Source organism: Nomascus leucogenys, chromosome 1a (assembly GCF_006542625.1).
Source record: "Nomascus leucogenys isolate Asia chromosome 1a, Asia_NLE_v1, whole genome shotgun sequence".
In the NCBI taxonomy this organism is placed as follows: domain Eukaryota; kingdom Metazoa; phylum Chordata; class Mammalia; order Primates; family Hylobatidae; genus Nomascus; species Nomascus leucogenys.
This window is the reverse complement of record NC_044381.1, coordinates 72,121,175-72,225,827: the sequence shown is the minus strand read 5'-3', so window position 1 is coordinate 72,225,827 and position 104,653 is coordinate 72,121,175. Positions and strand designations below refer to the sequence as shown.

The window sequence follows — 104,653 nt, the reverse complement described above, 5'->3', positions numbered from 1 at the left end:
AGCTAATTTTTGTATTTTTAGTAGAGACAGAGTTTCACCATGTTGGCCAGGCCTCAGGTGATCCACCCACCTAGGCCTCCCAAAGTGCTGGGATTACAGATGTGAACCACTGTGCCCAGCCAAAATATCAACATTAACAGGAGTTTGGCTTAGAATCCTTTCTACTTTCACCTTCAAGTCTAGCCTCTCGTTGTTTAAAATAAACATCTTGTGTAAAATAGAAAAAATAAAAATAGAGTGAAAAACACAAAAAAATCCCAGGGTTTATAAGTTGATTCCAATCCTCATGGATGACTTTGAGGGGTTCAAGACCCGTGGAAGAAGTAGCTACAAATGTGGTGAAAAATAGCAAGAGAACTAAAAGTGGAGCCTGAAGATGTGACTGAAATGCTCCAATCTCATAATAAAACTTGAATGGATAAGGAGTTGCTTCTTACAGATGAGCAAAAGAAAGTGTTTTGGCTGGGCGCGGTGGCTCATGCCTGTAATTCCAGCACTTTGGGAGGCCAAGGCGGGCACATCACCTGAGGTCAGGAGTTCAAGACCAGCCTGGCCAACATGGTGAAACCCTGTCTCTACTAAAAATACAAAAATTAGCCAGGCGTGGTGGTGCACAGCTATAGTCCCAGCTGCTTGGGAGACTGAGGCAAGAGAATCTCTTGAACCCAAGAGGTGGAGGTTGCAGTGAGCTGAGATCGCACCACTGCACTCCAGCCTGGGAGACAGAGCGAGACTCCATCTCAAAAAAAAAAAAAATTATTTTTTTCCTCACTCTCATCCAGGCTGGAGCGCAATAGCATGATCATGGCTCACTGCAGCCTCGACGTCCTGGGCCCAAGTGATCCTCTCACCTCAGCGCCTCAAGTAGCTGGGACTATTGGCATATACTACCCCACCATTTTTTTTTTTTGTAGAGACAAGGTCTCCCTATGTTGCCCAGCCTGGTTTTGAACCCCTGGGCTCAAGCAGCCCTCCCACCTTGGCCTCCCAAAGTGCTGAGATTACTGGCAGAAACGGAAATAAAATCTACTCCTGATAAAGATGGTACGAACATCGTTGAAATGGCAGCAAAGAGGTTTGAGATTTTGAAGTAAGTTATAATGGGGGTAAAATGCTATCAAATAGCATCACATGCTACAGAGAAATCTTTCATGAAAGGAAGAGTCAACCAATACAGCAAACTTCATTGTTGTCTTATTTTAAGAAATTGCCATAGCCACCCAACCTTCTGCAGCCACCAACTCTGATCAGTCGTCAGCTATCAATATTGAGGCAAACCATACACCAGCAAAGATTGACTCACAGCTGATTGTTAGCATGTTTTAAGCAATAAAGCATTCCTTAAAGTATATACATTGTTTTTTAGACATAATGCTATTGCATACTTAGTACAGTATCACATAAACATAACTTGTATATGCACCAGAAAATTAATGACTTGCTTTATTGCAGTGGTCTGGAACTGTTGGACAGAACGAATTTTATCTAGAGCCTGGTGAACAGCTTCCCAGGTGTGCATTTAGGGCCTCCTAGGGATCATCAAGTTTTAGGAAATGAGTTTCCTTCTTCCACAGGCACGGAGAAGGAAGAAAATTTTGCACTGGCCTTGGGGAAGCTGAAGAAGAGCTGGGGCGGGGAGGCTTGTTCTGACATAAAACAGTGACTCTCTCCCTGCTTGAGATGTCCCACAGAAGGCTGTTTCTGGTTCACATGTGCCCCCTAGGTCCACTCCCTCCCCTTCATCCTGCTCACTGCCAGAGAGACTATGCTGGGAGTGCTGCATCGGCAGTCTCCAGGCCCTTAGAGGCTCAAGGTGTTCATTCCCTGGCTCCTTCACTGCCAAGTCTGTGTTCCTTCCTCCCTCCTTCCCATCCCAGCAACCACCCTCCTCCTTCCACCAGACCTGGGAACCATCATCCCAACCACACTCACCCTGTGGTTCTATTACACGTATCAGTAGTTCTCAACCCCACCTGCAACTGGAATCACCCGGGAGCTCCCGCCCCCAATGGTTGATTTAATAGGTCTAGGGTGTGCCCTGAGCATTGAGAATTTTAAAAGCTCCACAGTTGATTATAATGTGCAGCCACTACCCTGCCCACTACGACCCCCAACCAGGCAGCTGGGGCCTCTGCACCAGCTCCTGCACATTAGTAGGGCCCATCCTTTGGCCTTCCTGCCCTGCGCCTCTTCACGGGCAAGGAGTTTGAAGGATCAAGGGGGCAGGCACTGTTCCAGAATCTTTGTTCCCCTTATAAACCATTACCTAGGTTCCCAGAACCTCAGGACCTCCAGCCCTTCCCCAGCTTTGTCCTCCAGACAGATCCCTTCATCCTGAGAAGAGGCCGAAGCGTGGCTCAGTACAGAGGGTGGGAGGATGCTGGAGGGGATGTGCTGCAGGAGGGCTCTCTGTGTTCTTGCCATGGGCCCTGCAAATACTGGGGAGGGCTTGTCCCTACATCTACACCCTTATAATAAATCCTTGAATTTACTCAAGTGTGCAGCAGTTTCCTTTCAAGACCCTGCATGGAGCACAGACTTAGAAATCTGAGGGGCCTAAAGCCAAGACCACTGGCCATGGAAAAAGGAAAAGTTCACATGAGAGGTCCCAGCTTAGGCACTGGGGCAGCCAAGTCATCTCTGCTTAGAAGAGAAAATAAGGGCTGGTATAGAAAGGGAATTGCTCAAGACAGGCCACACACCCTGCAGCAGAATCATGCTGGGTTGTCTGTATAGGAGAGGATTGGTGAGGAAGGGCAGAGTGAAGGCCAACAGTTCGGTCCCAGAATAGGGAAGGCTGGGTGGGCCAGGCCTGGCTCCAACCCTACCCTTGAACCAGACTGCAAACACTCAAGTTATGCAAATAGATTATCCAGCCTCACAATGGAGAGGGAAGAGATACAATTAAATACAACCTTGCTTTCCATTTTACTCATGTTTGGCAACTAATTGATTTTTTATTTAACTAATTGATTTTTAGTTTTTCAAGAACTTTATCAACATCTTCATATTTTTTGAGACAGGGTCACCCAGGTTCCAGTGCAGTGATGCGATCATGGCTCACTGCAGCTGACTTCCTAGGCTCAAGCTGTCCTCCTGCATCAGCCTCCTGAGTAACAGGGGCTACACGTGTGTGCCACCACGCCTTGCTAATTTATTTTTTGTACAACGACAGGGCCTCACTTTCCTACGCAGCCTGGTCTCAAACTCCTGAGCTTAATGATTTTTCCACCTTGGCCTCCTAAAGTGTTCGGATTACAGGCATGAGCCACCATGCCCAGCCCTTCATACTTCTTAATAAACAGATCTGAGACTTCAGTACCAGTATGTAAAGGAAAAGTCCACCTTAATTCAAAAAGAATGAGAGGGGGGTCCCAAAAGGAGTTTGTTCTGAGGCCTGTTCTCTGCTCACTGAAGGACGCTTGGCTGAGGGGGCCTCTGGGAGAAAGGGTAAAAGGTTTTGTTCTGCTTTGCAGATAGAGGAACATCACCTCTTACATGGGCTGCTGCCACATAAGGGACTGCCATCTCTGCTTCCATTTTAGTTCTTCCCAGACACTGGCTCTGCTCCCCTAAAACTGTAAGGTCAAACCAACCACCTGGAATGGTGATGCTACCTTACTGTGCTTTTCCTCACATCAGTTTGGTATAAATGCACTGGATGTTACCCAAGGGTTTATAACCACCAATGTTTGCTCTTCCCATGAGGTTGTGCGAACATCAGCTATGGCCACAAATGACAGGCAGGAAATGACATGTATGTCAGTTAAGACTGCACATCTTGGCCGGGCGTGGTGGCTCACGCCTGTAATCCCAGCACTTTGGGAGGCCGAGGCGGGTGGATCACGAGGTCAGGAGATCGAGATCATCCTGGCTAACACGGTGAAACCCCGTCTCTACTAAAAATACAAAAAAATTAGCCGGGCGCAGTGGCGGGCGCCTGTAATCCCAGCTACTCGGGAGGCTGAGGCAGGAGAATGGCGTGAACCCGGGAGGCGGAGCTTGCAGTGAGCCGAGATTGCGCCACTGCACTCCAGCCTGGGCGACAGAGCAAAACTCCGTCTCAAAAAAAAAAAAAAAAAAAAAAGACTGCACATCTCCCACACAGGTACCTTGACCAACTCACAAAGATTGCAACACTAGCTTTTTTGAGGAAAAACAGGGATAAAAGCAATCAGATTCCCAGCCTGGGCAACGTGGCAAAACTGTCTCCACAAAAAAAATACAAAAATTAGCCAGGCATAGTGACATGCAGCTGTAGTTGCAGCTACTGGGAAGACTGAGGCAGGAGGATCACTTGAGCCCAAGAGGTTGAAGCTGCAATGAGTCGAGATCATGCCACTGCACTCCAGCCTGAGTGAGAGACCCCATCTCAAAAAACCAGAAACAGCCAGGCACGGTGGCTCACGCCTGTAATCCCAGCACTTCGGGAGGCTGAGGTGGGCAGGTCACAAGGTCAGGAGTTCAAGACCAGCCTGGCCAATATGGTGAAACACCATCTCTACTAAAAATACAAAAAAAAAAAAAAAAAAAAAAAAAAAAAAAAAAAAAAAAACAGCTGGGCCCACGTGGTGGCGCATGCCTGTAGTCCCAGCTACTCAGGAGGCTAAGGCAGAAGAATCGCTTGGACCTGGGAAGCTGAGGTTGCAGTGAGCTGAGATCGCACCACCGCACTCCAGTCTGGGTGACAGAGCAAGACTCCATCCCAAACAAACAAACCCCAGAAACAATCAGATTCCCCAAGTGCCAGACACTGCACAGTAGAGAATGCCTTTAAACGAGGCAAACCCTACATACAGCTGGATAACATCGGCTCTCACTGGTTTAGTCGGTGGTGTACAGAAAAGAAGGGCTCGCAGTGCAGGCTAATTTCATGTTTTTGAATCAAGCTGTAGATAAAGGAGGACAAACAGCCAGTCTGCTGAGTGAAGAAGGAATGGAGCTATGGAAAATACCTGGGAACACTCACATAAAAACAGTGTCCCAAGCTGGTCCAAAAAGGTTGGCACGAAGGTACTGACAAGTCCAAGTTAGAAGCAGTGATTGGACAAAGCCCAGGAAGGCAACCTCTAGGTCATAACATAACCACTGGCTCAGAGCCTGCTGCTAGGGGAGCTACTGGTGCTAACAGAGCCGAGGTTATACCAGATGCACAATGAGAGGTACCGAGCAAACCCCACATAGCTGCAGTGGGAGTTTCCACCAAGGATGCTCCCATGAGACCAGCTATGGCCAGAGGTCAAGGTCCTCCAAGACCCCTTTACCATACTAAACAGAAAATTATGGTATGGCCCAGAGCAGTCAGGTCCTGGAAGCACCCCTCACATTGAAATGGTCACTCGAGAGGAATGCACACATTTTACAGAGTGTGTTGTGTAAGGCACTGTGGGCGACGCCCTCTGAGTTGAGTGCAGTGGGTGGACAAGCTCCACAGTGGTCCCTCGGTATCTGCAGATGCTCAAGTCCCTGATAGAAAATGACTTAGTATTTGCATATAACCAATGCATAGCCTCCCATCTACTTTAAATCGCCTCTAGATTGCTTATAATACCGAATGTAAACAGTTGTTATGCTTGTATTGTTTAGGGAATAATGACAAGAAAAAAAGTGTATATGTTCAGTACAGACACAATGTCTTTTTCTGAGTATTTTAAATCTGAGGCTGGTTGAATCTGCGATGCAGAACCTACAGATGGGGAGGGCCAAAGATACGGTGACAGACAGAGGGGCATGTGGTGGCAGATGTGCAGAGGGCGCTGAAAGGCACCCAGCCAAGCAGGGGCATAGGGTTGGGTTCCAAAAGAGGTATCTCCTAAGCACAGAGCCACCAATGTGCTTAGGGTTTGAACAGTCCTCTCATATGGCTGTTTTAACCTGGAGCCATTTGAGAGAACCTAAAAAAGCAAGTGTTACTCTTACCTGAGCCCTTCCTTAGCTTTCAATTCACTCCTTCCTTGGGTCTGGACCAACCACTGGGCAGGGGAGAGGTGAACCACTCCAGGGATAGGAGCAGCAGCTCCCCGACTCCTCCTCTAGTTTCCCTGGTTCTGGTTTTTGCTTCAGATCATCAAGGGAGGGCTTGAAGTAGGAGATAGGAGAGAAAAAAACTAAGCCAGGTGCACTGAGTTCCTGAAGGAAAGCTGAGGGGGGAGGTTTTCCCTTTTTTGGTGGGGGCAGGGATGCAGTGGGGAGAGGCTAGGGTGCTGGTGCCCACACTGACACACTGTCATTTCCTTTCTTGAATTCTGTGATCCTACAGCAATGCAGGAAAGCAGGTAGTGCGGCACACTGCTGGAGACATTTTAAAAGCAGGCTGTTTTCACCAGCTTGACACTAGGGGGCCCTGAAGAACAGCATCTTTCACCTAAGGGGAACGCTACACTTGCCTAGAAATGAAGCTCTGGGAGGGGGTGTCCTCTGATGCCACCTGCTAATCCTCCACCTTTCATGCAGACAGCCCCGGGAACCAGGTCCTGCCACATAGTTCAAAACAGATAATCGGCGATTTCTGAGGGACCCAAGTACTGCATGCCAATTGGGGCTGGGACATACTTACTGTGGCCTCTGCTCTTGGTCACTTTAACCCCTCATGCAGTTACAGCTTTGTGCCCCACATGAAAACCAGATCAAGAGTGGCTGATTTGTGAAAACCAACCAAGAGAGTTGTTTATCCAGTGTCCACGCTGGGCCAATGTAGGGCCATAGTCAATGTCAGCCATAGCTGACATTTACAGGCAAGCTGTACTCTAGGTCCTTTATGTTGATCTCCTTTAATCCTAAATTATGAATCATAACAAACCAATTAAGAAGGCACTACTTTTAGTAGTTTAGAGCAAATACAAGGGGAGTAGGACAAACACTGGAAACCTCAGCCAAGGGGACAGCTAGGATTTAGAAGCATTTTCCAACATGCCTCACCTGGGTGAGTCACGAGGAAAAACACTCTTGAAGGAAAAGCTATTCTCAGCCTCCTCTTGATCCTGTGTCACAGACAAATCTGATGAGCCTGGAGGCTGCAGCCTACCATGTCACCAAGCACATCAGCCCAGCACAGCGCCTCCCCTACAGCACGTACCATCCTTCTCCACAGCCTGCAGCCGACACTGGTCGCAAGGCTTTTTGGTGGGTAGTCAATTTCAAGCCAGCCTAGTTTTCAGATCTTCCACGCACAGCAGCTTTCTGGGGTCCAACACCTCCCAACCCCACCAAGCGCTATGCAGCTACAGGCCTGAATAGATCCTTAGGGACTCCCAAATGATGACGCCTAGATAAGCTGTAACAATCTCCTAGATAATACATCACCCGAACAGGAAATACAGTGGTTGTGAAAAGACAACAAACGGAAGAACTGACAGGTTGCAAAAGTTTAAACTTCAATGTTAAGTGAAGATGGCCTCTTCCGTGGCAGAAAAAGACACTATCTCCAACAATTCAAAACAATTTAAAAAAATTCTTATGATTCAATTCACAAGAACCTTCTTCAACATTGTATAAAAACAGGAGAAAAAATCTTCGCAAAACTTGGGTTCCATTTAAGATGCATGTTTTTATTTAAGTTTTAAAAAATTTTGTAACCAGACAGGATAAAGTAGACAAGAATGTTATTATCTAACTATATAATATTCTCTCAATCTTGTGGATCACTAAAATATAACAAAGGATTGTTTTCTATGCTAATTTTCAGGTTGTCCAGTTAAACCATTATTTGGTATCCTTTGAGCAGGTTAGCCTTTCAACTATTTAGAGTTTCTTCTCAGAAACATTCATATATTATACAGGAAACATTCATAGTTTATTTGGGAAACATTCATATTTTATACAAGATGTACAAATTTAAGACTAGACAATTTAAAAAAACCCACAAAATTATAGCCGCAACACTATCCTAGCTGCATTGTGGTGATTATGTTGTTCTGTTAGCTGTCCATTATATACAACTGGATTTTAATCGTGCTATTTACAGAGGGGCCAAAGCACTCATCTAAAGGTAAAGGCGCTCAGGTTTAATGTGCACTTTCATAGCCCTATGAAAACACAACCATTATATACACTGTAAACACCACAGGGCATGAAATCCATCTCCAGCCACAAACATCAATCTCACAAGATCAAGCATACGAGGTCTAAGGTGGGGTGCCTGACTTTTCTTTTTAAGAATACTTTTCATCTAAAAGTCCTGCTATTTTTTTCACAGGACACTATTCACTTATTTCAAATATGGTGCCAGTGCTCAAAACATTTCTGGAACCCATTTTTGAGGACTACCTGCAGCATCTGCAATGAACTCTTCTGAATGTCCTGGATGGTGGTGAGTCTTCATCCTTTGAGGATGGGTTTGATTTAGGAAAACAGGCAGAGTTATTCACAGCCAACTGAATCCAACTGTGGGATACCACCTGGGTTCAAATGTGAGATGCCACTATAAACAACAAGACCAATTTTTTTGTACGGCTCATAAATTTAGAGTTTAGAAAATGCCTGAGCAATGTGGTCCTGATAATGTACAGATTCTTCTAGAGTGATGACTCAGGGGGCTACGCTCATTTGAACGGTGTATCTAGGTGTTTTGCAGTTTTAAAAACCGGTCCTTTTGTTGCCTCTCACATGGACTTTAGTATTCCTCTTCAGCTTCAGTCCCTTTTGCTTTCTTATGGATTGCCCGATTAAAGCTGTGGCAGGCAGGAACCCAGTGATTGTCATGAAGCCCCAGCTTACAGCCAGGGAATCCTTTCTGAGACCGGTGGCAGCACATCCAATACCCTGGCCCATAGGGCAATGCCTGGCAATAGGGCTTGGGGTGCCATCGGCACAGGGACACATCCCCTTTCACATACTTTTTCTTGCACTGTTTGCAAGGATCCTCTCTATAGCGTGGATCTCGAACCCAGCGAGAATCTGCTGGCCTGATATTGTAGTACTCAATGATAAACTTGAAATAGCAGCAGGTACATTTAAGGGCCACTAAACTCTTGGTGGGAAGTAACCTGAAGATTTTTACCATAATGTGGTGGGGCAGAAAAGCCATGTACTGCTGAGGCTCCAAAAGCTGCTGGATTTTAAACCTGGTCTCCAAGAAGTCATGTGACACCTGCTTCTTCCAACTGGATGCCTCAAGCACTGGTAATGTACTTTCCACAGGAGAGGCTGGTGGTACAAATGGCTCAGCGGACCCACTTTTTTCCTCAGATGCACTGTCACCCCCAGCAGCATCTTCAAGCTGGCTGGCCTCTGAAGACTCTTCTGTTGTGCTTTCATTCAACTGGGAACAGTCTGACAAGTGCTGACCAGGTGGCAAAAAAAACAACATCCCTGGAAGTGGGTCTTCACAGGAGTTTAAACTGGAAAGCTGGTCTTTCTCTACCTTGGACACAGTGATACTAATGCACAAAGATTCTTTTCTTCTTTGATCAGGATTTTGGCTAGTAAGCGACACAAGCTCTCTGCTCATACAATCAACAGCATCTGTGGGCAATTCAGAGGCTTGGGAATAGGTATGAGAGGAAAAAGGTAACCCAACGAGTTCATCTGTCATTTCCACATCATATCCGTTGCTGTTTTTCACGGCAGTTTGCGAACCCGGCTCTAACTCTGCACTGTCTATGTGGAAACTCACTCCTGCTGGCAATGGGGGGCAGTCCTGAGAAGCACTGTCCCAGGCCTGGTCCTCCTTAGGAGAACAAGGATCAGCTCTTGAAGGGCCACAATCCACAGATACAGACCCCACAGGATTCACCTGAGTGTCGGGTGCCTCCAAGACGCCTTTCTTGGTTTTGCCTTCATCAGCCTGAGTGCTATTTGCAAGCAATACTCTGCCTACATTTCGACGGAAGCTGTTATTCCTTGAGAGGCTCCCAGGCTCACGCTGGCCCTGCCGCTTCAGGCACTCAGACTCCAACTTGGCTACCATGTCGAGGACACGGACTGGTTCGCTCTGTGGTTCACCAACCTCAAGATTTCCCCTTTCTGTGGGTTCTTCACAAGCTCCTGGGGCAGAATAGGACTCAGACGCTGCAGGCACACCTCTGGATTGGCCGGAAAACCTCACAATTGCAGGTGAGTTTGTGCAGTTTTTTGAACAGCTAGCTAGCAGAGCACTGGCTCTTTGCTCCAAGAAGGCAACCATCTGTATAACTGACAGAGGCCTCCCAGCATAGACTCCATCCCCACTGTCACTCACATAGTGCACAGAACAGTGCTCAATGCCACATGCAAAAGGCTCAGGTTGGTAGCACCTGCTGTTAACTTCCCTCATCCTTTCTACCTGTACCTTGGCTTTTTTAAGATCCCCTGATTTTTTCCTTCTCTTAGTAGCTCTCCCATCAATATCCCAGGAACTTTTTATTTTCATAGATCCTATCCTGTTACTACACTGGTGGGATGCAAAGAATGCAATTTTTTCCTTGGTATTTCCAGGTTTCACAACAGCCCAGATATCAAGTGGTCCTTCTTCTTCGCCCTGGTGGATTGTTGCAGATGGTGCATTCTTTTTGGTTTTAACATTCAAGCTGCTCTCTACAGGACTCTTCCCACTCATACTGCACAGAACATTTGGAGAAAGGATCCCAAATGGCTTTCGAGATGATGCTTTACCGAGAGAGGCTGAAGGAGAGACACTTGGTGTTATGTGGCTAGCTTTGCATGTTTCAGCATTTACAGCCTTTTGGTGGTTCATAGGAGTTCTCTGCGTTTCCCTGCTGACTTCTGGGGGTTGCTCTTTCTTCTGGAGCTTCCAATATGGCTTTAGGTGCATAACAAAGCCCCTATAGGAAAGAAATACACATTTGATTCAGAAACCAATTTTGTTTTTAGAAAAAATGTTTTTAAATTTAAGCTCAGCTGGTTCTAGCAACTATGAAAAACATGTTCTACCAGTTCACTAAATCTTTACCAACTCTCTCATGATAGTTTTTACTGCACATATCAAGAATAACAAAAAGCTACCAGTTTATATGGTGTGTAGTACATTTTTTTTTTTTTTTTTACAGAAAATAAATTGGTTTTGACTGAAGAACTTTAGAAACTGACATCAGTTAACATTTGGTAAACTTTAACCTTTTAAATTAAAAAAAATCTGAACTTCCTGAAAACAACTAAGTATTAGGCATAGTATAGAAGAAAGGAAAGTATAAAAAGAACTCCTCCATGATCCCTATTAGATTTTTAAACACTCTTTCTAGATCATCACAATTAGCATTTTATTAGTTGCAAACAGCCCGTCAAAATTATTGCTTCCTGGCCGGGCATGGTGGCTCACGTCTGTAATCCCAGCACTTTGGTAGGACAAGGCAGGCATATCACCTGGAGACAGGAGTTGAAGACCAGCCTGGCCAACATGGTAAAACCCTGTCTTTACTAAAAGTACAAAAATCAGCCGGGCGTAATGGGGCATGCCTGTAATCCCAGCTACTCCAGAGGCTGAGACACAAAAATTGCTTTAACCTGGGGGTGGAGGCTGCAGCCAAGATCGCACGCACCACTGCCCTCCAACCTGGAAAACAGAGCGAGACTTTGTCTCAAAAAAAAAAAGAAAATTATTGCTTCCTAAACTATTCCCATACCACTGAATACTGAATATTTAGATGTTTACAATTTTTCACTTGTTTCCTTGTGTACTTTGCCCATCTATTAGTCTTGATTTTCTAAATAATCTATGTGTAGAAACATTTAACTGTCAAATTTCCTGTAACCATCTTAAATATAGACCCTGCAGTCCTTATTAATTCTAAAACCATTTTAAACTAGTTCAGAAAGATGGTGCCTTGTTTTGGTCCTTGGCCAGGGGTAGAGATGGGAGCTATTTCAGAAATGAGACAAAAAGATGATTACATGCAGAGACTAGTGTTCCAGTCCCTGCCATATCACTGATTATCTAGACAGGGTGATTTTACCTTGGGCAAGGTCTCAGTTGAAACATTAACTGAGGGGCTGAAATACTAGATAACCTAATGAACTTGTCAATGTACAATTTACATAAAACAGCCCACTGCTACACAAAACACCCTGGATTGAGGAAAGAATGTTTTCTAGGGATGCCTGGACTCCTGCAAAATAAACCTAGAAACTAAAGATCTGCAGTCCCAGTTTGGTGGGAGTGAGGCAACAGCACCTACAGGTCTAAGCACGTGAAGTTTCACCTACTCTTGCTCACTGGGACAGCAGCTGAACACATACATCTCAGACAGCTCAGGACATTCATCCTCCTTTGCTCCACATTTACTGGGTACCTGCCATATGGCAGCCTCTGTGGTAACTGATTTCAGGTTATCAGTTTTAATCACCAAGAATGAAAGTGATTGTCTGGAACAAGTTTACCTTTCACCTTCAACTTTTAAATCCTACATTCTAGTCTCAGATAAAAGAATTATGGATATTGATATCTTCTAGCCAGATAAAGAGAAATTTTGCATTTAAAGCATACAAAGTGTTTTTTAAAAGATACCCCTGAAATAGGAGCCAGGCATGGTGGCTCACACCTATAATCCCAGTGCTTTGGGAGGCATAAGGTGGGAGGACCTTTTGAGGTCAGGAGTTTGGGACCAAGTTTATTCCTGGTGATTAAAACTGGTATCTGAAAACAGTTACCATAGAGGCTGCCATATGGCAGGCACTCAGTAAATGTGGAGCAAATGAGGATGAATACACTGAAGCATACATCCAAGATGTATGCTTCAACTAGGAAAGCCTGGGCAACACGGCAAGACCTCATCTCTAAAAAAAATTTTTTTTTAATTAGCCAGGTGTGATGGCACGTGCCTGTAGTCTCAGCTACTGGGATGGCTGAGGCAGAAGGATCGCTTGAGCCCCGGAGTTTAAGGTTACAGCAAGCTATGATCACACCACTATACTCTAGCCTGGGCAATACAGCAAGACCCTGTCTCCAAAAACAACAACGACAAAAAAACCCAACCAACCAAACAAAACCTTTGAGACAGATCTTATCAGGGTCTTTCTGATCTTTGGCAATTTATAGCCTAATCATCTGTAGAGATCTTCCCCCTTTATGCACTGTGACATTTTTAATAGCTTTCTATCATTTATACTGTATAGTCTTACAAATAGAGCTACCCAGAATTCAAGAACAGATGACACATAAATGAATAAAAGAGGCACACCTAGTGCTGTCTCTCTGTGCCAACTATTTTCTGGGTTTTCATATCCGTTCAACCCCATTCCTAAATGAAATAAATGGAAGTGTTGAAAAACCCAATAAATTTTCACATAATGATCTCATTACACAGTATCTATGAATAAATTTAATTTAAACTTTAGCAATATGTGCACCATTTTGCATTGCACAATATGTTCTCTTTGACTTCTTCCCCCATATATTATTTTAGGTGCTATTATTGATAGACAGGGACATTAAAAAGAAACTAATGTAATTACAGAAGGCTTTTATTTGCATTCAAGCTTTAAAGTCAGCTCAACTAACACTTTGTGTACAAGATTTTAGCGAGATTAAAATAGGAGATGATCCCAGATGTGAGGGAAGGAAAATAGCCAGTAAGGACACACAGGGTGACTGCTGGAAAGTGGGGTGATTCTGTGAGACCCCTGAAAGAAGCAGGACATTTAGGCACCAGCTCCAATCCCTCACTGGTTGAAGGCTGCCTGAGGTTAGCCTTTCCCCATCATTTGCTGGGTTTGAGAGCCCTGGGGCAGAAAACAGAAAACTGTTGGCAAGACGTAGACAAACTACAAAAATCTAAGTTTTGTTTGAAACCAGTGATGGCCTGAGAGGATATAATGCAGGGAGCAAAGGGCATCTGCTGCAAAAATCCATAAAGCAAAAACTTTAAATCTCCAACAGATTACAACAGATGGTGGCACTTTCCCACCCCCAAGTCACCCCCACACAAAGACAGGCATGGGTGGGGTAAAGCTCCAGCTAGGTTTCCATGGTTGCCAACCTCTTCATCACAATTGTATTTTAAAGTATCGCTATAATAAAGTCCTGCTCTCTTGCAATAAAATAAAATGCAGGTTTACAGCACCTACACATCGATGTTCCTTAGATTCTCAGAAAGGCCCTTAGAAGAAATTAAGATCCCCTAGGTCCGCTGAATCACAATTTCTCAAACTGGGCCCAGAATCTGTTTTTAATGTTAGGTTGAAATTGGAAGGGACTTTAGAGGTCATGTGTTAGATCTAATGTAAGAGTGGGATTCTGGATGTGAACTGGGGTGCTGGGCTACTAACGGGTAAGGCGGAACTGCCCAACAAAATGCCAAGCAGACAGTCCATACTGAAGCATCTATCTAAGGGCTGGGTAAAAACACACCCGTTTTCTTGGTATTTTCTCTTTAAAACACAATAAACTCAATGGCCTTTTTTCTCTTAATTTCCTGGCTTCTAGAGCTGAAGGTCAAATGGCCTTTTTATTGCCAAATTCTCTCCAACTACCAACTCTTCAGTTTCTTTGACTTTGCCTTCCCAGCTCTCTTCTTCCCCAGCCCCTAAACATCAGTGTTCTTCAGAGTTCTTTCTGTTTCTAGACCAGTACTCTTCTTAAGCTATATAACTAAGTGATCTCTTGTAGTTTTAACTCAAACATTTCCAGTGACACACTCTCCCCAACTTCATATCCTACAGCCTGGTAGACATACTCACCTGGATATCAAAAATAATCTCAAAATCAACACTACTAGTTAATGATAGCCTCAAGTATACCTAGTCCATTAAGCCAGAAGCTTGAGTCACTTGGATTCCTCCTTTCTGATCCCCACATCTCATCACCAAGTCGCTAAACTGTGCCACTCTTTATCCCTAGCCATCTCTGCTACACTGTCATCAGTTATTGGAAAACCTAACCTCTATCAATACAAGCAAAGTGCTGAGGCCCATTCCAGCCAACCTGACAGCTTTACTCCTGCTTTGCTCTAGCATACTTCACACTTTGAAAGCCTGTTCACAGAACCATGACTACTAGACTAGGTAATGAAAGCCAATCATGTTAAGATACAATTTGAAGGCAGCCAAGACCAAGACCATAAAACATACAGCATCAGATTTTTTATACTAACCTCCAACCTACAAATGTTCATTTCCTTCTACTCCTTATTTATTTATTTAATTTCATTCTTTCTGAGGCAGGGCCTCCCTCTGTCACCCAGGCTACAGTGGCGTGATCTTGGCTCACTGCAGCCTCAACCTCCCAGGCTCAAGCAATCTTCCTACCTCAGCTTCCCAAGTAGCTGCAACCACAAGCACATGCCACAATGGCCAGCTAATCTTACAATTTTTTTGTAGAGACAGGGTCTCACTAAGTTGCCCAGGCTGGTCCTGAACTCCTGGGTTCAGGTAAGCCTCCCACCTTGGCCTCCCAAAGTATTGGGATTACAGGAGTGAGCCACCACACCCAGCCCTACCTGTTTGTTATCAGAAATGTCCTAACCACTCTGGGCTAGACACTGGTATAAATATGAGTAAAACATAGTTGCTGCCCTTGAGACAGAAAAGCAAACAGACAATTACAACAAATGTTATACGTGTCAGAAGGATAGCACAGGGTGCTGTGAGAGCCCATGGGGAGAGCAAACTAACAGGAACAGAAAACCAAACACCACATGTTCTCACTGTGGGAGTTGAACAATGAGAACACATGGCTACAGGGAGGGGAATATCACACACTGGGGATGTTGGTGGGTGGTGGGGGTGGAGGACAAGGGGAGGGAGAGCATTAGGACAAATACCTAATGCATGCAGGGCTTAAAACCTAGATGACAGGTTGATAGATGCAGCAAACCACCATGGCACGTGTATACCTATGTAACAAACCTGCACATTCTGCACATGTATCCCAGAACTTAAAGTAAAAAAAAAAAATACACATACACAAAAATTAACGTTGGGCTTGAGTGCCTACAAGACAGGCATATCCAGGAGGCAAAATGACTCAGGTCTGGTCAAGAGAAACAGGAGGAAAGGAAGAAGACAGTTGTCACAGAAACATTTCAATGACGAGAAAGTTTTCTGGATAGAGATAACAAGTCTTTTTCCAAAATTTTTCACAATGACCATGTATTACTTTCATAATCAGGAAAAAAAAAAGTCTGTAAAAGGAAGGCACAGTCAGCAGCAAGGTCAAATAAAGAATTGTGCCCACTTGGTGGTGATAAAGACACCTGGTGACCCTGCTGTGAGGAAGTACAGTGGACAAGAAGTCAAAAGTTAATGATGGAGGGGTGACTAGAAGGTGAGACGGTGAGCACCAACTACAGCGACTCTCTCACTAAGCTTGGCTATGAAGGACAGTTTCAACATACCTGTCAGCTTAAATCCTTTCCAGGTCTATGGGGAGATAGAATAGTGAACCAGGTATAATTTGAGCAACTTTATTCCAGTAAAGGCCCAAATCCTGCATTCAGTAATTCCAGTATTCCTTTTAGACTCTAAGTTCAGCTTAAAAAAAAGAAAACTCCCACCTAAAGACAGTATACATTCCCCAAAATGAAGCCATAAAAGACAATTAAACTTTCCTTTTTAAAAAATGTACTTGGATAAATTCCAACACCTAAAGAGTCCTACTAACTATTGTCCACAGAGGGGTAAACCTGACGAAGAATTGAATGACAATATGTGGTCAGAATAGGAGAAAGTACGAGATTTCTCTTAGTGCTAATAGGAAGCCACAATATCAAAGGCAGATGCCGGTTTTCTAACTTGCTAGTCTTCAGCCTTGCTTATCAAAACAAGTTAGAAGATAAGGCAGTTCATGTTTCTTTCCGCTTCAGTAAAGGCACAGGAATTCTAATTCCAAAAAGGAGTCACTTATTAGCATAAGAGCCACTCTTTATTTATAAAAATCGGAGGAATAATGGCTGGGGGCAGTGGCTCACACTAGTAATCCCAGCACTTCGGGAGGCCGAGGCAGGCAGATCACGAGGTCAGGAGTTCGAGACCAGCCTGGCCAACATGATAGAACCCCATCTCTACTAAAAATACAAAAATTAGCCGGGTGTGGTGGCGTGCACCTGTAATCCCAGCTACTCAGGAGGCTAAGGCAGGAGAATTGCCTGAACGCGGGAGGCGGAGGTTGCAGTGAGCTGAGGCCACGTCACTGCACTCTAGCTCTGGGCAACAGAGCAAGACTCCATCTCGGGAGATCAAAAAAAAAAAAAATCGGAGGAATGAAAATAGAATAGTATACAAAGGCCCCTTCTCATTATATAATACCTTTAGAGAGGAAAAAAGTAGACAGTAAGAAAATTCATCATTTGTGTCTTAAAAACTGTAAAAGCTTCCAGAGACCATCTTATGACAGCCTTCTTCACTGGACCATTGTACAAATGATTAGCAACTTCAGCAAAGTGCTGCAGATATATATAATGAAATCCTTGTTTTTACAAATGAGGAAGCACAAATACAGTGACTTCTGAAGCCTCACAGCTAGACAGTGGTAAAATTAAGATTAGAATTAGATAGGAAATACAGTCTCCTGGATCTATACTTTCCCCACTATGAAGAATGATATATCAAAAACCTATGACAAATTATGACACAAATAAAATAATTCTGACAGCATCTATTCCAAGAGCTTTTATCTTTCAAATTAGGTCAGTTTTTCGTAAGTGCCACATAAAACTACTACACAGAGCTGTGATGCATTAAGGCAGACAGATCACATAAACCATACTAATCTAAAAGCATATAAAAGGCTGTTTCGATGGCTATTAAATTGGAAAAAATGCCAAGACCAGGAGGGTGTGAATATAGGCAGAGGCACAAGAAAAGACTTCCCCCTCCATATGTCTCTAAGCACTGACAGAAAGAATGCATCCAACTCCCACAGCATGCCTTTTTTAAAAAAGGAAAAAAGGGAAAAAAAATAACCCTCTCGGTCAGAAAATGCAGTATTTCTCAAATTAACTTTCAAAATATTGGGGGATGACTTTTTGGGGAGGCAGTCCATTCCTTCTTTTATTTTTAGGGAATATTCTCTAAAACCAATTCATGGAACTTCTAAATTTTGCCTTACGAGGATTGGGTGGTTAGGGTTAGTGGTGCACGACAGAAAAATCCTTTATTGTCTGTTAATGGATACTGAGTAATAGAGAGAATGGCCTTTGGAAACACATGTATGGTTTTCAAAAACTCATTGCTCACGGCTTCCATCTTAGAATTCACAATGGTATTTAAATACAGCACCTACCTGCTTTAAAGTTACCTGTAATATTGACCAAATGAAGCTAACTTCCAGAAAGCAGAGAAAGGTCTATGATAAGTTTGATGGGACAACAAAGTATCCAAAACATATTAAAAAGGAATATTGACAATTTGGGAATGACAGCCACTACACTTTGCTTTTCTATTGTGTTCGCAATAAATGCAACACCTAATACAGTTTGACAGTATTACAAAATAGTGATTTCGTAATATTATGCAAATTTACACAGTTCCCCAGCCCACTTTTGTTGGAGTAGGGAGGGAAGAGAAGGGCCTGGAAGAAAGAACTTCTGCTTAGGCTGTTGTGAATTATTAAATAACACTTCAGGATAGAGACAAAATAAAGTATTCCATTTTGTTAAACTCAATGATGTTTAAGTTAATCCGTAGTCATTTCCTATTGCTCCTATGACATAATGCCAAACACCCACAAAACTCCAGCATATCACATTTACTGCTAAGCAGGCAAATGAAAAGCCTACCAGTGGTAAATGCCACTAGAATGAACACCAAAATGCAGATGAAACCTCATAAAAAGTTAAAGTCAAAAAAAATTAATACATTTTGAAAAGTACATTGAACATTACCAGGAAAATTTAATTTCCAAGGATTTTCAGATATTCAGAGCTCCTGTTAACAATTCTCTTGCATATTTTACCTATTCTAATATTTTTTACAGAAAATGAAGGAAAATAAAACTCCTATCCCTTTGCATAGCAAACCACTACTTCCTTGAGTGGGCTGACGCTTGCTTTTACTTTGAAACCAATCATTCTTCCATATGACAAAGATCCTTTGCTTGGCCAAACTTGAGTAAGGATTCCGAACTTTCTTCTAGGCCCATCTGTGCACTTCCTTACAAAATCCAGTTGTAGCAAAAGACCCCCTCCCATCTTCAATATCTGATCAGGTTCTTCATTTTCCACCATCCCCCACCCTGGCTTGTCTTCAGCAAGAATCCTGTTAGATGGGTTTGGCCAGAATCCCCCTTACTCCACGTTTCCTCTTAGTAGTTTACCTTCGACTGACCCCTACCCTGCTCCTTGCCCATGATGTATTTAGAGTTGAGCCCAATCTCTTTCCTTTGCTGCAAGACCCCATTGCAGTGATCCCTATACTTATCGCGATGGTCCTGAATAGTCTTCTTTGCCCACCTTTAACAAGTATCAGTTTTTTCTTTAACATGTATTTTTATGTAAACATAAATTTTTTAAAAATATTTTTAAGGCAATAGTAATTTCTGACATCACTTGCAGTACTTTCAAAGAGTTGATCAGAGTTTTAATATATGCCCTATTTGACCAAAATGTAACTCAAACAAAAGGCTCTCTCTCTTAAGGGATAATATTCAAGATTCCAAGGCTAGCCTTGAATCCAGTTCAAAAATCCATTATGTGTCAAATAACATTTGATATGAAAAATAAGAGTACAGCTACTAATTCTAGAGTATAAATGCAACCTGACACTGCACATATCTGCCACCATACACACAAATCCCTGGCTGGACAATGATCTTAGGCCAAGCACCTAACACATGCCACCTGGGCACAGGCTGGCCCATTAACACAGTTATACGTAACTGAATTTTAAAATGGCTTAACCCCAGGGAAAGAAAAAAAGAGGCTAAAATAAAAATTAGGAGCCAGCCAGGCATGGTGGCTCACATGTGTAATCCCAGCACTTTGGGATACCAAGGCAGGAGGATCACTTGAGCACAAAAGTTCGAGACCAGACTGAGCAATACAGGTAGGTTCCCTATGTACCACCCCCCTTCAAAAAAAAAAAAAAGTCGAGCATGATGGTCTGTATTTGTAGTCCTATTTGGGAGGTGACCATGGGATTGCTTGAGCCCAGGAGTTAGAGGTTGCAGTGAGCTATGATCATGCCACTGCACTCCAGCTAGGACGAAACAGAGAGACCTGGTCTCAAAAACAAGCAAACGTTGGTAAAAATTCAGGGTAACAAGTATTAGTGCACCAAGCAAAAGAGTTTGCTTGCAAGCCAGGCACAGTGGCACACCCCTGTACTCCCAGCAACTCGGGAGGCTGAGGTGGAAGGGTAGCTATAGCCCAGTTGTTTGAATCCAGCCTGAGCAACACAGCAAGACCTGGTCTCTAAAAATAATAGTTTGCTTATAGCATCAATGTAGACAAAACAGTTGGCAAGTTAAGACTTCTGTCAGCAATACTGAGTGGGAGTGAAGGGGGTGGGGAATTACTTCAGAAATAGGCCCCATGGTGTTTACCAAAGAAAGCCAAAACCACTGTCCTGCCTGCCCACCTGTTGAGTAACTGTTCCTTCTACCACATGCCTCTAGGATCTGCTGAACCAAGACTGAAGTAGCAGTATGTGCACTGGCTGGTTAAGGTATACTCTGTTTAGAATTACTATTTGTAAAGAAATGAGATTTATGGTCAACAGAAAACTAAAAAAATTGCTGCTTTGGTGCCTGTTTTTGTAGCTCACCAAGGCAAATTTAACTATTGGGGTTAAAAATGAGCATTCCAAGGGGTACTGTGAGAAATAAATCTATACTATAGATAAATCAATCATTGGGCACCAAGAGCCCAAACTGTAATGTCATCTGGTGTATTTGTCTTATCCTCCAAACAAAACTATTCCTTAAGTACACAGACAGAATCTTCATCTTTGTATATTATTCTGCAAGAATCTGACAAAACTTGGAATTCCTAAAGCCATATATAAAGGATAATGGCTTAGACAAAGGATACAGAGCACCTCGTTTCAAGGTAAAATTTGGGCCTTTGGAACCAGGTTAGCATAGATCCAGGATTGGGGGAGGGGGGGCAGGTGATTAAAGGAGCAGTTACAAGTCCTACCCTAGGGAAATTCCTGAATGTCAGTATATATTACTTAATATGGTTATGATCATATTGTACATACAATGTACTTTTTATCACAAGGAGATATTTTCTATATTACATGGTCTTCAAAACCAATATTGTAAATGTGTACCAGAATATATTTAACCATTCCCTCTAATCCTGGACATTATAACATTTTCATGAATACTGTCTCTTATGCATCTAAGGGTATGACCTTAGGAAATATTTCCAAAAGTGAAATTATTGAGTCAGAGTGTATTTTCACAACTGGATACATCTTGCCCAACCACTCTCCAAAGGGATAATGCTAACTTTCACTGCTACCAGCAAGCGTGCAAGTTTTATGGCAAATGGCAAGGATTTTGTATCTTAGAGAACTGGTTTTTTTTTTTTTCTTTGAGACAGAGTCTCGCTCTGTCGCCCAGGCTGGAGTGCAGTGGCACGATCTCGGCTCACTGCAAGCTCCACCTCCCGGGTTCATGCCATTCTCCTGCCTCAGCCTCCCGAGTAGCTGGGACTACAGGCGCCCGCCACCACGCCCGGCTAATTTTTTGTATTTTTAGTAGAGATGGGGTTTCACTGTGTTAGCCAGGATGGTCTCGATCTCCTGACCTCGTGATGCACCCGCCTCGGCCTCCCAAAGTGCTAGGATTATAGGCGTGAGGCACCGCGCCTGGCCTGTTTTTAGGCCTAAGAAAAGAAACCAAGGTAGAGCTAGAGATAAAAGGTACAAATGAGTAAGAGGAGAATAACTTGTTTTTATTCTAGAATAATAACAGCTCTAATACCTCTACAATGCTTACTATGTGCCAGGTACTGTTCTAAGCTCAAAATACCCATAAAACCCCAAGAAGTACATACTCTTATCTACAACTGTAGACGAAGAAACTCAATCAGAGATGGGTTAAGGAACTTACAAAGATCAAGGTCACAATACCCATCAAAGAAGTCCATACTCACTGGCCGCAGTGGCTCATGCCTGTAATCCTAACACTTTGGGAGGCCGAGGCAGGCAGATCATGGGGTCAGGAGATCGAGACCATCCTGGCTAACACAGTGAAACCCCGTCTCTACTAAAAATACAAAAAATTAGCCAGGTGTGGTGGCACGTGCCTGTAGTCCCAGCTACCTGGGAGACTGAGGCAGGAGAATTGCTTCAATCCGGGAGACGGAGGTTGCAGTGAGCTGAGATCACGCCACTGCACTCCAGCCTGGGCGACAGAGCGAGACTCCGTCTCGAAAAAAAAAAAAAAAAGTACATACTCGTATCTCCAATTGTAGATGGAGAAACTGAATCAGAGGCAAGTTAAGAAACTTGCTAAGATCGCACAGGAAGCATATCATGGAGCTGGATATGTATGCAGTCAGGAGTCAAAGCCTATGCTCTTACTACTACACTATGCAATGAGGAAAGGAGATTCTGAAGGGCCCATGGCAGGGTACTCCTCAGCAAGCTTATCTTCAAGTGCTAAGTGGAGTATAATATGTGTGACTGTGAAAGGAGGCAGAACTGGGGCTTCAGGTTCAATTCTGGATGCCTCAAGTTTGACACCTTACTTAAAATTAATTCATTTGTTTATCAAATATTTAAGTGTCGGATGTTGTGCTAGCTTGCGGCTTCAGCATGAACAAAACTGAGGAATTTCTGCCCTCAAGGCACATTTGAGAGAGATGCATCAATTCCTTAGCCTTTTCATTTCCAAATCTATAATTTTCTAATGTATTGAAATCAACTTAGCAATAAAAGCAGCCATCATTAGAAACATTCAAGTTTTATTTTTGGCAAAAAGAAACTTCAAAAATTGAATATGATAGTCTTGAGCAGAGGCCTGAGGATGATGACATTATCAAAGAGTAAGGCTGGTACAACTATACAGAACACACGGAAGAGAATATGCACAGATATACTGTTGTGGTGTCAATTTATAACGGATTTATTTACAAAAAATTGTTCCATAGAATGAGGAATGCTACAGAATAGAAGAAAACAGCATTAAAATATAACCATAGGCATGGACCAGGTGCGGTGGCTCATGCCTGTAATCACAGCACTTTGGGAGGCTAAGGTGAGTGAATCCCTTGAGTTCAGGAGTTAGAGACCAGCCTGGGCAACATGGTGAGACCCCGTCTCTACTAAAAATACAAAAATTAGCCAGGCACAGTGGTGGACATCTGTGGTCCCAGCTACTCAGGAGGCTAAGGCAAGAGGATCTCGAGTCCAGGAGGTGGAGGTTGCAGTGAGCCAAGATCGTGTCACTGCACTCTAGCCTGGGCGTCAGAGTGAGACTGTCTCAAAAAAAAAAAAAAAAAAAAAAGAGTGAAGAGACCTATCAACCAAACACACCATACAGGATTCTGAGTCAGACAGACCATAAAATAGTGTGTGTGTGTGTGTGTGTGTGTGTGTGTGTGTGTGTGTGTTTGCGCGCGCGTGCGTGCGTGCGTGTATATATTCTGTATGTGCATAGCATTTTTTTTTTTTTTTACATTTCTGGAAAGTTCTCAAAATGTGTGTATGCATTTTTTAAGTCCTCATCTCTTACAGATACATCCTGAAATACTTTTAGATTAAATGATACAACGTCTGGGATTTCCTGCAAAATAATATGGGAGAAAAGAAATGGTTGGGAGTATTGAGCAAACAAGACTGGCTATGAGATGATCAACTGCTGAAGCTGCATGATGGCTAAGTGGGGGGTTTCTCACTACTATTTCTGTACATAGCTAAATTTTTCCATAATTATTGGTTTTTAAAAAGGAGAACTAAACAAATGGGAGCATTTGGAAAACACTGGATGAATGAGCCTTAAAATGTTCATTATGTACAGTGTAGAGCCACAAACTGTCCGATTTGGAGTCAGGAAACTGGAATTCAGTGGTTCCCTGGGCCAGGCAGCTCTGCAGGGACTGATCTGAAGTCCCTCCCAACTGAGCCCCAGGCTGTCTGATGCAGTTGCTCCTTCCTGGTTCAAACAACGGGCACCAACATAAGTTCTTGCCCTATTCCACACCCATTACTGAAAACTGAACAGGAAATAAATCAGAAAGCAATTTTTAAAAGATAAAAAGAAAAGCAGACAAACACATGGGAAGTCTAACAATAAAAAAGAACTGAAAGACAACAGCAGTCAAGACCAATCAATCCAATTCCTAATTAAATACACATAATTTCCAGTCCCTCATTCTGTAATCTAAATGAGCAGTTTAATTAGTACCTGAATCTGCCTTGTATAAGTGCACTTAACTTTCATATTTTAAAGACATATATATATATAAACATTTAAATACATGCATAGGAAATTTTACCATTCAAAGGTATCTCATTGGAAATCCTTTTATAACAAAAATAGTCACCTCCCACATTCAGTCATGTAGGAAGGGAAAAAGACAGTACTAATTTTAAAATATTAATAGTGATGTAGCCATTAATATTTTTTGAACAGTTGGCATGTAGTTATACATTGCTCTAAAGAGCTTCATTATGTATATATGGATATAAATTTCATCTTCAGGGCAACTCTATGAGCTAGATATAATAATTATTCCCATTTCATAAACACGGAAACTGACTGATTAAAAGTGTAATAAGCATTTTTAAATGATCAATTATACAAATGGCAGTTCATCTTATAATACTAAGTACTGGGTCACTTTTTAAAATGTGCTTTATAGTATTTTAAACAAAGCCAAATGCACACACGTAACAAACAGTCAAACAGTCAAATGAGTTGCCTAAAAGTCACCAAATTGGTTGTACAGAGGTTCCTACATACACTATATTTATTATTGTATTTTATACACCCTCTAATCCCAGTGGTTCTTCATTATCTAAAAGGAAATATAAGTCACAGATCAAAGTCAGAAGTTTGTTTTAACAGAAATGTTTCCCATTGCCCAGGAAATGGCTGAAGATAACTGAACATACACAGACTCAAGATGAACAAAAAGCCAAAGGAAAGCATTACCTACCATCAACTCCTTAAGGGCAGGATCCCAGGTGTGACATTTTTATAACCACCCTACCCCCAGGATCAAGCACAGAAGACTTTTCACATAAGAGGCACTTTTCCATAAAAAGTAAACACCACAAACTACAACTGCATTCTAGTCCCCTACGTCTTCAATCTGATCTCCAAACAAAGGAGGAAATAATGCTAAGGAACTCCTTTGGCTAAAAGCACCTGCCCTTCACCTGAACTCCTTTGACTTGAAAACACCTGCCCTTCACCTGCCCTCCACTCAATCCACTGCAATGGGTCAACTTAACTTGCTGGGTGGGAAACCCAGTTCGAAAAGGCAAGCCATCCCACTCAGGGGACCATTTCATAAACCCTATTCCCCAAATCCCACTATACGTCCCCACAAGGAAGAGTTTGTTCTACCACAAAACAACCTCATTCCTCTACAAGTCTGACATCTTGTCACCAATGGATGAAAACTCAGCGCAGCAGTGGTCAATCTTTTTTGAATGCTGGACGCTTCGGAACATCTGAGAAAAGGTCTAAGTTCTCTGCCACCCAAAAATACCAAAGCACATACATAAGTGATTTTGGTAGGATTTTGGGGAAAGCTCAGGGCTCCTGATGAAGAGCTCATGTTCACAGTGGCCTGATCCTGTCAATTTTACCTTTCCTCTCTGCTTTGTGAGCATCTTTATCATGCTTTACCCACTGCAACTACTGAAACCACTTCTCCAACTGGTTCCTCGTTGCCCAGATCACATCTACTGCCCCACCCCCACCTTATCAATATTACCCAATGGCTACTAACTACATGCCTCCGTTGAATTCCCAGAACTGTGCCTTCCCTGGGACATTTCCCAGGTTCTACCCTGTCTTCAAGATAGAAGTAATCTTATTCTTTTCTGTGTCCATCATAGGGCACACAGCACAGTGCCCTGTACATGTAAGTACTCATTAGGATGAATATGCATCAAACCTAAGGACTTAAACCAGCCAGTCAGCAAGAATCTCTAAGTGGAAGTCTATGAGAGTCTGACTAATCAACCCTTGAGCAGCCCACGAACTTAATGCAATTAAGCACCTCCACCTGATTAGCGCCCTGCTTTCTCTGAGATGAGCGGTGGAGAAGGTGGAGAAAAAGAGGCCACTCTTCATCTTGGTTACTGTTCTGCAAAGCACAACAGGCTCTGGCTTGTGTAGCAGCTTTTTTCCAGCACTCTAGTTACTAAAACATTCCTATGTAATCAGATTTTAAGGAAAATTCTACTCAGCAGCCGTGTGTAAACAAACACTTCCACAATAAAGTTATTTGACTTAATACTATCAGTTTAACTAGAATAAAAACAACTTTCATGTTGTTAATAACCTCCAGGACGGAACAATCTAGACATGCAGGCATTCAGCTATGAGTTAGGTGACCTCCCTCTCATTTTCAAAGCACCAAACCACATCCTTTAAATACTAAAATATACAGACACTAAGTCCCAACAAGAAACACTATAAAGTCTCCCCATGATTCTTTACTACATTAAACACAGCTGTCTAATAGGGTCATGTTTACATAGATTAAAAAAAAAAAGCCACCCCAGCATTAGCCCTAACAAAATTCCTGATAAAAAGACTCCTACACACCCAAACTAGAAAGGAACAGGACACCGACAAGCTTAAAAATACTTCTATCTTTAAGGTTTATGTTATAAAAACATAATTAAACTATATCCTGTTACGTTTTGGTTATTTCTGTATAACAGTTTTTGTATATTTTTAAGAGCCACAAGGTTTTATTAATTACTTCCATAGGAAACTCACTTCCCTGGTTCTAGATTAATTGTAAAGTATGCCCAGTTCACACCCAGAACCATTAGGTACTTCAATTATTAATAAACCAAACCACAAAAGAGAATCTGATACCCAAGATCAGATTTTAGTGCTGGTTATTAGATGGTAAAACTAGAGCATAGCAAACAGCAAAACCAAGAGGGTCAAAGTAAAGGGGAATGTAGTAATAGTCAGAAATTATACAAAACTCCCTGAACAAAAATTTCTGAGAGTAAGCTTATTCTCACTTTCCTGTTACCAATCTTAGAGACAACTATTAGTACAAATAAAGAACAGTAATCATTCCAGCAGTAACCACAGACTGCTGGGATTTGTGTCTTGTGGGTCCAGCTTTTTCCTTGTCCCTCAAAGCAGGAGGCAAGGTCACCTTGTAGCTAACAATAGCCCACTAGAAAGAGAAAACACACACATCTTCCCTAAACATAACAGCACCTGAGCTGGAAGGAATGTTTTAAATCGACAAAGTACTTTCACAAACATCTCATTTGGCCCTCTTTCTGTTCCCAAACTCATCTGCATCTTGGGGCTAATGCGCCAGCTGATCAATCCTTCTCCCCAGTCTCTGTCTGCTAGTGGCTCTCATGTCACCACAAACAGTGCCTCATACCCCTCAGTATCTCCATACCTCACAACCTGCAACCACTGCATAGAAAAGATAAAAGTTTAGAAAGTGAAACTTGATGAAGATCACGGTGGCTACAGAAGTAGCCATTACATCAAAAATCAACATTTTCTGATACACTAAAACTTCAAAACATACCACATTTTAAGTTATAAAAAAAATCTAAATAATGAGGTACACCAAGTTCTCTCTATGAAAACATTTGACAATATGTCCATACTAACACTCAGTCCCATCATGTATTATACTTCCCTCCTAGTTTTAGAAAGCAAAGTAAAAGACAATCTGAGAAAGAGCTTTTTATCCAAAAAGACTTCTACAATAATCAACAAATAACTAAACATTACCCAGATGCAAAACAGAAGTTAATGTGCATTACCTGGGATCTGAAGAGCTGATAGCACGAGACCTCGGTTCACACTTAGGCAGACCTTTTAAAAATCAGTTCATTTTTACATAACACCACTTTGAAGGAGTAACATTTGCCATAATTATTGCTACTACGTGTGGAATGTATAGGTGAGAAAAATGCCCAAGGATAATCAAAAAGGATGGACTTTAGAGCTCGTGCATTTACTAACGATTTAACACCTACTATGCTCCAATGTGCTAGAAAACCTGATTTAACGAATGAAAATGAAAGCCAGACAATGTGTGATCAAAGGTTCCAGCTGCAGTTCAAGTGGAGAAAAGTAGTGAGAATGAGTTACTACGGTATCTTTAAAAAATGACAAACACAAAAGAATCAGCAGAGTGAGTGTTGGTGTGTGTATATATATATATACACCATGTTGGGGTGTGTGTGTGTGTGTGTATATATATACCATGTTGGTGTGTGTGTGTGTGTATATATATATATATATACCATGTTGGTGTGTGTGTATATATATACACCATGTTGGGGTGTGTGTGTGTGTGTGTGTGTGTGTGTATACATATATATACACACACACATACATACATATACACACCATGTTGGTAATTTATATATACACACACACCACCACGGTGTAATATATACATATTTATATATACACTATGGTGGTATACATATATATATTCATATATACATCATGTTGGCACATATATATCTATATATACACCATGTTGGTATATATATATCTATATATACACCATGTTGGTATATATATATCTATATATACACCATGTTGGTATATATATATCTATATATACACCATGTTGGTATATATATATCTATATATACACCATGTTGGTATATATATATATTTATATATATTATAGATATATTTATATATTTTTATATATTTATATATTTTTATATATTATATATATTTTATATATTATGTATATTTTATATATTTTTATATTATATATTTTATATATATTTATACATTACATTTTTATATATTTATACATTATATATGTATTTATACATTATATTTTATATATAATATATATTTTATACATATTTTATATATAATATATAATACATATTTATATGTATTATATATCTATTATACATATTATATATGATATATTTTATACATATTATATATAATATATATTTTATATATATATATTTTATACATATTATATATAATATATATTTTATATATATATTTTCTATATTTATATATTTTGTTATATATATATATCACACATCAATTTAGTTTTCCAAACTCTAACCAAATTAATATCAAGATAATATTGAGGTGTTATGTATTTATTTGCTCTTTATAGCTGCATATATATTTGTAACATAGAAATTAGAAAATTACATCTATATTGAAGAACCTCAATACATTTCTTCTTTTGGATAGAATTCATACCTTACTCAAATTTACAAACTACTACTCCAGAACAGAAATTATTCAGTGCAGGAGAGGATGAGAGCAGCATAGGAAAAGCCATTAATATATTTATACCAGAGAAATTTAATAAAAACCACAAAGAAGGGAGAAATTTCTAGCCAGTCTCCTCCAGATATGCAACACTGGAATTGTGCTCAAATTGAAACTACCTAGTGAGGCCTAAAGAGATCAGGGTATTATAATAGAAGCCCAATCTGTAACCTTGGTGAATTTTCTTCTGTTTCACATCACAAGTCTAAAAAAAATTTCCTGTCTCTAATTTGAATGTTCAAGCAAATCATTTCTCCTATTCAAATCCCACAGTTTGGAAGCTAAATTATCAAACAGATCTTTTATTCACTCACTCAATATATACTGAGCATCTGCTATGTACCAAGCACTCTTTCAGAGACTTGGGATACTAAAGTGAATAAAGCACAAAATCTCCATCCTCAACAAGGTTATGTTCTAGCTGAGAGACAGATTAATAAGGTACACAGTATATAAAAGGCTAAGGAGAAAAAAGGGAGCAAGGTATGTGTGTGCCATACACAAATTACTGATTGACCGAACCAGGGTCTCACTCTGTTGCCCAGGCCAGAGTGCAGTGGCGTGATCACTGTTCACTGCAGCCTCGAACTCCCAGCCTCAAGCCATCCTCCCACCACAGCCTCCCAAGTAGCTGGGACCACAAGCATACACCACCACTCCCAGCTAATTCTTTTTAACTTAAATTTTTTTGTAGAGACAAGGTCTCACTATGTTACCCAGGCTGGTCTTGAACTCCTGGGATCAAGCAATCCTCCCACCTCGGCCTCCCAGAGTGCTGGGATTACAGGTGTGAGCTACCACAAATGACTTATTTAGTCATAAGATTTCGGAAAGCAATTTTACAGTCATGCAGATCACAGAACAAAAAGTTTTGAAAAATAAAACCCACAAAAAGAATACGAGTGCGCCTATTTATATGACAAATCCAGAATGGGATGAGAACATCAGGGTAACAGAGAGAAACAAAATAGCACAAAAAGCAAGATCTTTTTGAAACTGAATCTGATCCTGATGTGTGCTCAAACCATTCCTAAAACAGGTTTGAAACAAAAAAAACTTAAAAGGGAAAGAATATGTAGAAAGAATACCCACCAATCAGGTTAAAATGTCAGATTTTTAAGTCGCTGTTTGTTAGCAATTAAGTGTAGTATTTCCCAAGTTTACAATACTAAAACTAAATTTGGATGGAAGAGAAAAGCGACATCATGGCTATCTGATGCCACTGAACTCTAAACTCCTTGCACACTTACAGAAATGTACAAATCTAAAACTACAGATAAATGCCCTCCACAGGTCCTCATTTGGGAAGACAGAAAAGGAGGAAGAGGAACACCAGTAGTAGAGAAACAAAAAACAGGCCAGTCAAGCAGTTTAAAAAAAAAAAATCTATTTTATCCTAATGTAAAAACGCTAGCCAGAAGGTAAAGAAAACACCACTGAAAACTGATAGTTTTCCTGGCACGGAATTAGGAAAAGAGGCATAGTAAGGCTTAAAGAGGCTAAGAGAAAATATTCAATATGCTAGTCAAATTTAATCAGAGAAATCAAATTACTGTGAAATTTTCTTTCTGGTCTTAAAAAAAAGGACTTCAAGCCAAAATGCCGTTTTTAAAAAATAGGTCCACAGATATTTTAATCCTATTCCACCATTTCTACCCAATTCCTGCAAATCTCAGAAACAAACTCATATGACTCCTCAAAAATACTACTGAATAGAAAGTTAAACCTTTAGAAAAAGAGTGATTCAAGTGTCAAGAAACATAAAACCTGGTGAAATATCCTTTAAGATCACTGACTTGGTTTATTACACACTTTCTTCAGATGAAACAATTGAATGGATTTTTAACTTCCTAAGTGTTCATATTCTAAGTCTGAACTAGTTTCCTTGACTGTTCTAAATCTTTCTAGATGCTGATTTACTGCAGTATGTTCCTTCTAAAGATGTCTGATCTCATCCATTACCAACTAATTTTCCCCAATTTTCTCAGTCATCTCAAAGTTAACTAGCACACGTCTTAAGGAGAGGAGTCTACGACACATTCATTCCTGCAACAAACATTCTATAAAATTAAATTGAAACAATTTTAAGATTGGGACAACATATGAGAAAAGAACTCAGCTGCATGAATTTTAGAAATAAACCATGTTTTAAAGACATTTTTCACAAATCTCCCTCAGCCCTTTCCTGGGCCTTTAGGCTACTCCACTCTCTAGGAACTTCTCATTAAGTACAATCAGTTCTGCAATAGGATTGATTGATACATTGGGGGAACAATTTGAGTAAAATGGGAACTGTTTGCTAATGTACTATATCTTCTGTGAAGAATACTAGGTACACATACACAAAAGCATACAGTTGGACCCAGCCCCATGGGAATACAAAATGCACACATGCTTACATCTTAAACATCATTTTGAAAACACAGGCATCAAACACACACCCTATCATACTGTTTCCCCGGAAATTTTAAAATATCCTGTGAGTTCACTGCAATACCCCAGGGCACCTCAAACAGTTTGGGAATGAATATCCCAACTGGATCTCACAGCTCTAAATGTTACCTACGTGTTTCTCCAAGTGGCTAACCCAAACCTCTCTCCAGGACTACAAGTTTGTATACAGTAGTTTCTCCTTAACCGTGGTTTTGGTTACCCAAGGTCAACCATGGTCCAAAAATAGTAAATGGAAAATTCCAGAAACAATTAAGTTATCAATTGCACCCCATTTGTAGAAGTGTGATGAAATCTCTGCTCCATCCCACGCAGGATGAGAATCATTCCTTTGTCCAAGGCATCCACGCTGTCTAGGCTTCCCAATGTGTTAGTCACTCAGTAGCCACCTCTAGGGATCAGCTCTATTGTTACGGTGCTTGTGTTCAGGTAACCCTTATTTTACTTAATAATGGCCCTAAAGTGCAAGAGTAGTGATGCTGGCCAATTCACATATGCCAAAGAGAAGCCTTATAGTGTTCCCTTCAAGTGAAAAGATCAAAGTTCTCGACTGTATAAACAACATTGGCCAGGTATGGTGGCTCATGCCTTAATCCCAGCACTTTGGAATGCTGGGACAGGTGGATCACTCGAGGTCAGGAGTTCAAGACCTGCCTGGCCAACATGGCAAAACCCCATCTCTACTAAAAATACAAAAAAATTAGCCAAGCATGGTGGGACATACCTGTGATCCCAGCTACTCTACTCGGGAGGCTGAGGCACGAGGCAGAACTTGGGAGGCGGAGGCAGAATTGCTTGAACCCGGGAGGCGGAGGCTCCAGTGAGCTGAGACCACCACCACATTCCAGCCTGGGTGATGGAGTGGGACTCTGTCTCAAAAAAAAAAAAAACCAACAACAACAAAGAAAATCATATGATGAGGTTGCTAAGATCTGTGGTAAGGATGAATCTTGTCCATAAAATTGCGAATGAAAAAAGATGTCGTGCACAATATATATAGGGTTTGGCACTACCCAAGGTTTCAGGAATCCATGGGAGGCCATGGAACGTATCCATAAGAGGGGCTACTGTCTATTCGAAATCTCCACTTGGATGTCAAGCACCTTAAACTCAACATGTCCAAAGTAAAAATCCTGATTCCCTGTGCACTTTCCACCACTACTCTCCAAAATCTTCCCTATTTTAGTAAACAGCAACATTTTTTTCCCAATAGCTAATGCTGTTGGAAAATGACTCCATTTTTCTCTCACAAATCACATATGCAAATCCTGTTGGCTCTATCTTCAAAATATATTCAGAATAAACTCACCACCTCCACTGCTACTACCCTGTTTTAAGCCACCACCATTTCTCACCTGCACTTTGCTTGTACTCTCAAACTTGGCAGCCAGAGTGATCTTATAAAAGGGGAAGTTCCATCATCTCACTTTCTGTACCACACCCTTCAATGGTTTCTAAGATGCCCCCTCTCTTTCTCATGTTCTACTCAAATCTCTCCCTTTTGCTTACTCTGCCCCAATGAGACATCTTGCTTCTTCTGGAACACACAAAGCACAATCCCACCTCAGAGCCTTTATGTGTTGTCGTTCCCTTTGCTCCTTCCCCAGATATTTACCCGGGTCACTCTTTTGCATCCTGCAGGTTTTTGCTCAATGTCATCTTAGAGAGGCACTCCCTGACTGTCCTCATATAGTACTATTCCCCACACTCCCTAATCCCCTTTTTCCTTGCTATACATTCTCTGCAGCACTTTTTCCCCCTTTCTAACATGTGTCCCATGGTATATCTCTCTCCACTAGATCATCTGCTCTAAGATGACAGACTTAGTTTTGTTCACTGCCATATTTAACAGGCCCAAAATAATAACGTTATAGACACTCAAATACAGAATAAAAATTATACCAGCTGTTTTAGGAGGTAAAATTATACCAACTGTTTTGTCCTCATTAACATCAAAACATCCCTGAAGTTCGTATTATTGAGAGTTTTCTATCCTGCATTTGAAATTGTCTCCTTCTCCTAAAAATAAAATGTAATGCTCTTTTTGATCATCATATCCATAAACAAGAGATCTGACTAATCCAAAACAAATTATACTTTGATTTTCCTGGACTCTTAAATTCTATTCATAAACTAAGAAACTAGATTGCCCTCTATTACGAGCTACTGGGAAATTTACTTTTATTTCTTACGCTCTCTAGAAATCATTTTTGGACACCAAGTCTCACATCTTGATCTATTATTTTTTTCTCCTCACCAAACCTGCTCCTCCAGCTTTTAGCTTCAAACACAACTGCTAAGGAAAATCTCTAAGATGTAGGCCCCAAACAACCTTATCCCACAGCAAGACCTAAGAAAAGGCACTTCAAAATCTAACACAACATATTTAGACCAAAGATTATCTGTAGCCCTCACCTAGGCAACTCGGCCGAAGTCTAAAAAATCACATTTTACTTCTCCTCATTTAATTATCTAGTCCCCCAGATCTTCACTACTAGTTGTCTTTAATGTGAATGGGGAGAAGGGGGAGAAGACAGAGGGAGGGGAATGGACCTTAATAGGAAGCTGTGTGATTATCTTCAGAAATAAAGACTGGATTTGTTTCAGAGCTTTGTAATATGACAGAGAACCTCAACTCGGGGGATTTTACTTCCTCTACAAACTATCTCAGCTGTGCTTTGTGTACGCTAAGGATGTTTAGAAACACCTTGAATAGGCCATGCTGTCAAGTGTACAAAAAAGATATTTGGATTGTTTTAGATCCTGAAACCAATGGACCAGAATCCTGCCCCACTTCAAGAATGAGTTGGCTCCTTGTTACCATGGTAATAAGTACCCCATGAATGGGGATAATTTGCCACTTTGCTGAAAATTCAAACATTCTATAGTTTTGGTTTTTTAACATGAGAAATGAGGTGGGAGGAGCAGCAGAACCAATTATAGAGTATATTTAAAAAACATGTAAAGGAGTGTGTTTCTTGACTCTGAATAACAAGATTTTAAATCGTTCAGTTTATGCCCAGGCATGGTGGCTCACACCTGTAATCCCAGCACTCTGGGAGGCCGAGATGGGCAGCTCACCTGAGGTCAAGAGTTCAAGACCAGCCTGACCAACATGGAGAAACCCCATCTCTACTAAAAATACAAAATTAGCTGGGCATGGTGGCACATGCCTGTAATCCTAGCTACTCAGGAGGCTGAGGCAGAAAAACTGCTTGAACCCGGGAGGCGGAGGTTGCGATGAGCCAAGATCACGCCATTGCACTCCAGCCTGGGCAACAAGAGTGAAACTCCATCTCAAAAAAAAAAATAGTTTACAAGAAAAAAGAAGGGAACAAGAGGACCAAAGAAAATAAACATGTTAGACTGTATTCTAACATGTACAGCTCTACACCATCACAACTCAGCACTGCAGATCTTTCAGAACAAACAGAGATTTTCAGATTGCCCACAAATACACAAAACACATTAAAATATTTATAAGTCTAGAAGGTTCCTATGCAACAGTCTGGTTGGGAAGAAAAATCCACTAAAGTAACTAAGAACCAACTAAGGCAAATAGTTATGCTGCTAAAATATAACAGATTAAAGAAGCCATATGTCAACAAATTCTAACAGGGAAATAATAATATTCAGCACTATTAATAGACTGAATGTTCTTTCCCCTACACCCCGGCCACAATTCATATGTTGAAACTTAATCTGCAATGTGAAGGTATTTGGAGGTGGGACCTGTGGGAGACAACTGGGTGATAAGGATGGAGCCTTTGTGAATAGGATTAGTGCCCTTATGAGACCCAGAGAGCTCACTCGTCCTTTCTGAGATGATCATCTAAGTGCCAGGATGCAGGCCCTCATCAGACTCCAGATCTGCTGCTGCCTTGATCTGAGACTTCTCAGCCTCCAGAACTGTTCAAATAAATTTCTGTTGTATATAAACCACCCAGTGTATGGTGTTCTATAACAGCAGCCCGAACAGACTAAGACAAGCACTTATTCCTGATAAAAATTCTTAGCAAACTAGGGATAGAGGAAAACTTCTTTTCCTTTAATAAAAGGCACCCATCAGAAACTTACAGAAAATAGCATACACACAAGGGCAAAATATTAAAAACAGTCCTATATAGAGCTAGAAATAAAGATGCCAGCTATCATATTACTGAGAAAAAAATCTATCGTTACTTGCAAACTACATGTTATGTGGGGCTTTCAAGTTAAACCAACAAATTAAAAATTATTTAGTCTTGTCTAATAGTAACCTCAATAAACTTAACAGATAAAAGATCAACATTAAAAAAAAAAAAGAACTGCCACATGACCCAGCAATTCCACTGCTAGGTATATACCTAGCAAAGATCTCAAACCAATAATTATACACAAATGTTTACAGCAGGACTACTCAGAATAGCTAAAAGGTGGTAACAACCCTTCTGTCTACCAAGAGATAAATCAGTAAACAAACTGTGGTACAAGTATACAATGGAGTATTAATTCAGCCATCAAAAGGAATTAAGTACTGATATCCACTACAAAATGGATAAACCTTGAAGACATCATGCTAAGTGAAAGAAGCCAGAAACAAAAGGCACATACCATATGATTCTATTTGTATGAAGTGTCCAGAAGAAGCAATTCTATAGACAGAAAGTGGAACAGTGGTTGCCTAGGACAACCACTGGGGGGAGGAGAGAATGCAGGGTAACTGCTAATGGGTATGGAGTTTTTCTGGGGGTGACAGAAGTGTTCTGTAACTAAACAGTGGTGATAATTGTACAACTCTGTGAATACACTAAACACCAGTGAACTGTACACTTTCAAAGGGTGAATTTTGTGGTGTGTGATTAATATCTAAATTTTTAAATAAGTCAGTAAGATCAGCAGTGGGAAAAATGTAACAACTCCCAAAATGGGCTATAGTAATCAAGACAGTATGGCAGCAGTACAGAAATAAGTGGTTCAATAAACTGCACCCCAAATGATTAAGAAGACATCAAGTAAATGGGAAATGCAAGATGTTTGAATAAATTGAGAAAACTGGATCTCTGAGTGAAAAGATACAGGCCTACATCATAAACAAAAATTTTTGGCCAGGCACCGTGGCTCACACCTTTAATCCCAGCACTTTGGAAGGCTGAGGCAGGCGGATCATGAGGTCAGGAGATCAAGACCATCCTGGCCAACATAGTGAAACTCCGTCTCTACTAAAAATGCAAAAATTAGCTGGACCTGGTGGCACGTGCCTGTAATCCCAGCTACTCGGGAGGCTGAGGCAGAAGGATCACTTGAACCACAGAGTCGAAGACTGCAGTGAGCCAAGATCACACGATAGCACTCAAGCCTGGGGACAGAGCGAGATTACATCTCAAAAAAATAAAAAATAAAAAAATTTAAAGGGGGGCCAGGTGGGGGGGTGGCTCACGCCTATAATCCCAGTACTTTGGGAGGCCAAAAAGGAAAGATCAGTTGAGGCCAGGAGCTTGAGACTAGCTTGGGCAACGTAAGTGAGACCCTGTATCTAAAAAAAAATATATATATATATTTTTTGAGACGGAGTCTCTGTCACCCAAGTTGGAGTGCAGTGGCATGATCTCAGCTCACTGCAAGCTCTGCCTCCTGGGTTCATGCCATTCTCCTGCCTCAGCCTCCCGAGTAGCTGGGACTACAGGCACCCACCACCATGCCTGGTTAATTTTTCTTCTCTTTTTTTTGTATTTTTAGTAGAGATGGGGTTTCACCGTGTTAGCCGGGATGGTCTCCATCTCCTGACCTTGTGATCCACCCACCTCGGCCTCCCAAAGTGCTGGGATTACAGGCGTGGGCCACCGTGCCCGGCCAAAAAAATAATTTTAGTAAAAAAATTTTTAATGGCAGACTGAGTAAAATGTAAAATCCAATGCTGTCAAATATGGGAGAATGCTTTATAATCTTAGTTGGGTAACTCCTCCTTCCTAAAGACATAAATTACTGACATATCTAAATACAAACGTTAAACTTTTATTTGGAAAAAAGACACCATAAAGTTAAAACACAAGCAAAAGAATGAGACACTAATATTTGCAATATGCACAAAAGATTAATTTCCATGACACTGGCCAGGCGTGGTGGCTCATGCCTATAGTCCCAGCATTTTGGGAGGCCCAGGTGAGAGGATCACTTGAGCCCAGGAATTCCAGACCAGCCTAGGGAACAGAGTGAGACCCCGTCTCATTAAAAATATATAAATTGTTTTTTAAAATTCTCCATGACATTAAATCATTTACTGAAGCCAATGGTGGGGGAGGAGAGAGACAATACTTCAGCATAATGCTATTGGTGTAAAAACTGAAAAGACTATATGTAGTTTGCAAATACACAGAAAGATGTCTTATTTTTGTTGTTGTTGTTGTTGTTGTTTTGAGACAGAGTCTCGCTCTGTCACCCCGGCTGGAGTGCAGTGGTGCAATCTCGGCTCACTGCAAGCTCCGCCTCCCGGGTTCACACCATTCTCCTGCCTCAGCCTCCCAAGTAGCTGGGACTACAGGCGCCTGCCACTGCGCCCGCTAATTTTTTCTTTTTTTAGTAGAGACAGGGTTTCACCGTGGTCTCGATCTCCTGACCTCGTGATCCGCTCGCCTCAGCCTCCCAAGGTGCTGGGATTACAGGCGTGAGCCACCACGCCCATCTGAAAGATGTCTTATATAATAACTGGCAAACTGGATATTTGGGGAGGCAAGTTAGAGATCTTTTTGCAGCTATTTCAATGTGGTTTGAATTTCTGATCACAAATACATGTTAAATTGTATAATTTCGAAAACAATTTTAAATGGAAAAAAGTCTGAAAGGCAAAACTGCAGGGATCTGAGGGCCACTAAAGATGAGTATTTTTGACAGATCCCTGCAGCAGCTTTACAGAGAATGGACATAAGAGGCAAATAGGTATTGATTCACTTTCTCCATTCAACAGACAAAAACCATCTGTGCCTTGGTACTGAGCTAAGCACTGGGACCAATTAGAAACACTGCAAGCTGGCTAGATGCAGTGGCTCACGCCTGTAATCCCAACACTTTGGGAGGCTGAGGCGGGCAGATCATTTGATGTCAGCAGTTTGAAACCAGCCTGGCCAACATGGTGAAATCCCATCTCTACAAAAAATACAAAACTTAGCCGGGGGTGGTGGCATTTGCCTGTAATCCCAGCTACTCAGGAGGCTGAGGTGGGAGGATCACTGGAACCCAGGAGGTAGAGGTTGCAGTGAGCTGAAATCCCTCCAGCCTGAGTAACAGAGGGAGACCCTGTCTCCAAAAAAAAAAAAAAAAAAAAAAGAAACATTGCAAGTTGTCTCAGTAAAAGGTCATATGTAACTACTTTGGGCAACGATGCAAGGGAGTCAGGGAATAGAAGGCATCTGTTCTTTGCAGGTGGGGGTGTGGGATGTGTAAAGCATGTGCCATTTTAAGGCATTTGTGGACAATATCCTTCTGATATTCCTTATATTACAAGACGGCCAAGTATTCCTGATAAGTATAATCTATTTTTTGACAACTCACTGAATAAAAAAAAAAAAAAAAAAAAAAAAAAAGCCCATATCAGCCTTGCTTTTACAAGTAACTCTTATTTTTAAGATTCTTTGACTTTGGAAAGTCCATGTCCTAAAAAGTCTCTGAATGAAGGAATTTCAAAGCTACCCTTGGTCATTTTCTCTGTGTCCACTGTTTTCTGGTTTTCTCAAAAGATGAATAAAAAGAAAACTATAACAACATTAATATTTAACCCAAAGGAAAAATATTTTAGTGAATCAGAGGTATTTTTAATTATGATTTAATCCACATTGGTTTCTTTTTACAGCTGACATGTTCCCATTTTATAACAGCCATCTGCTATCTCAACAGTATCCCATATTTAACAAAAGTTTTAACAAAGACTATGACTATACATTAAAAGTATTCAACTTTCTCACCTTAAAACTTTATATATATACGTATATATAAAATATATATATACGTATATATATAAAACATATATATACATATATAAAATATATATACATATATAATATATATACGTATATAACATATATACGTATATATATAAAATATATATATACGTATATATATTATATACGTATATATTTTATATATACGTATATATATAATATATATATACGTATATAATATATATACGTATATATATAAAATATATATACGTATATATATAAAATATATATACATTTTAGACAGAGTCTTGCTCTGTCGCCCAGGCTGGAGTGCAGTGGTGGATCTCGACTCACTGCAAGCTCTGCCTCCTGGGTTCACGCCATTCTCTTGCCTCAGCCTCCCGAGTAGCTGGGACTATAGGCGCCCGCCACCACGCCCGGCTAATTTTTGTGTGTGTGTATTTTTAGTAGAGACAGGGTTTCACCATGTTAGCCAGGATGGTCTCGATCTCCTGACCTCGTGATCCGCCCGCCTCAGCCTCCCAAAGTGCTGGGATTACAGGCGTGAGCCACCGCGCCTGGCCAAAACTTATTTTTTTAAAAAGCACCGAGTATTAGCAAAGAGACGGGAAAAAAGAATCTGCTGACATGTTTGGCAAAAAATTCACCCTACCATTTAGCTTTGGGCAGCTGACCACTTTCCCATCTAGGCTGAGAAAGGAGCTTGTCTGAGGCTGCTGGTCAAGCACACAGTCACCATCACCTTAACAAAGTCAACCGCCTGAGCAAGTTTATCGTAAACCTATCATAATTCCCCCCAAACCATGTCAACAAGGTCCCTCCTTGCTGGCAGATTTCCTCCTTCAAATGCACACTTCAGGCAATGCCAAGGTAGGTGCAGGTCTGCTTTGAGAAAAGATTATGGCAAGCATGGCCATTAAAGGACCTGGATAATCTGAGACGGTCCAATTGCATACATTTTTTTTTCCACTTAAGGTGATTCGTTAAATATGCCTTTCAAGGTGATTTAACAGTTGTACTCTTAAAAGAGTTTCTTATGAAAGTTCAGGAAAAATTGGCCGGGCGTGGTGGCTCATGCCTGTAATCCTAGCACTTTAGGAGGCTGAGGCGGGTGGATCACAAGGTCAGGAGATCAAGACCATCCTGGCTAACATGGTGAAACCCCGTCTCTACTAAAAATACAAAAAATTAGCTGGGCGTGGTGGCGGGCACCTGTAGTCCCAGCTACTTGGGAGGCTGAGGCAGGAGAATGGCGTAAACCCGGGAGGCAGAGCTTGCAGTGAGCCGTGATTGCACCACTGCACTCCAGCCTGGCGACAGAGCCAGACTCCGTCTAAAAAAAGAAAGTTCAGGAAAAATAAATCCTTTCACACACTATATAGAATGTTGGTCCTGTGCATACAATCACATGAAAAAACCTGGACTAATTCTCCTGCCACCCATCCAGGGAAAGAGAATCCCAGCGTTATCACCAAAAATTACAAAGGATTAAAAACAAAACAGCCATTAACCCATACAGAGTCATCATATAAACTAAAAACAACTCAAACACAAACCATAGTGAGGGAAGAAGGAGAGAATGGAAAGAAGAACAACAAAAAGTTATTGCCAGAAGTCCTTTCTGTATAAATGTTTAATAAAATTTGGCAACTGGGTATTTCTGTATACTGGATTTTTAAAAATAATTACCATCTTCACAACTTTGAAAGAGAAGGTTCACCTAAAAATCGATCACATGTACACTGTATGACAGGTACAATATCAAAAGAAACTTGACCAGGTATTTATTTCTTTTAGATACAGCTGTCATTGTCTTGAACCACAAAAATCTTCTTTTTTAAAAAAAAGTGTAAATATGTGCATTCCTCAATAAAGGAATCCAGGAGTTTCTTAAGTGCCTAACAAACCCACATTCCCCCTTCTTAATCCATAGGAATAATAGGAAATTTTTCTCCTTAAATTGCCACCTTCATATCCTATGACCCTTCTACACTGGCCATCAACAACAACAAAACCATCAACAAATAGACAAAGGAGAACTTAGCGGACTATGAGATGACCTAGTGTGAAATTAAGCACAATGAGAGTCTAACCAACTCAATAACATCAAATCCCACGGAGACAGTCACAAGACTGGAAGACTCAATCTTCCAGTCTTGGATAACAGAGCAATAAATGCCTACTTGAGAGCGAGTGAGATGACCAGGTCACCAGATCCAGCTACTGATGGGCAACTGGAATTGCTGAAGAATTAGAGACAATGGAATACTAATTGTTCCAATGCTCAAGACCAAACAATATGACCTGAAACTATTTTGTGTGTTTTCTTATCTCCTCATACATCCATATAAAAAACTGATAAAGCCCAGTACAGTAGCTCAGCCTTATAATCCCAAAACTTTGTGAGGACAAGGCAAGAGGATCACTTGAGGCCAGGAGTTTGAGACCAGCCCTGGGTAACATAGCAAGACCTTGTCTCTAAAAATAAAAACAAAAACAAAAAAACAAATACAAGTCATGTGGTTGAACAACTACATATAGATGGTTACTTCTTTAAGAAAATGAAAAATACCCCAGAATCAGTTAAAAAAAAAAAAAAAAGTTACTGACTACGTATATATATATGACTTGCAAACCAACAGAGGATTGGCTATGCGTATTTAGAACTTAAATTGTTTAAGTTATTTACCTATTTTTATAAAGAACTATGTCCCAGACTTCTGGTTAAGGATGGTAGACTAAACACATAGCTCTTTGTTGATCCTTCCCCAAAGACCTAGGGAAATGTAAAGACATAAACTCACAGGTCAAAAAGAACTAGAGATTATAGCCACAAACTTTAAAAGCTGAAAAATAAATGAGTAAGAGTTAAAGAACTCAGATAACCCCCAATAAAACCAAACCCTAAGGTAAGCATCAGGGAACATTCTCTTACAAAAGGTTCAGAAATTAGAAGTAGAAGATAAAACACGAAGGATTAAGAGAAAATGTTTCTGAAATGCAATCCAATTCCCATATTCCCTTTCTTACTCTTAGGCAGGCAGGCAAATACCTACCCTTGCAAAAGGCTGAAGATGATCTTTGCAGAGGGTTAAAACAGAGGATTATCTGGACTAGGGATCGCCATGTAAGGTGGGACAGTTTAAGTGAACATGTGCATGCCAGACCCCACTCCATGGTGGGTTGGTAAATGTTTACCAGCTGGCTAAAGGAAGGTGGAATGGGGAGAATGAGGGCAGTTGTTTGTAGTATTTGCTGATTCTGCAGTATAAATATCTTACCATGGCAGCTTCAAGCTACTAAATGATGTCACTGAACACAGTTCAGAAAAGATGCACAGTATATATTACTATACAGTACTTCACCATATAAACAGAATAGGAGAGCATCCATAATAACAAAATGTAACAAAACAATTAGAAAGTGATGAGTTTTTAGTATTTATTACCCTGTTTTTTTTGTTTGTTTGTTTTTTGAGACAGGGTCTCACTCTGTCACCCAAGCTGGAGTGCAGTGGCACAGTCTCGGGTCACTGCAACCTCTGCCTTCCCGGGCTCAAGGGCTTCTCCCACCTCAGCCTCTCAAATAGCTGGGACCATAGGCATGCACGACCTCGCCTGGCTAATTTTTACATTTACCTTGGCTTTTCATATAACTTATTTAACTACAAATTTGTATAATTTTAAATAACTGTTATATTTAGCAATTGGCTTGCAAAATTTCTGAAAATTTAACAATTGGCTCTGATAAGCTAGTATGAACCAGCTCTAACACACCACTGACCCGAGCCCCCTCTACCCCTTCCCAAAAGGCTGACACAGTAAGGCCTTGACTTCAGGGAGGGGAAACTGGAAGAGACTTCTGTGGGAAATCTGATCAGCCATTATTCTAAAAGGAGAAACACAGAGATACTGAAAAATTCCCCAGTCTAAATTTGCCAGCCAGATCATCCCCCAGTGAAGCTTAGTTGATAAGCCGTACTTGCATATTCAGAGCTTCTGATCAGTTTTTTTAGAAGCTCACTATTAAATATGAGCAAACAGCTAGACCTCTCTAGCATAAAACAGAGAGATAAAAACAAGAAAAACAAGTTGGAAAAAAGAGAGCAGGATCAACTTTATAGGCGTGTGACTTGGGCAGTCATGCAGAGCCGTGGACTTTGAGTCTGAAAATCGGTTTAATGCTCTGCTGTTGCCGTCTTGAAATTCTTTTATGGCTTTTTTTTTTTTTTTTTTTTTTTTTGAGATGGTCCTGCTCTGTTGCCCAGACCGTAGTGCAGTGGCATGATCTCAGCTCACTGCACCTCAACCACGCAGGTTCAAGTGATCCTCCCACCTCAGCCACCTGAGTAGGTGGGACTATAGACATGTGCCACTGTGCTCGGCTTTTTTTTTTTTTTTTTTTGGTAGAGACAGGGTTTTGCCATGTTGCCCAGGCTGGTCTCAAACTCCTGAGCTCAAGGGATTCACCCACCTCTACCTCCCAAAGTGCTGGGATTACAGGTGTGAACCACTACACCCAGCTAATTTTTTTTTATTTTTGTAGAGACAGGGTTTCACCATTTTGCCCAGTCTGGTCTCGAACTCCTGAGCTCAAGCAATCGACCTGCCTTGGCCTCCCAAAGTGCTAGGATTACAGGCGTGAGCCATTGCACCCAGCCTGTAGTGGAATTGTTTAATAAATGCTGAACAAGGGACTTCACATGTCCATCCTGTACTCAGCCCTGCAAATTATGTAGTCAATTCCTGATAGAGACCATGCAGGCAGAAGAAACCTCTGGAGAAAAACAAATCATTATTATTTTCAGAAATATAAGAGAAAATATTCAAATAAGAAGAGCAGTATGCTACCAAAAAAAAAAAGAAGACTAAAAGGAGATACAGGGCAAGCACAAGCATGCTTTCTCAGTAGAAATGAAAAGCTCAAAAAAACACAAAGAAATGAAAAACTCAACAGAAAAGGAGAAAAACATTGGAAGACCAGTCCAAAATGTTCAGTATCTGAATAACAAGGTTCAAGAGAAAACTAAGGAAGAAAAAAGGAGGGGAGAAAGTCATCAACAAAATAATGCAAAAATAGCTCCCAGATTGCAGGGGTTCATAATTACTCACGATGGAAAGGATTCATCAAGTACTCAGCATCAAGTACCTCACCACATTAAAGCACATTATTGTGAAATTTCTAATGCTGAGGGAGAAAGAAAAGAACTGATAACATGAAAAATCAGGAATCAGAATGGTTTAGGTCTTCAGGAGCAATGCAGGAAGCATAGAAGAAACTAAAAAACAATGGAGCTTCCCTTTAAAATTCCAAAGGAAAATTTTCAAGCTAAAATTTTATACCCAACCATACAATCGATTAAGAGTAAGAACAGAGTAAGACATTTTCAGCCTATTAGGATCTCAAAGTTTAACTTACATAAACCCTTTCACAGGCAGCTACTTGGAGAACCTGTTCTGCCAAGATGAAAGACTAAACCAAGAAAGAAGACATGAAATCTAAAAAACAGGTAATCAAATGCAAAGAGGTAATGAATATCTCTAAGGTGCTGGTAAAGGGAAGTCCCAGGATAACAGGTATGCATAAACCCAGTAGGCAACCAGTCCAGATGGGAACACATCTTCAGGAGTATGAAGATAACAGAATACTTGAAGTATCTAACTTTCCTGAAAGTAAATAAGGACAAGTTACAATTTGAAATAAATTAGTGAGAAGTTAATAGAAAAGTAAACAATACAGAAAAATATAAATTTCATGGAAAACCAAAAGTAATAAAGTAAAAGTAGTCACGATTACTACATGGCTTAACGGTGAATCTTAACATGCACCTTCAGTCTTAATGTGTCAACACTGAATACTAGTCTAAGCAATGTTATAAATACCTATACCAGGGAAATGGGGGGACAAAAACACTCCTGGGGATGAGAAAAAAGAACTAAATCCTCAAGTGCCACAATGGGAAATCAAAAGATACCTGAAGCTGAGAAATCAAGAAATCAGAATACAAGAATGCTGTTAAGAACATGGAGGTAAATGCAAAAATAATAAGCTAAAAGAAAGCCTCCAAGAGGGAGAAGTGGGGGGATGAAGTGCAGGGATGAAGTGGGAGAAAGACTGATGCTTTTCAAAACAAGTCTTAAACAGCTATCAACTAAACTATGCACATTTAATATTTCAACCAAAAACACAATATAAAAGCATAAGAATAGTGATAAAAGTTCAAAACGTTTTAGTTTTTTTTTTTTAGATTAAATTTTCCCAACAAGGTTTTTTTCTTTCGTTTGCTGTATTCTCCAATTTTTCTACAACAAAAATTTACTGCTGTATAATCAAAACTTATCATCTTACTATCATTTTATACATAGCTGTTACTACTGTCTGATATTCAAAATCATCTGTAACTCCATTATTTTCAGCTGTTCCTATGTCATATGATACCCAATCCATTCCCAGGGAATAGACTCAAGGGGAGACAAACATTTATGTGATACCCAATCTGGCACACCTCAGGAAGATAGCAGCTTCCCTTCCAGGAGGGAGCTCAGTAGTTTACACCAACGTGTGTATTTGGGTAACTATCTCACATTAGATTTCCCCCTGCAAGGTTACAGTCTGTCAAAGCACTGTTAAGACCGCTTCCACTTAAGTTGTGAGAAACTGATAAACACAATGAACTCTAGAATGTGCCCTAAAGTGGCAATAAAATCCATTTTTTTTCACATCTTTATTATTCCCAACACTAAATTACAGGTTTTCAGGGCTGGGCGTGGTGGCTCATGCCTGTAATCCCAACACTTTGGGAGGCCTAATTGGAAGGATCACTTGAGCCTAGGAGTTCCAGACCAGCCTGGGCAAAAAAAGGGAGACCTCAGCTCTCAAAAAAATTAAAATAAAAAATAAAATTGCCAGGGATGGTGGCATGCCTGTGGTCTTAGCTGCCTGTGAGGCTGAGTTAAGAGGATCACTTTGAGCCAGGAAGGTCGAGGCTGCAGTAAGTTGTGATCATGCCACTGCACTCCAGCCTGCATGCCAGAGCAAGACCCTGTCTCACACACACAAAGTTTCTAGTATATGTGATATGGTTAGGCTTTGTGTCTCCAGCCAAATCTCATCTTGAATTATAATCCCCATAATCTCCACATATCAAGGGAGGGAGCAGATGGAGGTAAATGAATCATGGTGGGGGTGGTTTCCCCCATGCTGTTCTCATGACAGTGAGGTCAGTTCTCATGAGATCTGATGGTTTTGTAAGTGGTAGCTCCTCCTGCATTCATTCTCCCTCCTGCCACATTGTGAAGAAGGTGTCTGCTTCTTCACCTTGTGCCATGATTGTAAGATTCCTGTGTTCTCCCAGCCATGTGAAACTGTGAGTCAATTAAACCTTTTTCCTTTATAAATTACCCAGTTTCAGGCAGTTTTTTTACAGCAATGTGAGAACAGACTAATATAGTAAATTGACATCAAGAGTGGGGCACCGCTATAAAAATACCCAACAATGTGGAAGCAACTTTGGAACTGGGTAACAGGTGAAGGTTACAACAATTTGGAGGACTCAGAAGAAGACATGAAGATGTGGGAAAGTTTGGAACTTCCTAGAAACTTGCTGAATGGCTCTGACCAAAATGCTGATAGTGATATGGACAATGAAGTCCAGGAGGAAGTGGTCTCCAATGAAGAGGAGGACTTATTGGAACTGGAATAAAGTGACTCTCACTATGTTTTAGCAAAGAAACTGGTAACATTTTGCCCCTACCTTAGAGATCTGTGGAACTCTGAACTTGAGACAGATGATTTAGGGTATCTCATAGAAGAAATGTTTAAGCCGCAAAGCTTAGGAGGTGACTTGGATGCTCTTAAAAGCATTCAGTTCTATGCATTCACAAAGAGATGATTTGGAATTGGAACTTAAGTTTAAAAAGGAAGCAGAGCATAAAAGTTTGGAAAATTTGCAACCTGACGATGTGACAGAAAAGAAAAAAACCATTTTCTGAGGAGAAATTCAAGCCAGCTACAAAAATTTGCATAACTAACAAGGAGCCAAATGTTAATTGCCAAGATGATGGGGAAAATGTCTCCAGGGCATGCCAGAGGTCTTCACAGCAGCCCCATCCCATCACAGGCCTGGAGGCCCAGGAGGAAAAAATGGTTTCCTGGGCCAGGCCCACAGCCTTGCTGCTTTGTGCAGTCTCAAGACTTGGTGCCCCACATCTCCACCGGGGTGAAAATGGAGCAACATACAGCTCAGGCCATTACTTCAGAGGGTGCAAGCCCCAAGCCTTGGCAGCTTACACATGGTGTTGGGCCTGCGGGTGCACGGAAGCCAAGAACTGAGGTTTGAGAACCTCCACCTAGATTTCAGAGGATGTATGTAAACATCTAGATGATCAGGCAGAAGTTTGCTGCAGGGTGGAGCCCTCATGGAGAACCTCTGCTAGGGCAGTGTGGAAGGGAAATGTGGGGTCGAAGCCCCCACACAGAGTCTCCACTGGGGTACTCCCTAGTGGAGCTGTGAGAAGAGGGCCACCATCCTCCAGACCCCAGAATAGTAGGGCCACTGACAACTTGCACTGTGCTTCTAGAAAAGCCACAGATACCCAAGGCCAGCCCATGAAAGCCTCTGCGAAGGGGGCTATACCCTAAAGAGCTACAGGGGTGGAGGTGCCCAAGACTATGGGAGCCTAAATCTTGCAACAGTGTGACCTGGATGTGAGACATGGTGATCATTTTGGAACTTTAAGGTTTTTTTGTTGTTTTTTTTTCTTTTTTTTGAGACAGAGTCTCACACTCTGTCTCCCAGGCTGGAGTGCAGTGGCGTGATCTCAGCTCACTGCAACCTCCACCACCCAGGTTCAAGTGATTCTCCTGACTCAGCCTCCAGAGTAGCTGGGATTACAAGCACATGCCACCACACCCAGCTAATTTTTGTATTTTTAGTAGAGACAGAGTTTCACTATGTTGGTCAGGCTGGTCTCGAATGCCTGACCTTGTGATCTGCCTGCCTCAGCCTCCCAAAGTGCTGGGATTACAGACGTGAGCCACTGCACCTGGCCAGAACTTTAAGATTTAATGAATAATTAGCTGGGTGTGGTGGTGAGCACCTGTAATCTCAGCTACTTGGGAGGCTAAGGCAGGAGAATTGCTTGAACCCAGGAGGTGGAGGTTGAAGTGAGCTGAGATTATGCCACTGCACTCCAGCCTGGGCAACAAGACTAAAACTCCCTCTTAAAAAAACAAACAGCAAAATAAAAAAAAGGATTTAATGACTGCCCAGCCAGATTTTGGACTTACATGGGACCTGCAGGCCCTTTGTTTTGGCTAATTTCTCTCATTTGGAACAGGAACATTTACCTAATGCCTGTATCCGATCCACTGTATCTTGGAAGTAACTAACTTGCTTTTGATTTTACAGGCTGCTAGGCAGAAGGGACTTGCCTCATCTCACATGACACTTTGGACTTGGACTTTAGAGTTAATGCTGGAGTTAATTAAGACTGGGGGGCTGCTGGGAAGGCATGATTGGCTTTGAAATGTGAAAGGGACATGAGATTAGGAAGGGCCAGGAACACAATGATATGGTTGGGCTTTGTGTTCCCACCCAACTCTTATCTTGAATTATAATCCCCATAATCCCCACATGTCAAGGGAGAGAGCAGGTGGAAGTAACAATCATGGGGCAGTTTCCCCCATGCTGTTCTGATGTTAGTGAATGAATTACCACGAGATCTGATGGTTTTGTGTTTGCTAGTTCCTCCTGTGTTCCTTCTCCCTCCTGCCACATTGTGAAGAAGGTATCTGCTTCACCTTCCACCATTAAGTTTCCTGAGTCCTCCCAAGTCATGTGGAACTGTGAGTCAATTAAACCTCTTTCCTTTATAAATTAGTCTCAGGCAGTTTTTTTGCAGCAGTGTGGACTAATACAATATGTAAATTGCAACATGCAGTATATTGTTTTAATGCAATCAAACAGCATTTGTTCTTATTTTGTCTTTATGTATGTCCGGCTGGATTTTTTTTTTTCTTGTAGTGATAGGTTGACTCTTATCTAGCTAGAAAAGTTAGTGTGGTCAGAGTTTACAAAACAGTTCAGATAAGAAAACACTATCACATCTTGTATTTACCGCCAAACTGGATGATGGTCATCATAGGATGTTTAAGAAATTTGCTTAGCAAAGAGAATTGAGGCAATCTGCAGATAGATATAGCCCAGCCAAGGCAGATACACATGTTTTCACTTATTCCCTTAAGAGTGATTTGATTTGTATGGATTTGGTACAGAATCATTTCTGGATTTAAGGAAAACTAAACAAGGTTTTACAGCTTGTTATGTTGGCAGGCAGGCAGGCATGAAGAAACCCTAATCTAAAAGATTCCTTTTACACTTAAAATTGAGGTAGGATAGACATACCTGAAGGCATAGTCTACATTTCTCATCTTCATTCTTCCTAATGAGGCCAAAAATTATCCTGTCTCCATTATTAATCAGTAAATCCTGGTTTGGTGGTGTGACCTGCAGATCCATGAGCACTCCCCACTTCCACTCTAACATCAGTAAAATACTCTCTTGGCATGAAATGCTACTTGAATTTTTCTCTCAACTGGCAACAAAAGTAACCTGCTACTAGCATTTCTCTTCTTCTCAAAGCCAAATTAAATTTTGCCAATTTACAGAGAGAACAAACATACTTCCACATTAACAGCTATTACCAACTTGGTCTTATTCAAACCTTTACGTTCACACTCCAGTACTTTAGGTAAACGGTACTAATCTCTTCGCCATTTTAGATAGCTCACAGGCTTCAAGGAAGTTCATCTGGTTTCTTGCTACCTCCATCCATCCCCATCTCAACCTTCCCAAAAAAGCAACTCAGGTTTTTTGTTTTGTTTTTGAAACAGCTTACTTTTTCCATCCGGAGTTTTCCCAAACTATTTCAGGGTTCTGACAATTCTGCCTGTGACTAAGTCTTCTCCTGGGAATAGCTGCCTCATTATCACTATTAAAAACAGTCACTCCTAATACTGACTGATAAGGATCAGAAAACTCATTGTAACTCAATGCAAATCCCACCCTACCCAATCTAAAGATAAATGCATTACGAATGGAATAACAGGCTCATCAAAGGACAGAACTCCAGTGGTCTTTGTGTCACAATGAAGCTACTGAGTTTCGTATGTATTTCTAATTATTACAAATATGAAGAATTTATTACCATTTCCCCCCTCATAACCAGTTAGTATGTAAATTACTAACAGCCAAGCAAGCAAAAAAATAAAAGACACACAAAAACTCAGCAGTGAATGCACTAATATTTTTAAAGTAATGCAGCCTTCCAACTGATTTTCTGTTTCAGAAATAATTTTATGCAGTACATGTGTTGTGTGGGTAACTTTTGTTCTTGGCAAGCTAGTCCTCCTGCTTGAAAAATCAGGTAAGTTTAAGTAAGAGGTCGTCTCCTAACCCCTCATATGGAACAACTGCTTAGAAGCTTAATTCTTGCAAAAAGCATATCCAAATAATCATAAATTTATTTTTATCATCATTCTGCTCTATCTAGCTTGCTCAGTACTAGAGGAATGTGACACAATCATAGCCCATCATTCTGGAAACCTGAGATATTGCTGTAGAGACATCTCCCCCATCCACACATTGCCACACTCCTGCAAAAAAACCAGCAGTGTCCAGAAAGTTTTTTTCACATCAACCTTGACCATTTTGTATTCACAGGAATATTTACCTTTGTTCCATAAACTCTTCTGGAAGTGTGTAAAGACTATAAACTCCCATAATACTTTTTTGAAGCAAAAAGTGTGTATACCCACACACACAGTATACCAATTATATTAAAATACAGTTAAAATAGTTTCAAAAACTAATGATATTAAATACATGTTTGTCTTTTTAACATATTAAATAAGCTCTAATAACAAGTCTACTAGTTACCATAATTTCCAAATTGTGATCAACACAAATGATATTTTCATGATGTCTGCAAGAACTACAATGTAATAAGAAAATAGCTGTGATTTCTGTTGATGACTACAGGAACTGGTAGTACTGCAGTGGTTAGAAAGAAATGCTACATTTCAGTCAGAGACTAGCAAAAATAAGTAACTGTTTTCTTAAATTCACAGACCTCTGAAGCTTTTAAACCATAATCATTCTCCAGCATTTAAAGAGGTACTGAGAGCTCTTGGTTCAAACTCTTCATTTTAAAGATGAGGGAATTAAGGAGGAATTTGATGATATTGCTTGCCTAGAGTATCTTGATTCCAAATCAGGAATCACTGGGTATTGTTTACAGTAAACCACTGTTTTCTTCTGAAAACCTGAACCTCAAATCTAGCAATACTTGGCAGTTACAATAGAGAGTAAAGAACAATATACTTCAAGGTAAGAAAACCTATTATAGTTTCTGTGTGCACCTCAGTTTCATCATCTGTAAAATAAAGATAATTAACCCGACTATGGAAGAACCTTAACATGAAAACCAAATTTTAAAATCCATGTTAAGTACTACAGCGAGGCAAGGCTGTTAATAAATTACATGAGAAATTGGACAAGTTATTCTTTTTCCTTAGTGTACTTTAAGTATCATCAAATACTGATTTATTTCATACATTAAATACCTTTAAAACTATCCAGTAGATCTCCTGAAGAACAAACTGACTTTAGTAATAAGCCTCTTCAAATGAAAAATATGTTTAGAACAAAAAACTAGCTTTGGAGTCAGATATGTGCCCGTATATAATAAAATATATGCCTGCAACTCTATGCAAAATGCTTGTTTTCTCCGACCCTCTGTATTAGTCTGTTCTCACACTGCTAATCACAATCATAGCAGAAGGTGAATGAGGTGCAAAGTCACGTCTTAAACGGCAGCAGGCAAGACAGCTTGTGCAGGAGAATCCCATTTATAAAACCATCGGATCTTGTAAGACTTATTACCACGAGGAGAACAGTATGGGAGAAACCTGCCCTCATGAGTCAATTATCTCCACCTGGCCCTACCCTTGACACATGGGGATTATTACAATTCAAGGTAAGATTTGGGTGGGGGCACAGCCAAACCATTTCATCCTCCATTTCTGAATCAGTAAAATGGGAATAAATGCTAACAGTCATATGAGAGCATGAAGGTCATTAAATGTCAGTCCCCTTCTCTTAAAAAGTATCCATGAGAAATATATAATTTAGAGGTAACTTCCTAAAGCAACAACGAAACTTTTCTAATTTCTGCATTATATTTACTTGTTCCTCCATCACTTGATAAAGTTATTTTAAATCAGAATAAAGTAGGACACAAAAAAACCTTTGCTCATGTCAGTACGTTATCTCTCAGCAACTTAAACACTCAAACCGCCAGCCATTCTTTCTACCTTGTTTATAAAGAAATTACACAGTAAAGATGTGCAGTGAAGTAAAGGGATTATAACCAAATTTCTAAACCAGACAGAAGTAAACAAACATTTGGAGGACAAGTCACACAAAATAATTTAACAGCTTAAGTGTTTAATCACAGAAGTGGGGGAAAAAATGCCAAGAGCAGCAAGGCCACTCACCTTCTTCCCACACATTGTTTTGCCTGCCTCCACGAAAAGAATTCAAAGAGGTCCGCTCTAGGCAAGTTAAAGTTACAGTGACAAATATGCAAACACATTTTAGTTGACTAGAAAAACATACAGAAAATACAGTAGGTAGTCCACAAAACACAAAAGGCTAGTAGTACAAAGCAGATCTGCTTAACAGAGGGGCGGAAAAAAGAACCATTATCTGTCATGCCCTCCTGTCACACCCTTTTATTTGTAGCCATAACTGCAGCTGTTTTAAAGACAATGGCAGTGTGATTAAGGGTACCTTCATGCTGTGCCAAAGCACATATACATAGCAATTCAGAACAATCAGTCTTACTTTCATGAGAGCAAAGGGTGCAGCCAAATGAAATGGGTGGATACCATATTAAACAATCTCGGAATTAGCTAATAGGATATAGGAAAAAATGATTCCAATGCAGATGCTAAGTTCCCTTCCTCCTTTACACAATAAAAATTTTTACTATTTGAAAAGCACTACTTGAGAAAGGTTTCCATTTACTAAGACCTAAGTATGGCCTGTTTTTTGTTTTGTTTTTTTTTGAGACGGAGTCTCGCTTTGTCACCCAGGCTGAACTGCAGCGATGCAATCTCAGCTCACTGCAATCTCCACCTCCCAGGTTCAAGTAATTCTCCTGCCTCAGCCTCCCGAGCAGCTGGGATTACAGGCGTGTGCCACCACGTCTGGCTAATTTTTGTATTTTTAGTAGAGATGGGGTTTGACCATGTTGGCCAGGCTGGTCTCCATCTCCTGACCTCAAGTGATCTGCCCCCTCGGCCTCCTAAAGTGCTGGGATTACAGGTGTGAGTCACCACACCCAGCCAGCCTGTTTTTAAACACAGGTTTGAAAGACCACGTACCATTTCCTTGTATAATCTGTTAACTTAAAATATATGCACTGGATACTGGATTTGACATCATGTAATTTTCAAAATGATGCTGTGTAGAAATGACTTTAGTGGAAACCTTTAAAAACATATAAGCATTGCAACTCTAAAGAAAAGCACTTGTTTCACAAACAATAAAAGTGCAAACTGAATGAAGCCAACAAGTAACAACATAAAGGCTAATGTGTGGTTTGTTGTGAGTCTCTACTGCTTTTATTCCTTAGGAAACAAATTATTCTCTCATATGGTTTCCCTGACTCCATTTTCCCTAATCATAATGAAGTCCAAAACATTAAGCAATTAAGCAAGTTTTTGGAAGTTTAGTGTTCACATAACTCAACTTCATGGCTTACTACAAGCTGAGCATAAACTCAAATTGTTTTTAATGACTGGCAAAAGAGGAGGACTATGTATTATATACACGCACACATATTTAAGTAGGCCTTTAAGCTAGAATGTAAAGTCCAGTTAATCAAACATTGAACTATTTTACTACTAGACCACACAGGTATAAAATGTGATACTTTGTCACTGTGGCTCTGTTGACAGGCTTCAGGGCAAAAATCAGAAAGGAGATGAAAAACCAGCCTCAACAATGATAATTTATGACTTTACAGCCAAATCAATGTAGCCTTATACACAGATACAGTACTTGCAGTAACCGGGAGAAATGTGGGGGATAAAATTCAGATCAGGAAAAATCCTGCTATTGAGCTGATTCAGTAAAAATTTTTATAACGTAATTTTATTGCTGACTTTCCCCCTCATCTGTACGACTCCTGTTGTAGAGGCTTTAAGGCTTTTTTTTTTTTTTTTTTTTTTTTTTTTGAGGAGTGCAGTGGCACGATCTCGGCTCACTACAACCTCTGCCTCCCGGGTTGAAGCTATTCTGCCTCAGCCTCCAGAGTAGCTGGGGACTACGAACACGCACTACCACACCTGGCTAATTTTTGTATTTTTTGGTGGAAATGGGGTTTCATCATCTTGCCCAGGCTGGTCTCAAACTCCTGACCTCAAGTGATCCACTTGCCTCGGCCACCACGCGCCGCACCCGGACTAAGACTTTTTTTTTTTTTTTTTTTTTGAAATGCAGTCCCACTCTGCCACTAGGCTGGAGTGCAGTGGCACAATCTCGGCTCACTGCAACCTCCACCTCCCGGGTTCAAGTGATTATTCCCCTGCCTCAGCCTCCTGAGTAGCTGGGACTACAGGTGCACACCACCATGCCCAGCTAATTTTTTGTATTTTAGTAGAGACAGGGTTTCACCATGTTGGCCAGGATGGTCTCAATCTCCTGACCTTGTGATCCACCCGCCTCGACCTCCTGAAGTGTTGGGATTATAGGCATGAGCCATCAGGCCCGGCCAAGACTCATTTTTGAAATAGTCTTTTTCAGGTGCAATTCCAATGCACTAATTAGGATTTTTACTTGAGGTTAGTTAAATGCTGGTGTGAGAGAAATCTATTGCTCAAACTAAACTGAAAGGGAAGTTGATTAAAAGGGGAGTTCGGCGACTCCTGCCCTAATGTACTCTAAGAATAGGAACACACTGTGATAATTTTCACCAAAAAGTACAAAAACAAAATAGGTTAAAAACACATTTTAAATAAACCTTTTTAAAAAAGATTTTGAAAAACCAAACCTGTCTCATAGAGCTCCAAACCTAGAAAGACTATTACAATAAAAATGGGCTAGGCTGGGTTGGGCACAATGGCTCAAGCCTATAATCAACACTTTGGGAGGCTGAGGCGGGAGGATCACTTGAGGCCAGGAGTTCGAGACCAGCCTGGAAAACACAGCAAGACCTCATCTCTACTAAAAATGTAAAAATTAGCTGGGCACAGTGGTATGCACTTGTGGTCCCAGTTACTCCAGAGGCTGAGGCAGAGGATCACCTGAGCCCAGGAGTTTGACCTTGCAATGAACTAAGATCATGTCACTGGACTCCAGCCTGAGTGACAGAGCAAGACCTTGTCTCAAAAAAGGAAAGGCAGGGTGAGGGACTGGCTGGCTGCTATGGTTCATACCCATAATCCCAGCATTCTGAGGCTGAAGAGGGAGGACTGCTTGAGGCCAGGAGTTTTATATCAGTCCGGGCAACATAGTGAGATCCTGTCTCTATAAAAAATTTTAAAAATTAAAAAAAAAGGTAAAAGAGAAAGATTTTCAAGGATGACAATAACCATGATGGTGTTAATGAGTTAAGGAGCTGGTGTTTCAAGTACTGAAAATAATCTGCTATTCCTAACATAAAAAGTACAGCACTCAATACATGGTAGAGTTTTTACTGTTTTTAATGATAGAAATGAGGTTACCATAGTAAAAGCTAAAATCACAAGCATAAACATAGACTTAGAGCTAGTTTCATTAGAATTAAGATATATGCTAACTCATACTAATTTCATCACTTTAACAGCACACATGTCACTGTAACTAAGCAATAAATCCAAACACTATTCTTTCCCTGTATCAGATGGCTTATTTCTGATGTAAAATCACTATTACAAGGGACACAAAACAGAGGGCTTCCCAGTAAGTCTGGTGAAACATTCTTTACATCAGTCCCAGAAGAACCATATAAATCACAGTAACCAAGGGGAACTGAAATTGACTCTCTATTCACCTCCCTGGCATCTGGACACTCTCATTTCTTCTTAGGCAGTAACATGGTCCTGGTATACACGGCCTCCTGGCCTCCACACTCACAACACTTGTCTGAACCTGCTGAGTTCATAACATCATTCTCCCTCTTTCATAAAAGTTACTATTTTTATTAAGGGGGAGTGGGAAGCAAAATGAGGAAGAAGGAAATAAAGGGTTTTTTTTTTTTTTTAAAGAAAGAAAAGAAAGAAAAGCATGTTCCCATAAATTCCCAGAAACTTTACAACTATTAAAAAAAAAAAAAAGATAAGAATGGGAGAGTGGAGTTGTCCTAGCTACCAAATTCTACTTTGTGATACTTGATAAAAGTTGGGCTACTTAGTAAATTATGATACCATGACCTTAGATATACCCATTTACACATATGACTCTCACTCCTCCCAAAATTTTTAAAGCAAAATAGCATCTTAATTCCTATAAAGCCTGGATTCTGCCCTAAGAGAAGCTACATCTTAGTTCTATGGCCTTGGGCATGTCACTATTTCTGAGTCTGACATTTCATAGAGTTGCGATGAGGATTGGATTACTTAGCAGAGTATCCAGCTGATACTATAATTATGCAGGTTCATCCTGTCTGCTTCGTTCAAAGCAAATCAGAATTAGTGCTCATTCTTGCATCATCTTTTTTCACAGCTGACAGTTCTTATAATGATGCTAACACACAGTGAAGCAGTCAAAATTTAAATAGCCTATGCTAAAAAAAAAGCCTGTAAAGAGAAATTAATGCACATTAAAATGCACTATTCTGTTTTCAGAATTTATTCCAGAATTTATTCCAAAGAAAGAGAAACTATCTTTGCCTAAATTAAAGATCTTTAGGTGGTAAAACACTGCTGGCAAGACTTGCTCACCTCCGTAGTATTCAATCCCATGATCGGCTGACAAGCCCTGACAACTGTTAGCCTCTTTACTACTTCCACTATTCACCAAAAAAAGGAAACACATCTAGTTCAAACCAAAGGCAAGTGCCTAATTCTTCGCTGCATTTGTCCCAAAACTACTTACATTAGATTTTAAAAGATTTTCCAAAGAAGAAAACAGAATTTCTTAGTCTTTAACCAATTCTTCTCTAAACCCAGGAAACATCATAAAACTTGTTTCTGTATCTAGTAAGTAAGCACTTAGCACTACTTTCTAACTATAAAGCCGACTCTAGCCACAGAGTCTATGAGTAAAATAGCTACTAAAGGGAGTTTAAAAGGCTTGAAAAGACTCCTGTATCTCCATACTTCCCTGCCCCCAAACAAGATAATATGGGCCAAGTGCAGTGGCTCACACCAGTAATCCTAGCACTTTGGGAGGCCAAGGCAGGAGGACTGCTTGAGGCCAGGCGTTCCAGACCAACCTGAGCAACACAGTGAGAACCTGCCTCAATTAAAAAAAAAAAAAAAAAAAAGAGGCTACAGAGTCACTTGATGAGAACAAGGCTATTTAAAAATTTCTATTCTATTAACTGTCTAACATCATACAAACTTTGTACACAACCAGGCGAGGTAAACTAACAGATGACAATTATCCCAGGTCCAAATCTACCTATCTATCTCTATATAGCTGACAGAGAAATATATTCCAAAAAATCACCTCCATGTAATGTCCTGCTATTCAAACCTAGAAGTTTAGTTGGAATACTCCTATCAGTAAACTGTTTCGAGGTCTCATAAAAGAAACTATCACTTAAGGAGCCAGGACTGCTGCTTTATTTTTGTTCTCAATCAACTTTACACATGTAACTTTGCAACCAGTTTGCCTTTCCTTGCTGGTAGAGCTGCATTTGCATCTTTTGGAGAGTCTCCTTATTTGGTCCCAGTTTCCTATGGCCTCTGATCTGCCACTCTGCCTTGCTGGTAATCCAATTATCATTCTTCCTATATGCTTAGAACTGATCTAATGCCTATCTTCTGAATTGTACTATCTGCCAGACAGGGACCAGGGGAGTAGGCATGGGGAGAGGGGCCAAGAAAAAGTAGACTGTGGTATGGTACACATGACATGACTCATCTGTTCTGTTCCATAACCTGTCCTGACCAAGTGGCTCAGATAACGCTGCCTGGCTCACTCTGACAGACTTGTTCTTGATCCCAATCTAACCCATTACACCGGGCATGACATCCCTGGCCACGTGCCTTGTACCTAAAACTTTCTACTGAAGATAGCAGAGTTTCACAATTAATTATGGCCATACTGATAGAAAAGGAAATTAACATTCAAGTCTCCTCCCTAGATACTTTCTCACTCAAGACCTACCAAAGGCCACTGATATAAATACAGTAATGCCCTCATTTTACAGATGAGAAAACTATGGTACTTAACTATCTTCATGTTTAAGAAAATAAAGCTAACAATACTAGATACTGAATAATGTTAACAAAGAAGTTTTGTTTTTTTTTTTTGAGACACGGTCTCACTTTGTCACCCAGGCTAGAGTGCAGTGGCGCAATCACAGTTCACTGGAGCCTTGACCTCCTGGGCTCAGGTGATCCTCCCACCTCAGCCTCCCAAGTAGCCAGGACTACAGGCACATGCCACCACACCTGGCTAATTTTTGAATTTCTGTTGAGATGGAGGTTTCACTATGTTGCCCAGGCTGGTCTCAAACTCCTGGAGACAACCAGTCCTCCCCTCCTGGCCTCCCAAAGTGCTGTGATTACAGGCATGAGCCACCGTGCCCAGCCAAGAACACTCTTTTTAACATTGTCCTACAGAGCTGATTTTTCTTGTTCGTTATATGAAAAGTAGTCCACTGTAGTAACAAGGAATCTGGTTTACAACTTCTAATTCACTGTCATTTCACCTTACAAATTCTCCTTTACCAAAAAGAAAATGCTACACCTTAGTGACTGGCACCATGTGCTTTTGTAGTATTTAAATCAAACTCTAAAATTTACAAAAGAATAATCTTAGTATATTCAGAATTACAAGAACATTTAGTATGCTCAATGGGATATAAAGCTTAATAAAAACACATCATTCATTCTAGACAGAATAATTCCTTCTGGGGAAGATGCCTAAAATACTGTGTGGGAAAATGACCGACATTTCATTACACAGACTTTTGAACTGTTTTAAATTTTACCATGTGCATATATATTATAAAACTAAGCACACCTCTAGATTCAATCACCAATTTACAGGAAATACAGGACATAAGAAAGTGTTGAACTGAGCCACAGATGTAATCATTAAAATCCAGACTCTGAGGAACACTAGAACAAATAACGTGGTTTCTTTTTTTTTGAGACGGAGTCTCGCTCTGTCGCCCAGGCTGGAGTGCAGTGTCACAATCTCAGCTCACTGCAACCTCCGCCTCCCGGATTCAAGTGATTCTTCTGCCTCAGCCTCCCGAGTAGCTGCGACTACAGACGCGTGCCACCAGGTCTGACTAATTTTTGTATTTTTTTTAGTAGAGACAGGGTTTCACCATATTGGCCAGGCTGGTCTTGAACTCCTGACCTCGTGATCCACCCGCCTCGGCCTCCCAAAGTGCTGGGATTACAGGCATGAGCCACCGTGCCCAGCCACAACGTGGTTTCTTGAACAAAAAACATTACCAAAGAGAGATAGTAAAATGGACTATAGACTAAAGCCTAAAAATGGACTATAGACTAAAGGGTTAGACTTAAAGGTCATTACCAACCAACTGCAAGGTAGAGACTTTATATGGATCCTGATTCAAACCATTACTAAAAAACTATGACATATGAGACAAATGGAAATTTGAATACTAGATACTTGAAGATATTAAAGAATGAAGGGGTGATAATGGTATTGTGGATATATGCATATACAGATATAGTCTGTATCTTTAAAAGACAAGGATTCCTTAACATAAGTTATATATATATGAGTTATATATGTATGTGTAACTCATATTAAAGAATCCTTATCCATATATAAATATATACACACATACACACTAATTTTAAAGAATCCTTGCCCTCTTTCAAAGATACAGACTAGACTGCCAATGAAATAATATCCACTCTGGAATTCGCCTGAGAATAATTCAGGAGGGGGAAGTTGGAGGGGAAGAGTTCAAACAAACTTGGGCATGATTTGATAATTTCCCCTCCTACATGAGTAGAGTGGTTGATAACTGTTGAAGCTGGGTGATAAGTACATGAGGGTTTCTTATATGGATTCCACCTACTTTTGTTTGAAAATTTCCATAGCAAGTTAGAAAGTCAAACGTTTACAACATATTTGTAAGTAAATGAAGAAAAATGGGTCATTTAAAAGTGATAACCACAAACTTGAATGTATTTTAATATTTTCAATATTTATTTTAATATTTTAGATAACAAAAAGGAACTGAGGATACTAAGACTCAGATCAATCTAAGGCAATAGATCAATCTGTTAGTTTTGTTAGGTGGGGATAATGGCACTGTGGTTATGGGGGGGAAATATCTTTTTAAAAGACACATACCAATGTAATTAGGGCCAATATGACATATCTAGAATTTGCTTTTTTTGGATTTGCAAACACAGTTTATTTTACAGAAATTAAACATTATAAACAGCAGGCACTTCTCACCCACAGCCCTCCCCAACCCCCTTCACCTGCCCCTGCCCGTCTCACCAGGTGCAGACCATGCTATGCAGAGAGTGAGCAATGCGGCCCTACTGCTTTGGAGTGAGAGTCGAGAGCGATGGAACCTGCCTGCACCATATCCATCCTGCCCGCGCTGGACCCAGCCCAGTTCTCCAAATCCTTCATGTCGTCGTCTTCCTCTTCTTGGCAGGTTTTGATGGTAGGGCTATAGAGGGAACATTTAGTAGAGGGACTGTTTCGGGGCCACTGATTTCCAGCAAATTCTTGTCTAGTTCCTCCTGTTCTAGTTCTTCTAATTCCGCCATGAGCTCATCCTCGTCAGACTTTTCTCCAAACCCTACAGGTTTCGAAATTGCTGTTGAAATCTCCTCCGCAAGTTCTTGCTGGTCAGCAATGTCCTGCATTAACTCATCAACTTTATCGATGTCCACGTTGTCGCGGGCCGCCTTCTTGGCCTTGGCGGCAGAGCCCATGTTCTTGAGCACCTCGGTGTTGGTGTTGGCATTCTCCAGGGCCTGCCGCTGGAACTCGATGGTTGATAATGTGCCGTCGATCTGCGCCAGCTGCTTCTCATACCTCTTCTTACGCTTCAGTGCCTGGAGGGCCGCGCGCTTGTTTTTGGTGCCGTGCTTCTGCTCAATTTTCTTCTCCAGGAACTCCTGTTTCTCGCTTAACATCTCCTCCGTGTCCCGCAGCCGCTGGATGGCCTCCTGGAGGGTCGGGCCGCCCTTGCCGGCCTATCCCCTCCAGCCCCGAACAGCGCTCGCCGCGCCAGCCTTCAACGCCCGCTCCGGCTGGGCTCCCGCTGGGCTCCGGCGCCCGCCCTCCTCCGCCTCCGTCCTGCCAAATTCGCTTTTTTTAAAGATGAGGACAAGAACAAGTAGGTCAAATGTAGGGGTGGGATAAAACTGGTACAAACATAAGGGCTCACTGACTCTACTTCTGTGTATGTTTCCATTTTAAAAAGTAGTAATAACAGTAGCAGTAAAATAGATTTCAAGGACTTCCTCCACTCATCCAGGAGGGTAAAAAAAGAGAAATAATCCTAGTTCAAGTAAGGGTCAAGTATGGGAGAAGCGGGAGGAACCACTACACCAGGGGTGTCCAATCTGTTGGCTTCCCTGGGCCACAGTGAAAGAACTGTCTTGGGCCACACATAAAATACACTAACGATATTTGATGAGCTTAAAAAAAATCGCAAAAAGAAAAATCTCACAGTGTTTTAAGAAAGTTTACAAATTTGTGTTGGGCCGTATTCAAAGCCACAAGCTGCAGGTTGGACAAGCTTGCGCTACACATTTAACTCACCTGAGTTTCACAAATAATCAGCAGAGGGCGTGGTGAGGGAAGTTTCAACAATGTTCCTCCACTTACTGGAAGCAAAAAAAGTGTTTTGGGAAAAGAACTATTTCCTCCTGCCAGTCCTGCCCCAGACATCCATTTGTAAAGAAACTTTCAACATTTCTCAAGTCCAAGAAGTGGACTGTCAGTGTTTGTTTTGTATGGAACAAAGAAAGCTTCTCTAACATCCTAAGACGTACAATTCTGATTATACATACACAGTTTCTGGGCGTGAAAACAGTATATTTTCATTCCCGGTTTTTTGGCTGTGCTCCAAGATTTCTTTTATCAAATAATCTTTAGCGAGATCCTTTCTTGGGAAGAAGTAGAGGGTTTTTCAAAGACTTTTATGAAAATATTTGCACATACACATAGATATACATTTTAGCATTTCATATAATGATACCAAGTGTTCTTTGAGGTTCTAAAAAGAAAAACAATCTAAAATTACCTAATCCTATAAAATTTCCAATAGAGGCTATCACTGCCATATCTAAATCACATAATCGTTTTTGCTGGTAAAGAGAGGAAAGTTAACATGCTCTGTGCACTTACATATGCTAGGCATTTAATATGTATTTTAAACTAAATCTTCCTAACAACCCTAATAGGTGGGTAATATTATTGTCTAAATATTACAGATGAGAAAACTGGGGCACTGAGAGGCTAGTAAGGTGTTAACTTAGGGCACCAAATAGTAAATGGCAGAACCAGGATGTGAACCCTAGCAATCTGACTGCAACATTTGAACTATTCTATGTTAATACTGACATAGGAGTTAAAAAGAAATTACTTGGGCAGATAGGGTATGGGAGTCCTCGGTAAGGTTTCCCTTTTAATGAAATGCAGCCCCAAATCATTTTCCTAACAAACAGCAGCCTATAAAATAGAGCTGCAGACATATATGCTGGCAGTTGTGCCAATCAGGTTCAAAATGGCGGCTCCATCTTCCCTTCTCTGCCAGCCACGTGTACTGTAAAGAGCAGCCAAAATGACCCCGGTCAAGGGGAAGGTACATTTACATAGTAAGATTCGGGTGGGTCTTCCTACAATTGTAGATTCTAATTTACTCCCCTAAACTACTGTTTTAAAACAAATTAAAACTGATTTATGTACTGGAGATAATCAGGTACTGTCTGAAGCTCCTTAGAACAGAACAAATATCTGCATGTTGGGGAATAAAATATATTTTTTTAGAAGACAAATGGCTAAGGTTCAAAAGTAATTCACATTAAAGAATCAGAATATTCTAGTCAAAATTTTAAATTAAAAATTGCTTTCTATGGTAGGCAGGGGAAGACTGTTTCCATTACTATAATTTTGTATAAATTATGGGGAAGTTTATCTTTTAAAAATCAAGAACAGTGGCCGGGTGCAGTGGCTGATGCCTGTATTCCCAGCACTTTGGGAGCCGAAGGCAGGTGGATCACAAGGTCAGGAGTTCAAGATCAGCCTGGGCAATATATGGTGAAACCCCATCTCTACTAAAAATACAAAAAAAATTAGCCGGGTGTGGTGGCAGGCACCTGTAATTCCAGCTACTCGGGAGGCTGAGGCAGGATAATTGCTTGAACCTGGGAGGCGGAGGTTGCAGTGAGCCAAGATCGAGCCACTGAACTCCAACCTGGGTGACAGAGCGAGACTGTCTCAAAAAAAAAAAAAAAAAACCAAGAACAGCAAAACCTACCCACTGTCTACCCCTCTACTCCTTCACTAAATTATACTTCCTGTCCAGCTATGCAGTTACAACTTTTGCCTTCGTGCTAAATATAATTTTTAGGGATAAAGGGAGAACATAAAAATTCTGTCCCAAAAAGAAGCTAAACTCTTCCTGAACTAAGTCTAAGTAGTAGAAGAGATAATTAGGAGCCAACTCTGGCTTTCTTTAAAATATACTTACTTTATTTAAATTAGCATTGGTTAACTTTAAAAAAAAAAGGGGGGGGACTTGCTAAGGCTGGTCTTGAACTACTGGCGTTAAAAGATCCTCCCACCTCAGCCTCACAAGTAGCTGGGATTACAGGTGCAAGCCACTGTGACTGACAGCATTGGTTAACTTTAACATTACTGCTTCAGTCACAGCAGTCTCATTCAATCTAGTAAATCATGGGAAGCTAAAGCAAATAAAAGATAATGGTCTCTTTGTGACATTAGTGTTCCACTAAGCTGTTCCTAATTTCTTTTTTACTTCAAAGTATTCTTTACTATAACAAGAAAGTGTTTTGTGTAGTGAAGTTCCTCTGTAAGACTGGCTGGATTTGAATTCCAGCTTCAACACTTAATAGCTAGACAAGGTGTTTAATGAAGAATCAATTTTCTGCAAGAAAAAATGGCCAAGAATATTTACCTCAGCCAGGCGCAGTGGCTCACGCCTATAACCTCAGCACTTTGGGAGGCCGAGGCAGGCAGATCACTTGAGGCCAGGAATTCAAGACCAGCCTGGCCAACATGCCAAAACCCCATCTCTACTAAAAATACAAAAAACTAGCTGGGCATGGTGGCATATGCCTGTAATCCCAGCTACTCGGGAGGCTGAGGCTGGAGAATCGCTTGAGCCCAGAAGGTAGAAGATGCACTGAGTCAAGATCACACCACTCCACTCCAGCCTGGGCAACAGAGGAGAGACTCTGTCTCAAAAAAAAAAAAAAAGAAAGAAAAGAATATTTACCTCATAGAGCTATTATATAGAATAGATAATATACATAAAATGCTTAGCATAAGGCCTAGTCCACGTTAAGAAATAAATAAAGCTAACTATTAACATTGTCACACCTCACTGTGCAGAAAGCTACCTCCAGCAGGAAAGGGATGTTCCATCTGGACACTATGGAACACATTCAAACCTAGAGGTTTTTTCCATTACAGAAGGTTCCCAATTTAGGATGGTTCAACTTATGACTTTTTGACTTTACGATGGTGCAGAAGTGATACACATTCAGTAGAATCTGCACTTCAAATTTTGATCGGCTTTTCCACTTTGAGTATTCAATAAAGTAAATGAGATATTCAGCACTTTATTACAAGGTAGGCTCTGTGTTAGATGATTTTATCCAACTGTTGACTAATGTTCATATTGTAAGAATGTTTAAGGTAGGCTAGGCTAAGCTATGATATTTGGCAGGTTAAATATATTAAATGCATTTATTTTCTTTTTTTTTTTTTTTTTTTTTTGAGACGGAGTCTTGCTCTGTCGCCCAGGCTGGAGTGCAGTGGCGCAATCTTGGCTCACTGCAAGCTCCGCCTCCCGGGTTCACGACATTCTCCTGCCTCAGCCTCTCCGAGTAGCTGGGACTACAGGCGCCCGCCACCACGCCCGGCTAATTTTTTGTATTTTTAGTAGAGACGGGGTCTCACCATGGTCTCGATCTCCTGACCTCGTGATCCACCCGCCTCGGCCTCCCAAAGTGCTGGGATTACAAGCGTGAGCCACCGCGCCCGGCAATGCATTTATTTTCAACTGATTTATCGGGATGTAAGTCAAAAAGCATTAACTAAACCACCACTGAAAGCAACTTCACCACAAAACCACTAGAAGACTGAGGCAGGTGATGTATTGGGCAAAGCAATACTCAGTCCTTTTCCACCAACAGAATATACAGTTCTTAAACTTAGCACAGCTGTGTTTGCCCCCGTGTAATTATTGAACGCAGTGGTCTCCAAAAGCAAAATTTTAAAATTACTTTTTAAATAATGGAAATAATACTTTCAAATATAAGTATTTAAAATGTAAACTATTTTATAGCTAACTTTCTTACATTGTACCCTTTCCTCTCTTCACACATATAGCAAATGTTTTTTGAGGCCAGGCACGGTGGCTCATGTCTATAATTCCAACACTCTGGGAGGCCAAGGCAGGTGGATCACTTGAGCCCAGGAGTTCAAGACCGGCCTGGGCAATGTGGCAAAACCCTGTGGTGTGCGTATGTACTCCCAGCTACTTGGGAGGTTGAGGTCAGAGGATCACTCGAACTTGGGAGGTCAAGACTGCAGTGTTCACACCACTGCACTCCAGCCTGGGAGACAGAGCCAGATCCTGTCTCAAAAAAAAATAATAATAATTTTTTGAGCATCTATTAGGCACCTGGAATACAGTGAACAAACAGACAAAGCCCTCAGGAACTAACATTCTGGTAGTAAGAGAGACAATAGTGATAATGAGTAAATTCTACAGAGCATGTTTCAAGGAGGTAACTGCTAAACAGACTAGGGTAAGGAAGCTTAGAAGTGCAAGCAAAGAGGGGCAGTTATAATTTTAAGTAGGGTGATCAGTACAGACTTAAGAAGGTGATAGATGAGAAAACATTTTAAGGAAGTAAGGAATGAAGATTTATCTAAGGAATAGCGTTCCAGACACAGGGAAGAGCAAATGCAAATCCTAAGGAAAGCATATGTGTACCCGATTAACATCACCACCAAGACCTAACAAATAAGCAAAAATGTCAGCCATTGCTGTTAAGTTTCTATATCCCTCTCTCCACACACACACACAAATCTGTGCTAGGGAAGAAAAAAAAAACCTCACTTCATAAAAATTCATTCATTCAACAAATGTTTACCGAACAATACCCATGTGCTAGGTCCCACTTTTCGTGCTAAGGATACAGAGAAGAACACGACAAGCAATACTTTCTATTCTGTCATAGGAGCCTTAGCAAAGAGCCTGAAGTTGAACACAATGCCCATTTACTAAGCAATACTTTTTTCCTACTCCTTGGCTTATTAAGCCTTCACTGATTTAAAAAAAAAAAAAAGCAGAGATTTGCAGAAATCGTATATCCAGATAAGTGAGACGATACTGGATACTGTACTCAAAGTATCTCAAAGTCTCTATCTTCAGATTATAGATATTGGGCCCTTATAGTTTCTTTACCTAGTGCCAGGCACAGTGGCTCACGCCTGTAATCCCAGTGCTTTGGGAGGCCAAGGTGGGAAGATCCCTTGAGGTCAAAGTTCAAGACCAGCCTGGCCAACATGGCAAGGGTTAACCCCATCTTCTACTAAAAACACAAAAATTAGCTGGGTGTGGTGGCACGCACCTGTAATCCCAGCTACTCGAGTGGCTGAGGCGTAAGAATCATCTGAACCCGGGAGCAGAGCCTGCAGTGAGCCGAGACTGTGCCAATGCACCACAGCCTGGGTGGCAGAGTGAGACCCTGTCTCAAAAAAAAAAAAAAAAAAAAAAACAAGGCCGGGAGCAGGGTGGCTCACATCTGTAATCCCAGCACTTTGGGAGGCCAAGGCGAGGTCAGGATCACCTGAGGTCAGGAGTTAGAGACCAGCCTGGCCAACATGGTGAAACCCGGTCTCTACTACCAATACAAAAATCAGCCTGGTGTGGTGGCACACACCTGTAATCCCAGCTACTAGGGAGGCTGAGGGAGGGGAATTGCTTGAACCTGGGAGATGGAGGCTGCAGTAAGGTGAGATTGTGCCACTGCACTTCAGCCTCGGTGACAGAGAGTGAGACTCCGTTTCAAAAAAAAAAAAAAGTTTCTTTACCTAAAGAACTGACATTTTAAAAGTACTAACATCTACCCCTCCCTCTCACCCAGAGGAGCCAAAACATTGCTATTGGCAGTCTAATCTACTATGCCACAGTACCTATGGTAGCTAAGTAAGAGGTCTCTGCTATCTAAGACTTCATCAGGTGGTATGGGGAAAACATGCATATATATCCTTTCTTCTAATGCTCCCATTTCCTACTTTAAAAGTAAGTACAGGCCAAGCACAGTGGCTCACGCCTGTAACGCCAGCACTTTGGGAGGCAGAAGGGTCTTGGGTCTAACAGTTAGGACCAGCCTGTGCAACATGGCGAAACCATGTCTCTACTGAGAAAAACACAAAAATTAGCCAGGCATGTGGTACACGCCTGTAGTCCCAGATACTCTGGAGGCTGAGGTGTGAGGATCACTTGAGCCTAGGAGGTAGAGGCTGCAGTGAGCTGTGTTGGCACCACCACACTCCAGCCTGAATGACAGAGCAAGACCCTGTCTCAAAAAAAAAAAAAAAAAAAAATGTAAATACAGCTTATAACACTACCCAGTGGCATAGAAAATTACTATGAAGTTTTTCCTTAAGTCCCAACCAAAAGCTCATAGTTAAAAATATAATTAAGGACACTTAACATTCTATTTTAAAAATTACAGTTTAAGCAGAATACATATCATGTAATGTATCTGAACCCATTTAGCAATCAGAGAATAAAAAGAAAACACAACAAAAAATATTATATAAAAAGAACCAAAAAATATATATTACTTTCTTTTTCCCCATTAGGTTAAAGGGTACTTTATCAGTTAAAAATATGTTTCTGAATGTTAAGAAATGTATGTGATAGAAAACAGGACCAAAGAAAATTAATGCTAAATTAACCTTATACATATTTTTTTTTCTTTTTTAAAGAAATGAGGTCTTACTTTGTCACACAGGCTGGAGAGCGGTGGTGCAATGACAGCCCACTGTAACCTTGAACTCCTGGGCTCAAGCGATCCTCCCATCTCAGCCACCCCCACATAGCTGGGACTACAGGTGCACTCCACTATGCCCAGCTAATTTTTTTTCTAAAGACAGCGTCTCCCTATGTTGCCTAGGGTGGTCTCAAACTTCTGGGCTCAAGCAATTCTCCTGCCTTGGCCTCCCAAAGCACTGGGATTACAGGTGCATGTCACTACACCTGTCTAATTTGTTGGGGTTTTTATTAGAGGTAGGGTCTTGCTATGTTGTCCAGGCTGGTCTCCAATTCTTGGCCTCAAGCAGTCCTCCCCACTTCACCTCCTGAAGTGAGGAGGCATAAGCCACTATGCCCAGCCCTAATCTACTTTTTAACTTAAAAACTCCTAAAAAATACATTATTCCCCTGTTTTCGTGTCAGTTCATGGTGACATGTTTATGAGTAGAAGGGTTTCTCATCTACCTTTAACCATCAGTCTTCTGTTACAATTGGCCTAAATAAAATGAAAACATGCCGCCCAACTAGCATTACATTAACTAGATTACACATGAATTACATGTGTAATCCATGCTTTCTAGGTATCATCAGTATGTAAGCATAGAATTATTTTCTCTACCTACATGTCCTATCAGGCAAATTAGAGCTACCCTCTGTCATTTTTTTACCTATGAAATTAGCAAATACAAAAACTGTGTCAGCAAGGATATGAGAAAATAAATGTATTGTCCAACTGCAAATACTCTTCGATCCAGTAGTTCCCCTTCTAAAAATTTATCCCACAAAACACCATCTGAGGCCAGGCATGATGGCTCATGCCTAAAATCATAGCACTCTGGGAGGCCAAGGCAGAAGGATCACTTAAGGTCAGGAGTTCAAGACCAGCATGGCCAACAGGATTGAAACCCCGTCTCTACTAAAAATACAAAAAAAAAAAAGAAAACTAGCCGGGCGTGGTGGCAGGTGCTTGTAATCCCAGCTACTCAGGAGGCTGAGGCAGGAGAATCACCTGAACTCGGGAGGTGGAAGTTGCAGTGAGCTGAGATAGCGCCACTGCACTCCAGCCTGGGCAACAGAGACTCTGTCTCAAAATAAATAAATAAAAATAAATCTGAATAAGGTTATTCACTGCAGCATTGTTTATAATGGGGAAAAAAAAGATAATAAAGACTGCATTTCTCAACCTCCTTTGTATTCAGATGTGGCTATGACACTAAGTTCTAACTAATGAAACATAATTCAAACTGCTATGGAGTGACAGCTTCTAGAAACCTTCCTTTAAAAGGGTAACAGAACCTCTGCCCTTTCATGCACTCTGCTGCTCGGAATGGGCTGCAATAGCTGGAGATCTTGCTAAGTCAATGAGGACACAGGCAGCATACATAGAGCAGTATTAGTATAGAAAAAGGCCAATCAGAAAAGTGATGGTGGGGGATAATGACCTCACCGAACCATGCACTTAATATCTGTGCATGTTACTGTATCCATTATGCCTCAATTTATTTATTTATTTATTTATTTTTTTGAGAGAGAAGTCTCACTCTTGCTCCCAGGCTTGAGTGCAATGGCTCGATCTCGGCTCACTGCAACCTCCGCCTCCCGGGTTCAAACAATTCTCCTGCCTCTGCCTCCAAGTAGCTGGGATTAAGGCACCTGCCACCACGCCGGGCTAATTTTGCATTTTTTAGTAGAGACAGGGTTTCACCATGTTGGCCAGGCTGGTCTCAAACTCCTGACTTCAAGTGATCCGCCAGCCTCGGCCTCCCAAAGTGCTGGGATTACAGGTGTGAGCCACCGTGCCCAGCCAAATTATGCCTCAATTTAAAAAAAGGAGAATAAGAGAAAAACAGCACACCATGAGTTCCAGGTGAGCCCTAAATCACCTACCCGAACTTTCAAGAGAAAAACTTTGTTGTTGTTTAAGTCACTGTTATTTTAAGTTTTCTATCACAAATACACTCTTCATATACCAACATGTAAAGAATTTTAAAACTACTGTTAGGTGAAAAAAGCAAGCTAATAGTATACAGAGTATGCTACCATACTTGTTTTTTTTAAAAAGGTAGACAGTGGCTGGGCTTGGGGACTCACTCCTGTAATCCCAGCACTTTGGGAGGCCAAGGCAGAGTAATCCTTGAGTCCAGGAGTTCGAGACTAACCTGGGCAACAAAGTGAGACTCTGTCTCTATAAAAAAAAAAAAACTAGCCAGACATAGTGGCGCATGCCTGTATTCCCAACTACTTGGGAGGCTGAGGTGGGAGGATTTCTTGAGCCCAGGATGTTGTGGCTGCACTGAGCTGTGATCATGCCACTGCACTCCAGCCTGGGGCACAGAGCAAGACCTCTTTCTTTCTGTCATATGTACATACATAGAAAGAATCGTATACCGGAAGAATAGATAAGAAACTGGTAACATTGGTTGCTTCCAGAGAGGGGTAAAGTGTGCCCAAGAGACAGGGGAAGGAAGAAAACTTCTCATTTTTTGCGCCTTTTGTGTTTGAACCATGTGAACATATTATTCAAAAAGTAAATGTTCTTCCATCCTACTAAAATATACAAACTTTTTTGAAATTTTGGTATATGCAGATTTCAATGATTTGAAGGTTTATATTAGATTTTGGTTTTGAAATACTTCCACACTAAACTAATTACCTAAGAACTACTAGATACAAAAATAACAAAATTTAAAAATGATGGAAAGGGGGGAAAAAAGAGAAGGCTAAGAACTCTAAATCTTTTGAGAGAAAAGGGCAAGAAAACATTTTAACCAAAAAGAGAAGTTTTGGGGTCATTTTGCTGCTTGAAATATATATTACATACCCTTTTTTTGTTTTGTTTTTTTTGAGACAGAGTCTCGCTCTGTCACCCAGGCTGGAGTGCAGTGGCTTGATCTCAGTTCACTGCAACCTCCACCTCACAGGTTCAAGCGATTCTCCTGCCTCAGCCTCTCGAGTAGCTGGGATTACAGGCATGCGCCACCACGCCTGGCTAATTTTTCTATTTTTAGTAGAGATGGGGTTTCACCACGTTGGCCAAGCTAGTCTCTAACTCCTGACCTCAAGTGATCCGCCTGCCTCGGCCTCCCAACGTGCTGGTATTACAGGCGTGAGCCACCATGCCCGGCCCTGTACCTTTTTTTAATTTCTCATCATTTGCTCTTGGGGTAAAACAAAGCAGCTAGCTAAATCAAATCGTCCAACAAGCCTTTTCTCTGATTAACTGAAGAAATCCATCCTCCCTTCCTCTCCTTCCTCTCCTTCCTCCCCTCCTCCTCTCCTCTCTTTCTCTCTTTCTTTTCCCTCTGTGGCCCAGGCTGGAATCTAGTCGGCTCACTGCCGACCCCCTGCCTCCGGCTCCCGTGATTCTCCTGGCCCAGCCTGCGGGCTGCCTGGGATTGCCGGCGCGCGCCACCACCGCTGCCTGCTTTTTCTCCTTTGGCTGGAGGCGCGGTTTCGCCATGTTGGCCAGGCTGGTCTGCTGCTCCTGACCCCGAGTGCTCTGCCCGCCTCGGCCTCCCGAGGTGCTGGGACTGCAGACGGAGTCTCACTCACTCGGTGTTGCCAGGGCTGGACTGTGGTGGCGTGGTGGTCTTGGCTCGCTGCAGCCTCCGCCTCCCAGCCGCCTGCCTTGGCCTCCCACGGTGCTGGGATTGCAGCCCCTGCCCGGCCGCCGCCCCGTCTGGGAGGTGGGGAGCATCTCTGCCCGGCCGCCCCGTCTGGGAAGTGAGAAGCACCTCTGCCCGGCCACCCATCGTCTGGGAAGTGAGGAGCGCCTTTGCCCAGCCGCCCCATCTGGGAAGTGAGGAGCGCCTCTGCCCGGCCACCCATCGTCTGCGAAGTGAGGAGCGCCTCTGCCCGGCCACCCATCGTCTGGGAAGTGAGCAGCGCCTCTGCCCGGCCACCCATCGTCTGGGAAGTGAGGAGCGTCTCTGCCCGGCCACCCATCGTCTGAGAAGTGGGGAGCGCCTCTGCCTGGCCGTCCCGTCTGGGAAGTGAGGAACCGCCTCTGCCCGGCTGCCCCGTCTGGGATGTGGGGAGCGCCTCTGCCCGACTGCCCCGTCTGGGAGGTCTACCACGGAGGCCAGAAGCAATGTGAGGGCTGGATGTGGTGGCTCACGCCTGTAGTCCCGGCGCTCTGGGAGGCCGAGGCGGGTTGATCACTTCAGGCTAGGAGTTCGAGACCAGCCTGGCCAACATGGCGAAACATATGAAAAATACAACAGACAAACCAACCAACCAACCCAGCAACAACAAAACAGGTCTACCCTGGAGTCATACTCTAATTTTTTCTATTTTCCTCCCTTTCTGATCCTTTATCCCACTTTATTTTTCTTCCTCTTCCTTCTCCTTCTTCTTTGTCAAATAGAGGATTGAGTTATTATCATTGATCCATACAAAGTCCCTCTCTCATTCATTTTCTTTAATTCCCACTCCCCATTTCTATTCCCCGTCTTCCCATGTGCAACCTTCCTAATGTTTGATACGCATCTTTTTGTTTGTATGTATTTTTACAAAATGTTTGTTGTTTTGTGTGCAAAAAAAATTAATTAAAAAAAAGAAATCATTGCAAAAGGTTTTCTTGCTAGAGGAGTACAGTTTCTAAACAGTTACAAGTAGGATCATTTGAAAGTCTATGAATCAGATTGAAATAAAATGAGGATTTCTGAGAAATGTATCAAACAGGCCATACATGGTTTTCTTTTCAACGCTATTTTAAAATATGTGAATATAAACTATTGCCTTTTTCATGGCATAAACAACACAACAAGAGTTACTCAAAATCTACTCTTAATTAAACCATTTAATTTTGCAGTAGCCCAAGTCTTGGACTATTTTTTCCCAGCTATGATTATATTCCATTTTTACGTACTTATTTCTATGTAATGATTATAATTTAAATGCACAAAATAAAAAAATTGCTTTACTTTAGAAATATCCAAAAAAAATTGGATTTTCCTTTTGGAAAACCTTATTTCTCACACCAATGCCAAAAGATGACTAACCACATCATAAGGTAGAGGTCATGAAGCATAAATTATTGATCTACACCAATTACAAGCAACATCTTAAGCAATAAATTATATTTAAACCCACAAAGGAGACATCATTTATACCTCCTGGCTGATAGTACAGGTTGAGAATCCCTAATCCAAAAATCCGAAATCCAAAATGGTCCAAAAGCCAAAACTTTGTGAGCTCCAACATGATGACACAAGTGGAAAATTCCACACCCAACCTCATGTGACAGGTCACAGTCAAAACACAGGCACACAACAATGAAGATGACATTGTTAACACAGCAAAAAAAAGTGCTTATTGCTGACATGATGCAAATGCATGTTGGGCTTATTAGAGAACCAGAGCAGCATGCATTCATAACAAAATCATGATGGTTTATAAAATCAAAGAGAGACTTCTAAGACAAAAACTGTTGTTAATGAGACAAGTGACTCTGGCGGAAATATTTTTAAAAGCCATCTAGCAGAATGCCTTCTCTTCCCTAGAGGCCCCATTTCCTGGTCCCTCAATTGATTCTGATGTTTCTTCCAGGCTTAATAAAACAAACAAACAAACAAACAAAAAGTCCAGAAACCTTTTCATCAAAAAATAACATCACAGGTGGGGACTGAAAGCCTAACTTTATTTGTTGATGTTGTTGCTTAACAGCAGATACAGATATTCTGGTGATGCTATTGTGCTTAGTTACCCTGAACACATTATTATTCCACTATATTAATGGTATGTCATACTTTTTACTGTTATTTTTTACTTTTTTCTTATACTTATGTGTGAATAAGTATAAGAAAATGATTGCTTACCAGTATCATATAAATTCAGTTGAGTGTGATGGTGATGCCAAATAACTACAGACTGTGCATATGAGTGACTAAGATTGTGACACCTTTGCTAACACTTCAATGTACACAAACTTTGTTTCCTGAACAAAATTATTTAAAATATTGTATAAAACTACCTTCAGGCTATGTGTATAAGATGTAAATGATGCCGGGTACAGCGGCTCATGCCTGTAATCTCAGCACTTTGGGAGGCTGAGGCGGGTGGATCACCTGAGGTCAGGAGTTCAAGACCAGCCTGGCCAACAAGGTGAAACCCCATCTCTACTAAAATACAAAAACTAGCCAGGTGTGATGGCACACCTGTAATCCCAGATACTCGGGAGGCCGAGGCACGAGAATCACTTGAACGTGGGAGGTGGAGGTTGCAGTGAGCCGAGATCAAGCCACTGCACTCCAGCCTGGGCGAAAAAGCGAGACTCTGTCTCAAAAAAAAAAAAAACAAAAAAAAAAGTAAATGAAACATAAATGAATTCTGTGTTTCAACGTGGGTCCCATCTCCAAGATATCTCATTATGTATATGTGAATATTCCAAATTCAAAAAAAAAATCCAAAATCCAAACCACTTCTGGTCCCAAGCATGTAAGATAAGAGATACTCAACCTGTAGTACAAACATCAAATTGTTTTGAACAGGGTTGGAGGGTTACAAACAAAATCACTTATCCTTTAAAAATTCTTAGTAACTAGTGTGGAAATTTCGTTAGGGGCTTACAGTCATTAACCCTATCAGAGTAAATGCTCCTGAGGGCAAAGACTACACTTTCCAATACAGTTATCTGCATTATTCTATAAAGTAGAATTTCAGCAACATAGACTAAAGGGACATTCAAATGTAGAAGACTGAAAGTAGGCACACTATTAATATTTGGTAAGTAAATTGAGCAGGAGTTTAAAAACAAATGCACAAGGAAATAAAATTAAAATTAAGCATTATTTGAAGATATCTACGCCACAGCCGTACAACGCAAATGACAAATGTCTTGAAGAAAGCCAAAAGTTACACCGAGGTTCATTAATGAAGGCTTGATATGGTTTTCTTCTAAAAGGGAAAAAAACTAAGTTTGTGTCTGCCAAGAACATTAAATTGAATTCACATTGAATCTTCAAGAATATCACTCTTACTTTAATAAACCAAGAAGTCTAACATCCTTTAAAAGTAGAAAGATGGGAAGTTACACTCATTTTTTACAAATTGGGAAGGGAAAGAGGTAGAGATTAATTGTCTCTTCTAAGTTATCAATTTGGAAGGAAAAAAAGCACTAATCAAATTTTCATACAGCATTCTCCATGAATACTAAATAAGCAGTATACATACAAGCACGGGGGTTACTCAAATTCAATTCTAACCAATTTTGACTGAACATCTAAAGATAGAGGGTATTCCTGATTCTATGGGAAACAAAGATTAGTAACTGCCAGACCACTCCTTAAGGGACTTATGCAAGAGTCCAAAATCTTAACACTTTTAACAGGAATTCTCACTGGGTTATGATTTCAGTAACACCAACATGTATTTAAATCACAGCCATTAAACATGAGAAACATGAACAAGTGTTCAGTTCAACAAGTGTTCGGTTAAAGGAACACTTGAAACACCTGAAAAGACCTTTAATGAAATAAAACTTGAATATTTAAGTAGACCAACAAATGAGCTGGCAGGGAGATTTTAATTGCTAAAATACCTTTTAAAGAGGCATGTTCTCCTTCTTGTTATGCCCCTTAAAAGGGGATGGAGGAAATCCCATGAAATGTTCATAAAGGAATTTTTTTTTTTTTTTTTTTTTAAAGAGATAGGGTCTCACTATGTTGCCAATGCTAGACGGCAGTGGTTATTCACAGGCACGATCCCACTACTGGTCAGCGTGGGAGTTTTGACCTGCTCTGTTTCCAACCTGGAAACCTCCCTTCACCCCACCTTAGGTAACCTGCTGTTCCTCGACTCCCAGGAGAAAGAACAATTTTTTTTTTTTTTCTGAGACGGAGTTTCGCTCTTGTTGCCCAGGCTGGAGTGCAATTGCACGACCTCGGCTCACCGCAACCTCTGCCTCCTGGGTTCAAGCCATTCTTCTGAATCAGCCCAAGTAGCTGGGATTCCAGGAATGCGCCACCACACCCGGCTAATTTTGTATTTTTAGTAGAGACGGGGTTTCTCCATGTTGGTCAGGCTGGTCTCAAACTCCTGAACTCACGTGATCCGCCCACCTCGGCTTCCCAAAGTGCTGGTATTACAGGCGTGAGTCACTGCGCCTGGCCGGAACAATTCTTGAAAGAAGCTTTACAACTCCTCATCTTTGCATTTTTTTTTTTAACCTCACCTGGCCAGAGAGAATGTTCTCTGCATTTTAAAATAGGACAATTAAAAGCAGGATAAACATAGTAAAGATTCACAAAATAAAACAAGACAACTGCAGTAAGAACCAAGGTGAGGCCAGATATGGTGCTCAAGCCTGTACTCTCACAGCATTTTGGGAGGCTGAGGAGAGTGGATCACTTGAGTCCAGGAGTTCAAGACCAGCCTGGGCAACGGCGTGAAACTCTTATCTCTACAAAAGATACAAAAATTAGCTGGACGTGGTGGCCCATGCCTGTAGTACCAGCTACTCGGGAGGATGAGATGGAAAGATTGCTTGAGCCTGGGTGGTTGAGGCGCAGTGAGCTGAGAATGCACCACTACACTCTAGCTTGGGTGACAGAGATCCTGTCTCAAAAAAAATAATAATAATAATAACAACATTTTAGGTAACCACAAACACTCAAAATCCAGAGGCTAGGTCCCTGAATCAAATAAAAAGGAAGAAAATAAATCATTCGCTTTTTTTTTTTTTTTTTTTTTGAGACAGAGGTTCACTCTCGTTGCCCAGGCTGGAGTGCAATGGCACAACCTCGGCTCACTGCAACCTCCACCTCTGAGTTCAAGAGATTCTCCTGCCTCAGCCTCCCGAGTAGCTGGGATTACAGACATGCACCACCATGCCCGGCTAATTTTGTATTTTTAGTAGAGACAGGATTTCACCATTTTGGTCAGGCTGGTCTCGAACTCCTGACCTCAGGTGATCTACCCACGTCAGCCTCCCAAAGTGCTGGGACTGCAAGCGTGAGCCACCACACCCAACCCATATACTGTAATTTTTAAGTGAAAAAAAATTTTATACCCTACAGTCTTAAAAATACATGCAATTAACACTAGGCATGGTAGTGCACGCTTGTAAGTCCTAGCTACTCCAGAGGCTGAGGCAAGAGGATTGCTCGAGCCCAGGAGTCTGAGGCTGCAGTAAGCTATGACCGTGCCACTGCACTCCAGTCTGAGCAAAAGAATGAGACCCTATCTCTAAAAATACATACACATACACACACACACACACACACACACACACACACAGACACACACACACACTTAGAATGTAAAGTCACGTTTTAATTTTAGGAAAAGTTATAACTTCCTACCAGCTAATAAATCAAAAATGTGAACTCTCTAGTAAGGTTAATTTTTTTTGGACTTTAATAACCAATTTTATTATATTTACCTAAAAGAGGGGAAAACACAAAGTGTTAAATAAAAAGAATAAATTATTGGCTGGGCATGGTGGCCCACGTGCCTGTAATCCCAGCACTTTGGGAGGCCAAGGCAGGCGGATCACGAGGTTAGGAGTTCAAGAACAGCCTAACCAACATGGTGAAACCCCATCTCTACTAAAAATACATTAGTCGGGCATGGTGGCTGGCTCCTGCAATCCCAGCTACTCAGGAGGCTGAGGCAGGAGAATCGCTTGAACCCAGGGGGTGGAGGTTGCAGTGAGCCAAGATCGCACCACTGCACTCCAGCCTGGGCAACAGAGTGAGACTGTCTCAAAAAAAAAAAAAAAAAAAAAAAGAATAAATTCTTAAAGACTGCTATTTGCCAAAGAATATAATATCTGTAAAATTATGCTAAAAGAAAAAGTGATGGAAATATAACTAATATGCTTAACATAATACCTGGCATATAAAATAGCTTGTAATAAATAGGCTGTGAAATTCCACGAGTTAAAAATGTTGGTGTATTTTTTTAGCTTTTTATCAATCTAATCATAGCCTATGTTAAGTAAAACACAGCAAAGAAAATGTCAAATGAAAGACGATTCAATAAAGCATAAAGCTCTAAGGCCCTCTCTGGACTTATTTTCAGGAAACATTTCGATAGTCCTTTGTTCCACAAATGAGCTAAAATATAGTGATGATGGTAGAGCTCTTCATCCAAGAAAGAAGACAGCCTGAACAAGAGAAATCTATTCCCTAGGGTTAAAGTGACTGGGGTTTGTAAAAAAAGTACTGACAACCTCCAGAGAATAATCCTGATGACTGAACTTGAAATAAAACCTCTTGCCCTACTTTGGAAACAAGTTTGCCTCTCCTGGTTTCCGGACAATAAAGCAAAAGTGTCCTTTGAGACTACCTTATGAAACTCAAATTTCATCTTCAGAAACTCCAGCTAATCAATAATTCCCTATTCTGTAGTTCCAAGAATGATTCTACAGTTTCAAATAAACTACTCTACAAACAAAATTAATCTTTTTAATTGTCATAAAGCAAATGAACACCAACTCCTACAAATGAATCTGCTAAAAAGTGTCTAAGTTAACAAGCAGAGTAGAAAACACAGCAACTGCTTTTCTCCGGGAACATTGTCTACAGTCACTCAGAATGGTCCAGTGTATGACATACAATCATCAGCTTTCCTACAATACAGCTTTCAACAGAAATAGGGTGTCCCCAGCCCCTGGCAATAGAACTGTTTACCAACCAAGAAGGTTGGGAAAGACACAAAATTGGCATGTGGCATGTGCCCAGACAGACTTTGAGGGGTTTGTGCCGTGAGACTTAAAGTTCTTATAAGGTTGTCTACAATGAAAAAACATGTCAGCAGGCCCTATCGTGGTCCAATGTGTGCTAAATGAGTCCATGACAGGATCAAGGGTGCCTTCCTTATCAAGAAGCAGAAAATCATTGTGAAAGTGTTGAAAGCACAAGCACAGAGTCAAAAAGCTAAATTTGGCCAGGGGCAGTGGCTCAGGCCTGTAACCCCAGCACTTTGGGAGGCTGAGGCGGGCGGATCATGAGGTCAGGAGATCAAGACCATCCTGGCCAACATGGAGAAACCCTGTCTCTACTAAAATACAAAAAATTAGCCAGACATGGTGGCATGCACCTGTAGTCCCAGCTACTCGGGAGGCTGAGGCAGGGGAATCACTTGAACCCGGGAGGCGGAGACTGCAGTGAGCCGAGATTGTGCCACTGCACTCCAGCCTGGCAACAGAATAAGACTGTCTCAAAAAAAAAAAAAAAAAAAAAGCTAAATGTAAAAATAAAACTTATTGGCATAAACAATTTCAAAAAAACGTAAAGCTACAAATTTACATAGCCCAGCTATGTCCTTTCTAAAGATAAGGAAAAGCTAAGCCTTCAATATGTGCCTACCATTCAGGGATAATATATGAAGCTTAGAATTTATTAGGGGAGATAAGGCTCATTACATGTGAAACAATTAAAGAGCAACAAGCAACAGTATACAATGAAATGCCAACATGCTGAGTGGCTAAGTACTCAATATACACCACAGGAATGTGGGAAATGGTAAGGATGTTACAGAGGGATTGGTGAGTCCAACAAGGTTTTATGGGAATAGACTTCATAAAACAGATGTTATATTTGGAGAAATCAAAGGAGAAAGCAAGGCTGAGGAAACTGCCTGAATACCAGGTTTATTGCAGGCAGTCCCAGAAAATGGAGAGGAAGGGTGGGACTATCTTATGACGTCTAAATCTAGAGCAGGTTCTCATTTGGAGAGTAACATCATCCCACTGGAATTTTTGTCCAACTAACCTGCCAACTGTGTATAAGATTGAAGGGGGCAAATATGGAATTATAAAAAACCGTCACAGAGACAATTACAGAAATCTAAATTCACAATGATCATTGGTCTAGATCTGTGCTATCCAACACAGCAGCCACTAGCCACATGTGGCCTTTGGCACCTGAAATGTTAGTAGTCTGAACTGAGATGTGCTTTTTTTTTTTTTTAGGAGTCGGGTCTCGCTCTGTCATCCAGGCTGGAGTCCAGTGGCACGATCATAGTTCACCATAACCTAAAACTCCTGTGTTCAAGAGATTCTCCTGCCTCAGCCTCCCAAGCAGCTAGGACTACAGGCATGGGCTACCATGCCCAGAGGGATATGCTTTAAGTGTAAAATGCACACTAGATTTCAAAGATGTTATATGAAAAAGAAGACTGTAAACTATTTCAGTAATTTTTATATTGATTTCAATGTGAAATCACGTTCTGGATATAATGTGTTAACATATTTTTAAAATATTTTTCACCTGTTTCTTTTTCCTTTTTTAATGTGGCTAACTAGAAAATGCTAAATTACATACATACAAGGTTCATATTATAGTCATCCCTCAGTATCCATGGCGGATTGGTTCCAGGACCTCCCTTGGACACCAAACTCCATGGATGCTCAAGTTTCTGACATATGGCTGGGCGCGGTGGCTCACACCTGTAATCCCAGCACTTTGGGAGGCTGAGGCGGGAGGATCACGAGGTCAGGAGATCGATACCATCCTGGCTAACACGGTGAAACCCCATCTCTACTAAAAATACAAAAAATTAGCCGGGCGAGGTGGCCGGAACCTGTAGTCAACAGGAGAATGGTGTGAACCTGGGAGGCGGAGCTTGCAGTGAACCAAGATGACGCCACTGCACTCCAGCCTCGGTGACAGAGCGAGACTCTGTCTCAAAAAAAAAAAAAAAAAAAAAGTTCCTAATATAAAATGGTGTAGTATTTGCATATAACCTATGCACATTCTACCGCATACTTTAAACTCTAGATTACTTAAAATACCTAATACAATGTAAATGCTATGTAAAGAGTTATGCTGTACTGTCATGACAAGAAAAAATATCTGTACATGTTCAATACAGATGTAATTTTTTTTCCTCAAGTATTTTCCATCTGAGGTTGGTTGGATCCATGGATGATAAACCCACAGATTAGAGGGCTATTTCTACTCAACAGCACTGCTCTACATAGTTATCTCAACTTTTCTGATTCTCCCATTCCCATTTTTTAAAACATTTTTAACATGTACCCACAAATATGATGTGATATATACATGTATGTATATTTATCATGTACTAATATATTTTACATACATATAAAATGTATATAAATACTAGTAGGATGAGAAGAATAAACAGAAGTTTCAACATTTTTCTTTCCACAATCCAATGGACTAATCCACACACTACCACACTGGAGGTTTAAGATATTATCAAAGAGACTAAACAGAAAAAGGCAAATGCAAATGAAAGTTTCACTAAAACTTAATGACTGGTTGACCATGGAAGTAAAGGGAGAGGATGGACATAATGCTATTTGCTACTCAATATCTACTGGCTCTTTATTTAGGGGCACTTAGCAAATTCTTCCAGATCCTGCCATCCACTGCTTGATTTTCCCTTGGAAATCCACTTCCTCTCCCATGATGCTGGTTAGGAGGGAATGGCCCCCAGCTCCAGAGGTAGGCCCAGGCTGGCTAAACTAATTAGCAAATCCTATTTCTCTTGCCTTAATGGTTGATGCAGAAATGACAACATAACCCAAAGTCAATGAGACACAAGAATACATTTCTTGAGCTTCTAGGAAGAGAAACTCTCTTCTAGCAGTGGTTCTTAAGCTGAGGCTCACACATACTCCAAGGGTTTATATATAGAATTCAGGGTGTCGTTAAACTGAGAAGAACAAATTACATCTTTAACCTCTAACTGAAATTTAGCATTTCCTTTCACTTTGAATTCAGCCAAAACACCACAATAGTATTATATTAGCAATAGCTGTTCATTTTGTCACCAGTAGAAATCACAGTTTATTTTTCTATCACATGATCTTTGGTTGCAGATACCTCCAAATAGTAATAATACTCATCACCACTCAGAAATTATTAGACCCCACTAAATATATATATACATATATATACTTTTTTTTTTTTTTTTTTTTGACGGAGTCTCACTTATGTAGCCCAGGCTAGAGTGCAGTGGCACGACCTCAGCTCACTGCAGCCTCCGTCTCCCGGGTTCAAGCAATTCTCTGCCTCAGCCTACCAAGTAGCTGGGATTACAGGTGCCCACCACCATGCCCAGCTAATTTTTGTATTTTTAGTAGATGGCGTTTCACCATCTTGGCCAGGCTGGTCTCCTGACCTCATGATCCGCCCTCGGCCTCCTAAAGTGCTGGGATTACAGGCGTGAGCCACCACGCCCGGCCTTCACTAAATCTTTTTAATAAAGAAACAGGGTGGGCATGGTGGCTCATGCCTAAAATCCCAGCATTTTGGCAGGCCAAGGCAGGAGGATGGCTTGAGCCCAGGAACTCGAGAGTAGCCTGGGCAACATGGCGAGACCTCATCTCTACAAAAAAATTAAAAATTAGCTGGATATGGTGGTGCGCACCTGTGGTCCCAGCTACTTAGAAGGCTGAGGTTGAGGTAAGAAGATCACTTGAGCCTAGGAGGTTCAGCTGCAGTGAGCCTTGTTAGCACCACTGTTCTCCAGCCTAGGCAACAGATCAAGCACCTGTCTCAAAAAAAAAAAAAAACAGGTATTACCAACAATTTTTTAAAATACTTTTATAACTACATTTTAATGTAACTAGTTTTCTTTGTACAGTAGTCCTATGTATTTTCCCGGACTTGATAGCATGAGGTTGTAGGGCTTGAGCTGCAACAAACACGTTGTGAACACAAAGGGACCAAAACCACGGAAGCTGAGCTCATTAAATAAAGGAAGACAAAGATGAGGTCTGATCACGTAAGTATAACTGAATCAAGCCTCAACTTTGGACTTTTTAATATTGTGAGCCAGTGAATTTGAGTTGGTTTTCTGTTACATCAGCATTAAAAAATCTAAATGATACAGTTTTCAATAGTTTCTACCTCAGAAAACTGGAACAATACCCATGCCTTTGGAATGAAAAAGAAAACTTAGAAAAAGCTTAACTTTGTCACAATGAGGGAACCTGGGGAAAATTGAGTTCAGTTCCTCACAAACTGAATGTACTGCAGACTCAATAATCCAAAAAAGCTCTCACATGCACTTCCTGTTTTATATATGGGCAATGCTTAGGTTTCACCTATGACCTAAGTATAGGCAAGCAGACATACCTGCATAAGATACAGAGAACAGAAAGAACAGTCCTACCCAAGTAAGTTAAACTTCTGGTAGCGGCTTTCTGATTCAACGACATGGTTCTTGGTGCAGTAGCCCCCTTGGCAGGCAAGCTCTGCAGTGTCATTCAGGGGTTTGTTTCTTGAAGTTCGGACTGATCTGTTCATTCAGCCCGCTCAAAGTTTACCTATCTTTCTCTCAATAAATCCTGTTTGCTACAACTACTTAAAGCAAATGCTCTTGCTACAGGATCCTGAATAAGTCAAAGTAAAAAGGGATATACAAAAGAAGCATCTTCTTAGTAGTCAGAAACCTAACAAGAGTTAACAGTTTATGAATAAAAATGTAGGCATGACTTGGATAGAATTGTAGCTGAGAAGCCCTAAGAGGTAAGGGCTGGATTATAAGAAGGAATAAAGGTTCAAGAACAGAACATTAGATAGTCTGGATCTGGAAGAGAAAGAATTGTCAGAAAAGCTGAGAAATTAGAGATAAGCAAAGAACTAAGAGAAGAGAGAACTCAAAACACGAGGTCTTCTATATTACTAAGTACCAAAGATGACAAACAGGATAAAGATTTAACAGAAAGATCTGTGAAAAACATTACTTCCTTCCTCAAAAACTATCACTGAGTACAAAATAATATTCAAACTCCTTCCAAAACCTGGTCCCAACCACCTTGTCTGCTACTGTTCCTTTATACAAAAGCTTCTAGTCACAGTCTTTAAAAAAATAAAATAAAATAAAAAATTCTTCTCTGGATCCTTAAATAAAGGCCTGTCCTTGTTCGTCAGGCTGCTACAAAATACCTTACACTGTGTAATTTTTATACAACAGAAGTTTATTGCTGACAGTTCTGGAGACTGAGAAGTCCAGGATCAGGGCACTGGCTGATTCAGTGCCTGGTGAGGCCCTGTTCCTCAGAGATGGCACCTTACACGATGGAAGGGACAAAGAGCTCCTCAAGCCTCTTTTCCAAGGGCATTAATCCCATTCATGACTTAATCACCTCCTAAAGGCCCCAGCTCTTAATACTATCACGCTGGGGATTAAGTTCCAACATTTAAATTTTGAAGGGACACCAACATTCAGACCTTAGGCCTAATTCAAGACCCACTTCTAAGAAACTTGCCTCCTCTGAATTCATGTAACATTTACTTATCTCTCTTCAGATACCTAATTAAAACCCAAACTAGGCCTGTGGTACATGCCAGTTATTCAGAAGGCTGAGGATCACTTGAGCCCAAAAGTTCAAGGCTGCAGTACACTATAATCGGGGCTTTGAACAGCCACTACACTCCAGACTGGGCAAGATCTAGTCTCTTTAAAAAATAATAATAATTTAAAAAGCAGCCAGGCATGGTGGCACACACCTGTAGACCCAACTACTCAAGAGGCTGAGGAAGGAGGATGGCTTGAGCCCAGGAGCTCAATGTTACAGTGAGCTATGATTGCACCACTGTACTTCAGTCTGGGCAACAAAGCGAAGACTGTCTCAAAAAACAAAAGATTAAATCATAGAGAGAGCAAGGGTTATGTTCTTCATTTCTTTATACTCTGAACACGAAGCACAATGCGACCCTAATGTACTTCTAACAAAGTAGATCATTTGAACAAGTAGTTTCAGAAGAAACTAGTAGAAATATGACTGCAGGAGATTAAACAGCTAATGAAATTAAACTAGAAGATGCAGGAAGGAACTTTTTGTGGTGATGATAATGTTCTATATCTAGACAGGGATATGGGTTAACACAGATGTACGAACTTGTTCAAACTAAGGGAATGGTATACATAAGATTTGTACATTTTACTATACACAAGTTTTGCCTAAAAACAAGTAAACAAATAGTTAATAATAGGCATGGGGAAATGTCTAGGTGTAAAGTATACTTTGAAATACAACAAAAACAAAAGGACTGATGAATGGATAGACCGATAGTGAGGCAATAAAGCAAATATACCAAAATATGACTAACAATATAGGGGTGGTGGGTATTTAGGTATGCAATGTACAAACAATTCTTTCCACTTTTCTGCAATGAATGAAATGTTTCACTATAAAATCTTCCAGAAAGAAAGCAAACACTGGAAATGAAAGCTGTGAGAGGCTTGCGTATTTCCCAAGTTCATCAATTAAAGGATTGACTTTAAAGGAAAAGAAGGTATATGCATGCCTGAGAACGGAAAGAAAAGGAGAACAGGTATTCGGGTTGTCCCTCTTTTCTATGCATCTAATTTTAGATTGCCTATATAGACTAGTTCTGGCCTTGAGCACTTGTTCTTGCCTCTAAGGAAACCCAAACTCACTAAGTTGCATTCATTCTAGCACAATCTCAATCTGTGGTATCTACGCCCTTGTCTGTCTTGGGCTATGATAAGCCATTCCCTATTCTTTTTAACTGAGTTTCTAATACCTCCTTAAATTGACCTTTAACACCTCTGGCCAATCTAGCATAACATAAATAGTTTATCTTTTTTTTTTTTTTTTTGAGACGGAGTCTCACTCTGTCACCCAGGCTTAAGTGCAGTGGCGCCATCTCGGTTCACTGCAAGCTCCGCCTCCTGGTTCACACCATTCTCCTGCCTCCGCCTCCCAAGTAGCTGGGACTACAGGTACCCGCCACCACGCCCAGCTAATTTTTTGTATTTTTTTTTATTTTAAGTAGAGATGGGGTTCCACTGTTTTGCCAGGATAGTCTCAATCTCCTGACCTCGTGATCCGCCCGCCTCAGCCTCCCAAAGTGCTGGGATTAAGGGCATGAGCCACTGCACCTGGCCAATAGTTTATCCTCTTGACTCAACTCTAGCCTCTCACACCCAAGACCCACCATAGCAAGGCAATGTTAAAACAAAGGTTAAGGGTCCTTGCAAGAAGGACATATCATCTCTGTGTCACAGTCCCTAGCTAAGTACCTGGCACAGAAATATTCAAAAAAATGTTTGTTGGATGAATGAAATCCATACCTAATAATGCAATAACCACACTTACATAGCACTTAGTTTCATATTTAACCTACATTCTACTGAGGGTAGGAAATGTACATGTTAGGTTTCTGAAGCTGAATATTTTAAAAGGAATTAATGAGAGCCTCTTCTGTGGAGCATTAACTAGAAGATGGAGGTGGGAATGAAAGGTTGATAAGTTCTTTTAACCAACACTAAGAAACAACTACCCTGTATTAATGCTCTCCTGGAAAATACAGTATGTCATCAGCTTCAAAATACCATAAGCGTTAACTAAAGGGGAGAAGATAAATTATGCAAAGATAAGAACTGACAGGAATTCAATTTCCAGATGACCTAAATGCATTTCGAGTTAATCTGCTCTTTTTTGTTTTTGTTGCTTCCAAAGGACTGCAGATTATGCACTTGCTGAATTTTGCCTTTGTCACACATGACCTAACAAGGAAGGCATTCATCATACCATAGTAGCTTCCCTCAAGTATCTGGTTCTAAACAGCTGCAAATTTTGGAAGATAACACTAAATGATGTCTCTAAAGATAAGTATGTTCTCTCCCAAACACATATTAAAACAAGATTAAAGTTACTAGAATATAAAAACTGTCAAATTAAGCTAGCTGAACATAAATTAAGTTTAAAAAATAAAGTAAAAATTTTTAAGAATTTAAATCCTAAATGTTAATAAAGTAACTGACCCAATAAACACATCCTGAGGAATTTCTACAATACAGCACTCTCATTCTTGACATTTGCTTTTATCCATCAGAAAGATGGATAACAAACGACTGTTTAATTTAGTGCCTTCAAATTATATAAGTGAATAAAATGACTGAAAATAATAAACCAATCTCAAAATTAATTTCCATAAAACCATTTATATGAAGTAAAAGCTGCTTCCCAGACCCAAAACTGGAAAGCATGGGTGAAAAAGATCCTGCCAAAAATAGAAACAGACCGTAAAAATGTTTCACACGAGTTCTGGCTTGTTAGATAATTACAAACCAACACTCACAAGCTGGCTTTTTAAATATCTGTCATTGTTCCTCAGTCACATCAGTATGCACTATGACATTTATTCTTCACCTATTAACTCATTTTCCATGAGGAAAAATAAAAACTTCCTAACTGCTAAGCAAAATAGAGGCGAAATATGCATTGCCGAAGAGCAGGTATCTCCTTATCAGCTGTAGGTCTTTCAACTCTTACTTAGTTTGACTTTCAACCTTTCCCATTAATACTAGTACACCTGGCCGAGAACGGTGGCTCACACCTGTAGTCCCAGCACTTTGGGAGGCTGAAGTGGGCGGATCACGAGGTCAGGAGTTCACGACCAGCCTGGCCAACATTGTGAAACCCCATCTTTGCTAAAAATACAAAAATTAGCCGGGCATGGTGGCACGCACCGGAAGTCCCAGCTACTCGAGAGGCTGAGCCAGGAGAATCGCTTGAACCCGGGAGGCGGAGGTTGCAGTGAGCCCAGATCGCACCACTGCACTCCAGCCTGGGCGACACAGCGAGACTCCCTTTCAAAAAAACATAGAAAAAAACTAGTACACCTAACTTACATAGAGCCGTGTAGCCGGCCCCAGAATGGCTACCGCTCCGGAAAGATACATGCAAGCGTCCATTTTGGACCTCCTTCAATTGCATCACATAGTATCTTGCCAAGATTCTTTCGTCTTAAAGGTTGACTAACACTCTCAATATCAGCAGTTGCATAATAATTCAAGTGCCTCTCAGTCTCTGGTGATCCAAAGGCTCAAATTTGTATCTTTTATATAAAATTTTGTATACAAAATTTGTATATACAAAAAATAATTTGTATACAAAATTCTATCTTTAGAGACTTCACTCAACACTGTCAGCATAAAATTCCTAATTTCTTAAAAGAAGGAAGAAAAAACCAGAACAACTTTCAGTAGCGCACACAATGCTGTCAAATTCCCAAGGTTGTGGTGAGGATCAAAATAAGATGTACAGGAAAGCCCTGTTTTGTGAACTTCCAGTCAAATCCAATAGTACCTAACAGGGGTAAATTTTTGCTTTTATTTCCTGCCTGAAAATGGGCAAAACTTCCAACTGCATGTTGATGTAAAACCCAGAGAGACAGGATCTTATCAATCACCTCTAAAAGGCAAATGGGGAGCAGGAAGTATTGAGAGAGAGAGAAAAAAAAAAACCCTACCATTACAAGTCAAGGTCAGTGAGGAAGGTTTAAGGACTTCTACCCAAGCTTCCTGCTAAAGACTAACTATGCTTCAAGTTTAAGCCACCTACCTTTTGAACTAGATTCCATTTACATTATTCTACAGAGGAGGAAACGAAAAGTACTGATATGCTGGAATACCTGAAGAGGGTCACTATGACAAGTGACTAGCTTCTCTTCCAGTTAGATCTCTTTTGAAAGCTTTGGAAGAAAAACAGTATTCATAGACAAATCATTTTTTTAATTCTGTAATTTCATATTTAAAAGCACTACAGACAAAATTTTAGTTACCTATCCAGACAAGCGGTCCTGGAATATGTTATTATATTAAGTTATAGCCAGGTCTTAGTAAGAAAGCAAGACAAAGGCTTGTTCTGACTTCTAAACCATGGTAGCATGGGGTGGTAGCATGGTAGCATAGGGTGGGATAGATAACCTGGATAAATTAACTCCTCAGGTAATTATTATTTAAGACAAATGTTGGATTAATTCAAACTCCTCCCTCCCTTTACAACAGCAAAAAAAATCATGTAAGATCCACTCTCCCTCCTCCTGGCCATTTTCTAACAAAAAATGCTAACAAGCAGATAGATGTCCAGTTAAAAAAAAAAAAAAAAACAAGTAAAGCAAACTGATTTATCAGCACTAGAAGTGGTTCTCTTTTTTTCAGTAATTCTGATCGCAAACTATCAAACTATGAATTTAGCTTCCTAAAAGGCTTTTTACATTACACCCTCCAAAAAGCCTCCTACCCTGACTTAAATTTTTCGAAATCAAATGTCTTCTACTGAGCTGTATTCGCAACGCTTGCTGGACAAGAAGTTAAAGAAATTGACAACTATTACAATAAAACTGCAAAATGCTGATATCGAACAACTTTCGATTCAAATCCACTGCGATTCCAGGCGTTCGTGGAAGACAACTTCCTTTTTCTCCCCTGCGGGTCCCCCCGGTCCTTCCGCGAGCCCAGGTCCCCGCCCGGGCCTGCAGTGACATCCCAGGACCCATCTTCTGACGTCACAGACACGCGGACCCACAGCCCTATGACTTCATCGCGGACTGAGGACGAACCGCAGTCGACTTGCGCCAGCCCAGAGGCTGGGGAGGCGTCCGAGCCTCCGTCCCGCCTCGTCGTCGAGGAAGGTTAAGGACAAGCGCCAGCTCACCTGCGCTGGGGCAGGGAAGGGCAGAGTGGCCGAGCCCGGGCGGGCGCGACAGGGGCGAGGCGACCCCAGTCCAGAGGCTAACTTCCTCACCGCCCTTGGTCCCGTAGGTGGGAGCGCCGGTCCGGTGCCCGCTCACGGCCTATCCGTGATCTCTTCAGCTTCAGCCAGGACCCAGGACCCCGCTCCCTACCCGCCCGACCCTCCGTGGCCCGCGGGGGCGCTCAGCACCCGGGCAGTGCGCGCGGGGAGTGCCGCCCCGGAGGAGGCGCAGGCGGCCCGGTCCTTGCCCCGGACCCGCGGGCGGCGCCCCCGCCCCTGCCCCCACCCGCCCGGCGCCCCGGGAGCGCAGGCAGGCGGCGGGAGGGGGCGGGGAGCGGCCACGGTGGCCGCCGCCGGACCCCAGCCGCGCGGCCCTCGCGCCACGCCCCACCTCGGCCCGGACCCACCTGCGCTCCTGCCCCGGCCGCGGCCTGGCCCGGGGCTGCACCAGCCCGATGCGGTGGTGGCGGCGGCAGCGGTGGCGGGAGGCCTGGCTCGCTCCCCACCGCTGAGGCGGACCGAGCACCCAGCGCGGCGCGGCGGCGCCCAACGCTCGCCCCGAAACCCATTTGTTTGGCTAAAACGGAGTGACGTCACGCGCCGGCCCAATCGACGGTTAGCCGGGGGAGGGGCCACGGATCCAGAGTTTCACGGCGCCCCCTGCCGGACACTGGGGGCGGCAAAGGGGAAGTGAAAAGGGAGACCTGGATGACTCGTCTGCGGCCCCCAAGTGGTAGAGAATGAAAGTTTGGGCACAACTGTAGGGAAAGGAATCAAACTCCCCAGGCCAGCCAGAAGGGTAGTGACGCCAGGGTTCAATCAGCAGACATGTCAAGTTTATGAATATTCGTGGGTGGACCTGAAGCTATAAATGGTCTTAGATACTATTAGATAACCTAGTAGACCTGGATCCTCATATTGGTTCTGCTGCTAGCTTGGAAGGCTGGGGTTCAGAGTTTCAATTTGTAAAATGACAAAATTGGAAGGGTCCCTTCTGACTCTTTCCCATGCAAATCATGGCAGGGATACCTGTCAGAAAGTAGATAAACGTTGAGGCTGACACGAAACTGTTAAAGTCTGTAGAAGCTTAAGGGCTGGTTAATGATGGATATAAATTTTTAACACTTTATATTCAAATCAGAGGGCCAGTGAGGAACTTTTGATCCCCAACCTTTAAGCTTATCATTGTTTTCATTGTGAAAGTGATATTAACCACATTGAAAAACATGAGGACAATGTATTTTCTTCTAGACCTTTTGCCCCATCACATATATTTTACTACACTGTAATAGTAGTTGTACGCGATTTTACATCCTCTTTTCACTTTTATAAACATTCCTCATATTTCCACATAAGCTTCATAACCAGTTTAACAGCTGCATAAAATTACATTAAGTGGACATAAAATTTACTGCATTAATTCTCTATTTTTGGACATACTTGTTTCCTTCACTTTTTGCCATTATAAAGAAATCATAGAACATCTTCATGAATGTAGATTTTTAAAGATACCCAAAAGTGAAACCACTAGGTGAAAAAGACTATCAACACTTTCACAGTTACTAATACAAACTGCCAAATGATTTTTAAAAGGTTGTACCAAGTTACACTTAAACCAGCAACTTTGATTTTAGCCAGTCCTTAACAAAAATAATTTTGTCCAATTATAAAACTACTGTTGTAAAATATATGTGTAAAATCTTAAATATTAAAACATAAAAACAAAATTAAAATATTTCGCATAATCTCATTACCAAGAAATAACCACTCAATATCTCCATCTAGACCTTTATCTATATACATATTTTTAATAAAAATTGGAGAGGGGAAGGCCAGGTGCGGTGGCTCACATCTCAAAAAGGAAAAAATAATTAAGGAAGGATGTTATATGGTACACCTTGGCATCAAACTGTATGTCTGATTTAATATGTGATCAATATTAGCTCAATATATCATGATCATTTGAAGCTTCTTTATGTCATAGTTAGCTCAAAATTGTAAAACTTCAGTTTATCCTTTCAGATTCATCTCAAACACTGTCCTTAAAACCTCTTGATTCTGTCTGGGTATGGTGGCTCACGCCTGTAATCCCAGCACTTTGGGAGGCGGAGGCAGGCAGATCACTTGAGGTCAGGAGATCAAGACCAGCCTTGCCAACATGGTGAAACCCTATCTCTACTAAAAATACAAAAATTAGCCCGGTGTGGCAGTGCACGCCTGTAGTCCCAGCTACTTGGGAGGCTGAGGCAGAAGAATCGCTTGAACCTGGGAGGTGGAGTTTGCAGTGAGCTGAGACCACACCACTGCACTCCTACCTGGGTGACAAGAGTGAGACTCCATCTAAAAAAAAAAAAATAACTGGATTCCTGTTGATTAGAGGAATCAAAAAGTTGATTCCTCTAATTTTTTTCTCTTCCTTTTATGGCCCTTATATTACTCCACACACATCTTCCATATGTGTATTTAATAGCCCCTGCTAGATTCTAAATTGCTAGGGGAAAGATTATATCCTAGTATTCACTAAAGAGTATTGCACTTAATATTGCTTAAATGTTTAATGAATAATTACAACCATATTAGTGATGTACACTTTTCTCATGATGGTAGATGAGTATGATGTCTGTTTTATAATGGTATTGGCCAGGCTCAGGGGCTTGAGGCTACAGTGAGCGGAGATCACACCACTGCACTCCAGCCTGGGCAACAGAAGGAGACCCTGTCTCAAAAAATATATATACATATATATTTATATATTTATATATTTATATATTTATCAAAATATATATTTATGTATTTATCAAAATATATATTTATATATTTATCAAAATATATATTTATATATTTATCAAAATATATATTTATATATTTATCAAAATATATATTTATATATTTATCAAAATATATTTATATATATATTTATATATTTATATAAATATATATATATTTATATTTATATATTTATCAAAATATATATTTATATATTTATCAAAATATATATATATTTATCAAAATATATATTTATATATTTATCAAAATATATATTTATATATAAATATATATATATGTCTTTACTGCAGAGTGTTAGTATCCAACATTACATTTATGATGTGTCATCCAGACATTATTCTAAGTACTTTGCATACATTGTTTCATTTAATCAGAAAAACACCTCTGTGAGGTAAGGACTATTGTTATTTCAAAACAGGAGAGTGGGAGTTAAAGCATTAACCTATTTGGCCCAGGGTATAGAGTCAAACAGCAAAGATTCCAGAGCCCTGACCATGTCACTATATTGTTATTGGGAGTTTCAAAGGGGTCAAAGACATTGAAACTACAAAGCACAATGCAGATATCATTGAACTGAAATGACAGTGGTTTCCACGTGAATAGCACATCGTCAGAAGTCCCACCAGAGTTCATGTGTTCTAGAGCAGTGCTTCTCAAACAATTTGTAGTTAGATTAGTTTTGTTGTCATTTTGCTTTGTTTTTAAATACTTAGTACACTGTGAACTGATTATTTTGTAAAATGTCATAAAACTTAATAAACCACTATAAAAATGAAATTAATTTTAAAAGACATAATAAAAGCCCGAACTATTAATTATTATATTTTTTCATCTTTTTCTTGAGGTGGGGTCTCACTATGTTGCCCAGGGTGGTCTCAAACTCATGGGCTCAAGCAATTCTCCTTTCTCAGCCTCCCAAGTAGCTGGGATTACAGGAGTGAGCCACCACGCCTAGCCTATGAATTATTGATTATTAAAGTCCACAGACATAAAATTATTCTGTCAAATTGCTAGTAAAGTTTCTAAAATCTTATTCTCAATTTTGGTTCTTGTCTCAGATTGGCCAGTGGACCACACTTTGAATAACCCCAGTCTAAGAGAAAGAACTAGGAGAGAGCGTAACCATGTTAGGCAAGACCTTCCCTTGATTTTGTTTCTCCATTTGTATAATGGCAATGATCCCCTATAAGCAAAGCCAGTAGAGCCAGTATAGTTTGTCAACCCACAGGTCCTGTGGTAGGTCTTCAGGAAGGTGCTCCCCAGGTGAGCATGGGGTGGCACATTGAGGCCATGGGACTGGTGAGAGCCAAAAGAAGAACAAGACTGAGGTGGCACAGCAGCAGAAAAGTTCTAAATATATATAGTATATATATCTGGTTAGTCCATTAGTAATTAAAACTTAGTTGTCTCAAGCCAGCAAACATATTAAATTAAAACTCAGTGCAAGGGGTTTGTCTTGTATAGACTTGGTTTCATTTCTGTTCTTTGCTCAGAAAAAAAAAAAACAAAAACTAAGAACTTACTGCTTATTCCTTCATAAGCTTACTCCAACCTCCAAATAAAAACACCCACTGCTATGGTTTGAACGTGTCCCCCAAAGTTTATGTGTTAGAAACTTAATCCTCAATGCAACAGTGTTAAGAAGCGGGACCTTTAAGAAGAAATTAGGTCATGAGGGCTCCGTCCTCATGAATGGATTAATGCCATTACCAAGGGAGTGGATTACTTATCAAGGGAGGGAGTTACTATAAAAGCAAGCTTGGCCCTCTCTATCTCTCACTCTGTTAGGTGTTCTCTTGCTCTTCCACTTTATACCATGGGATGACGTAGCAAGAAGCCCCTCAAGAGATATGAACCCCTTGACCTTGGACTTCCCAGCCTCCAGAACTGTAAGAAATAAATCTCTGTTCTTTATACATGACCCAGTCTCAGGTGTTCTGTTATAGTAGCATAAAACAGACTAGGACACCCACAATTTCATCTTCTCTGTCTCACCCCCCACCCCTCCTTATCAAACTGACTTCCCCCACTGCTGGAGAAAGGAAACTAAGAGGCAGGCTCCATTAGACTTTGCATCTAGACCTGTCTTTGCTGCAGAACCTAGGCCGCTGGGCGTGATAATGCCTTTCCCTACCTGCTTGACTGTGTTATTATAAAGACCAAATAAGAAAAGAGAAGCAGAAGTGCTTTTAAAAGTCTCAACTTTGCAAAGGTAAAGCACGTACTTAAAAAATATGCCTGGAATGCGGCCGGCTGTTGGAGCATGCTTCAAGCCATGAGCTTATGCCCAGGTTTATGCATGTGTGAAGCTCATTGGTGATGACGGGGGGATGGGCAGGAGCTACTCAGCCATGAGAATGTAAATATTATCCACAATAAATAGAACAACTCAGGAGAAACTAGAGCACCAAGGCAGCAGACTGTCTAACAGATATGATTCTATCTTATAATTAAGATGTGGATGGTGAGGGACATAAAGTTGAATAAGTATTGAAACCCAGGAAATCATAGTTCTTATCCTTCTTTTTGGATCTTGTGCCCCTATGAAAATCTGATAAGACCTAAAAACCAAGAGTCTCTTTGGAGACTCTTGGCAGAAGTAAAAAAGCACACCCTGATATATACAGACAGTTTAGAAGATAATTTTAATTTTTTTAAAAAGTCCCTTAGATTAACTTGCCTTATAGTGATCTGCACTCCCATGGGGGGGTGTAAGAGACATGTAGAGCAAGGACAGCCCTTCCAGTAAAATGGATGGGAAACAAATCAAGGTCCCAGATCCTCCTATCCCCATGGTATTGCCCCCAAAACATTCAGAAGGTGGTTTCTACACTGTCAATACGGTGAGCTACACAATTTCCATAGGTATCTCTTTTTTTTTTTTTTTTTTTTGAGACAGGGTTTTGCTCTGTCACTTAGGCTAGACAGCAGTGGCACCAACTCGGCTCACTGTAGCCTTGACCTCCCAGGTTCAAGTGATCCTCCCACCTCATCCTTAGAAGTAGCTTGGACCACAGATGCTCGCCATTGTGCCTGGCTAATTTTTTGTTGTTGTTGAGATGGGGTCTCCCTCTGTTTCCCAGGCTGGTCTCAAACTCCCAGGCTTACATGATCCTCCCAACTCAGTCTCCCAAAATGCCGGGATTACAGGTGTGAGTCACTGTGCCCATATTTCACTTCTGATAGCATATAAAAGGAGAACTTCCGGCCGGATGCGGTGGCTTATGCCTGTAATCTCAGCACTTTGGGAGGCCGAGGCAGGTGGATCACGAGGTCAGGAGATTGAGACCATCCTGGCTAACATGGTGAGACCCCGTCTCTGCTAAAAATACAAAAAATTAGCCAGGCGCGATGGTGGGCGCCTGTAGTCCCAGCTACTTGGGAGGCTGAGGCAGGAGAATGGCGTGAACCCAAGAGGCAGAGCTTGCAGTGGGCCGAGATCATGCCATTGCACTCCAGCCTGGGTGACAGAGTGAGACTCCGTCTCAAAATTAAAAAAAAAAAGACAAATTCCAACCAGGCGCTGTGGCTCACGCATATAATCCCAGCAATTTGGGAGGCCGAGGCGGGCGGATCACAAGGTCGAGAGATCAAGACCATCCTGGCCAACATGGTGAGGACCTCCCATCTCTACTAAATATACAAAAAAAAAAAAAAAAAATTAGCTGGGTGAGATGGCACACACCTGTAGTCCCAGCTACTCGGGAGGCTAAGGCAGGAGAATAGCTTGAACCCGGGAGTCGGAGGTTGCAGTGAGCTGAGATCATGCCACTGCACTCCAGCCTGGCAACAGAGCAAGAGTCTGTCTCAAAAGAAAAAAAAAGGAGAAATTCCTTGTCTTGCTAAAGTTATAAGCAAGGCTTAGACTGAAATCTTCACATTCTTTTCATCAAAATTAACACTTGGGCAGATTAGATAACAGGCCACAATGGTCTCCAAGTCCCTCCTTAATGTTTGAATTTTTACTAGATTTCTAGGCACAAGTTACAATCTGCATTCCTGATGTCCCTACATTTAAAATCTCTATGTAGTCTATGGAACTCAAGTGCAGGACAACAGAAGTCAATGACAGCATTATGTTAGCTCTTCCGTCAAGTCAGGCAATCTGTTCCATCTCCCGGTCCCTCAGCCTGGAAGCTTCCTCTCCCCTCTGCACCTGATTGGCCCCGACACTACCTTAGGTGTTGGCTTAACAGTCTTCTCAGGGCACTGAAGGTGCCAGACTTTATATTTAGAGGGATTTTAGAGGCGCCGGGGGTGGTGGGGGCGGAGGGGGGGACAAAACTGGGGGACTTAATGTTAGGAACATTTGCCTAGCCAGCACAGTTTTTACTTAGATATTATTTTTATTTGGGATGGCATGGGAACACAGCTAGAGGCCAGGCGTGGTGGTGTGCACCTGTAATCCCAGCTACACAGGAGGCTGAGGCAGGAGAATCTCTTGAACCCGGGAGGTGCAGTTTGCAGTGAGCCAAGATCGTGCCATTGCACTCCAGCCTGGGCGACAGAGCAAGACCCTGTCTCAAAAAAAAAAAAAAAAAAAATTAAAAAAAAAAAGACATGATCCTGATGAGGCCATAGACCCTGGAGCTTGAATCCAGAGGTTGGGACCTTTTAAAGAACCAGGAGATGGAAGAGCTGTGCATAGAAGACTAGAAGCCAAAATGGTAATATTTCCTTAAGAAATAGAAGGTAAAAAAAACCACAAAAGGAGAACGCAGGTTTGCATAGCCCACTAATTATTATAGCACAGAAGGAATTAAACCCAGCTGCATTCCAAGTACAAAAATATAACAGGCAAAGGGAAGCAGCTCATCACACACACACACACACACACACACACACACACACACACAATCTTCAAGCCGTTTGATTCTTCTCCCCGCTCTTAGAATAAAATCAGAACCCTTCACTGTGGCCCAGTATAATCAGACATGTTCCTTTTATCAACTCTCTTTGTTCTCCCAACTTGTCTCAACTAAAATGTCATTGCCTCAGAGAGCCTTCCTTAACTATCCAGTGTAGTATTTCAACCTTGTTTTCCTTTACAGTGCCTCATGCTTGGTACATAATAGGCACCCAATAAATATCTGTTGAATTAATAAAAATATTTATACTTTCTTTTACTAAAAGATTTAATCCAGGCCACAAATGTTACGGTAGATGACTAATAAAAGTAGCATGAGTAGAGAGACTTGTACATTAAAAATAGGACCTGAATAAAGGCAAAATCTAAGTCATTGCTGCAAATATATGACCAAAAGTAGGAACATCTGAGCCCTACAGAACCTAGCCAACCAGCCAGTCATGATTTTGATGCTTCCACACAAATTACCTGTGATTTAATTACCTAGATCACCCATTGATTACAAGGATATTTACATTAGCCACTTGGCATTTAGATAACCACCAGTATTCATCAGGTAATGCCAAATAACTTGTGTTAACATCTTTTATATTTTTAATAAGCCCCTCGTCTGTTTGTTGAAAATAGCAAGAAAGAAAATGGTGTGGGTGTGGGAGTCACTGCCCTCTGACTGCCTACTGAACAGCAATTTCCCCTTTTCTTGCTTGTTAACAGAATCCTGATCTGTGTTTCTGGGGAGGTGGGCCCAGAACCGTTGTGTGAATAACGATTGACCTCAGCTAGTGGTTCTCATGGAGTGATTGATTTTGCCTCCCAGAGGACATCAGCAATGTCTGGAGACATTTCCAGTTGTCACTACTTGAGAGGAAGCACGATCTGCCTCTAGAAGGGAGAGACCAGGGATGCTGCTGCTCAGTATCCTATAATGCACAGAACAGCTTCTACGACAAAGAGTTATCCCACCAAAAATGTCAGTAGTGCCAAGGTTGAGAGAACCTGCTCTACGGTAATCAGTGTGGTCCTAATCTCACTGTCAGTGACTGATTCAACTCACATAATAATCTTATGGGAGTGTGATGTAATTCTAGCCAATAAAATGCAATGGGAAGTTGGCTGAGATACTTCTGAAAAAAATCTTCTCTTACCCCTAAAAAGAGACATTCATTTTCGGTTGAAATGCATTACTTTCCTAAATAAAATCATATTTGCCAACAACGAGAAAAAGAGAAACATGCAAGAAACCATCTGTTTGCTGCTAGATGCCATTGTGTCTGCAATGTGGTGTCTAGAACTATGGCTGTCATCTTGGAACCATGAGAGGAGTTAGCTGAAGAAACAGGAGGATGGCAAAGCGGAAGGATGGAAGTTACCTGAGACTGAGGACATCAGTGCACCTCTGATTTAACCAATCCTTGAGACTTCTTGTTATATGAGATAATAAATTCCATTGCTATTTAAGTCATGCATAGGGCTTTAAAAAATTTTATAGCTGAAAACATCCTGATATATATTTTATATTTTTATTTGATATGTGGAAGAGAAAATAAAATATGGGAGGAAAGACACTAACCTCCTTTGGGGGCAAGCTCTACAATTGTCCAGTAATAAAGTAATTTTGCTTTGCTGTGCTTCCAGAATGATCTTAAACTAATGATACCAGAAGTTGATAAAACCAGTGCGGGAAACAGTCTGTCTATTAATGCATAAGATTGTGTTATTTAAGTAAATGAGTAGGCGCTCATGTGACATTTTGAAATCTTCAAGAAAATGACATTTTCCAGTCATTGAAATTTAATTTGGGGGAGCCTGCAGTATTAGCATGAGACCAGCCAGCCTGTCCTTATTCTTCTCAAGCCATAGCACATCTAATTCACAGGCACCTGCTACAGCAAAGGAAGAGCTGCCTGGCTAAAATAACCTAGTTACATCAGCCTGCTAAAAATGGTCCTGGGGATAGATTTTGCTCAGCATTGAGTTCTTTGAACAACAACAAAAAAACCCAGCAACTTATTCTGCAGTTTTAGGGTTTGCTGACATTTTTTTACCAGGCATAACTATGCTTTGATCGCCAAGTCTTACTTTGAAATACCAAATACAACTTTTCAAAAAGTGGAGCTTGGGTATCAAGATTTCCTTACCAAAAAAAAAAAAAAAAAAAAAAAAAAGCATTTGATTTGTTAATTAGTATTGAACTTGAATGGGGTGCCTTCAGATACTTTCCTTGGAAAAGTTTATGGTGATTTGGCTTTTTTTCTTTTTTTGAGACGGAGTCTCACTCTGTCGCCCAGGTTGGAGTGCAGTGGCATGATCTCGGCTCACTGCAACTTCTGCTGCCCAGGTGCAAGCAATTCTCCTGCCTCAGCCTCCCAAGTAGCTGGGATTACAGGTGCCTACCACCGCGCCTGGCTAATTTTTGTAGTTTTAATAGAGACAGGGTTTCACCATCTTGGCCAGGCTGGTCTTGAACTCCTGACCTCGTGATCCACCTGCCTCTACTTCCCAAAGTGCTGGGATTACAGGCGTGAGCCACCGTGCCAGGCCTATTTGGCTTTTTTTTGAATGTACCATTACATGGGCTCGATCATGCCACTATATTATAGTTCACTGTCACTGACAAAGAATCCCACCGACCTTTCATAGCAACTCACGCCTTGGCCCTTCTTAAGACTGCTGAGTTATACATGTTTTTGTGTGCCTTCAGCAAGACACACTCTGAACAGTAATGCCTACATGTATCAGTAAAGTCAATTGAGCCTTTTTGTCCTTTCTCTTGATGTCCCTCCCCTCAGCAAAGCCAAAGTGTACCTTCAAAGTAGCATAAGGACGACCTTATAAAATTACTGAAGGTGTGAGCATCTCATTGCTCCTCCTGGTTCAGAGCTATTCTGGTTTTCTCATCTTGGAGCTGACATTTTCACACCCAGATTATATGCTCCTTAATGCCCCATTGCTCCTGTGGCTTCTGCCATCTGTTACTTTTACTATTGCTGCACTTTTCTAGTTTTCTGTGTTTCTTTCTCTCTCCTGCCTCTGTCCCTACCGTATCTCCAATATATTTTGACTTTCTTTCCAATAGGCTTGACTTCTATAGTCATCACTAGCCAAGAAGACTCCTGTTGATCTGCACAAGATATCCCTCTGGTCTCTGCATGTCGAGTATAGATCTGAATCCTCTCCCTTTCTCAACTATTTCCTCCATTCCTTGCTACTCAGTGGTTGCTTTTGCATGGATGCAACCGTTTTCTTTTTTACATTTTTCAGTCCTGGCAAAACCCTAGAGTTCTGTCCTCTAAATAATGCTAATATGTGTGGTAATGGCTGAGTATGGGTGCTTATGCCTGTAATCCCAGCACTTTGGGAGGTCTAGAAGAAAGGATTGCCTGAGCCTAGGAGTTCAAGACCAATCTGGGCTACATAAGGAGACCCCATCTCTACAAAAAATAGAAAAAGTTAGCTGGGCATGGTGGTGTGTGCCTGTAGTCCCAGATACTTGGGAGGCTGAGGTTGGAGGATTGCTTGTACCCAGGAGTTCGGAGTTGCAGCGAGCTATAATTGCACCACTGCACTCCAGCTTGGGTGACAGATTGAGACCCTGTTTCTAAAAAAAAAACAGTGTGGTCACTAGCTCCATTTTTAAGTTCATTAAATCCTTCTAAAAAATACCCTAAATATGTTTCCACAGCTGTGTTATTTTGTGTGTTGGCACATCCAATTCTTTTTTTTTTTCTTTCTTTCTTTTTTTGAGACAGAGTCTCACTCTGTTGCCCAGGCTATAGCGCAGTCTCGGCTCACCACAACCTCCACCCCCTGGGTTCAAGCGATTCTCCTGCCTCGGCCTCCTGAACAGCTGGGACTACAGGCACGCACCACCATGCCTGGCTAATCTTTGTATTTTTAGTAGAGACGGGGTTTCTCTATGTTGGCCAGGCTGGTCTCGAATCCCTGACCTTGTGATCTGCCCACCTCGGCCTCCCAAAGTGTTGGGATTACAGGCATGAGCCACTGTGGCCAGCCAGCACATCTAATTCTTAATTTCCTGCTTTAAGGAAGAAGTTGAGTTCTGATAAATAAAAGCCCTATTGGAACATCACAGGAAAAAAAAAGAAACGTGGAGTTTTTCAAGCTCCAAAATTATTATTATTATTTTTATTTTTTTTTGAGACAGAGTCTTGCTGTGTCACCAAGGCTGGAGTGCAGTGGCGTGATCTCGGCTCACTGCAAGCTCCACCTCGTGGGTTCATGCCATTCTCCTGCCTCAGCCTCCCAAGTAGCTGGGACTACAAGCGCCCGCCACCACACCTGGCTAATTTTTTGTATTTTTAGTAGAGACGGGGTTTCACTGTGTTAGCCAGGATGGTCTCAATCTCCTGACCTTGTGATCCGCCCGCCTTGGCCTCCCAAAGTGCTGGGATCACAGACGTGAGCCACCGCGCCCGGCCTCAAGCTCCAAAATTATTAGCTGAGCCATCCTTCTTTCAAGAGCCTATACAAAGTATAAAATGAGTAAAGTTGGTACTCTTTGCCTCTTTCAATTCCACCCTTGCGCTTCTCCTGGGTGGCTGTCAAGCCGTCCACAGAAGACACAAGCACTGTGATGCACACCAACATATTCCTATCCACCTACTGCAATGTCATCCCCATGACTTCTTCCTTCACTCTCTAAACAAATTATTCCCAAGATCTATGATTGTCTGGTATACTTTGTTTCCACGTTTGCTATTTCATTTAAAACATTTTAATGTAATTTTTGCATAGAGCTACCCCTCTCCCTACGTGAGCTCATTAAGGGCATACACTACTGATTTATTGAATCAGTGAGTGCATGAATAATCAATGAGAACAATTTCACTTACTACATCGCACTAGTCAGAGACAAAAATACTTCTTCATTAAGTGCAGTGATATTTAAATTGCCACATTTGTCGATATTACTTAAATGGAACAAAATTAAAGAGTATGACCCTCCCTAAAGGCCATAGCTTTGTGATCCTTTCCTGAATGGTTAACTGGTCTTCACTACCTGAATGTGCTGGAGTGAATCTTATTGGTCTTTCCAAATGCTGACATTTTTCTTGGTGCCTTTTCAAGGGTAAGATGACTTACACGTTCTTTTCAGGGAGTTTGATTTCAAATGTTAGCAGATTGGATCTTATTATCATGGATGGGACTAAAATTTGCACATTGTTATCAAAGATAAATTATATGAATCTGAGGCTAGGCACAGTGGCTTGTGCCTGTAATCCCAATGCTTTAGAAGGACAAGGCAGGAAGATCACTGTAGGCCAGGAGTTTGAGACCAGTCTGGGCAACATAGCAAAACCCTATCTCTAAAAAAAAAAACTTTTTTTTTTTTGAGATGGAGTCTCACTCTGTTGCCCAGCTGGAGTGCAGTGGCACGATCTTGGCTCACTGCAAGTTCCACCTTCCAGGTTCACGCCATTCTCCTGCCTCAGCCTCCCAAGTAGCTGGGACTATAGGCGCCCACCACCACACCCAGCTAATGTTTTGTATTTTTAGTAGAGACAGGGTTTCACCGTGTTAGCCGGATGGTCTCCATCTCCTGACCTTGTGATCCCCCCACCTCGGCCTCCCAAAGTGCTGGGATTACAGGCGTGAGCCACCGCGCCCAGCCTACAAAAAAATTTTTTTAAGTAGCAGGGCATGTTAGCACACCCGGTAGTCTGAGCTACTTGGAAGGCTGAGGGAGAGGACTTCCTGAGCCCAGGAGCTCCAGACCAGCCTGGGCAACATAGCGAAACCCCATCTCTACAAAAAATTCAAAAATTAGCCAGGCATGGTGGCACGTGCCTGTAGTCTCAGCTACTAGGGAGGCTGAAGTGGGAGGGTCACTTGAGCCTGGGAGACCAAGGCTGCAGTGAGTTGTGATCAAACCACTGCACTGCAGCCTGGGTGACAGAACGAGATTCTGTCTCAAAAAAAAAAAAATTTAGCCAGGCATGATGGCATGCACCTGTGTTCCCAGCTACTTGGGAGGCTGAGGTAGGAGGATCACTTGAGCCCAGAAGGCTGGCGCTGCAATGAGCCATGTTCATGCCACTGCGCTTTAGCCTAGGTGACAGAATGAGACCCTGTTTCAAAATAAATAAATAAAAACACAATTTAATATTCATCTAAGTGACAATTGAATCTGACAATTTTTTTTTTTTTAGCAGTAGAGATCAAAGCAAAAAACCTGACAACATTTTAGTCCAGTCTGAGTACCCTTTTATTTGATTCCCTGTCAGTCTTATGGAACTGTTGGTAAAATCTAAATCCAGAGCCGGACTCACGAGTACCTAATTATTTTTTAAAAGCTGTTTTCAAATACTTAGGAAAATGCAAACTATTTTTCCCTACATGTTATTTTCCCCTATTCATTGGGGAAAA

The 104,653-nt window shown here is 41.2% G+C and overlaps 2 protein-coding genes across 4 annotated transcripts; both read right to left on the bottom strand.

Annotated features, from left to right (window-relative positions):
* Nucleotides 1-7,526: 7,526 nt before the first annotated feature.
* On the bottom strand, nucleotides 7,527-91,254 carry FBXO34 (F-box protein 34). Of its 3 annotated transcripts, none has more exons than XM_012504499.2 (2): nucleotides 91,020-91,254; nucleotides 7,527-10,760 (listed from the first exon to the last, which is right to left on the bottom strand). In XM_012504499.2, exon 2 carries the CDS (start codon nucleotides 10,748-10,750, stop codon nucleotides 8,612-8,614), a length of 2,139 nt encoding a protein of 712 aa, XP_012359953.2. In that variant the 5' UTR covers nucleotides 10,751-10,760; nucleotides 91,020-91,254; the 3' UTR covers nucleotides 7,527-8,611. The 3 variants fall into 3 exon arrangements, with proteins under 3 accessions (XP_012359953.2, XP_030666793.1, XP_030666802.1); XM_030810933.1 differs by lacking the exon at nucleotides 91,020-91,254 and adding an exon at nucleotides 32,493-32,536; XM_030810942.1 differs by lacking the exon at nucleotides 91,020-91,254 and adding an exon at nucleotides 13,113-13,444.
* LOC101176291 (putative charged multivesicular body protein 4B-like protein CHMP4BP1) lies at nucleotides 60,785-62,534 on the bottom strand. The gene has a single exon (XM_030810954.1). It carries the CDS (start codon nucleotides 62,065-62,067, stop codon nucleotides 61,552-61,554), a length of 516 nt encoding a protein of 171 aa, XP_030666814.1. The 5' UTR covers nucleotides 62,068-62,534; the 3' UTR covers nucleotides 60,785-61,551.
* Nucleotides 91,255-104,653: the final 13,399 nt, after the last annotated feature.

Coding starts and splice junctions, on each gene's coding strand:
- LOC101176291 (XM_030810954.1), bottom strand. CDS start 62,067: ATGTTAAGCGAGAAACAGGAGTTCCTGGAGAAGAAAATTGAGCAGAAG.
- FBXO34 (XM_012504499.2), bottom strand. CDS start 10,750: ATGCACCTAAAGCCATATTGGAAGCTCCAGAAGAAAGAGCAACCCCCA.